This window comes from Paralichthys olivaceus, chromosome 4 (assembly GCF_024713975.1).
Source record: "Paralichthys olivaceus isolate ysfri-2021 chromosome 4, ASM2471397v2, whole genome shotgun sequence".
NCBI classification, from domain to species: Eukaryota; Metazoa; Chordata; class Actinopteri; order Pleuronectiformes; family Paralichthyidae; genus Paralichthys; species Paralichthys olivaceus.
In genome coordinates this window covers 22669021-22813199 of record NC_091096.1, presented here as the reverse complement: position 1 = coordinate 22813199, position 144179 = coordinate 22669021, and the positions used below count along the sequence as shown (strand labels likewise).

Below are 144179 nucleotides of genomic sequence, written 5' to 3'. Positions count from 1 at the left end.
CAGTTTTTGAGAGTGAGAATTTTGTTCTTATTTTGTCCTATATTTGAAGTTTAAAATTAAATCAGCTGCATGAGATTTTTTTTGGAACAATAACTATCAGCTGTGGCTGGAAACAAACTCATATGAGAACGGCAAGAATGAAACAAAACACAAATGTTCAGTTGATGTGGGTTCATCACAATGAGTGACACCTTTACAAGTAATCCTTTGATCCACTGTTGGTATTAAAAATATTGATTAGAGCAGCTTTAAGTTTTTTTTCCTTGTATGTGTTGCAGTGGTCTCCCATCAGTCAGCGAGAACACATTTTGTGGCCCTGACTATAAGCACTGCATTACAAAATGTCCACTTGGAATTGATTTATGGTTTTGTTCTTTATGCACTTTACTTTGTAAGCAGTTGAAATGAAGACATACTTTATCAAAGCTTGACATTTCGCAATATGTTTTTTGACGAAAAAAACTGTGCAACTTTTACAATTTTGTGCTGAAACATATTTTTTACTTTTAATAAGAGTCGGGAAAGCTTTCTTTTCCCCAATTTAGTTCTTACAAGTTACAAGGACAGTTATGGTTACTTCACAGGAGTGATTCCTGTATGTGTGTTCCTCTCTGTTCTTTTCTCACTGAAGTGAAGTGACCAGGGCTCAGCTGGTAAAGGGTGATATCAAATATAGTAGAACTTGTGCACAGAGCAAGCGTTAATTTGACCTGTCAGTTGTCAATCCGGACATTCCACCCTGCTTTTAGAGCATCAATAAGTTAATTAAAACCAAACTTACCAGAAAATAATTACTTGAACAAATCAGTGTGTTAAGAAAAACTTAAATGACAGAAACCATCTTCAATAAAAATTTGTTTGGTGTGTATTTTGACTTTTTTGTTTAACCCATGTACCATCCACTAACATGGCGTAGGTAGGGTTAATTATCTATACTGCAGTTAGCCACCAGGGGGTAATCAAGACACTTTGGCGTCACTTTTGAAAAGCTGTAATGCCGTCAATCTTTATACAAAGTCTTTGTGTGGTACTGACCATACTAAAGGCTAATTTATGCTGCCTTTACATTAGGAAAAAAGATACATCAGTTTCCAATGATATGGTAATCATTAGCCACATACTCCCATGTATCCTTTAAGTTGGTATGGGTGTTAAGCAATACGGCACAGAGTGTAGTTTCTGACAACTAAAACCATGTCAGCAGAGGATGTCAATGTGCACTTTTTAAGAAAGAGGAAAAAGTGGCTGTCCCTCTGCCCATCATATAGTTGCCTGTAGTTTAAACTGGCAAAGCTGCCCCTCAGAAAGTTCCACCATTGCTGAAATTTCTTACTTGAACTATTGGCTACACTGCCCCCCACAATTTTCAGTGGCTATACTCCACTTTGTCTGTTTCATCCATATCTGTGAGCTCCATAGTTTGGCCCATGTCCCGTCCACCAACACGGATGAGACAGGTTTTACAACCTATACTGAAGCCAGCCACCCGGGGGCAACCAAGACACTTCACTTTTGAGGAGTGGCCATGTTGCTCATCTAAGTCTCAATGACAAGGACAAACACTAACTCGTTCTTAAAACTTCACTGTCTTCTTGTGAGGTTCTGTATGAAAAAGTGAATTGTTAAATACCACCATGTTTAAAGTTAGTAAGGACAGTTAGCCAAGTGAAAGCATAGGGGGAAAGATGAGGTAATAACCCTCCAGCACCCCTCCCTCCCACCCACCCACCCATCCAAACACACAAACACACAGACACACACACACACTCCTCCCTGCGACCCCGTGACCCAGCTGTCCATGATGAATGATGACAGAGGTGTGACAGGAGAAGCCAGGCTGGAGGACACACACAAAAACGTAGGTAATGACAGATGGCTCTGACCACTCCTCTGCACTCTGCTAACCTAATAATATTCCTACCATTAATCTCCCCTAGCTGCAGCCTGTATTTAGAGTTCCTACACCCTCCAATTACACCATATACAACCACAACCTCATTGTTGGTGTTCTATATCAAGTATTTAGTGTTGATTCTTCCTGCATAAACCACGGCTCAGTACTCGTGTTGGCCTTCTGCTTGCACTGCCAGCTCCGAACCATTTTAACTCCTCCAGTGTTTCACCATGTTTGGTCATTTATTGGGAGTTCCCTGTCATTTTACTGTTTGTGCTCTGACTCTTCTCAAGTCTTTATTGAGCATTTTCTCTGGTCGTCATTCCAGTAAGTTGTAGCATTTTGGTTTTGGCATGGCTATATGGGAGTTTATTCCAATGTGTCACCTCTTTCTTGCTCCATCTAAAACTGCTTTCAGACATGCAACGAACTAGGTATATCATATCCTGAAATTATCACTGTCCAAAAACGAAAACAGGTTCCCCAGGATTCACTTCACCTAAACACACAATACTAACTGAGCAAATGCATCAGGGTTTGTTTTCACCAAACCAATCATGTTAGTTATACATTTACATTAAAGTATCTTTGTTTGCTTTGGCCAGTATCGTTCACTAAATCCTTTCAAATAAACTAAACAAACCCTTATTCGTTTAGATGCCTTTAATATTTTTAATGACTCTACCGTAATTTTTTTATCCAAAACTGCCAACGGCCCTCTGTGACCGCATTACTGGGGAAAGTAATGCGCCCTTACCTTGTGTAACCCCATATAACTTCCAAGAGATGATTGGGTATAAAACTGTTTGTCGTTTAGAGTAAAGATTCCTTTATGTGTCTCTGGTGCCAGAGAGGCAACAGGGGATGGGTGTTTACAGTGATTTAAATCAGAAAAACAGGATGGCTGCACAGGCTGCACAGGCCTCTATTGACGGATGCCAACCCAAAAACCAGAAAGGCCTGGATCCTGTCAGCAAACACACTGACAGTGAGAGCTGACAGGGACATACACACACACACACACACACACACACACACACACACACACACACACACACACACACACACACACCCTTGCCACCATGCAATCTGGACAGATCTCACCCCATGTAGCATTTTACTGTGCAATCATCAAAGCACCATTAAATCAGAAGTGACTGCCAATAAAGGGAGGAAATTGCGGGCAGGGATTACGATGTTTGCATGATAAGGGTATGTGTGTGTGTGTGTGTGTGTGTGTGTGTGTGGGGAGGGCAGGGGGGGTGGGGGGTGTAAGGGGGCATAAGATTTATGTAGCATTTACTGTGGAGCAAGTCGTAAAGTGTAATTACAGGGGGGGTCGACACACCGCAGAACCACAGCCCAGCAGGCAGACTGGCAGGAAGGCAAGGAGACAAGTGATCAAGGTCTATTCATCCACACTGTCTCTCCGTTTGTCTCCTCTTCTTTCTTCCTTTCTCTCCGTCTGTCTCTCAGCAGCTCCAGACTCATAAATCAGCTGCAACAAGTCCAAGCTTCAGTGCGAAAACAGCCCGGTCAGTCTGACACCAAGTGCTTCATGGGAACAATACGGATAAGGCGGAGACTGACCGAGAAATGTCCCTACAAAAAACAGAAAGCACAACGACCCAGTGATGGACATAACTTTTCTTCACCATTTGTTTGTCATTGCTGGAAACAAGCTTGTTCCTTTGTTTAAATGCACAGCTTATGAATCATTCTGTAACCTCTTCTGACATACAAGCATTGTATCTTAAAATACTAGTCTACTAGTATTAGTATTTTTGCGTAGAGTTTTGAAATTGAGACATGTAGATAAAGGGTTGTAGCTCAAGTTTTATTAGAACCCAAGAAATTGGAATTGTGAAAATTGATGAATTATTTTAAAAAACTAATATGTTTGTTATTTAAAGTGTCTGATCCACAGCTTTAAAAATATTTTTTTTCTTACAAAATAATCAAGTTTAAAGTATGACTGCTAACAGAGAAAACTCAAATTCCAAACTCCAAATTTATCTCAGTGACAAGTGACTGCTACAAAAAACTGAGTATGGTAGAGAGAGTTGGGGAGTGTTCCTCTTTGCTTGCTGCTGTAGGCCTACGGGACACGTGGGTTTGTTTTCAAGGCATTTTGTGTTGACTCTCAGGGGAACGAGGAGGAGGCTGTATGAGAGAGAGCTAAAGCGAGAGACCCGCAATTTGCAATTGCGAAAATCCCTTGAGATTTATGTCAATGTTTACCATTCCTCCGTCAGCGCTCTGCTTAAAGAGGGAGCAGTTGGAAAATAAATCATCCATTTATAAATGGATGGGACACCGAGAACCTTTCGAACTGAGCCCAATTTGCCTGGTGAAAGAAGAGACACAGTTAGTATATGTCAAGAGCCTTAGTAAAGTGCTTTGGCACAGAAGCAGATGATGACAGTGTGGATCACTTCGTCTCCTTATCCCATGCCTCCTTTCTTCAGACACCATCAGACGTGCACTGAACTCTAGATATTTCCCTGGAATTATCTGGAGGGGCTGTAAGAACACAAATCAGTATCTCTGGATATTTTCCTGTTAGCGCCTTGGCAACATGTAAGTTAGTGTAAATTTTAGTGATTAACATAGAGGACACAGATGAAGAAAGAAAAACTTTTGAAAGCTTTGGTGATAAGAGCTGACACCAGTACCCAGGTGCCGTCTCTTGCTTACAGGTTCTGGACATTTCCCTAGTGTTGTGACTCGGACAATCTCTTGCTGCTTCCTCATATGTGAAAGGCAAACTGTAGAAAATGTCAGGACCTAATTTTCCTGAGTTGAGTTTCTGCTTGAAAGAAAACTCCAGGTTTTGTAGAAGGCTGCCAGTTATAAGTTCAGAGCTGCAATTATGATGACAAAACTAATTCATTCAATTAAAAACAAAATTTTAATGAGCCCACATATATACGCAAATGGTCGATTTAAATTAAATTGTTTCATCAATTTCAACCTCTTGAGGTGAGTTGATGTAGTGTTTCAATACCTTCTTTGGATGCTTCAGTGTTTTAATTGTTCAGGTAGACAAACTGAGAGTCTTAAACTGGAAAGGGAAAATCCTTCACTGTCCTTTTGAGAGAATAAGCAGAGACAAGAAAAAGAACCAAATGACATTCAAATGTCAGCATAAAGCCTTTTTATCCTTTTGTGACCGTCCTAGTCTGCTCTTAAACCTGCCTGTCCAGTGAGGGGTCAGAGGGAGATCAGAGGGGTTATTTTAAGGTCAGCTTCAGTTCAAGAAGTCAACGAGTCCGCCCTTTTTCCTCCTCCTCCTCCCGACACATGAATCACTCCTCTCCTCCCCTTGTCCTCCTCACCCAGGCCGTCACAGGCTGCACATGCTGTTTTTCTATGTTTGCTGTCATGAGACACACACACACACACACACACACACACACACACACACACACACACACACACACACACACACACACACACACACACACTAAAGGATGGACTCTTGTTGGCCCTGCTGTTAAGTACTGTCACAACTGTCACTGAGCTGAGAGAGGGAGAAAGCTTTCAACATATAAACATATAGGTAGTGAGAGAGACAGAATTAACCTGCTGTTTGTCTTGTCATTAGTCTTCTGGGTGGCAGCTCAGGGCTGATACCACACACACACACACACACACACACACACACACACACACACACACACACAGAGAGAGAGAACTGTCTTGTAGACCAAACAGCAAAGGCCAAAGCTCTTTTCAAACACAGCACTCAACTGCTGTCATCACCCCTACTCTCACACCTCCACTCCCTCAACACACACAAACACACACACGCACACATTCACACACAAGCGTCCCAATAACAGCTGGCTTGAGGAAGCAGCCATATTTGGTCGAAAGATCCATTAAGCTGTTGTTTGAGAGACCATCCGATGTTTTGAATTGACCAAGGAGCCAAACAACACAAACCAGCAGGAACACTTTCCTGAGGTTGCACAATCCAAAAGGATAGTATTCTTCACTCAAAGTCTGCTAACATGCTATTCCCTCAAACCCTGTATGGGATGAGAGACAGCAAAGGGTGGTTGATAGAGATGTTGCACAGTTAAAACACTTGTATGTGTTAATTTCTTTGGAGACACTATTGATTGAGCAGGGATTCAATTTTATTTTCCTTTGTTGGTGGAAATCTGGATCCAATTTTTATGAAATTAATAGAAACAAGCTCTAAACACAACACATATCATCACATTCCACACCGGTGTAAAGTGCACTTGTTAACAAACAATGACTTACACATACATCAACATTTACTTGAACTATTGTAACATGACGGGTTTGATATTGAATCTTCACCGACTTCTGAGAGACATGTCTGGCTGTTTAGGCTCCACCAATCAGACCTGTGACAGCAGCGCAAAATTGATGTCCTTTCATCCAATGGGTGACTAAAGCCGTCTTCAGTTGGATTAGCAGCAAGATTCTTCGATTGTCCGAGTCAGACACATTCACAACAACAGGAAACTATCCAGAGGATGCAGGAGGCGGGGCATGATGTACAGATTTCGCTGGAAATCATGTGTTTTACATAAACAACGGCATCTGGCCTTATAACCAAAAGCTCTCGAATCTTGTTGTCTTTCCAAGTTGACATCTTCTGCAAATTCTTGCTTAATGTCAGGAGAATGTCAGTTCAGTTCATGTCTGAAAGCAGCATGAGTGAATAACCCTGAAACCTAGCAACCTGTTGTCATAGCTATATTTGTCAGCAGTCGTTGATGGTGGATGAGAATGTGAGAGGAGCTCTGTTGGCCAGGGCACAGTGAGCATTGAGACAGACAGCATCTGACAGCAGAGAGACTACAGGACTTGTCTTGAGCAGGTGTAGCATTTGTTTACTGACAAACAGCCTAAACTGCACATACACTACACGGCAAGTTCACAGCTGTACTTCTAACTGTGTACCTCTGCTCCAGTAATATTGTAATGTGAAAGTAGTTTCATCTGGGCATATGTATAATAATACCTGTCAGACCTGCTCAGTATGAAAAGGTCTAAAACAAGCTGCTCTCCCCTCCGCTTGACAAGCCCCAGCCTTGGTCAATGGGACACAGTCACACCCTGGAAAATGACGGAAACTGTGACATGTGTTGGAAGTCAAGCTAACTTCCAGAGACAAGAGTCTGCTGCTGTCACAAGTGTTCACTTCATTACACACTGAACACAAACAGGCAACATTAGATGGTTTACAGGACAGAATTTTGTTCTAAGATCAAATCTATTAGATGGTACATTCTAACTGATGTCTATTTTTAGCTCCCACAGGTCAAACACTGTTTGCCTTGATTGCCCTTATGGGACTGATATAATGTCACTGTATAATAAAGAGGTACAAGTTTGACTGTCTGACTGGTTATGATTGATTGTGTGTCAGGGAAGGTATTGTTGTGTCTGTGAGCGATGCCAGGAGACAAACTGTGACATGAACATGATGAATTCCACACTCATTTAATTGCTGTTTTACAGTTCAGTGACAGCCATCAGCTAAATAAGCTGTCACACACACAATGTAACGACCGACTTGCAATTATTTCACCAAGGCCAAGAACAACGTAATTTGTTTTCAAATTCCTACTTTTCAAAAACTTTGCAGATTGTTGTGTCTAATATGTTCACAGAAGACACCACTTGTACAAAAAAAGGAATGTCATATTACTAAATGTACCACAATGCTCTCTGACAACCATATTTGTGTTTCTTTGCAAAAGCAATTACAACACCTTGTGTTAAAAAAATAGCCTCATTGGCTTACATGTGTTATGACAGATAGAGACTAAACTGTGATTACCAGTAAAGTTGTCATATTTATACACAGATAAAGATTTAAAAGACTTATAAAGGTGTGAAGCATGGCATGGATAAAACATTCTTAGTATACCTCTGCCAAGGAGTTTTTCATTGTGGTTTGTTTGTCTCTCAGCAGGATCACTCAAAACCTACTCAGCCCATTTTATTGACATTTGGTGAATCGGTGGGGTACGAGCCAAGGATTCCATTCAACTACAGGGGTGGATCCATTTTCCTCACTTTCTGTAACATTGCCCTAAACATACACACAACTGCCAGGACCAGCGGTGGAATGTAACTACCTTAAAGACAAATCTGAGTTTCACTGTGTACTTGTACTCCTCTACATTCAAGATGGAAGTATTGTGCTTTTCAATCCATGTACTTTATCTGGCAGCAGTGGTGACTTTAAAATGTGTGAAAACAAAATCAAAAGTGGAGCTAATAACAATGCATTGTCACATCTGCAGAACAGTACATACAAGTGAAACTGAAACCAATAGTTAATCAATATTTTTTCAGTGTAGTTTTTCTACAAAGCTATATAAATATATCTTATTATATGTATACTTATTAAAGCCAGTATGCTGTACGTATGGCATGTTAGAAATGTATTATATTACTTATCTACTAATTCTAGAAATATCTGTCTGTCTGTAAATCTCAAGAACCGTTCGTTTTATCAGCTTCGCACTATGAGCTATTGAGGGCCCAATAAAGCACAGTGGCAACTTTGGTGTGATTTTGACCTGTTAGATATTAGCTAACTTTTTAAATAAACAGAAGATCAGCGCCCTGTAACAGCGGCGGCTGGGACTAATCAACAGTGATAAGTGGGTGAGTTTGTCGATCATAACAATCGTTCATGACAACCACTATGACCACTGGTTCTCCAGTTCGTGGTTCTGTTTACTGAGTCAAGCTTAACTGAACTTTGAATAAGCAGGTGAACAGCTCTTTGTGCATCAGCGGTGGAGCAGCGTCTGGGTTCTGTTGACACTTCCTCGCTCCACATCGGTGTTTGAGAAGAAAAAATGAGAGGAGGGGCAGCAGGAGGAGGAAGTGGAGAGGAAAAAGGGGCGGATTGTCATAGGAGTCATCAGTAACTGTCGCCACTGTGCTGCAGGCTTAATTAACTGGCTTGCTCGTTAGCATTGCTGCCCTCTTTTCTCTCCCTCCCTCCCTCTCTGCTCGCTCGCTCGTTGCTCTGAATAGGAACGCCTGATTATTCTGTGCTCCAGTCGCAGCCAATTACAGGCTCCAAATGGAACAACATTAATCAAATCTTTAGTATGGTGGCAAACTCAGAGGTATCAGATTGCAGGGGGACGCAAAACTAATATGTCACTGTCACCGGCGGTTACGTTGGCATTTAGCAGTTAGCATTAGGGAGACGGGTGCAACGGGCTATCGCCTGGGTGTAATGTGGAGCCTGATCTGGAAACCATTAGCATGACATGGCGGCAGAAACGCAGAGCCTGTCCTCACCCCGCACTCATTTTTTATCCCCCCTCACCCTTGTCTCTCTCCTCCTCCGTCTTCTTCTGTTCACTCAGGAGAGAAGTAGAGAAGGATAAATTGGGGGAAGGATGGGTGAGAACTGGATGAGTAGAGAAGAAGAGATGTGGAGGGGTAACAAGAGATGAATAGTAGGAACTGGAACAATATAGAGGGACGGTGAGGGCTTTTCACCATCTTTGAACAGGAAAAGGAAGATATAGGAAGAGAGGAGACATTTTCTGCCAGGGTGGCTGGTGTGAGTCTTGGCGGACGAGAACTCCCAGAACTAAATGCTACCATTCAGACTGTGGCCTCCCAGGATCTGGAGCAGGAGGAGCGCAAACTCAGGACTATGACCCAGCAAACTGTGTTTTGCCACCTCACCGGCTTCCCAAGGTTTGGCCCAAACCATCAAGCCACAGTCAGAGGCAGCCAGAGGACACCGCTGCATAATGGCCTCATTAGGACAAATGATTAAAGCCCAACTGAAATGTGCTAAATGCCTGTGTCACTGAAGTGGCCTTTTAACGGGCATAAATAAACAAAAGTTATGCTGAAGGTTTGGGTGTGCACCCTGGCAGCATAATAAATTACAGGGTAATGATATTAAAAGCACAGAGTCGTTAAGATGCCAAGCGGAGACGCCATAAATCCAAGCGAGGGCTCCCACTGGCTGTCCCCACGCCGAGTAATTAAAGCAGATTTATGAGGCGCATTACATCAGTGCTAGATAGTTCATATATCGGCCTCCTTTATTGGACAGCCTGACAGGCGCCAAAAAATATTGTTTCGAGTTCCCCGGCCCCTCGCAGCCGAGCGGCCTCTGCCAGCACTCCATCTTTTGTTGTGTCAGTCCTGCGTAGTCGTGATGGATGGACCGTTCCACCCCTCCGTCGCTCCCCATGCTTGTTCAGCTCCCCCCATCCTTCCTCAATGGGAGACTTGTGACAGAACCAAATAGCTTTATCTTCACACAGCAGCTATTCTCACCCTCCCTCCTTTTCTCCTTTTCACGGGGACAAAACAGAGGGTGCCGACACAGGTGTACGGCCTGAGGTGGACAACAGGAGAGACCACAAAAGAAAAGAATAAATGAGAGGAGGAATTACAGGCAGAAAGGTAAAGAGTGACACGTTGATCTGATAATAAATCAGACAGACAGGCTACACTAGTACTGGTTAGCCAGTGTCCTCCACCTCTGATACTACAATACAGCGATGTATAATTGTACAGAACCTCCCATGTTACAAACTATATACAGCTCCTTTGTTACTAAACTGAGTAACAGTGCAGCGCTCTTTAAATGTTACTCAGCACAATGCAACGGGCTTCTCAGCTCTGCACATGAAACATATTCCCTTTTTACACCAAACTGAATGTGTATGAAAGCAGTATTTTTAAGTGTGGGTGGTTGACCCCTTTCCCATTGCCAGTAAAGATTGTTTGTCTCTCTTGGTAAACAGTAGGAAGCAGCATGAAGGTGGTTACTTTTTTACATCTTATATTTCAGAGTCTTTGAGCATAATGCCAACAGACCTTATGGTGATGTGCTATGTAACTAGGGAGGGGTGGAATTTGAGGCTGAATACTTACTGGGACATATTCCCACCTATCAGAATTTTTTTTTATATATCCAAAACAAACGAGTCTAGATATTCATAAAGTGATTTTTAGCATGCTTGGCCCATCTGTAGGCCTATGGTGGGTGTTTAAAATGACCAATGTCTAAGAAGTCCAATTGAAGAGCAAGCAGTCACAAAACATGCACCTTTATCACATACACATACAAAGTTTTTAGTCTACTCACATGCTATAGAACCTAAAAATGAATTGCCATTGTACTTTCGCACTGAAGACAAAGCCATATTTCCGTGGCTGTTATCACATCAGGATTTGAGATGCCACGCTTTCTTCAAGCATCCAAGGATTTACCATTTGTTTATTGGACAACAAGTTTGAACCATACATGTCTCTTTTGATGGCTGATCAGTCAGTTGTTTAGGGAACTCTTTGGTTCAGCCTTTGAAAAAAATGATTCAAGTAGAAGTATTTATTCAAACAAATAATAATATGAAATTAAATTAAAATAGCGCTGAGTAGTTTGCATACCTCTTCCAAGGCCCAAGAGTTCACTTTAATTCAGCAATGGAATTGTCATATTTGTTTGGACATAGTTCTAAAACTATTGTTGATTCCTTACTGAATCCACGTTATCTCAACTATACATTGAAGCTACAGGTTTGTTGCCCTATTTGTTACAGCACAGAAGCTGACAAATATCCTACCTTACATTTAAATCTGCTGGTCATGGATTTTTATTTAGAGCTACATCACATCGCACACACTCATAGATATCATTCCCCTAAATATGCCAGATTTTTTTCATGAAGAACCATTCATTATTTCCTGGAAAATCTGTGAAAATAAATAAATACCCTATTTCCCAATGTTAAAGAATGTGATCAAATATTCCTGGATCCGCTCCTTATTATTTCTTGGCTATTGTCCCATCCTTCCAAGTTTTGCTCAGTAGTTTTGCATAATCCTGCTGAAAAAAAGCCAACCAATGAACAATCAATCAGAGTGAAAATATAACCGCCTTGGCTGAGTTATATGCAGTATAAAGATATTGCAACATTTTTAAAAATGGAGCTGCAATATGAAAATAAATAAATACAAATTAGGACCGCAAACCAAACACTGTTTTGTGCCCCAGAACAGTTTTTCTTTTTCCCAGGTCTATAAAGTAGAAACAGAAATGCAAACAACAACTCATCACCAAAGTCTCACGAATTCCTAACAGTTCTGATGAGGACAGTCTCAGGTTAGATAAATGGTCGAGCACACAAAAGATAACATAAATAATAATAATATAACATAATATTCTTTCACAGTAGAGGATCATTTACTTGTCTTAATGTCTAAAGGTTGCTGATAAATTCTTCAATAAACCCACTACAGCAGCAGTGCCCCTAATTGCAACAAACTCTCACATGTACTCGACGTTACACATGTGTATGTGTTGCCATTACATATACATCTGCTATACCTATTCTCAAAAAATAAACCCATGTATATATATGTATATGTTTCCATAGCTGTAACAGTGCAGTGGTTATAATCTTCTGTATATCTCAATAACATCACTGTGCTCCTTAACTGCTGATGAACCTTAAATGGCCCCATAGGAAACACACTCCCAGAGCCAGACAACTTAATTGGTTTGGCTGCATGTAATTTTAATAGCTCCTGTAATTAGCTTGCTTATTATAAAGAATCTGGTCATAAATCATGTGAAACAAAGTTACATATACATCTCCTTCCATTACAACATTTACTCCCACTGCTGCGAGTGTGCCACCATGAGAGTCACGCGGAGGAAACCTGAGTGTCCTGTTCCCCACGACTGGTCTGAACGGAGCAGAGCGAAAACAGAGGAGGGAGGGAAAAAAGAGAGAACTAAGGGCGCTGATGTTAACGATCTCTGACACTTTTATTATCATTATTAATTAGTGCTTTTCAAGCAACACGTTTAAATCAATATGAAGGAGTGAAACAAATTTCAGCAACCGTTCGGATCAATCCGGGAGAGTTCGTTTTTTATCTGCATTAATGTCATTGAATTCAGCCCATTACCATGGACTTGGCAGGCTGCAAGATTGGTGTGATTTCTAATTAGAGAGACATGAACCAACTAACCATCAGTCTTCTCTCATCTGCAGTGCGGGCACATTTGCCTTTAATATCTTTTCCCATAATAAGTTTCTCTATGTTCCTCATTGATGAGACTCTTTGCTTGCAACGTCTAAACACAGCGTAACACACCCTCGCACCTTTGCACATCTACAAAAATGACTGTTACAAGACCACACAACACACTGTATATTGGTAAAATTGCAGCATATATTGGTTAACCACGAGTCGAACCCACACAACAGTTAAATGTGCTTGCACAGACACACAAATAGACACACAGCCCCACTGTGTGTGCCCTTTTCTCCACAGGTGTTGCCCTGGGTGCAGCATCGCTATCTCCCCACAATCACCACAGCCAGTTTGGAAGCTCAGTGCAACCCTCATCTCTGTCCCCCTAAATTAACTGCTGTGACATCTGCACTCCATAGGGGCAGAGAGAGAAAGTGTGTGTGTGTGTGTGTGTGTGTAAACTGGGGGTGGGGGGTCTAGCCGACAGCGACAAATGCCTGCTTTGTCCTTTAGAATAATAGGCCAGACTATATTTTTTAAAACACAGCACAGCCCTCATTAATTTTAATGTCTTATGATGAGTTAATTTATCAAAGACTTGCTCTTTTCACCAGGCTTAGGGTTGAGCAAGTGTGCTGGCACTCCTGTTTGGGCACTTATCACCTCAGTGGGGTAGAAGAACAGGGACTGGAGTGAGCAGATATAAAGCTACAGTATATACACTGCAGAGAGGGTGCACATCCTTCACTTGGCTTCCTAGGAATAACCTACAAATGTAGAGCTTTAGCTGAAGTAGTGGTAGATATTTGTAAAAAATGAAAAGGTTGCTATTCGTCCTGGCAAAAAGGACAAAATTTACATAGCACTTTTCCACAGCACAAAAAACTTCACAGTGAAGTTCAGTGTGTTGCTCATGGGCACTTCAAAATCTGGACAGGAAAAGCAGAAGCCAAACCACCAACGAAACAATCGATCGATGACCTACTTTACCTCGACTGCTGATTCATGGTTGTAACTCTTTAATCACACTAGCCCAAATCTTTTTCCTTGTAAATCTTGGCACTTGCCAAACATCTTATTCTACAGACTTTCTCGAGATTCTGGGCGAACTGATCAGACACCTGAAGGACCTAAATTGCATTATTTACAACCACTCTGGACAAAACCTCTTTATATTTGTGATCAGCACAAACCTAGCATTGATGCTGTCCAGTGAAAGAATATTAATCTCCACATTTATATTTCTTTTTTTTAATTATAAAAATGTTCAAAAGTTGAACATTTCACTGCACAGCAATAACAGCATTGTGGGTGGAAAGAAGAACACTTCCTCTATTTTCTTCTGTCTCATCCATCAACAAAAGCTTACTAACTGCACTTCCTGTGTTTTATAAATCTTAATTATATCAATATAATCATGAATAATATACTATTATTACCAATACATAATTATTTACCCTCTGGTAAAAGAACATGACTTTGGATTTGACCTTAATTGCGAAATGAATGAGCAGACTTTATTAAAGGTAATGTGATAGTTATTTTACTCATGTAAACATATAGCCTCTACAACAATTGCAGAATGTATGTTTTAAAACTGATATTTCTGTCCGAGCGGGCTACTGTATGTGCATCTCTTACCGACTGCAGCAAGGTTTATTTTGCTTACTGTGTACGTTTTTTTAAGTTATTCGATGGGTGCGGCACCATTTTACGGCAGACACAGAGCCGGCGTACGTGTTTTTGAAAAGCAGCATGTCTCTGTCCCCGTCTGTGTGTCTGAACAGGCGGAGAATGAGAATGAGAACAAACAGCAGTGTGCAGTCAAGGGTAGCGCAGCCACTCCATCAACGTGATAGGCCTTGTCATCTCGCTCTCCCCCCTCCCTCCTCCTCCTCTCCCACCCTCCGTCCCCCTCCCTTCCACTCCCAGTGGTAAAGACGGGGTGTTAAGTTCACTCCTGCCTAATTTATCAACCACCCCTCCCTCCACAGCCCTGTACAGTCATTACCTACACACACTGACACAGCACCCCAGCCCAAACCCGACCCGCATCCATTATCTTTTTACAGCAAGGAAGCAGCATCAATTAATTGAAGGCCAAATTGCCCTGTGTCCCCAGGATATGAGCAGGGGGTGGGAATGAGTGCTCTGGGTGGGTTTGGTCAATTTTTGGTTGGGTGTGCTGGTACTTGAAAGAAGTTGCATAATTCTGGGGGTTGAAGGTTCATTGAACACTGGATTGGTGCCATTTTTAAATTTGTAATGTCATAAATGTAACTGTAATCAAGCTGCTTTTATTCTTTATCCCTGTTCACACTAATGTGAATATTTAACAAAACAACATTTTTGTCTGGTTTTTAGCATCTCGTCCACACGCAAATAGTGTTTTAAGTCACTAAATCTACAAATCATTTCAAAGTGCAAATTTTCAAAGTTTCTGTACAGCCCCATGTACATGTAAAACAGAGTGTTTGCAAAATGATGGTCACAGCTAACTGCACACATGCCCACCGTTGCTTTGTGTGTGTAACGATGTTGTGACTAAGGCCGAAACACTTGATGACGCTAAAGTACACAACTGAAGATGTGGTCGCTAACGTCCGCTAACATCAACTTGTGTTTGGCATTTTGATTTGTGCAGTAGAACTTCAAACATACAACTGATATTCTACATCTTGTCCTATATTCAAAAAAAAGTATCACTGCACCACATTACCTGCATTCACAGACAGCCTTGCACAATATTACTTGGAGCACAGCATTCTTCTCTAGTATTTGACGGATCTTTGATGTTAACTTCAACGCCACCTGCTGGTACAGCAACCTTGTTTGAGCGTTAGTAGATATTTTTGTGTTCTTGTCTGGATGAAGATTTGTAAAAGGAAGGTCATGTGGACAGATATTTTTTTTCTGCAGTAGCGTTTATTTTTGAAAAAAAAGGTTTTTACAATCATAGATTATAAAGGTGTAGGTCTTTAAATTGCCTATCAAGAATAAATATATAAAAGACTGAGAACAGAACAGAGTTTTGTCTTTGACCTGATTGTTTGACTAATTAGTTCTGAGTTGCATCGCAGGCCAGATGACCAATGCACCCTCAGCGTGTCCTAACAGGTGCTTCAGGCTCAGTGCCCTTGTAAGGGCACGCACTGCAGTCTACTGCTCTGCTGTTTACTCTCTCAGCCAACTAGCTGCACAGCACGTTTATAATACTCTCATAAGTACGCTACAGATGGATATGGTTCCCCTCACCGCTGCTCCCTGGCTTATGATTAATGAGTAGCACTTGGACCTGCATGTGTTGGTGCCTCACAACTTCGACATGTCTTTCCGGACCCAACATTTCGTATCTCCTGTGAAAAATGAGCTCCTTGGTGTCGTTCATTACACTGTTCCACTGCCAGAAGTCTCCAACGCATGTTTGTGCTGGCTAAGCCTAGTGCCACGCTCGCACTGCATGTGGGTGTCCGTGTCACTTTGCATGTAACTTGCATATCGTGACAGCTATCCAGTGAAATGCATGTCAAGAGAATGACTTGACTGTCATTTGGAACCGTTACATGTCAATGGAGAGAGACCTGACAGCCAAAGAAAGAAGGATTTCAGGGCTTTAGTAGAGGACATGCTGCACAAGAAGCCCTGGCGCAGCAGGAAAGAAGACACATTTCTGCTGTGCAGGCACCCTGGTATGACAATGGCCAAGTAATCATTGTTCCTCTACTGAAGTTATTGCTGTAATTTGGTCTGTCGGAGAATGGAGTCCATTTGTCCAACAATGCTGGACACGGTCCGTGGTCCGTGGTGCAGCACATACGCACAAAGAGGCACCATAACCTAACACGGTGCAAAACAAACTCACATGCCTTCATATAAATACACGCACCACTGTAAAACACTGTCGCACACACTGATAAACACACTCCCTACTACTCAGCACTCTCTCAAGGGCACGTTCCAATAAAGCAGCATTGGAAAACAGCCATCTGATGGATTGGACCTGGAGACGGCAGCACAAGCAAATCCCCTAATGTGGCATAAATAAGGCTGCCGTGCTCCAATCGCTCTCCACAGACAATGTAAATTATATTGTCAGGCGCAGTCACTTCCACACTCACTGCGCAACTAACAAGAGTCAGCCGCCAAATCTCGACAAGGAGAGGAGGAGCTACCAGTGGGAAGGGATAAGGGAATTAATTAAAGTGGCAACCCACTTACACCACACACACAAGTATAAACAGATGTATCCACACACAGAGCCACACAAATAGGTAGTGTACATAGTTTGATTTATTTCCCTTGCTCCTGTGCGCTCCCCTCCCTCTCCTGTGGCTCTCAGTGAAGGTCGATGCGACAGCTTTGCTGAGGAACAGAGGTGATGCTGCACAGCCATTTTGGAGCTAAGCTCCCTGCATGTCTGCCTGAGGCCTGCATATTCTCAGGGGGCTGACAAACTCAACACAGAGGTCTGTGAATAATGTTAAGTGTGATACATTGACTTCCATCACTTCAGAACTTCCCACGGCCGCCTCAGACTGATTAAATGCAGAGCCAAGGACGAGAGATTTAGTGTCAGTGTTAACCTCAGTGGGCTGCTCCTTGTCTTCCTCTTCTCTTCACACGGTATTTTACCAAAATTGTCCTTCCTGTCTCTCGCTCTCAGCACAGCTGGTTTTTGTCAGGTCAGTTTCAAGACTTTGTCAGAGCACAGCTGTTTTATCCTCGTCTTCACAACAAGACTTCGTTGCTATGGAAGTAATGAACAACACCTGTCAAATGAATCTGCTTGGTTGTTCTGCCACTCCTTGTAAAGTGTAATGACTCTGTAGTGAAGATGCTGCGATACGCCAACGGCAAAACTCTACAGCTTCCTAGAAATAGCAGGTCCTGAAGAGAACATTCACAATCATTGACAAACAGTTGAATAGAACATGCAGCACATGTTTCTGTGATGAAGCTACATCCACATTAACATATATTAACATGCCTGAAAACACATATAACTTGACCACTCACGTACACTGGCCATGCACATGCTGGTGTAAACAGGAAGGCCAGTGTTTCTGGACACAGGAATTTATTGCTTGAATAACAGCTTGACTCCTACACGTGTACACAGTTGTTTCATTGTAAAATACAGCTGTAAGCAAAGACAACAGGGTCAACAACACTTGTAATTGATTATCCATGTTGCATTTTACACTGGTAGGCGAGACTAATGTTGTTTTGTTTTCTTCCGGGGGGAAGTCATGTGATAGGAGACCAATGAATCAGCAAAGACTATATTGTGACCCAATCAGCAAGTGGTAATTATTTCAAAACTTCTTCGTTCCTGCCCGTCCAGACCAAAACCCAGAGTTTTAAAACAAAAATGTGTCCAGCAGTGTTTCCAACTGATCCATAGCTCAGTTTTTTTAGATGACTACTTACGTATGGGTGTAGTTTGACACTACAGCTGCCTATGCAATTATGGCGCCATGAGGGACCACATTCATAAGAGGAGAAATCTTAAAACAAACAGCATCTTTCACACACTCGCATTCCCACAAACAGTGAAACCCACAAGTGCTCCTTCCTTGCAAGCTACCATGCATAGAAACAGCTTTGCCCTCTCTCTGTCAAACATTTCCTCCCATAGCCGGCTAAAAAAGTGCTTCCCAATGCTGACAGGGAGAATGGATGGCCTCCATTACGCCTGGCTACAAACACATTCCGCCAGGATGAAGGGGTTGTAAATTATCCTGCGAGCGAGGAGCCCAGGCCGCAGCCGAGCCAACAACTCCCCCACCACCACCACCACACCCCCCCTCGCTCGTAATGGGGTCGGCCCATCCACAGCCTGCGCCGCACTGAATCACACACCCTATACCCAAACATACACTGTCACCTGTGTGTATATACAGTGTGTGTGTCTTCGCATGTCACTGAAATGCAGGGGGGCTTGTTGAATCAACCCCCCCTGGAAGAAGTCCTTGAACCCATCATCTGAATAAGTCTGAATGCACTGTGATAAACAGCAGCATGTTCGGGGTCTATCATGATGAGGCACAACAGACTTGTGTGTTGAGCTGCAGCACAGTAACTGTGCGACGGGCTGGACACTGACAGGTCTAACGCTGTGAAGCTGGAGGGCGTCACTGTAGAAACATCAGCAGTATGTCGGGTCAAATTCAGTTCACATGACACGAGTGCTGTTGGCAGCTGGAAAGCCATCAAATAGGCGAAGACATTGGCCCATGGCGTGGTTAAATGCTAAGTGTGTGCGTAAATCATTACATGCAAATAGTAAAATGTCAGGCAACATTGGTTTCCCACAAGGTAAAGCTTGTTCTTCTTGTGTGACAGCCCCCTCCCCTTCTCACCCTGCAGCCCTGATAGGGATCTGGGTCCTCCCTTTTGACAGTTGACAACAAAAAAAGCCCCACAGGAGAAATCTTCCCACTGTAACTACCTCTCTTTCTTGTTACTTGTGACATTTCATCCAAATGCTTGTCTCCACTGTTTCGTTGCATACAGCCAGCAGATTCCTGAGAGGCCTGTTGTTTCATGAATGGGGTCACATGGTTCAGATTTGTTTTGTAGTTTGGACAAATGTTTTTGTCCTTAGACGTTTGGAGGGGGTGTGAATGTCCATTTTATTTATAGGCCGACCTTATGTTCACCATGAATGTGTTGATCCCTCCGATCAAGATATTTATACATATGGGTAAAAAACTTGTAAAAGCTTGTTTGTTGATTTTATGCCCTGACTTTTTTCCATCTGCCTCAGAATCCTCTGCTCCTCCTCACCTCTTGAGACCCTTCAGTTGTCCAGAGCATCGAAACAGCTGTATCTGAATGTTTGTGATGAGATGTATGTTGTTGTTTGCACCAGCAACAAAATTCCATTCATTAATAAGGGGCAAAGACAAACCTCAAAACCTGGACAAATAAAGTAAAACATTTTAATGACTTAATAACTTTATTTTCAATATGAATTAAAATACCCTTTAAAGTCTAATCTTAATTTAGTAATGTTCCTACACTAAAATATTAGTATAACCACAGAACCTGACATAACGACCCCCTCCTCCCTGCTTAGGTCTGCACTACAGGACAGCCAGCTGCAGGTGGAATGGGCCTTGGTGACAGGTCACATTATACCTGGGTGCTGACAGAGGGAAGGGGGTCAGCCCTGCTGTCAGGGGCCGGAGGGAACAGAGGAGGTGATGGGAGTGGGAGGCAGAGGAGGAGTGAGGAGGAATGGAGCTCCTTTTCATCGGGCACTTTCTTGAGTGACAGGCGGCACAGCTGTGACAGTGATGGTGCATACCAGCACACGTGGGCCTGAGTCCACACAGACAGAGGTGGAGAGACTACCACAGGAATGTGGTGGAGGCCAGGCCTCAGAACCCAGAGCTCTGTTTACCCATCATTTAAATTGCAGAATAGCTTTTACCACCTTGTAAAGTTGGCATAAATCTTAATGACACAACATTTTAGCTATTCATACCTAAGTGGTTAAAAGTGTTAACTCATGAAAATAGGATCTTTCACAGGAAAAGGGATAAATTAAGACTTTTTTAATAGCGATGCATTATTGTTTGGTACACACAGTATATACATTGCATTAAAATAGTATTATTGCAATGAGTGACTCCTGAAATGTTCAATAAATGTAATCACAAGTGTAGTAGCTTATAAAATCTGTACGTCATCATTTGCGACTTGCTGTCTGCCTCAGTGTTTGGACCGTGTCCTCTTCTTACCTCCCCTGGCTGTGAAGGAGAGTCTGGCCACCACAGTCATCCCTTTCCTGTCAGCACTGTCGCCCCATTCACCCCGCACCCATTCATCAGCCTGTAAATGAAGTAGCAGGTTTATTAGGCTGCGGTAAAACAATCCACCCTCCCACTGTCCAAAGCCAGCATGCAGAGACAGCCAGCTCCATGCTGACTGGACTCTGCTGACGAAGCTAGTGTGCCTCTTTGTATGAGACTGCCAGTGTGCACCAGGTTAGCAAACCATGATGGCCAGTTGGCAACCATCCCAAAGCAAACCAGCCTCAGTAAAAATCAGATAATTTATTCTCTTTTATGATGTGCATTATGAACAGTTTACATTATATTTTATTATGTAAAATATATAATCGAATACTTAAGCGGTAGGATGTAAACAATAATGGATACGTGTCAGACTACATACCACAAAGTTAGTCTCTGTCACAATCTCTATCTATTAGTATCAAAATATTTGCTGGTAGCATTGTTTAAGAGTCATGGGACAACTGCATATGCAAAAATGTATAGAAATAACTACTGGGTCACTGTTGATAATGTGTTATATGCTTAAGTTGCATGAGAAATCTTCAAAATATCCAATGTTATCAAAGTTGGTGGAGCCTAAACTCTAACCAGTTGGTGAGTGTCAGTTAGGGCAAATCACCTGATCTTCTTTGTCTGTCTGTTTTGTGTGTGTGTGTGTGTGTGTGTGTGTGTGTGTGTGTGTGTGTGTGTGTGTGTGTGTGTGTGTGTGTGTGTGTGTGTATGTCATTCATTACATGTGCCTTTTTTTAAACTTTCTGTCACTTTTTAAAATTTCATGTGATCCACATAACTTGACTCTGGAAACAGTCCGACAACCGAATAGAGCAACAAAATGTTAATAGACAACCTCGAGCAGTTTTAATGCTGCAGTGGTTCTCCATTGGAGACTCCTTTGTCAGTCCCAGCCCTTTTTGGATTAAGTGATGGGATTAGCCAAAACAGTTCCAGGATGGATCGAGTTTGGTCTGAATGGAGGAGGGGGTGGCGAGCCCTTGCTGATAGTTCTGCTTTCAAGAAGACTGTGTATATAAATATATACTGAATTGTTTGAGAGGGAGAAATACTTGCATGTCCGTATGTGTGTCCATGTTATTGTGTGTGGGAGGTGTCCTGTAGCAGCATGTCAAGCAGTGAGGTGTTGATATTAATTCTTGGTGACCGGCCTGTCTCCAGTGGAGCTCTGCTGCCTCTTTGTAGATCTCTCACTGCCAGTAAGATCTGAGCCATGTCTGCTGGATACGTGCTCAGTATAAACAAATTATTTCGACAACACAAGTCATAACCATGTGCAGGTCTTTTCACTACTCACGTTAATTGTTTTCTTTTTTATTTATTTCTTTGTATCTCTCTCTCTCCCTCTTTCACACACGACCACCATTTGACATGTTCACCATTATGACAAGCTAGTCATCGTCCCCCTGCTCACATGACATTTGCACAGTCTCATCTTGCTGGTCTTGTTGAGCCTTCACTAATGACCACCCACCCACAGACACACACACACACACACACACACACATTCACAGTGAAGGGGATAGAAATCGCTGAGCTATTTGGGTATGTCAGTCCGATGTGCAGAGCATTTTGTTGGCTCGCCAGGCAGGATTACATCAAACAGACAGGCCTCTTCTATGGAGGTCTGGCCTTGCACACACACACACACACACACACACACACACACGCACACACACACACAATGTCCTGCAGGTAATTAGGAGCTGGAGGTCTTCCATCAAACACAAATTCACCCTCTTGACTCCACAAATATTGATAAAGAATCTGTCCACAGTGATTCAAGAGCAGCCATGCAGAAAGTCTCCATCAAGGTGTTGTTTGCCTTTGATTTTATACACACACAGCCCATTGTGTATGTTCATATATTAGGCAGACTGAGGCCTGCAGGTGAAGTACAACTGTGTATGAGGACATATTAATACAACACATAAAATGTGTGTGCCACACAAACACACTCACACAAAGTGAATCTGAAACACAGCCAAGTATTTCAGGTGAAACAAAGAACGAGGCATGGGTGAGTGTCAGTTAGGGCAAATCACCTGATCTTCTTTGTCTGTCTGTTTTGTGTGTGTGTGTGTGTGTGTGTGTGTGTGTGTGTGTGTGTGTGTGCCAGAAAGAGTCTGACTGGCTGTTTGTAGCTCAGTCTGGAGTCTATCCAAGCCATCAGTCACACTTTACCCTAGGAGAGGGCGTTGGACAGGTTTTATTAAAACTCTGTCAGAGGGTGTGTGTGTGTTTATGCCTGTGTGTGTGAGTGAGTGTGTGTGTACATGCATGCATCCGCCTCAGGCTCAGAAAAGATATCATCTCTCTCTTGACATGTTCTTTCATCTTGCCTTTTTTCTTCTTGACAGACACCATTTTGGTTGCCAGTCATTTTTTTTTTTTTACTCAGGCCTTTCCGCGAGGCTTAGTCCATTGTATTGTGTATTGTGTGCAGCAGCGCCTGGATTACTTGGTGTAATGCAATTTCAGTTATATCATCAGCAAAACGAATATGGAATACTGATAGCGAATCAGAAATATCTGAATTTTACAGGACTGGTCCAGGATTTTAAATCCACATGTGGATTAATAAAAGTTGAAAAAGTTAAAAGAGCAAAGAGCTAGCAAACCTGTTAGCTAGCTTAAATTAGGCAGAAATTCTAGTTCTCCTGTTGATTAATCAAACTTGACAAGAAATACTTAAAAATAGCCTACTAAGCTAAATAGTTAGCTTGCTTAGTTATGGATAGACTTAAAAACAAACTTAGAAACTTGTTGAAAAGTTTTTTTTATTACCTCTTTAACATTTTAACCTCAACCTTTTAACCTTGAATTTCCTTGTATTATTGTAATATTCTACCCATGTTTTATTTTTTTGTAGCCATTTAACCTCTTAAAACACAAAAATACAACTTTTCTGACATATTTCGAGTTTGTGGTGGTTTTTGTTTTCATCACTTCTGAGCCACAAAGATGTAGTGCAGCCTATAATTAAAATAATACATAGAGTTAATGTAAGAGGTGTCACATATGTTCCTACTCCGCAAATGAAAAACTTCTTATTGCTGCACTAAGAAGAGGCGAGAAAGCCACACATGCAGCAGGCACAGTAATTAAAACGCAGAGACAAGGCTTTCCCTGTGCGTTCGGCTCACTCCACCGACTCCCGCCCTCCCTCCTGAGCTGCTCGCTCCCATCAACAGGCCGTAAGTTTTTAATCATGTTGAAATGATTTATTTAAACGTCAGGCCATGTGTCACCTCTCTTCCTTTCATTTTTCAAAATGTTTGTGTTCTTTGCTGGATGATAAATTTATCTTCAGACAACCCCAATATGACTAATTAACTTTGATATATCAGAACCAGATGTCGAGCTGAAGGAAGTTCTTAACAGGCAGCCAAGAGAGCCGGCTCTCCTTCCTCCTCCAGAAACAACCCTCCTCCTTTTTCCTCACCCCTGCCTCCTCCCCCTCGAACACCAGCTTCCACCAAACTACTCCTGCCCTCCACCGTACTCTTGGCCTCAGTTTTTTTTTTTTTCGCACACACCTTCCTTAGAAGTCAGAGCTGTCCTGTTGAGAATCAACGCGTTGCAGAAGGTCATAAATCTGGCAGTGTGAAGTTAACCTGCAAATGCCCTGTGTTTACCTCCTCCTCCTTTTCCCCTCTGTATCACTCAGCACCTCCACATAATTTATTCTCCTCCCTCCTACTGGCTCACTTTTCTCACTCAATCTCCAAAGGTTCAGGTTTTAGTGAATTATTGAGTTTATGCCCAGAAAGTGTAACCAGACCCCAAGTTTTAAAATTTATGCTAAAAAAAGTCCAGATACTACTTTTAAACTTATTCCTCTCTCTTTTTCTGCAGTTAATCTCAGACAAATGTGCTTTTTTCGTGATTTATGTCAGTCTTTATTTCCACCTAATGTCAAAAATGTTTGGATCAGGAGACTTAAGTGGGATATGAATTTTGTTCCCTCGTATTCTGGCTCACGCAGCGATAATGTTTTGAGTTGGAGCGGTGGTGAAAAATCTTCTGTCCCTGCAGAAATGCTTCGAAAAAGGAAAGGGCCCCTGCAGGAACATTGCAGCACTGACACTTTGACAGTTTGCCATGAGTGACGTCTGATCTGTACAAATTTCAGGACTAATAAATCTACCTGTCAGAGCTTGGGACTTGAAAGGGCCGCAGCCCTGCGGCACAGCTTTAACACAACTTGTGTTGATGAAATTCTGTAGGCTGGAGAATTATAGCTGTCAGAAAAACGCCCACATCAAACCTGAAGCCTTGGCGTTCTTTCTTTTTTTCCCCTCCGCTCTCTCAACACTCATATATTGCTCATTCACCTCCCCCTCCCTCCCTCCCTCCCTCCCTCCCTCCCTGCTGCCTCTCCCTTCCAGACAGCTCTCTTTCCCTTCCTCCTGTTCTTTCTCACTGCTTGGAAAATGAAACATAGGCATCCTTTCATGGCCTTGTGACCATCATTACATCATTTTGACACCCCGAAGACTACCCCCCTCCCCTGCCCAATGCAGACTTTATCCCATTCTTTAATCACTTTGCTCTGCAAATACAAGTTTGCTTACAGACAATAAGTTGTCAGGGGTGACGGGCGTGACTCGCCGGCTATCATGCTCTCAGCGCACTCACTGGCATTTGGCCACGACAGAGTCTGGCCTGAGTTAAAAATGCGGCCCTGTCACCAGCGTATCAGAGTCACCAGCCAGGGGGTTAAATGGGCTGAAAGGTGGGAAAGCGACACATGATTTCACAAGAAGGGGTGTTGTGTGTTGGGTGATTTAAACACCAAAAGGCTCATGAATCAGCGACCCAGCACTCCTCTCTTGCCACCTCCTCCCATTTCCACATCCTTCCAGGCCCACTGCCCGCTCCTCCCTCCCCTTTTTACTGGATTTATTCCTGTTTATTTTTGATCCAGACCAGTTTGCTCCTCATGTCCTTTCAACTCGAGCTGATGTATCCTGTTGGTGATAAATCATCCGGGAGTGTTTAGATACTTTGCTGCCGCTGCTGATTTTTCCTGTAAACGTTTTGGGAAGGGTGGATCATATTTGTATTCTACAAAGTGCTGCTGTCGGAGTTAAAAGTTCACTGGAGTTCTGGGGATGGATAGCCGCCAGAGCTTATTGATTTGAATGTCAAAAGGTGTTCCTTTTGCATAAGGTTGGGACCCTCCTGGTGCCGTGTGATCCTTCATTGACCGTTGAGTCAAAGAGCTTGCAAAGGTGCTCTGCTTTGTCATTGAAATGATTCAGTCAACTGAATGAGCTGGGCACCATTTTACCTATGGACAGGCAAAGTAGAATAATATGAAATCACACTTGGAGACAGGGAGGTTAGAAATGCTGTCACTTTGCCCAATGTTCACACATTCACTCCTCACTACAGCGGTTCTGTGCCTGTCATGCATGAGTCACTCCTTTCAGTGTCACTCTAAATGCGTAAAGTGTAAATCAGATTGCATTTCATGACTTCACTTCACTTTGATCACCTAAGCTATTTTTCATCCATCATATCGCATAAAAGAGTGACAAGAGAAATATCTTTGTTCATTAGCCCCATGCTGAAACTGCAGCCGTCATTTACACTACACACACAGTCACCGCAGCAGTCTGTCAGTCCCTGTGCTTGTCAATCACCCCGTGTCTCTGTGGGAAGCCGGCTCTGACTGACAGCCCGTGTGATCTCTCCCAAGGGCTGGCAGGAAGGCAACAAAAGGCCCGGCTACAGTAATTGGCAAGATAAAGACGTCCCGCCAAAGCGGCACTGTCACTCATTTGGTTCCAGAGCGACGAATCAACATGAAACACGCCACACCAGTTATCCAAAGGGAAAGTATGCTTGTTGCCTAACCAGTAACCAATCACAGGGCCGGCTTGGGGGTCACTTCCCCTGGCGACTGGCTTAGAGGTGACCTGTTTAAACTAACACACACACCCCCCTCTCTCCCCTGGATTCACCTCTCTAACCTTCTCACCTCCACTCTACCCACCCGTGTACACCCTGACCCCTGACTGACCTGTTGGCCCTTTGCTTAGGTCAGCTTACAACACAAACGCCCTCCCTCCACTCTGTCTGCTCAATCTTACCCTTGTCCCTCACACACCTGGTTCTCATTTCTCACATTTCACTTTCCATCAGGGCTGCCGGACGAACACCACTTCTCTGTCTGTCTGTGTGGACGGTAGAGAATGTTCAGATGCACTAAGGCCGAGAGCATTTTACTGTGAGACTTGTGAGTCAGAAACATAAACTGTCGATTAGATAAGGAAAGTTCATGGTGAAGAGATAGTGTTGATAAAGACCTTAATGTCATTATTCAGTTTAAACATGGCAAATAAGTTCAGACTCCCAGAATGAAGTGAGCAAAACAGCCCTTTGCTGGTGTTGCAGTCCACTCAGAGAGGTCAGATAGGGTATCCATGACTTCTAAAGAGGGCCTGTCACAGTGTGTGTGGGTTGCTGAGTGTGTCTCCTGATGCCCTGAGTCTGACCTCACTCTCTGTCCTCTCTCAATCACCCCTGTCTCCACAGACACCTCTCCTTCTCCTCCTCTTCTTCCTCCTCCTCTTCTTCTGCTGCTGTAACAGGAGAGCAGACCAAGCAGGGGGGGCTCCCTCTTGCTGAAAGCCTCCAAAGAGGCTACCCCCTGCGCAGCATGTAAAAGGCCTCTCTCATACATACGCACACACACACACACATGGGGATCCTGTGTCGACCTGCCTGACTCCTCACAGGGTAGCCATTAGTCATCAGGCAGATCAAAGAACAACCGCAGGAAGTGAAAGGACCTTGACAAGGAGGAGTCCATCTGGCTGGCAGGCCATCGCTCATCCTCAGCTGACGGGGGGGCACACTCATGGATCTGACTGCTGGTCCAGGCTTGTGTCTGAAACATGACTCATGGCTCAGGGAGAAGTTTGTCTTTGATAAAGGCGAAAACATGTTCTGTGACGAACAGCTTCTACAAATGTATCGACATACTGTGAAATAACTCAAATATTTCTATAGACCATTGATTCAACATACAAAGATGTGATAATAATAGATCCAGAATCTGTCAAACTTGAAAGCTTAAGAGATTGGTGGTGAAACTTCACACAGGACTGCTGTGCAGCTGTCACCAGTGGAGTGTGTCAATATGTGACATGATGAAAAGTGCCAGACCATGATCATCTCTGGAGGCAACCTCTGTCCTCTGTGACTGACAGCACCAAACGACCAAATCCTCTGTTCAATTGCGTATACAAGTTGAGCCCCTCTCCAATGCACTACAACAGCAAAAAAGGGAGAGGTCAAGTGGGAGATACACCTTTATGAAGCTGAGTTCACACTGCACAACTTTCAAAGTTGTCTAATCGTTCCACACTTCACACTACACAACCTGCTGTCTTGAATGTTTGGTCTCCAAACATGTGTACGACACATCAGTGATCCTCTCTAATCATGTCTGCGAAGAGTTTATACATAACGACTGCTGATCAAGCTTTGAGCTGAGGCTTTCGTTACAAAACTTGTCTGCCATTGGCAAATTGGGAAAAACATGTACTTTGAACTTTCACTCAAATATGAACAAAGGGGAATAGAAACTTACAAAACAAATATTCCATATATAAATTATGGAGACCTAGACATGTTAGGTAATAAGTATTAACACAGATTATTTCAGAAAATATAACATAACTCATATATACACATATTATTGTTGTATATATATATATATATATATATATATATATATATATATAGCATGTTTCCCCCCCAACGTGCTAGTATACTTAACAGACATGAGGGTGGTGTCAGACTTCTTATCTAACTCATGATAAAGTGAATTTCTCAATATGTTGAACTATTCCTTTTGGGATTTTAGTAGCAAGAAAGTATGAAAGATTCATAACAGGTCTACGAGCTGATGTCTCTTTTTTATTCATGCACGGATGAGGAAATGTTACAACAGGTGTTGTATCACTGAAGAGATCAGCAGGGGTAAAAATATGCAGCACAAGTGACGACCTGTGTGTTTGATTGACGAATCAGTAAAGGCATTACTGGATTTGGAACGGTGATGTCTTCATCTGTGAGAGGAAAACTGAACTGACTCGTCTAGAGTTGCATATGACACACATTACACATTACTAACCCCTGAAACTGCAACCTCCCAGTCACATTGGCCTCTTGACTTTACCAGCTCAAACAGGCTCTGCACCATGAGGTAAATCTAATTCTTTCCAAATCAACACAGCTGCCTCATTTTGTTTTCACTTAAAACACACAAACGGTGCCTTACAGTTTAAATTGAGGTCAGAGACTGTGCTGATGCCTCAGTCGATCCATGCAAGGGAAATGTTGTAGTGATACAAAATCAAATATTACAGATGAATAGAAATTGAATTAATAATTTAAAACACTATTATTTTAATTCAAATTAAATGATGCTTTATTTTAGCTACTACTGGTTGATACAAAATAAAGCAAGCAATTTAAATATAGAAAGTAAACATGGTATATTTATGCTCTGAAATGATCTGTCCTTTTAACCCCATACAAAGCAGGATCACCTCAGACATGTTCCTATTAGCTATTTAACAAGATTAGATTTCAACAAATCCAAATCTGTTGAACCACAGCCTCATATCTGACTCCTCAAAATATGTTTCAGACATTAACTGTATATTTTTCAAAAATGTACTGATTCCTTCTAGGAAGAGTGCCACTACTGAATTTGCACTTGTTCCCTACTACTTACTTGTGTCAGCAGACAGTTACATGACTAAAGTAGGTGTTGGTACTAAAGAGAGTGATCATGAGCATTATAATTGCATGACAGAGTTCTGCAACATTGTAAAGCAGCAACACCATTACCATTGTGGTTTAACAATAAGTATAAGAGCTGATGCCCTCCAACGTCATCCCTCACCCCTTCCCACCCACCCGGGCCTGTCTGCAGGGTGACCCCTTCCTTTCGCTGCGTGACTGAGCGCCTCTCCTGCCGCACAGGAGGCATCAATTACAAGCCCCGGCCGTCCTGGTGTCATTGCTCTGTAATTAATGGGCTCTCCCTGGTGCTGCGCCATGGGGCCTGGCCTCACCGTGAACTCCACAGGAATTCGGAGACAAACACACACACACACACACACACACACACACAGAGGCAAAGTTGTACACACACAACAAACCATGCACACACATTCTGCGTTCAAGTTACATGTTACTTGAGAAATAATTGGCTGCCACCAGTTTATGGGATTTTTAGATTTGTACTTAAACATGTTGAAAAATGCTAGTGACGCGTGTAGAAAGGCACACGCACCTCGGAACTCGAACCTAATAATTCTGAAATACCTGAGCCTGTTCCTCAGAAATACCCTCCTGCTCATAAACAGATAAAAGCAACTGAGAAAAGGTCACACAAACACACACACGCTCATACACACACATACAGAGTCCCAGCCCCCTGCTGCCTGCCCCTTCATTTGTCAATCAGCCAGACAAACAGAAGCACAAGGTCCCCCAGGTCGCAGGGTCATAGGATCCTGTGATTCCTCTGCTACCCTAGATCTCAACACACACACACGGACACACACACACGCACACACACACAAAATTATTTCAACTCCTTTTCAACACCCTGAATCCTTTTGACTTTGAATCAGTTTCTCCTTTTCTGTTGTTGAGTGTAAGATTCTACCTGTGGCTAACATACTCACAATATTTCCCTGAGCTTTTCCTCTCCCTTTCCCTTAACCCCTTCCTCTTTCCCTCTCCATTTCTTTCTTTCTCTCTTTCTTTGTCCTCGCTCCCTCCTTCAAACATCACGCCTGGAGCTGACACTGAGCGTGACCCTGCCTTTATTGTTGCAGCAGGGCAGAGGCGCAAACACAGGGCAGGGACTGTCACCCCAGTGATTAAAGAGCGCATGTTTTCAGTCAAACGCCTCAGAGGGGAGTGATCCCAGAGGGAGAGAGGGAGGGAAGGAGGGAGAGAGGCGGGGAGAGGCTCAGAGTCGAGCAGGGAGATAAAGAGCTTCTAGCGTTTTCACAGATGAAGAATAAAAGCGGTTTGGAAAGTCAAACGGCACAAAGGGGACTTTTGCAAAGAGGTTGGGCTGCATTGTGCAAACAGTGGCATTTTATTAGAATAAAAACACATATCAGTGAGTGTTCATGATAAATTGATCTGTCAGCCAGAAAAACATGCACTGAAGTTTGTGCCATGATGACTTAAGGACTGACAGAAAAGATTCAATCTGAAGCCTATGGAATTTTAACATCACATGATGGTCTTCGAGCTGTTAAAGAAGGCTTTTTTGTTCTGTCATATAAAAGGATTTTAATGGGCCAAAAATATATTGGCATTGTCATGTAAGCTCCATAAACCCTAATTTGGAGCAGCACATGTGCAGGACCAACAAACTGAAGCCGTAGGGAGATTTGTCCTTGGCAGCTCAGAATAAAAGAGAGGCTTGTTGAGTAATGGCTGTGGGTCGGAAAAAAGAGAGAGTCATAGATGTGACATTTTGACCATTAGACCTTGCTCGGCAAAATATTATTTTTATTAATGTGAACAGGAATCGGTTTCTCCTACAACACTCGCGAGGATTAAAACAAATAGGGCCATGAAAGTGCCGGGCAGGGGAAGAAATAAATAAATAGCACGGCTGCTTCCATATTTCATATGACTTTCACCTCCAAGAGCTGTGGGCCCCTGTGTTAGGTGTCCAAGCTAAACACTTGGAAGTTTGCTCAGTCATAAATTAACGACTTGACAGTCAAAAGTGTTCAAACTAATTTGTCAAAACCCGCTCGCTTTTTTCCACCGTTTAAATTCATTGCAGCAGTTTTTCTTTCTTTACTCAAGGCTTCCAGAAATGTGTTTCCCAGTACCTCGAGTACTCTGAAAAGATAATTCGGGAAACTAAAACCCATTGACTGTACATCACGTGTACTCAGACCAAAATACATCAATTTCTCTGCTTGTTTGAAACAGACTGGAATTAATTCCCACCCGAGTACAATTTATCTCCATGGGTTGCTGTCAAGGGATTGGGCTCAGAGGAACCTCCAGGCATCAGATCAACATTCATGGCTCATCAGCTCAACAACTTGTATTTTTGTTAATTCAGCAGTCGTGTTCTGCTAAAGTGGGATAATTACTATTGACAAGTTTTTGCCAAACATGCCAGAGTAGAGTAAACACAGATGACGCCTTTGGCTCAAAGCGTCAGACAAACAAATGTCATGCAAGCCAGACAAAAAGAGCAAGGCTGCACGGAGGCTGTGCACGAGGGCCGTGCACTGCACTGTAACTTTTCCTGCAACTGATTCCATTTGACAGCATTCACAGTGTAACCGACCCCCTTCTCTTTTTTCTCTCTTTCTCTCACACAAGGCCTCATGCAGTGATTCCCAATCAGGGGAACTCATAGCACACATGATTATGAGCCAGACTATCTGATCCCCCTGATATACTAAGCTACACTAACCATCTCCTGTAGCTTTGTTTTTAATGGGTAAATATGATAGTTGCATCAACTCTCTCATCTTACTCTTGGCAACACAACCAGTAAGCATAATTCCCCAAATCCTTTAACTATGCTTAGTTATTACATTGTTAATCTTGTGGTACAAAAAAACAAGTCTTCAGCTGGTTTGGGGTCAAACAGAAACACATTATTACCTTCACCAAGGACATTATGTTTTTATCTGAGTTTGTGAAACGGTCTTTTTGACTGTTAGTTTTCTTTTTAGGAGAATAATGCAAAAACTACAGGACGGATTACCATGAAATTTTGTGGAGAGGTAAGGCATGACCCAAGAAAGAATTTTGGGGCGGTTTCAAATCTGGGGGGCTGATCCAGAATTCTTTTTTCACTTTTTTTTAACATAGCCAGATAAGATATTTTTTGGCATTGCCTTTGATTTCTCAAAGAATAAATCATGGATCTTGATGAGCAAAAGGGTATGTTTAAGGGACCTATATCTATGAGTGTGTACAGATCAAAATAAAAATGAATTCTATTGAATTGAAATGTGGTTTCGCAATGGGCTGCTGGGCCTTGACGGAGGAATGCACTGTACTGAGTACCATTCTATTTACCATTAAGCCAGTAAAATTCCTTTTGGGTTGCTGTTGCATATCTTCACAGTCTGTACGCACTGTCCCCACCATGGTCCTGGCTCAGGCTTCCTCCTCTCTTTACCCAACCCTCTCATCCAGAGCCCGACACATGCCAGCTCCCATTGCTCATTATCACTTCTACAGTCACATACAGATCCATTTTCCCTTCCCACTCCCCTTTGTGTATGTGTGTGCGTGTGTGTGCGTGTATGCGTGTGGTCTGTGTGAGCGCTGTACCCAAAAAAACAGACAGGCACACGAGCATGAAATCCACCAAACCTCCTCTAATTCCCCCTGTAATTTATGGCTCTCAGATACATGTCATGCTTAGGCTAAACAAACGGTCCTTTGTCACTGACAGCAGCCTTTGATCAGAAAGAATCGGATTCGCTGTCTTGCTGCTACACCGGATCTGCCCCTCACTGCTGCTACCGCCGCAAGGATTTCTGCTCACACAGACACACACACATGTAGAGCCTAATGGTGCTGAAAGTTTTCCACTCACACCTCAGCACACACACATTCTACAAGCACAACTCCGTCATCAGTTTACTCTGAACTTGTGACCCTGGCTAGCACCCCCCTTGCTCCTTCTCCCACATGCCTAGTCACTCCACAGGATGTCTTTACAGCAGGCCCCACTGGGTGATTGACAGTCGTTGGGGAATTATTGAGCCGCAGAAGGAGAGAGAAGGAGAGAGAAGGAGGTGAAGTTCTGGGGTCAAGCAACAGCAAGCAGAGGAGAGTTCAACATCTGTAAAGTCACATAAGTCGACGTGACCCCACACAAACTGTCAGGCCCTCTGCCAGACCAGCTCACACACACACACAGACAAACACATCCTCACCTTTTGGCAGCCATGTTAGAAGCCACTCAGTGCGGATCCATCCAAATGAAAACATAAGGTTATGGCTGTTTTTTTTCTTAAATGTGTGGCACGGTGGGATTCCATTTAAGCTGTCAGCCAGAGGTACATGCGAATGTGTGTGTGTGTATGTGTGTGGATTTGTGGTGTAGAGTGATTAAACACGTCAGAGCCGGCCTGTAGGATTGACAGTAACGCCGGCTGACTTGGACACACAAGGGGGAGAGAGACTGGGGGCACTTGTGTAACAGAGACACACAGGCAGGTACTGTTCTCCCGCTGAGCTCGAAACAAACCGCTGTTGACATCCCTGTCACCAACACTCATTTCTAGCGCTCAACGAGATTAGACTCAACTGGCGGCGGTAGAGACAGAGGCATCAAATTAAGCGAAAGCGGCTGACAGCGAGCATGTTCAGCATGCTGGCTTTCTGCAGGCTGTTTTCTTCCGCTTTGCCCTGCATGAAATGTTATCTTTCAGCCTGCATTCCAAGAGGAGGGATCAAAGATTAAATTCAGGGTAGATTTGAGGAGCGGTTTGAAGAGTGAGAACACCAAAGCAAAACGTGTAGTTTGAGGTGAAGTTTGAGGCAGAGATGCTTTCAAGACATCTCTGGTAGACAGATTTCATCATTTGGCTTCCACCTTTGCAGACTTTGTTGTCATGACATGGGCATAATTCATTCCTCTGTCTCTGTTAGACACATGCAGATATCATGTTCCCCACCCATTCACTCACCCACCCACATACACTTTGAGACATCTTATCCCTCACGCACACAAACAAACACACTGTCCCCGCCTGCCTACCTAACCATACGCTCACACGTAGGCTTTTTGATGGAGTGAAGTTGTCAGGGAAATGGAGAGGAAATGACACAGGGCATATTTTCACAAATCTCCCCTGTTGGCATATTCTGCTCTGGCACCGGGCCTGTCAGCGGCCTGTCTCCTCGGTTTAGCCATCAGACACAGTCAGAGTGCCAAACAAACTGCGACACGCTTGTCCTTAGACAGGAGGGAAGACAGAAAGAATTGTAAACTCAGAGAGGCATATTCAAATTAAAAAAATCCAAAGTTAAATCTGTGGAGTGTTGAAATAATTTCACATCCGCAGAAAAATCTTCAGTCCAACACTACCCCTGCCCTCTAACTGCTCCTCCCCCTAACAGAAATGTCAAATGCCAGGCCATTATCCCTTTTACCGGTATTGTAACATGAACCATGGGGCTCAGGGCTCCGTGCGTCACTGCGACTTTGGGAAAGTGACTCTGACAAGGTGGTGGCCAGCCAAGGCAGGCGGACTGCATGTCTACCTGCTTCACTGGAGGCACTGCATTGGCCCTGATGACTGTCTCCCAAAACCCCCTGCTCTGCTGCTACTGCCGCTTCCCTAAAACACGTACACACTGCCCAGCTGTGTACACCATCCAACGGCTGCAACAGACACTCTGTTGTTCTGCTGCACACCTCGGGGCTGACGCAGCCTCCTGTCACACCGCCCAACTAATTATCCTGGCATTAAGAGGAAAAACACTAACAGGAGATGTTGCACACATTTTAAACAAATGTTGAGCCTGTGTATCCTGGATGACAGGCGTAGCAGAGGCCGTGGTTCAGGCTATTGCATCAGTTACATTAAAGCAGGTGTCTCAAACAAGGAGTGAGACCCAGGCTGGGGTTGAACTGGAAAACAGAAAGTGAAAATCTGGTTCATCTACTGCATAGACAGTATTTGGAAACCTGAATTTCTTTGGTTTGATGAGCAAGAAAAACCTCAGGTTAAGTCCAAATATATCTGCACATTTTAGACGCCCCACCATGCATGGGTTGATGCTTGTAAAAAGCAGTGTCAACACAAGAACCAACGAAGATGTCGAGAAGGTTTGTGGTGATAAGAGCTGATGCAGGTGTCTGTGTGTTGTAAAGAAAACCACCTGATCTCCACAGCTGAGTTAATACGTCACATCCTGTCTATGTTTGATGCACCCGGCTGCTGTCTGTGAAGAAAACCTCTTGCTATGTTATGGATGTGAGAATGGCGAACTCTGGGTAAACTCCTGACTTTACCGGCAGGTCATGTCTGAAAATGGCTATATTGAGCAGCTGTGGCTCAGGAGAGTGGGTCATCCACAAACCAGACGGTTGGCAAGTTCGATCCCTGTCTCCCCTATTCTGCATGTCGAAGTATCCTTTGGCAAGATACTGAGCCCCAAATTGCCCCTGACAGCTGTGTCAGTAAGTGATGTATGATAGAGAAAGTGCTGCACATAGATGCCCTGTATGAAACTGAATGTGTTTGAATGGGTCAATGGCAAAACTCTACTGTGAGTGGTCATCAAGTCGAGAAAAGCACCTGACTAGCAACAGACTATTGACACCATTTCAAGCACATCATTGTTTTCAAAAGATAACAGCACCACAGTAGTTGGTGACATTCAACAAAACAACTGAAGGAGAGTGGAGGTCAGTCCACTGCTGTCCTGCTGCGTGGAAGCCTCGTGGGAAACACCTGGGGCCAGAGCCACCTTTCACCACCACCCTGTCTGCAACAGGGACAGAGTCATGAGTACAAACAAGGACACGTATGTCTGCTGCTGATCCCTCTGTGTGTGTATATGTGTGTTTGTTAACATCATTCTGCTGGTTTCTGCCAAGGGACTTTTGATTATCCTGTCCTGAGGGACTGTCTCCTTGGGGAGCGTGGGTGATTAGCTTGTGGCTATAGCCTGTCACCGTTTCCCCCCACATCACTGCACACACACAAACACAAATTTCCACACACATACTGTGCACACTGGGAAGGGGGAGATACAGTTAACATGTACTCCCTAGGCAGTGTGAGGTCACCCAGTTCTCTATTTCAAAAGATACAGGGTCGCCACAGAGTTAGCCAAGACCCTGTGGAAGCAACCAGTCATGTGTGATTTTCCAGTCCAGTGCTCCGTGATGAGCAGGCCTGGCCATGGCTCAGCCCCTAGGGCCCGGCCCACAGAGAGACTGGCGGAATTGGAGCTTGTCCACCTTCTGCTCTGGCCTTGTCGTATCATTGGGAATGAAGGCTCATCATGACCTGCCAACCGGCGCTGCAGTCATCATTCTCCTCCACTTTCTCTGCCTCTCTGAGGCCCCTGCCCTTGTAAATTATGCTTACCCACACCATTATTAGACTCATTATAGACCCATTTGAGTTGCTTTCAGCTTGTCACAGATGCTCAACTATGTCTTCAGCCTGACTTGATTTCCTCTGACAGGCTTTTCTTAAGCGAAAATGCTGGGGAGAGTGGTGGGTGGTGTGAAGGGGGGCAGGAAAAAAGAGGAAAATGCATCTTGAAGGAGTCAAGCAATGGGTCTGAAGGCTGATGTAGAACATCCATTTGCTTTTATGATGAGGCACATATTTCAGGTTTTGGCATGCTCACCATATTTAAATAAAATAATTTTAAATTTCACATGGAGGCCCACACATAATAATGATTTGAGGGGCAAGAAAACTGGCATGTTGAGTCCATCTCGCTGCTTGCTGACACATTTTCAAACACAGTTGAGAAATGACCTTCATGTCTGGAAACCTAAAGCCTTTCAATTTTACTGTGCTTGGCAAACCAATGCAGCTCACTTGGATTCCCAATTGCCTGTCAACTGCTGGGTCTGCCATCCATTCATTTCCTAAGTCATGTCCCCACTAAGCCCTTCTCTACATCTTTCATTCTGTCATCACTAACACGATAGGGAATTCCCCGGGAGGAAGGGAAACTTCATTGGGCAAGGCCAGGAGAAGTGTGTACCAGTTCCCCTCCATGCTGAACTTCAACAGAGCCAAGCTCTCTCAATCTGTGACGGCTCATTTGGCCATGTAGCCCTAGGCTCTTGTTCCCTTGCTCCCTTGCCAAATACAATCATTCTTTTTCATTTCTCCAGCTCAATTTTAGAATTTTGTGATTTTTCACTGTCAGCTACGATCTTTTGAAGTACTTTATTGAATTTCCTGCTGGACTGAGCTCTAAAGTCCGTTTTACATTTTGCTCCAGTGTAGCTCCCTACTGCTGTTTCACTTTTGGGTTTCTGAAGTCTTTTGCAACATGGTCAACCTCTAAAGGCTTTCCAGTTCACTTTCCAGTCTTAAAACCACTTAAAATAAAGCTCCCCTCCTACTGCATCAGTTGCAATCATTATTCCTTCATCTGGATTTTGCATTATTTATAGTGATAGTTCTTTTCATTTCACCTCTTGACTTTGTCAAGAGTAGCTGTGGGTGTTATTACTGTCACGTCACTGCTCATTTATATCACATGGATTGACAGGAGGGCCCAGGCCAGTTCTGCTTCTGATAATGGCTGATCTAATCCACACCACCGTGTACTTTCACCCACTCAGCTCCTCTGTTCTTGGCATTGATTCCTTTAAACCCAAAAAGCTTCTCTCCCGCACCCCCCTACATGTGTTTGCAATTCCCCTCCAGGGGGTTATGATTCAACAACGGCATCATCTCAATTCGTCTCAAAGCATGAAGCATCGCAAGAGAAACTATAGTGGGAGACAAGACGGCCCTCTCTACCCCCCTTTCAGAGGCAAGAGCCTGAGTGTTTGTCGGAGTTGGACGTGAGGCTCGCTCTTTGGGATGTGGGAGTTTAAGAAGAGAGTGCCACGCTGGCCTAATCACATTACGGGTGCCATATTATGTGTCAAGCTGTCACTTTCAATTTGAGCCACCGCACTGCAGCAGCGGGCCCTGGCTTTTCTTCATATTTCTGTTTTGATTGGGGTTTGATAGTGACTGGACTGGAACTGGGAGTACACAGCAAGCAGCAGAGACGCCATTTCACCCCTCCGTGCAGAAGATCATATGTTTACAATTAGCATTGGTTCGGGTGTGGATTGAAGGTTATGTGTGTGTCTATGGGGGCTGGGGCAATCTTTCCTGCTGACCTCTTCACACTGAATCACATGTCTAATCTTATTCTTGTCTCCTGTTTGAACTGATGTCATGTGTCTCATCGTCCAATCTGTCACACTGGTTGACGTGGAGACCGTGTCTAAAGGCTGTGGGTTGAGGTGGGGGGTTGTGGGTTTGAGCAGGAAAAGCATGCATAGTCGCTGAACTTCATGAGCACAGCAAATTGAGAAGATACAGACTAACAAGAGGGAAAGCGAGGGAAGGAGGGGTTATGGGATGGGGGAGCAGGGCGTGAGTTCAGTCAAAGCCAATTGTACTCCAATTGAGTGGAATGACTCAGAGGAATTGGTAGAAGTTGGTTCTTTTGTATGCAGGCTGCTGAGGCATTTGAACAATCCCCCCAGTTTTTCAACTCCAGATAGTCTGTTTTTACAGCTATTGAGAACCAGCCTCCCCAGAGCAATCACTGTCCTCCCTTTATCTCTCCCTCTTTACCTCCCTTCATTTATCTATCTCTCGCGCCATCTCTCCATCTGTCTCTGCCCGATAGATCATCGGCTTGGAGATAGCCCAGCAAACTGTCAAAGCTGGGGGCTTTGAGCTGTTCTTGCAGACGAAGTTTCGGTATCAGTCGACAGAGGAAACAAAAATAAGCGGAGATCAGATACAGACGGAGATTGGGGGAGGGAGAGGCCTTAGTGGCCACGCTGAACTCTTGAGACATCCAGCTGTGTATCTGTCATTTCTAATGGGTTTTCATCTCAATCTTCTCCTTAACTGCTATTCCCTGCTATCTGAGAGCTATTTTGTATCCAGTGGATGACCCAGAAACAATGTCATTAGTAATAGCACTGTAGTATTATTATAGTTCAGAGTTGAGTTTCCCATTCATTACCTAGACTGTGGCAGCCTGCCATTGTATAATTTGTTCTCTTACAGTTAGTGAACCATTGTTTTTTTTTTTACATTTCTTATAATAATATGTGAGGTATCTAATGTTACATGGCACCCTGTCTCGCATACATGAACCCATCTTTCATAGTCAGACTGACTATTGACATTACCGGGAGACATAAGCTGGGCTGTCAGTTCTCAACAAGCAGGTAAACATAGGTTTAGCACCTGCACTCTCTTTGTGCCTGTCCTGCTCTGTTGCATGAGAGTGAACTGTAGGCTTTCATGTCACAGACTGAATCTAATTCTGTGAGAAATACTTCATAGTCTGACAAACAATGCAGATTTTAAAGAGGAGGGTTATCATTGTTAGCTGCAAGCTATAGCTAAAAGGCTGTGGCTCTCACATATTTTAACTAAATAAGTTCCCTGTTGCAAATGCAAATATACTTCCATAATCACTAGGTTTAAGTGGAAGCATATAGGTTGTTGTTGTTACAGTATGTGATACTGACCATAATAAGATTGTGTAGCTTTATTGCTCCTGTTAGTAGCTGTATGCTGCTCTTAGCTGCTATGCAGGTCGGCAGGTTGTTAAACTCAGCAGGCACAAGTGAAGCAAATTCATATTAGTATTTATCAGTATGACCATGTAAGCATGTTGACTTAATGAAATACCATTAAAACAATTTGATGTGATTCATGTTAGCATGCTTGTTTGGTCACACAGATGTGTGATTGGTGTGCGATTGAGCTAAAATAATGTATTCATCTTTTACATTCTATTCTACAAACTAAAATCCAGTCTTCTGTCCAATATCACTTTACAAGTCAACACCGTGCGTAGATAAGGGGATGTTTAACCAGCTCAAACTGTCTCTAAAAGACAGACTTAATTACCAGTGAAGCATAGAATGATGAGGTGTAGCTAATTGCAGTTTAGTAAAACCAGGAGATGCACAAAACATGTCATAGCTAAGCTGCCAGGCAACTGCATCAGATTGTTACAGTTTGGTCATAAACTATACTCACAATACAAATTCACTGCCAAAGATTTATATACCTCTCTATATCAGCACATAAAGACACCACAATGCCAGAGGCAGGGTTTCCACATCTTTCACAAATGACCGTTGGGTAAAGTCCGGAGAATTGGATCCGGAGTTTCGAACATCCACAACACAGTGGAAGGTTTTCTGCCCAGACGCGTTCACAGCAGCAACAAATCCTCTGCATAATTCAGGTGGGGGGTGGAGCAGCCAGGTGCAACAGGCAGAGGCAGGAAGTGACATATTAACTCCACTGCAGAGATCATGTGAGAATGTGTACAGCACCCTGAAACCTGTGTCACCTCTTATAACCATAAACTCTCAATATCTTCCCTGGTGTCTTCTATGTGTTTTTCAGCACTTGTTCACCGGGAGATAAATGTTTTTGTTATTTTTCATTTTTGCGTCTCTGATTCTCCTGACTTTCTGCAGACTTTATACTGTGGGGGCCAGACGGAGAAAGTCCACTGAAATACAGCGGATCTGCAGAGTTCAGTGCATGTCTGAAAGCAGTCATATATGCTTGTGTAAGGTACTTTGTTGTTGATGCAAGACTAATCGTTGAAGGCCAAAGCATCCCTTGGTTGCCAATATTATTCCTACGTATTTCCAGTATGATGCTGGCAAAATTACAAAGGACAAATAATACAGCACAAGGACCTGATTATCGAAATGCAGTTACCAAGGCATTCATATGAGTGTAAGTAACTTGTCATGGTCTGGGTGTTTTATCTGACTTGATTTATTATGCCTCATTTGCATTCCAGTTTCTCATAGGGCTAATGGTCCATAAATCCTGTGTAGATAATGCCCATAGATTAAAGTGAAATAACAGGCAGTATTAATCAATCCCAGAACAGAGGGATCTGTTGTTTCAATAATGTGCACCATTAATTTGAAAAGCAGACCTCTGACACGTATTCACAACACCTAATTCTTCTCGCTCAGTCACTTTTTCTCACCATAACCCTTTTCATACATGAGAGAAGGTACCTTGCAGGTTAAATGACTGTGTAAATTAGTGTTTTTTGGAACACACACTTCAGTCTCTTTTATGAACAATTCCATGTTTCCACGAGTCATTCCACCCATGAAACGGCAGATTTATTTAGATGAATGGTTTTTCCTCCACTCACTAATGTAAAACAGTAGTGAGCTAGAAAATAAAGGTACTGAGGAGAAGAAATGCCGTCCTCTCACAGTCAGTCTCCCTCAAAGATGACTTTTGAGATCAATGTATTTTGAATTTAAATCCATATTTATCTCTCTGGCTTGACTACTAGACACATTGGCACTAGATTGTTGTTAGCACCCCTAAGCACTTTTATGATGCTGTTTGACTGACTGTACAATAGGTACTTAATAGGTATTTGAGGCAAATATAATGGATTTAGATTATATTTATGTGGTAAATAGGCTTATCTTTCTTTTTATCTTTCCCTTCTTATTAAATCAGAAGTCATTGCCCTGCAACTTGTTGTAGAGATGGCACAGAGCTGGCTCGCTGTTAAAATGAGGTCTTCCTGTAGACTTTAAGTTTTCTGCCAATGACATTCAAAGCTTTATGGGTGTGTTAAGGGGCCACCAACACAGGTGGAATTTCTCCCCATGCTATCGACGGTCAGTCTAAAGGTAAAATACTTTTTTTTTGGCCTCCACCAGTCCACTGGGGTGGAAATGTTCATTTAGGAACACTAATATTTTCCATTCCAAACTATTATAGAGGAACAAGGAAATGAATGGTTTATTCCTTTATTCTTCCAGTGGTACTCAGCCTTATACATTAACTACTGATACTAATTTTATAAATGTGTTTCCTTGCTGTGCGAATGAACATTTAGCATTCTGATGTTTTTGTTTCACAAAGCACAGAATTCAGCATCACAAATTTGTCCTGATAGATCCTGTGTCTTCTGAAAATACTGCCCCCCTGAGCAGGGACATTGCCTGGGTCTCAGATTTATAACCTGTTTCCCTCCAGTTGAAATGCAGGTCAAGTTCTTGGGTTTCTAACAAGGGTCCTTGGTTTTAAGAAAAGTGTCAAAAACTCCCTCTCGTGTCATAACATTCTCATTCGTATTAGAATGAACACCCATGAACCGCAAAGACAGAACTGTCACGCTCATGTAATCACTTATACAGAAACACAGACAAACAAGCCGACTGACAACAAATTTACTCTGGGGACCAAGAAAACAACACGCTCGCTGGTTTATGAACACACTCAGCAGATCCCTGCACAAGCCGAGGTTTAATATTTTACGAGGGAGCAAAAGTTATGGACTCTAATAAATATGCACACATGTGCTGCTTGTGCAGAGTTATTGGCACTGGCAGGCCACATTAATATGTCACATTAAAGTAGACCGCCTGTTGACAAGCCTTGTATGACCCTGTCAGTGTGCACGTGCCACACACACACATATACACACACGCTAGCATTGTTACATCCTTGGTGCCTTTGCTCGCCTGCAGTGATCTGCCTTTTAAAAAATTGTTATGCGCTTGCATCCGAAAACTGGTGGCAGAACGCATTATTATGTCAAGTTCAAACTGAATAATGCAGCGCAGATCTTGATATGTGTCAACCACCAATGAGAGGAAGCAGCAGCGCGGAGACATACCCAGAGAAGTAAGAGTGAGAAAGAAATTTAGAGAGACAGAGGGAGAGAGACATCAAAGGCCAAGTGTTTTCCATACAAGAGGGCGAGCGGGGCTTCAGATCAGACAAGCTCTTCTGTAAACAGCCTCCTCAGATCCTGCCAGCAGGAGGTTCCCCTTCAGCTCGCTGCTTTGTCTATCAAAGTGCTCCCATAGCATTGAGGGGGCATTGGAGCAGTGCTCCTTGCCACTTCCCTCCCTCCCTCCTCATATAAGAAAGCCGAGTTGCTACTCATCCCACCCACCCAACACTGAATCACAAAATAAAGGTGATTTTTCTCCTCCCCCCCACCCCCACAGGCACTTCCACCTCCTCCTCTCCTCTTTTCCTACCTCCAGCTCCAGCATTCATGTCTTCTCCTTCATGTGCTTCAAAGGTCTGTCATATAAAACTTCCTCTTTCACCTCCTGCTTCCCCTCCTCCTCTTCCTCCCTCCTCCACCACCCTCCAAACAGTTGTTTTGTCCTTGGTTAAAAACATTTTTTTACTTCAGGTATACTTTTACTCAACTTTATTTTTTGACCTTGGCGTAATTTTGGCAACAACAGGAAGGAAAAAGAACAAGGGAAACAGCCCAGAAAAGTGTAACCATGAAGGCCAAAAGAGAGTGAACTCTGTGTTATTAATGAGGATACTGTTTCTCCTCTGAGCCTGAGTGGAAACTCATTGTGGAGCTGATTTTCTTCTTGCTGTTCTTCTTCCACTCTTTCAATGAGCTTCAGGAACCAGCTTTACAAGATCCTCTCTGCTCTCATCCTCCACTGATCAAAGCCTGCTCACACAGATATATTTCCCCTCACAGACAATGCCTCTTCTCAAGGTGCTGTCAGGTTCCCTTCTTTGCTTTAATTTCATCTCTTAAACTTTTTTAATCCTCGTACCCCCTGCCTCCCTTCCCTCTCCTTCTTTTGTGAGGCCTGTCAGCCGTGACAGTTTGTTGCCAGGAGGGACTGGTTGGATGAGAAGGTAGGTGCACTTTTACAAAGAGCCGCCGCCTGGCTGCACCTCACTCACACTGTCACTCAAAGCAGCCTCGCTCGCGCTCGCACTAGCATGTGCCTGTGCGTGCACACAGGCAAGGTGATGCACTCGGCTTTCATGCTTTCGGCACCAACAACAACGTGGCGCTAGCACACTCAAACCCAGGCGGCGAAACATGACAGACACCTTGACCTTGTGTTTGTTGTGTCACGTAAGTTATCAACGCTGAGGAGAGGGGGCCGGGGAGGATGGCCGCGAAGCCGGTTGCACTTGTCTGGGATCATAAGCCAGAAGGAAACTCGGAGCGACAGAGCCGTGATGGAGCGCTGGCAGAGCCGGCGCTGACAGGGCTTAGATGACAGACAGAGCCTGACAGACGCTGACATCCTCCTGTCGCCTCGGGGAGACACGCGGCCCTGAGTGAAACCTGAGGAGTCCTCCCCGCGGCCATAACTCCCAGCCAGTCCTCGCAAGCCTAATCCCTAAAGTTCACACAAAGACGCCCCGGTGAAAGAAGGGCAGGAGCAAAAAGGATGACAAGAGGAGTATCATTTAATTTTCTGAAAGAGAGAGATGATGAGGGGAGACTGCGCCTTGAGGGAAAGGATTGAGTTTGTGAAACATTAATTACACCTTTTCCCACCCCCACCCATCATCACTCCCTGCATGTCTATCTTCATTGTGGCGGTGCTGGGGCAACTCAGAGCAGGTGAACAGCTTCATCTTCTCTTGTAAAGGCAGTTTTAGGCAAGCTGAGCAATTACTTTGATGTTTCGCCACAAAACTTTTCATCTCACCTTCAACCAATGTAACACTACCAGAGGATGCCAACAGCAAATATTGAGTCCTGATATTCAGCCTCTCAGCTTTGTTTGTGGGAAAGAAACACCACTCAAGTTGCATGGAGCAAAATCTTTCTTACAGCCCCCCCTCACACTGTTTAAGGTCTCCTCTCTAATCTAGGAAGTGCTGATGTTAAGTCTCCTGCCCATGGTTTAGCTGTCACTAGTGATTTTGACAAATAGCAAGTCAGTAAAACATTTTCTTCTTCCTTTAGAAAGACATAAAACTAATATATAATGCACAACCATTATCAGGTTAAGAGACAATTACTTCACAGCTGATTTCTCCTTAATTCTATTTAGACTATCATTACTATAATTGTTTTTCAGAACTGTCCTCATAGGTCTCTACTGTTAGACACTTACACAAGTGTCAAAGTTTGTAGCTCACACTACCTGTTAACCAATAAGCTGTAAAATAATGAATCCATGTGTAAAGACAAATTCTTCTGTTGGCGAAACCTATATACCCACTCATTTTGGTGGAGAAGAGGTATGAGGGTTAGCAACACTTGTAATTCATTATCCATGTTGCAGTCACCACTGGTAGTTTAGGATGATGCCATTTGATTTCTTCATGAAAGAGGATAATGTTATATCCCTGAATGATACCAGTGTTTGTTCGGACAGAATTGTTCGTTGTGCGCTGTTTTACAATGGCAGCTACAGAATCATCACAGAATACTCCTTTGAGGCCAGTCACACTAGTCAGCAGCCAGCTTGTCTTTGCATCCAGGCAGTAACTTCAGGATAACAAGAATAGACTGAGACTACACTTTTCTGCAGTGTATACTACAAGTGTAGAATAAGTAGGTTTAAAACATGATTGATGTTTGTTCAAAAATGATGCTTAAAACTCTCCGTCAAGTTATATATCTACTATAAATCCACAAGGTTTTCACAACTCTAACCGGTTTTACTGCTCAATCCAGATTGACATGACACTTCATTTTACTGAGGAACTTTCACAAAAGTGTTAAAGGTCTAGTGTGTAAGAATTAGGTGAAAGGGAACTATTGGCAGAAATTTAATGTAGAATAATTCTCATGATGTTTTCATTAGTTCATTTCATCTAAATTGTATGAATTGTAGTTTTCTTTACCCCAGAAAAGGTCCTTTATATTTAAATACTTTATATTTACATCGAGGGGACCCTCTCTATGGAGGCTGCCATGTTTTTTACATTAGTCCAGACTGGACAAACTAAACATCTTTTGAGTTTTTATGACAACTGAAGCTACCACAGGTTCTTTTTCATGTTTGGAAGGAGAGGGTGAGGTGAGGGGTGTTCAGCTGCAACATGCAACTTCAACACTAGATATCACTAAATTCTACACACTGTACCTTTAATCAAGACAGTTGATTCATACAATCCTCCTCTTCCATCTGGGTTCCCACTCTTTTTAAGATTTTTTTTTTTTTGACAATACAGTACAACTGAATACACGTGACTCAGAGTGAAATGTCACACTAAACTCTGAAGTATGCACAGGTCTCTCATGTGAAGTTCAATCTTGAATAAAAAATGAATATGCTCTACCTCTATAACAAATTTTAAATAAAGGAAATTACAATATAAGGTCCACTGTAAGGTGTGAGTTATGGTCAAAGTTGTGTTTTACAGGATACATTGTCATGGATTGCACCCTATGGCCTATAGTTACAGGAGGGTAAAGAAAATATGTGTATCAAATAAGACACTGAACTTTATATAGACAATCAATGTGAGGGGTTAAAATACAACTAGGATAAATTGAAGTTTATTTTGTCATTTTAAATGATTTCAATAACAGGAAAAGCTGTTTTCCAGGATGAGCGGCTCCATGCTTATTCAAAGTCTATCTGCACCTGCTGCCACCATCAAGTGAATAAAAATAAATCCATTTCCATTCCACACCAAGCCCCCTGTGGCTTCTAGGGTGTTTCCTCACCTCCTGGACCCCCTCTGTCAGTCCTGCAGCCAGCTGTGTGCTGTAAAATCACCTCCAGCTCTCAGTAACCTTCAGTACTGAGTGTCATGGCTTAAGAGATGATTGTGCTGTCTTTGATGAGCAAAGGCGCCTCATCTCACACCTCCCTTAAAAACTTCAAGGGACAACCACTCAGGTCCCAGGAATGAGGATATTAGCTTGTCAGTAGGGTGTCAAGTTTAACACAATACATGGAGGCGTTTGGCTGGAGTGGATATACTGGGCGAGTCAGAGGGTTGGAGAGAAGCAGTCACATGCTATTAGGCTCATGCTGGGTAACTTTACTGAGAGGATGGAGGCAAACTTGTTTTTTGTGGGTACAAAGCATGTTAATGTCCTCACTCACCTGAAAAAAAACAATTGGGGTAATACATTGGGATGCAAAACCACACACTCGGTCTGCACATCCCATTAGTTGTTCACAGATCAAGTTTGTCTTTTTTACAAAGGCCTTGCTTGGCTTGCACACACAAAAGGCACAGTCTCCACATGCTTATATGCGGTAGAAGAATTAGGGTCACTTAAAGGGAAAAAAATATCTTGAAAATAATGTTTTAATATTAGAGCAAAGAGTTTTAGTATTACATGAACAAAATTGTGATATTACAGGAAAGAAGTCTTAAATCTATGCAAATATATTAAGAGGGGATCAGAGGATCAGCCTATCATCTGTGTTTAAATGTTTTTCTTTAGTATAGGCTTTACAAATAACAAAATACTTTCACTATACTTTAATTTATCTTTGGTACATCCACTTCACATTATTATCGGGACTTTGAAAGGATTCAGCAAGAAGCTGAGTCTATTTTGAAGAAAGAACAACAAGGACTTCGAGGAAGTTGCCTCTTTTGGTTAGGTAGTGATCAACTGCGAGTTTAATCTTTAGTTACATCTGCGTGTTATTCACAAAAGGTTTCATAGTTTCTCAAGAAACAATGAGATTGGTAACCAACATTTTGGATGATAAAAATGTATTTCTTTATTCTCGTGATTCATTTTTATAATATTCTTACAATATTCCCACATTTTGAGAGTGGTCCCTCTCAAATAGCCCTAGTACTCGTAGTTATCTAGAAGGTAGGCATCAGGCTTCTTGTTTTTTAATTCAACGTGTCACAGAGACAAGCAACATGGGTTAAATTGAAGCTGCAGTGTTTCAGATCATAAGGGTGACATTTTTAAGTTTTGATGACTTGTGCAACATTCAATGTTATCATTGTGATGTCAGGCATGAATGTTGAGTATCTATATGATATAATGTATTCTACACATTCTAACCTTCCCCTGTCTCCGTCATTCTCCCAGTTCCTCCAGTGGCAAACAACACATTACTTTGACTGACAGCTCCAATCATTCTGCTGTGTTTGCTTGGCAAGTTCAAAATGTGACTGACACTCAGCTCATTGGATAGAGGGGGTGTCAGGAAGGGAGGGAAGTGGGCAAGAAATTAAACAGAAAGCAAAATCCTCCCTGCATGACATCTCCCTCCTCCCTCTGCCATCTTCAGTCACCCCCTTCCACTACCCTTCTTCCCCTGCTCCTTCCTTTTCCATCATCTCTCCATTCCTGTCATCCCTTTTTCCCCTCAAAATCCGTTTTGATAGCAAATCACCACAGGCCTGCCAAATGACAGATAATCCTTCACAGTTTTATCACTAAACCCTCCTCTTCTTATTTTGTCTCGCAGCATGTACAGTACGTACAGCTGCCGTGTTCTCTGATACAATCTGCCAGCCAGCGCCTGCCGTGGCAGATCAATGTAGGGAGCTCGCCTCCAGAGCAGCACATACATCATCGTAATATTCCTTATTTTTTATTCAAAAGAGAAGAGGAATTTACATACATTTATGAGAAATGGTGTTTGCAGGGATCCAATTTTCTTATTTTATCCCACCTCATCCATACTGCCTCCCACTTAAAATAAACACTAATAGACTGATATATTCAACATGGGACATGCATACAACCGTGCATGAATAAAGGTTATATAATGTACTGTGATTATATAATTCACTCCTGCCTCCTGCCATCTCTATTTTCTTCATATTCAGGATATTTACATATAGGTCTAATTACAAGTTAAAGTCAAATTGAATTTTGAAGTAAGGAAATATAACTGACATTGATATGGTGTATTACAGTGAAGCCTGTAGACAGTGATAACAAGGTATTTTATCCCTTTTTCAACAAGACCATGTAGCATTGGTTAACTTTGGCTGCCAATGTGATTTAATCGTCTGCTTCTTCACAACTTTTAATATGTGGGTCTTTTTACACTTTGAAAATAGAATACTTTCAACACCAGCTTCGGAAATTATCACCAAAACCTCTTTGGCCCTGTTCAGACCTACTAGTATTAATGTCCGTCCTGAGTGATCCAATCACATGTGCTAAGTTCATCTGTTCTCACCTGGCATTAAAATGTGTCTCCTGTGACCACAGTAGAGTTAGGAATAAATGCACTACCCAGCGAAAAGAAAGTGGCCACATGTGTCCCAGAATCTGCTCTAGTAGTGTCCTGAATTCTGCATACAGCACAACATTTTGTAACTGATCACAATACAGGCTGAAGACACTTGTAGTGTGTAACTGGATGAGCCCACTGACAATACTATTGATAAGTCCGTAAACATGCATGTTCATCTGCAGCTGCCCACTTTTGCATTTACAACCATCCTGGAGTATGAAGTAAAACCTCAGAACAAAATAAAATTATACATTTGAAATCAAATCATATTTGAATATAGATTTATTTCACATTACAACATTCAAACACATGATTCTTTTTTTCTCCCAACACACAGACAGGTTTCTTTCATGTTAAGGAAAGTAAGATTAACCACATGTCTAAATGAAAGATTTAGCGACTTGTTAAAAGCACGTACTTTAATGACTCAACAAAAACACAAGCTATTGTGACAACTGCCAAACAACTTCAAACAGGCATTCACAGCAATGACAGCATGTGAACTGCCCCTGTAATCTACCTGCTACAAATCAATTATCGCTATTAAAAAGGTTTTGTAACATATCTACATAATAAGCAGTCCCAAGCAACTGTAAATTTTGTTGTTGTTAGTCTCACGACAAGTCGGCGGGGCTGTCTCATCAAAGGGAAACAACGCCTCAAAGCGACACTGATGACAAATACGGGCGGTTAGAATGTAAGGCGAGGAATTAAGCAGATGATTTACTCCGGAAAGCTCTGCCTCCAATAATGGGGTGGCCTGAGGGATGACTCTGATCCACCAGAGAGGAAGAAAGAATGATAAATAAAGACAGTGGAGAGCCTCCAGACCTGATCATTGTTTTGAACATTTACCCTCCGATGTTAAAATCCTCACCTGATGAAGAGATAAATCCTGCCAGTCTTTTATTCAGAGCCCAAAATAAAGAAGGGTGAGTCTGAGAAATCATTCATACACCTGCGCGGGGTGTAATGCCTCCATCCTCCTCCCTTAAGGTCAAACAGATCAGTAAATCTCTGTGCAAAATGACTTCCTTTCAGTGGCCTTATAGCAGACACACTTTTATACTTATTATACAGATACAGACAATGTCCTCGGAGACAGAGGGGATGTAAAAAAAGCACAGAACAATAAAGCAGGAGGAGAAGGAGAAGCAAAGGGGAAGTGCAGAGAGGATCAGTGTGGAGAAATGCAAAGGCGGAGGAGGTTGGAAGAGACGTTGGGAACATTAAAAGAGAATTTTAAACATGGTTTGATGTTGTCGTTACTGGGAGTAAAAGGACAGGTGGAGAATATGTAAAGTACGATAAAAGGATCCACCCTTGGAAAACATTTGAGTTAAAAATCATTTGAATCCTAATCTAAATAATGAGCTTAACTGCTTTTTTTCTCCATTGAGGGATATTTGTGTACACTGCTGTTTCATCTACGTGGCATTGTGAGTGTTAGTACAGTATGCCTTCTGGTGAGTGCGGCTGCGTGTCGGTGAGAGAGAGAGAGAGCGTTGTGTTGGATTTGTGGGCAAACATGATTTATGTTGTGAAACTTTGATCTTCTAAAAGGCTTTGGGATTTTACACAACAATAATTCTCCTCTGCCCAGCGAGCTTAAATAAATGATGTGTCCGTGGCGAGCGTCCAGAATAGGTTTTAATAGACCGATCTCAGTTGGACACAGACACAGAGGTGAGGGGAGAATGAAAGGCTGTGGCCACACTTGACATTTGTGCAGGTTTTTTCAGATCCCTCATTAGAAAGATTGGATGTTATGAGATCACATTACTTCATGTCAAAACAACGCTTGTAAACGGTCGGTTTATTTTCCTGAGGCTGCATTTATTAGAGGTTATAATGCATTTTCAAATAAATACGTCTGTTTTGCCACCGTCCACCGAGACAAACTACCACTATGATAATGATGGCTCTTTGAGTGTTTACATTTGTGGCAACAGCAACACCAATGACCAAATATGGAGGCACAAAACGATCTCTTGTCTGCGCCTCCTTATCCTACTGTCCTTCGTGCTGCAGCCTATGTGCACCGATCATAGACTGTGGCACCGATGCAATCAGTGATGGACGTTGAAGGGTTAAACTTAGTCCCACCTCCTTGGTTACTGTTTTACTGCTTTGCCTTTTGAAATTTTCCATTCTCACATGACAAAGGCTATGGTTTAAAAATGATATTGATGGCAGATTTACTGCGATGTGTTTGTGATTTCACACAGAGGCAGACAAAAGCCGACTTCTAATTGCTACTTGACAACCATCAATTTGGCTGTTGTTAGCGTTTTATCGTATTTATTTATTGTCGCTGGCTCCACAGTTGATTGTAAACTTCAGCTCATTCTGAAACGAGTCTTTCACTTGATTACGTCACATCGTGCTAAAAGACAAAGGCGAAAGCTACGTGCGCAAAAACTCAGCATCTTCACCGGCTGATCCAGGAGGAATAAATGGAAACAAAGGGTTGTTTTGTACGCTGGGGCAAAGTTAGTGATTTGTAGTTTACCATACAACACAAAATGCTGAGGGAGAATCTGAGATAATTTTTGAACTCTGTTTGGAAGTTTACAAAAAATGTTTCCCTCCTTCATTTCGGCTGTTGTGTTTTCGGTTTAAAGCCTCCAGAAACACACCACCTTTGTTTACTAAGTTATTGCTCCTGCACATCTTAAGTACCTTTTTCACTGGTCAACAAACTCACACACAACACACACACACTATCACCTGGCTTTTGTCTGCTATTGGAATGGATACATTTGACAAACACTTCTGGGTCAAATGACTCTGCAGTTGAGTTTTTATCGGCTCCCAGTTCCGTTTGGCAGTGATGGAAACATGGCACAGGAACGAATGCACCAATTTCTAATTCTTTATTTTGGCAGTGTAGATGCTGACGCTGCACCTTTCCTTGCATAACGTTTTACGGCAACTTCCAGGTGTCGATGCATAAATATCCACAAACATTTGTGTCTTTATTGTTTGATACATCTTGGGAACAACATGCAATGGCAATTTTTTTACTTTCTGTACCGTGGAAGATGCAATACTAGCAATACAGCAAGGTGAGAGAGCCTCACCTGAACATGAGTCACTAGGAGAATAAAATACAGAAACTCCTCTCTGGCAATGGAAGAAGAGTCAGTCACCTTTTTAGAGGGTTTACCTGCATTTAAAAAACCTCTGATACCTGCTAATTATATGGCCAAATCTGAAACTAAGTCAAACTTAGAGCACACAAATACAGCTGGTTACTACGGGGAAATGTGTGTGTTTTTATTTGCTGGCAGTGCTGAGAAGGTCAGAGGTCAGTTTTCACACATACAGCAGCCCTGAAGCTGGGGGAGACTCGATGCCTTTGCTCCAGGGCACTTCAGTAGGAGCGTATGTTTGCTGACTCCCAGGCCTTGACCTTGGATCCTTCTGTTGAAGGGCAGATCCTCCCTACTCACCACAGATAAACAGATACACTACACAAACTCATTACCACAAAATAGGAAACACAATGTGAAGCCTTGTCTCTGTAGAAAAAAAAAAGTTTACTGAGGGAAAAAATGCCTTAAATGATTTCCAGAGAAATGGGATTTCTGTTTGTGTTTGAGAGAACGGGGCCTGTGTTTCTCATTATGGTTTGTGTCATAAGCAGTGATGAGATCGCTGCTGCCTGCTTTCTGCTCTCCAGGTGTGTGCATGTGCAGTGCACACTTACAGCTGGGTTTTAGGATGAGCTCATCTAAAACAGAACACATATTGTTATAATGTTCCCCTTCAGGTCAAGACTGCTGACAAAAATTAAAGTCACTTTGAGTCAGATTACCTAAATGGAAGGTTGATGAGATGTGTCACATGGGCAAAACACTAAGGCTGCATCCAGAACATTACATTTCAAAACGCAGCAACCCTGCGATGGATTTGCCTGCTGTCCACACTACTCTAGAAAAGTTTGGCAACACTGCTGGACCTGTTTTAGATTGAAAACTCCGGGGCAAGCGAAGAAACTGAGATGTTTGGAAACAATGTCATAGACACTCACAACCACTTGCTGATCGAGTATTTTCAGTCACAATGTAACCTTCGCTGATTCATCAGGCTCCTATTTCATGTAAGAAAACAATTGGTATTAGCCTCAGTTACCAGTATAGAAACAGGATCATCAATGTGTTGCTGACACTGTTGTATTTACTCACAGCTGTTGTGTAACTCACGTTATTCCGGTGTGAACGTGCATACCCAGTGTGCGTGATTGGTCATGTGACATGATTTTTCAGGCGTGTTAGTTTGGACTGGGATTCAAACTGTAGCCAAAACGCTTGTGTGGACCGAGATCATTTTAATTTGAAAACACTGTTTTCAAAAGAAAATGTAGTATATGGATGTAGTGTGAAACAATGTTCATGTCCTATTCATACACAGACACAGACATATAAACACATCGACTGACGCTGACTTCTTTACTTTCTGTCAAACTACTGTTTTGCTTCATGAGTTTTACCTCCTGTTTCGCTCAATTTGTAGGCTATCATGCAAAATTACACTTCATTACTTTCTGGAAGCATAACAATAAATCTGATGCAAGGACAGGTTGATGTACACACATGTACTTCTCTTGTCTGTCAGTTGGCTCCTTGCTGAGAGAGCGAGCAGTCCGTCAGTGGAAGAATTCCTCCCTGCAGGACTCTTGAAATAAACGACCTTGGCCAAGCCATGGATTTGGATTTAATAGCAGCTCGCACAAACAATGTAAATTTACAGCTGGGAACCGCTCACTGAAAAGAAGTTCAAATTTGCCAAAGCCATAAGTCCAGTCAGCAGTCTCTCACTCTAACCTTGTCTCCGTCCTGTTCTTTCACACTCCTTCAGTGACTCTCTCTCTCCCTCTCTCTTTCTTTCCGGCTTGATGGGTATTCAGCCATCAATACCCAACTGATTTAGAAATTACTGAGGATGTTCGCACACCACTCAAAATGCACAACTTTACTCCACTATACAATCATGACATTCATTGTCCCCAGAGGATCAATCCTACTCACTGACTTTCTCATGTTCCCCACAGGATTAATTATAATTTACTTGGCTGTAGTAACTGTAGTTTGATCTATTAATAGAATAATGACCATTAGGATCGGCCTCAGCTGAACTCAGTGATTAAAATGAAGGTTTGTCATTTGTTTCTTAATATTTTTTTTTTCTTATTTGTTGAAACCCTCTTCACATCCTGATTGCCAAAAAATCAATAAAGTTGTGTGAAAAAAAGGTAAAAGTTTAGCCTGCTCTTTTCCAGGATTACCAACCCTAGCTTTAATGTTGTTTAGACAGCACATTAGCTGTCAGTCAACATTGTCCTTGTGAGCATGTTAGCATGCTGTAATGAGCATTTAGCTCAGTGTGCCTATTAAAGCCCAATGAAGCTGTATGCATGGCTGTAGTCTTATTACATCCAAAATGGCAGGTGTTTCTTATAATCTTATCTAACTTACAGAAATGTTTATTTATGAAAGTTTATCGAAAGACTGTTTCAAAAAGAAAATGATCAAAGTATCTTATATTATCTATGATGGTCGGGTTATTGCATTTATAGTTACCGTAGTAACAGCACCACAGTGGTACCCCATATCCACAAACCTGCAGTGCAGTCACCCCCCCAACAAATTCCATTACATTTTAAATCCATCATAGTTGGAGCAACCTCTGTGAGAACTCACAGTGTTCTTCTTTCTCCATTGAATTATGACCTACCCTGGTGAATATCATATTTTTTGATAAAAAGACACACAGACGGAATTGATCCCATATAGAAAACCTATATGTGAACCACAAAACTCACGACTTTGCTCAACAGAACAAGGTACATTTTGGGCTCCATGTGTTAAAGGAGTTTCTGTGTGTCTCCTGGTCGCTGGCAGCTGGAGGTACTCAGCACTGACTCTAACATAGAGCTTTGAAATAGCAATCAATGCCTTTATACTGCAGGGAGGGCTCGTAAAAGTGTCGTTGGGAGGAATATATGATGTCGTATTTCAACCTCCCCTTCCCTATTTTTAAACGCTGAGTTATGGCTGCAGAAATGTGTACCCATTAAAGGTGATATGATGTATTTTCTGCCTTGTTCAGAAACTCATTCATCACCATGGACCAAAAAGAAAACTGCACTTACTCTTTCACCCCTTCTCCTTCCTCTCCCATTTTTTCTCCCCTCCTCACCCCAACACTCCCCCACCCTGTTCTTGTACGCTGTCTTGAGTAATTTACGATACACCGGTAGTGCAACCTTCTGGCAGGAGCTACAAGAGCAGCTTGCTCTCTCTCTCCTGGCAACTAAATAACCTTTTATAAAGGACCAAACTTGGCCAAGTCATCTGCTGTTGCACATTAAGACAGACCAGGGCTGGACAGAAACTGCAGCTATATACAGAAAGAAGGAGGGTGAAGAGGTGGCATCTTGATCGCTATTGTGGATCTTTAACAGCCTTTTTCTTCACTTTTAAGACAGTGGAAAGGCCATAATGACTTGACTTTAATGAACAATTGATTGAATTTCACATTGCAGTTTTCAATTGTTATCAGCCTTTTTTACCCCCCTTGTAATTAACAGAAAGAAAAAAACTTTTAAGATTTGAGATCTATCTAATAATTCAATATATCTCTGTCTGTTTGTGTCTCGCATATTTCAAGAATGTGCGATTTGGATGTGCGATAACTTCAGTAGCAGCGATGGCTCGCACTCATCAATGAAAGTGATGTTGTTGATCATGTCAACAGAGGCTTCACAACAACAGGGGTAGTCACAGAAAAGAAAAGACACAAAGCTGCATACTGCATTACCCCAGGCCAAGTAAAAAAGAGGCATGTTTGAAAACAGGAACTGCACTAGTATGTTAAAAAGCATCACTTAATTAGGTTAACACCTCATGTCCATACTATTTTTTAGCCCCTTCACACTGTTTGAAAGTCTCCTGACCCCATTTGAGTCTGGGGTTACGTTTGAGTCCTGATGGGCAGACACTTCTGGAAACAATGACACGGATACGTTTGCTTCCTGATTGTGTCTTATCAGTCACGACTCGCCAACCATACTACTTGAATCCAACATAGACAAATTACAAGCACTGCTAACTCTTACATTACAGTTCCAGCTCATTGTCAGTCCAAGAAAAGAACTTCCTTATCTTATTTTTCACAATTGCTTTTCCTCATTCGTAGTATTTTCTGCAACTAAGCAACCAACTGGAGAGTAGACAACCTGCTTCCTGTTTACAGGAATCCTGTACATGAGTGATCATGTGAGATTATTTTCTGGTCGTCTGGTCAGAGAACACGAGTGTAGAATTCACTTTAAAAAAACATTTTTCAAGTTCCCATGATCAAAAAGTGATTTAAAGTGTTGAGGTGTTCCAGACATTCATAAAATGTCTTCTTACTTGGATCAAATGATGGACTGTGTAAGCTCATATGACAAATGTCTGATGGATTCCATTCTGACTTAACTGATTTTCCTTGGAAGGTTCAAGTTTGAACTTTCGAATTGAATTTAATGTTTGAGTCATACACATATTTGTGTGTGCAGACTCACACAGGATGTAGAGTGTTTTTGAATCTCTCACAGATACTGAGGTAGATATGCTGAAGCAGGAATGTATTGTGAGACAGAACCTGAGCAGCACCTATCGAATATCAAATGTTGTGAGGTCAGCTAGCTAGCCTGCCCCAACTAAAGCTCTGTTACCTTGTGCAGTTGTGTTAAATAAAGGCCCTGATCAATATTGAGGAAAGACGTTAAAAAAGTAGTTGGCTGGATTTCAATGAGTAGTCCCATATTTGTGGAAAAAACTGCGATAATTCTGATTGTTGAGTAAAAGTTTATATGCATAACGTAATGTCCTTATTTTTTGGTTCAGAATAATTTCACTAGACATTGTCATAACTCAAACGCTATATGCTAACTGTTGCATTAATGTTTGTTTTCATTATGTGTGTGTGTGTGTGTGTGTGTGTGTGCTGATGCAGTATGCTCCCAGACTCTGCCGAGAGGATTAATCTCCCTAGCTGAGGCAGTAGCTAAGGTCAGCATGGGAAATATTTCATAAGTGTCAGCTTGGCCCTTAGCCCTCAGCGCAGAGTTAGAAATGAGAATGCATAGCCGCATAACAAACAGCCGCGTGTGACATTGCATGGCTCATATAGAGCACATGATATAGGGGGATACATAGCACTGAGTAATTTTCATGTATTCATCTGAGCTGGTGAATTACTGCCAGAGACAAGCATGGTGCTTTTCACCATTATTGACCACACCACAGTTGAGACAAATATTTGGACACAATTGTCTTTTTCATAACTGCCCGTTCTCTAAATAACATCTTCTTTTACATCATGTTTAGTTCAAGTGAATGAACCAGCGTAGTAAAAAGTCCCCTGCCTTTGTTGTTTTCCATCAGGTCTAAAAATGGTTTTATAAATTGACTTTGTCATATTGTCTATATTTAATACTCTTACTGTTGCAGGGTTTTGTGCTCCTGTGTTGTCCCAGGGATGGCAAGCACATGCAGAGAGATTAATGGTATGAGCAGGCCATTTCAATAATCGTTTGATGTTTGATATGTCAAGCCTTAAAGGCGCTGATTTACTTACAAATTGATAGGCTTTTAATTGAGCAATGCCATCTCTTGTCACACGAAAGCCGTGGCAGCTGACATGACTCGGCCTCACTGCGGGTTGTGATGATTGTGCCCCACCCGTTCCTCATCAGCATCATCATCATCATCATCATCATCATCATCATCATCATCATCATCCCCAGTTATGTTGGCAGGAACTTTGCGGTTTCTTCAACCTCCAATAATTTCTGTTGCCTGTCAGGTCATGAATGTAGTGTCATGCTCTTAAATAGGCCAGTAGGGCTACGTATGAGAGGTATGAATGAGAAACGTTCTTTTTTATTGACTCAACTTCATTGTACTGATGAGAAAATATGTTGCGGTCTTGAGACAAAGTAGGAGTGGTTTTGAAGAAGGAAAGACAGTTCCTTTCTCGTAACAAAGGCCGGGCGATGAAGACACTTAGGCAATGAGTCTGTGCGAAGAAAGCAGTGCTGACTTTAACAAGCATGAGGAATGTGCTCGGGTGATTTTTTTCTTTGCACGGCCTGTTGTTGTTCCTTCAACCAGACCTGTCACAGGTCCAGCTTGTGAATACCTTGATTGTGCCTCTATCAAAATGACCTGCCCTCCGTTTTCAAACCAATGGAAAATAAAACATCTTTTGATGTCATCTGAAATTTCACACCACAATGCAGGATGATCTGATTTGAGTCAGACTGTCTGGCAGTGCAGACCCATTCGTCCCTCGCCTCCTCCTCCCTCTCCGTGCTCTCGATAACTTCTCAGCGTGGAGGACAATAGCAGCTTTTGTTTCCCAGTGTGGAGAGGACTTGAGGTTGCTCGGGTGTGGGCGGCGTGCATCCTACGTGCCTGTCTGCGAATGCATTTCAGGAGTAGCAAGTATGACAAGGCGGAACCCTGCACGGTGTAGGATTCGGAAATAAAAGTGCCAATCTGCGAACACAGAGGGAAGCCTATTATCCCGGTGTGATTATAATGCAGACAGATAGACGACAGGTAGGCAGAGTGGATAAGAGCGTTAGCTTGTGAGACGCGATGAGCTGACAAGAAAGACAATCTCCCTCCTAAACTGGAGAGATAAGGTTGTCAGCCACAGCTCTGACTGTGACACACTCACCAACACTGACATAGTATGCAGACAGTCAGATAGATGATACTGTATAAGACCTGCAAAAAAACGCACCGTTTTAAGATGGTATCATGCACAGTTTGGCCTGTCTGTTTGTGTTTGTATGCACAGGCTGCATTTTCTAATGTGAGCGTGTGCACATGCAACTGTGAAAGGATTAGTGTGTGTATGTCAACGACAGAGGGAGAGGCAGCCACACAAAGATAAACGAGGAAGTGTGAATACATTTGGTACACTGTGTGGATATTGTTTGTGGACCTTTCAGCTCAAGTAAATCCTTGTTTCAACATTCTGTCCTGCCTGGAATGTTGCCTGCAAGGCTCTTTTTAAGTGTTTGGGTCTAAATGCCATGTCTGCTACACCCCATGAAACTGTCTTAATCCACTTTTTTTTCTCCCTCGGTTTTATTACTGCAGGAGAAAACACTAGGGGTAGAGCAGAGCCCCAGCCTCAGGCCTCTATTCCCATTCCACACACCCCATAAGTCAGTCACAGATAATTAAATAGGAGTTATTTACACTCGTTTTCCCTCCTCTGCCTTTCTGGTGCTTTTATCATTTCTTTCTCCCTCTCTTTGTACAGTACTACACATAGCCAGACCTTGTCAAAGTCTGGCTGATACCAGTGAAGGCCTGTAGAAGTATAATAACTTGGAAAGGAAAATGAAAAAGAATAAAAGGGGAAAACGAGACTCTTATGAGCTCACATCAATGTCAGCCCCTCATTAAACAATCACACAGAGCATCTACACGGCACTAATCCCTGTGTGCGCCACAAAATGCCTCAGTGCTTCCAAACACGAAGCAAAAGACAAACGAGCAGATGAGGATTTGCTTGAGCCAGGTTTGAAGAATTCAGCTGCCTAATGTCAGCATTATATATTTACTCTGGAGTCAAGCAAACAGCAGCTTTTCAACACAGGGATGAATTAGGCCCCGCCACAGAGCTATGGCGTCTATTACAGGACTCAGCGGCTCTATAAATCATTGGATCACAGGGGCATGTGGGGTCTGCTCCTCCTCACTCCTCCTCAGACCCTATCAGCACCATCCTGGGGGTTTTGTTTGGCTGCTCTTCCAGTCAAACCCGCGGCTTTGATACAGCCATGGAAAGGCATGGAAATGTCCCGAGGGCCATTGGGTTCTGGACATGCTGAGAAGTCTCTTTAACTGGAAAGCTGTCCCCTTAAAATATCCACAACAGGAAACAGCCATCAGTCATCGACACGCCAAAACAGCTGTTACCAGCCTACATCAAGGGGACACATGAAAGGAGCTGCTCCCTGTTGTTTGAGCCCTCCCTTGTTTCATTCTCTCGCTGCCTTTGTCTGGCTTTTCCCAATGCCCTCCCATTTGGTCTCCTTTTAAACGCCCCCCTTCCTCATGCAACCCCACCCACACTGCAGCAACTTACCCGCTGGCCTTCTTAACAAGGGGATGACTGTGTGATAAACAAGAGTGCAATCGGAAACCTTGCATCTTAACTGGCAGTCTGCGCTGTGAAAAAATGTTTGACATCCCCTTTAAGCTCTGAACGTTACCTTTAAATCTCACTGTGAGAAAAGCAGTTGCTATGCGTCACCTGTTTATGTGTCTCGGCCCGAGGTGGCGACGGACAGTTTTAAACAAACAGGCGGAATCAAAAGAAGATTGTACCGCACTTAGCCCAGTGGCGTGCACATCGGCGCTCACATATTCTCGGATCTCTGCAGGCCACCGAAGCGTGAGTGGCAGCATGTGGGTGATGAGTGACGACTAAGCCTAATGATGACAGGTCAAACAGTGACTCTGCTGAGTGAGGCTAAAGTGACTTCATCACACCACCTTTCCCCTCAGCTGCAGATAAATGGCAGTGGCTATTATAATCAAGCAGCAGGCTGATGGCAGCACACGGCTTGATAAGGCCATCCTGTGTTGTGACATGTCAAACTAGTTTACCCATTAAAGCTCCGAAGAAAGAATTGTACTGGCTTACATTTGCCACTAATCAATAATCTGTGACACTAATTTAAACAGTCTAAATACACTAGTGTGTCATATCTTGGATTATGGGTCGGGTTGTTTCAAGCCAAACGATCAGATTAGTTGAAGAGACATTCCAACCGAGATGGAAATCCCCATAAAGCACAGCGTTTCTTTTCTTGTAGGGGAAAATGAAATTAAGTTACTGGACCCAGTAATGTGGCATCCAAGGACAGGCTCCACTGTTGTTTTGTTTACTCTGATTTAGGCACATGCACATTCTGAGAGAAAAAAATGCATTAGAGTAGATGCAAATGTATAAAGAAAATGTAAAACAATAAAACACAACAGTGGAGTTGTTTGTTTGTGACTGTAGATACAAATGCTGAAGAGGTCATTTAAGATGCTTTCAGACATTGATTGAACTCTGGATAATCTCCTGACATTCTATGAAGGCACAGTGTGTGTGACCACAAATGTCCCAGCGAGAGGCTCCGGACTTTGTGCAAAGTTTCTCCTGCCGGCCCCCGTGTAAAAACTCTGTATAATGTTCCAATGAGCCCGTGTGAGAAAACAGCAAGAGAACCCTTCACAGGGTTCAACGCGAGCGAGTGGGTGTGTTGATGACATATTCAACATGCGACTGACGCAAAACTGAAAAAACTTGAAAAAACCCCAAATATTTCACGTTGAAAATGTAATACCACACATGTTGAAGACACAGACGAAGATGTCAAGAGCTTTTGGTGATAAGGGATGATGCCGTAGATGATGTGATGTCAACAAAAACATGGGATCTCTGCAGTGGAATGAAAAGGTTATGTCCTGCTTCCTCCTCTGCACCACCCCTCACCCCTTGGTTGTGTGTGAGAGGCAAACTCCACAGAAAGTCCGGACCCAATTCTGACATCCTCCTGAGTGAACAGTCTGAAACGGACAGGGTTTTAGAGAAATAAATACAAATATATTCATGTGAATTTATTTCATGCTTGAAAATGGACTCAAACCCATGTCCGGGGCAGTATGGTCACTAAAATGTAATAAATCCATTAACAGAAATGTCCATCAGGCCTAGGTTGTTATAGTTCTCCCATGTTGATCCTCACCAGGAGTATTTGTGTTTAAAACCCCTCCTTGTTCCTGAGTTACATCACTGAGATCTGTTAAATGTGGTTTGCATGCGTCCTATGGAGGTCACTGACATACATTACAGCCTGGCTCTGAGGGTGAGGCCTGGAGGGAGGCCACGCCCCTCCCGCTACCCCGCCCCCTGTGTGTGAATGCGGTCACTTGTGATTGGACGGCGGCTCGTCGCTTTGAAACCCCCCTCATATCGGCAGTATGTGGAAGAAGTGATGCACTGTGAAGCTGTGGCACAGAGACATCCACACACCGGAGGACCCGCGCACGCCATCCTCTGCGGAGATACCGCTTCACTCGACAGTACTTATGGTGTTTTTTTTTTTTTTTATCTCGGCTCCATTCCTCTGTTTTTCATCTCCGGATACAGGAATATTTAGGATAATAGTGGCTGGTATCCAAGAGTCCGATCGAGGATGACATTCTGGCGATTTGTTCTTCTTTAGAGACAGTTTGGGTCGGACACGGACGCATGCCCCTATTGGATTACCGCACTCTCCTCTGTCTGAAGCTGTCACCATGAGACGTGCCTGTAAATGAATTTCACCTCCGCGTCCACTCGTCACATGCCGCCGTCCCTCACAGCCTCCCGATCCAGATGAGAGATCTCCCCGGTGGAGCTCAACCGCTTTTACGCAACCAGTCCCCGGAGCGCAGCGCCGCCGACGCCAGCGGTTATCCACACCGGACAAGAGCGGAGCGACCGTACGTTCCCTCACTCGCAACTTGTCCGTCTCCCTCGGATCCCTTGCGTCAGGCTAAGAGGCTTCCCATCCGGATCGTCAGGATGTTGACGGCGCACAGCGGCCACTTGCTGCACCCGGAGTATCTCCAGCCCCTCACATCCGCGCCAGTCAGCATCGAAGTAAGAAAAAGGAAAAAACTAAAACAAAAATTTTAATCACTCTCAGATGCGTAGGAATCAACTGATATATATTCAGTTGGTCTGTTAGTCTGGAGATTTTTAATATATGGGCGCTGGTTGCAATGAATGTTATTCTTTGAAAAAAGCGTATGCGCCATTTTACGCGCAGCGATTTCTCGTCAAGTTTGCGTGATACCAGAATTTTGGAATGTTAAATAAATGTGTTGAGGGCACAGATTCCAATAACATCCAATCATTTGGAAATAATTAATTTAAAATATACTGGAAAATTGTCATATTCTTATTTCTACCTTCTTTAATTTTTCTCACTTTCTTTCCTTAAGTTCAGCCTTGCACTCTCGGACTTATTTTATTATTTATGTCTGATATGAATGAACTAAGGAGTGCGGATGTGAAAATGTTTTGTCAGGATTTTAATTGTATTTGTGATAGAGTCACTGTGCTAAACGTTGCTAAACAAAGTGTGTTAACCTTCTTGCTCTCCTTTTTCTTCTCCAGCTGGATGCCAAGAAGAGTCCTTTGGCTCTGCTGGCCCAGACCTGCTCTCAGATTGGCAAACCTGACCCCCCCTCTTCCTCCAAGTTGGCCTCCCTCTCCTCAGGCAGCCTGGGGGATAAGGAGTCATCCAGCCGCTCGTCCAAGTCTGGAGAGCAGCACCAGTCCCCGGAGGACAAATCCAGCTTCAAGCCTTACTCCAAGTCATCAGGCGGTGACGGTCGCAAGGATGTTCTAGTGACAAAGGGGCCTTCTGATAAACAAGCTTTCAGGGTGCCAAATGGAAACTCCAGTGGTAACAGTGCTTCTTGTCCGTCCTTTTCCTCCCATTCCCAGTCACCCAGCTCCAGCTCTCCTCCACTGCACACTCAGAGCCAGCCCCACAGACAAAGCCATTCCCCCTCCACGCAGCCCCCACCACACTCACAAGCCCCTCACATGGACAACAAACTTGGGAGCTCAGAGCTGGCCAGCTCGGACACCAACCACAGCAGTGCTGGCAAAAAAGACTCAGATGCGACTAAATCAGGGATGGATGGGGCTCAGTTAGCCAACTCAAGCCACGTACGGGCCAGTGCCAACTCCAGCAATGCTAGTTCTGCCAGCAGCCCACGGCCGGAGAGCAAGGCTGACCTGCAGGCCTCTTCACAGTCTGGCCTGGGCTCAGGGCACATCGCTCCTGTCTCCCCTTTTAAGCCAGGACACTCTGTCTTCCCCTTGCCTCCTGCTACCATGGGCTACCATGGTTCCATTGTGGGAGCCTACGCTGGCTACCCCTCTCAGTTTGTGCACAGTTTGGATCATACCAAGTCTAGTTTAGGGATTGGACTTCAGGGGAAGCACCCCAGCTCAAGCCCACTCACTGGAGCCTCACCTCCATCTTTAATGCAGGGCTTATGTCGGGACCCATACTGTCTGACTTATCCCAATGCACACCATCTAGGAGGTAGTAACTGCACCACCTGTGTTCACGATCCCTCAAACTTTAAGTCTGGTTTCCCCTTGGTTTACCCTTCACATCATCTTCACTCCTTACATTCCGGCGCTCTGTCCTCCAGCACCACCCCCTCCCTTTCCCACCCCCTCTACACGTATGGTTTCATGCTCCCCAATGAACCTCTGCCTCATGCCTGTAACTGGGTGTCTGTTGGAGGTCCTTGTGACAAGCGTTTTTCCACATCAGAGGAGCTACTAGCACACCTGCGTACCCACACAGCCCTGCATGGGATGGTGGACAGTAAGCTGTTGTCAGCTTACCCGTCATCGGTTTCATCGACAGCCTCTTGCCACCTGCACCTGCCCCCACACAGCAGCCCAGGTACTCTGCCCAGTTCCTTCTCCCTCCGAGGCTCCCCTGGTTTGGGCCTGGCTCGGTACCATCCCTACAGCAAATCCCACCTGCCCGGAGCCCCAGGACTTCCTATGCCATCCCTCACTTCCTCCTCAGCGTATTACTCCCCCTATGCCCTCTATAGTCAGAGACTGGGCTCAGCCTCAGCCCTTGGATACCAGTGATGTCTGAAATAGTGGCGATAACAGCGGACTCTTCAGAGCAGCCACAAAGAAGGATTCTCAAGCCCGGGGAGTCATCACCAGTACAGGGCGTCACGTCACGCCTGCCAGGACTAGCACCTGTTAGCCTCAGGATTGTGACTGGGTCACTGTTGGATTGTCCACAGCATAGAACCAAGAGACAAAAGTATTAAAGATGGTGGGCAGCAGAGCTTGAAAGTTATGAATTTGTGGGATTTTTTTTTTTTCAACAGTTTTGATTTGTTTGTTTGATTCGTATTTCTCTTTATCTGTCTCCCAGAACTGAAAGTCTGTATTTATTTTTCACTCAAGCGCTTGGTATTCAACTCTAGGGGAAACTTTTGCTGTCCAAATAAATTGTTCTTAAGTATTCTAACTGAAAAAGAATGATTTAAATATAGTACCATTATGCCTATCATACACACTAAAAATAAAAATCTTGCACCATGATGACGATGGACTATGAGGCTTTATTCTGGGATACTTTTTTTTATCTCCTTTCCTTTCTGCTGTTGTTTTTTTCTCCTTCTTATTCTACTGTACATTCTAATTCTGGAGGAGTGCATGCCCATGAAAGTTATCTTGAACAATGTCATTATTTTTATTTGTAAATATGCAAAGATGTAATATTTTTTCAATCTTACTTGGGGTCAGCAATTTGGGGTCAACTAATGCAAATGGTACAAAGAAAAGATAAAATGACGTAAATAAAAACAATTAATGATGGCTGTGCTATCCAACCAACAGGAAAGTCTTATTTTGTTTAATAAACGACACATGATTTTGACTTTGTTTTCCCTCATTGGATTCTATATATAGGAGTATTCTTTGTCACAGATGATGGAGTAAATCTTACCAGACTGCTGCACTGCACTTATCTAGGCCTATCTATCATTACGGCTGTTAAGGCCACGCTGTATGTGGCTATGTGCAATATTTCATGGCCCATATCAGTTGACAGGCGTGTCCCAAGGAGGGCAGGCTGGGTCACATTAGCCCTGTTAGCTGGTCTCTGAAGACTTTCCTTCTCCTCCTCTCTCCATCAGCCCCATTGCTTTTGTTGTTGCGAGTGCAGCTTTTAATTGCTGATTCCTGTTTGCAAGACCTGAAAAGAACCTCCTCAGCAGAAGTGGAGTGGCTGCTGGGTCACTGGGACTTCCATAATGACCTGAGGGAGATGTCGACCCAGGATCTCCTCACGGTCTGACGGATTGGCCTGCAACACAAAGGCCAGAGCTGACAATGGGAGGCGGTTAATAGAGAAATATTCATCAAAGTCCTGACACCTCCCCTGAGGAGAGTGGGCTCTTACAGGAGCCACAAACATGGAGAACTCCGTCCTGATGCAGAGAGCCATTTTCTTGCTGCTCTCTGCTGCCCCGTGGTTCACTCTAGTCAGCATTCTCGACCCGGAGCTGTTAAGATACTAATTCAAAGGGAAGGAGTGGGTCTATCTGAAAGCAGCACCAGTGCCATTAAGAGTGTTTTGGCCCTGATAATGTGTCCACATCTCCTCTCTATTTGGCTGACAGGGTGTAGGTGGCACAGAGCGGAGAGGCTGTAGTCTCAGAGGCGGCTATTGACCCCGACTCCCAGACTCCTCTACTCTCGCGGTTCATTAGCACTCTAGACAGGGGAAAGGCGAGCACAGGTGTCACTTGACAGGACCATTAACAAAATGGATGACCCTCTCAAACCACATCCAGCCCCTGCCACACCAGCAAGGTCACGGCGTCCTGATCACGGCTCTGGTTCGCTCTTTGGGACACAGCACTTATTTTTCTTCCTTAGAACCTGGAGCTATGTGTGCACTTCTCTGGAGGAGGACAGACTGACTTTCTAGGTGCTTCTTATTTGAGTTTATAAAGTGAAATCTGATAAAATGGGTCAAATTAATTTGGGTTTAGGGTTGCACATATGTATTTTGGCAACATATTTTTTTGTAACTTGCAGTTGTGCCACAAGAGATAAACTGGATTGTGTTGCCCCCTAAAGTAGTGTTGGTGAAGTACAGGTGGAATTTGTAAAGGAGGGCAGGTATGTCTCTCTCATGAGAAATGTATATATTCAGTTGTCTTGCTGTTGATATGTATGAGCGTGAATGTTCGGATGCTGGTGGACAATAGAGAAGAGGGTATGTTGGCTCAAATCTGAAAATGATTCACACTGGAGGTCACTCAGAGGGGAGAACTTTCAATCTTGTCAGGGAGGTGGAATTAATTCTACCGCTGCCAGTTTACACTCATTCATCAAATGCCTCACTATTCTCCCTATCCCTGTGCTCATCAATCTCCTCAATCTATCTTCCCCCACACACATACCGGCAGCTGAGTCAACACCCACACACTCCGTTTATGTCGCCTGTGTGTGTGTGTGTGTGTATTCAGCCCCAGTCCTTTGTCCATGGGGGGTGGCACATGTGAGGCTGAATTCTGTGGGGACACAAATGTTTTTAGCAAAGTAACATGCTGATGTGATGTTAGAGCAGTTTTTAACATTTAAATGTTGTCACACTTAAACAGTTCAAACATTAAAGCTGTCATAAACTTGTTATGAAAGAGAACATTACTTATAATTTTTTAAATTTTCTACTCTTGATAGTGATAAATACCAAATAAAAATGTAATTAAGTATCCATATTTTTATTGTTTAACAATTATCAGATGTGTCATTGATATCCAGCGCCTCATTCAATGGGTTTTATTTTTAATAAAAAGTAATTAAGAAACAGAAAGCAACGTTTTACCTAAAAAGTAATAATATTGTATATATAATATAGTATTCTTTTTATTCATTAAGATAGCAAAGTTAAAAAAAAACACACACACATACAGTATATATGTGTATATATAAAGTATCACTATCTTATATTTCCTTTTAAAAGTTACAAGATAGACTAATAACTCATAAATCTGAACCTAATGCCTGTTAGCTTAGCATAGCCTCTGTCAAAGGGCACAAAGCGGCCCCTCCAAGCACAGCTCTTAAAAGCACAAATTAACAGGTTGTAGCTAATTTAATAATTGTTTTTACAAAACAGCCATAGTGTATAAACGACAGCTTGTTAAAGAAGTGATGTTATCTCTCTACAAGGTAACAACTGCAGAAGAACAAATAGAAGCGGCCATGAAGAGGTCACAGTAATGCTGGGTCTTAACAGTCCTACAATGATCATAGTAATCAAAGTAGTGGTATCAGTGGAGGTGGTGACGGTGATGGAGGGGACTAATATTTTCCCCTGGGTGCAGGGACGGTGCAGAGTGCCACTGTGAGGTCCTGAGCAGCGGCTGACAGGCCTGGTGATTAATGACGACAGGGTGTGGAGCTGCTCTTCAATTAGACGCCAGCTCTACCGCGACTCACCCTCGCCGCTGACAGCCAGGACAGGGAGAGAGAGAGACAGAGCTGTGGGTTTCTCTCGCTCTCTTTCTCTCTCTCTCTCTCTCGCTGCCTCTCTCTGTGTCTCCAGAACAAAACATTAACCTCAACTCCATGGCTACCACCTCCATGTTAAACATCAGGACACAATACAGAGCCCTCGGCATCCAACAGTGACCGCAGTGTTAAAGCAACCCAGATGGCGTGAACACATCCCTCATCAGGGCCTGTCACACAATCTCTGCTTCATTTCTCCACATAAACCCTGTGACTGACTCTTTTACGTGCCTGTTTCAACTCTCCTCTCATTCACGTCTGCTCTCAGGCATGTTGTAACGCTCGCTGTGAAAACAACAGCCACATTACAGTCTTCTATGTGGTTAAGCAGGTTGTGCACTGGTTGGAGTAACTTCCTCCACAATTATACACTGATGTTTGCTTGGTTAGAGGAATAAGAGGATCATAAAAACTTAACTTTCCTGGCAGGAGTGACAAACACTTGTTTAATTATTGAAAGTGGCAAACATGCCTACAAAATGTTGGTTACTTTTTGTCATGGGCGAAATTAAAAACACAATACTATTGGCTATTGGGATGAAAATACATTAAATCTATAGATTCAGTAAATATTTAAAAAAATAATGTTTGAATCTTCGCAAAATACAAATGTTGTTTATGACTGGAAGCAACTGCACAACAAGAAAGAAAAAGAAGGAGAGAAGGGGGTTCTTACAGTACAGTAAGACTGTATCTAGTGATCACTTTTAGACTCGAACATAGTTGGCTTTCTATGTGCAAAATAGCCATGCCAGGATGCCCACGTGCTCCAAGCCACATGGCGAAAAGCAGATGCCTCCTGTTTGGATGTTGTGACACAGAATGATACGTATGATCAAGAGATTGTGTCTCTCTCTTGTTAGCATTCCTCTTTGACAACGGTCCAACGCTGGTCCGGAGCAGCAACACAGTGTGAGCAGTCAGGTCGACAGTTTTTTATTTTCCCACCTGCAGCTAATAGTACTATAAGAATACAATAATAAAAGTAAAAGAATCCCACTGTTTATGTTTAAGTATTATCAAACGTCTTTATCGCTAAGTGAAAGCAAATTTTACCCGATTGTTGTTTGAAGTGTCACTACATGTTTCCATCACCACAGAATTAGTGCTCATTTTCTTCTGTTCTCAAAACTATTCGGTTTGAGAGCGTCATAATTACTGCTGCCACTAGATGTCACCAAACAATAAAACGTAACTAATTAAGCTTCCTGCACAGGCGACCTATATGGATGGTTTTTTTATTGTCTCACATTAGCTAAAGACGGGGTAAAGGGCCATTATGTAATTTAAAATAGTTTTTTGCCCTCGTCAGTAACCAAGGAAACAGAAATGACAGTTCTTTGATGCAGCCTGTAATTATTTAAGAGGCTACAAATTATGTTGTCAACTTCTACAATAACAATAATGTATGTTAATTCTTTTAAACATTTTACCTCATGAGATGTTTTACAACATAATTTTTAATCAGGCCTTGAAAATGCACTTACAATCTGGGGCTATTGTTCAATTCTCTTCTTCGGCTTGATGAATTAATAGATCACTAATAGAGAGGGGCTGTCAGCTCAGTCGCAGCTTCAGATAGAGAAATAGTGTTTTTTAATTTACTTTTCATCCAGCCCTGACCTTGGCAAACCTCACTTGGCCTCAACATGGAAAGCTGCCCAGTGCTGCTGTGGCCTCTCCAAAGTTCCAGTGGTGTGAGTGAGTACCGTTAATAGACATACCCTCCCCTAACCACCAGTGGAGAAATTAACGTTTCAATTACAGTACGGAGCACTGCTAATAGGACTTGGACCGCATCTCCAGCTGGATTCCATTTGTTGACTTGCTGGGAGTTCGCGGCAAAGATGTCACGAACGTTAGGAAATGAACGTGCCTTGGCGAGGAACAAGTGGCGGCGATGACGGTCGTGATTCATGCTCTGATTGACAACTTGTTTTTTCTCTTCCACTTCGGGACAGCCTGTGGTCATAATGTACTCACTTTAAGTATCATAGACCTTATGTCTGTTCAATGTCTCCTCCTGGATTGGTCATCCAGACTCAGGGGCTGCCATCATGATGATTGCACTCATCTTAACCACTGCACTACAGGCCAGGATACACAGTTTGTACCCACTTTATACAAGCTGCTTAACTTTTCTTGCATGAGAGCCACCACATTAATGGCAGATTGCCCCTTTCCATTAAAACAAATCTATGTGCATACAGGATAATAAACACTGTAGAGAAACAGGGGAGGTGATTGACAGGGAGGATGAAATGGACCAAGGTCCCCCACAGCATGTGGAAACCAGAGCCAACATGCTCATTCAATGAATTGGAATCACAAACTGCTCACAACTTTAAATGTGAGTGTGACTGTGCGTATAACAGATGTAATACAAAAGTTAGTCCTTCAGCCAGGAATTCAAAATTAATAAACCTCAATAAATAAATCATAACAGACGTCACATGATCAGTCACTGAACACAATGGAGATGTTCAGTCGCTAACTGACAGTGGAGTGTGACTTCAGCCGCTCAGTGTGTGTGTGTGTGTGTGTGTGCCACCATCACTCTGCTGTGATTTCAGACATACTCTCACAACAGATTCATTATTCCACACATCAACACATTGTAAAAGCCCATACACACACTTTACATTCAACACCTGAATACAGTATGCATTCACTCTTAATAAAACCTGTAGGCTGTGTTCACACTCTGTGTAGTGGTCCATTAAAGCTTTGTACTAGTGGGTATATATGCTTTAAGTAGAATGAATTAGTTATTTACAATTGGCCTGAGCAATAATTAGTGATTTTTTCGAAGAATGTATAATTTGTACCAGTGACTATAGTTTGTTTAGGTACAGCACGTCTCTAGTTATGCCAGTTTTTATTCCTAAATTTCCATTTTAAAACAAAAACTAGAATGGCAGTCAAAGAGCTCCTACCTCTGCTACCTCTGAGGCCCACCAGTCCTTTCATGAAAACACATTTTATTTTGAACTGCACCAAATTGCCCAAACTCATAAATATCAGTCAAATAAACATGACAATTTTTTCATGTTTAAAATATTAAATATTAATTACTCTCTAAGAACATAACAACAAATAAGACAAATACTAAAGAAAGTGAAAAAGAAATATCCTGGATCAGCCTTCAGACGCAAGTAAAAATAAATAAATAAAAAAAATAATGGATTCTTCCTCGGCTCATGTTCCATCCCCCATGTTCCAAGTTGGAAATCTGTTCAGTTGTTTTTGAGTAATTTTGCTTTGACAGGGGTGAAAACATAACCTAGGTAACAAAAACTAAAAACTACACTCAGACCACTTTGGGCTCTGAAATGAACTGCTCTCCTCATACAAACAAAATGTCTACTCTATACACACAATAATTTAACAATTATATCATGATTAAAAAAACAGCAAATAGACTTTTAACAGCTTTAACCTGTCAGAAAATTCACAAGTGCTTAAATAAATAATGGCTCACGTCCATGAAGTGTCTTCATAAGACATGCCAGTGAGGCAGCACCTGCCCATGAAACTGGCTGACCTAAATGTTCCACATGTGGAAGTGGAACATAAATGCAACTATTCATTAATGGCTTTGTGTCAGCCCTGTGTTTTTCCTGCCATGATATATCATCACATCACATCTTCCATGAAACGAGTTTGACATCTTGTCAAACCGGTGCATTAGAATAGCATGAAGAAGAATTCCACTGATTCAGTGCAGCAGGTCCAAAAAGTCAGAGACACTCACACATCGTGTTAAATGCCCACATATTTTAAAACTCTGTGCGGATCAAATTCTTTGATTCAGTCTTTCACTCTTCATGTCTGAGCAGATAAAACTCTGATGACATTATCAGGATTATTTTCCCAGACTTGACTAAGCTCCTCCAGGGCCACAAATTACTTTAAATACAACTGTTTTTACAAGCTGACACGTCCTCCCCATTGACAGCAGTATATCACTGTATGTAATAATCTAGATGTGTAAAATCATTGGACTCACACACGATTTTCCAATCATAACCAGTTTCATATTTATCATTTCTACAGTTAATGATATATTAAATTTGCTCATTCGACAGATGCTTTTACCCAAAGTGACTTACAACTGAAGGACGACACTGAAGCCTGCCAGTAGGAGACCGACTTAAGAAGTAAGCAAAACCCGAAGAAGAAGATCAGGTAAAGAAGTGCACAACCCTCAGTGATTGGTAGAGACCAAAAACCGAGCTAAAACCGAGTAAATGTCTGTTAACAGGTTTACAGCTTGTTTGTAATCTCTTATCTTTCAATCCCCCAACCCATGCTGAAATAATGGAATCTGATGGTGGATTTTATTTTTAAATTTTATCATAATGTGTTATTGAACCCTAGACAAATAATAAGTTTAATAAACGTATGTGTACATTAAACACAAAATACATGTCTTGATTTAGATTAATGAATTGTGCAACCACTTGATATAGTAAAATTTTGTACACTCCTATGTGTCCCTAAGGTACTGCGCTGACAGCTCTAGGGACTGGTTCCAAGTGAACATCAAAGCTCTACTGTCATGCAGATGCAAAAACAGTTTGGAAACGAGATAGACCACCGTCTCCTTCAGCAACAATTTCACTTGACCTCAAGTTCTGCTCGAAAGTTCTTAAAACTTATCAATGAAGCAAAAGTTTAGTAGTGTCTCCCTTTCATATACTATTTTAGAAAGTAAAAATAAACGTCCATGTTTTTTTTAGAATAGCCTAGTGGCTTTGCATATCTAGTTGGGTCCATTCATTGCAACATCATCAAATCCCACTATTATTCTCACATTGCAAGGTCAGTTTGTGTTTTTAAGTTCCCAGCGACCTTTACACATTAAGACGTTTATGGATCATGTTAGCAGTTCTACACCATCCAGAGATTTCTGTGTTGGATTTAGCAGGACCGTGTCAGTGTGAGTGTGTGTGCTCACATAGTTTGTATTAGCAGAGTCCTTGCGGTTTGTTGAGTGAGGGTGAAGAAAAAAATCTTTTTCCACAGGCAGCGTGATTATTTTTACTTTTTCAGAGAACTCTTTTGGACTTTGAGAGACCCCTCCCTTGCTTCTACAATCCCTCCTTCACCTTCTCCTCTCCAACCACATGCCAGCAATGGTGCTTTGGGCAAAAGACAAAAAAAGGAGAAAAACACACGAGTACAGGATAGGAGGGAGAGCCAGGGAGAGGGCGGGAAGGGAAACAGAGCTGATTATCCAAATACAGTCATTAAAGGGGAAATGTGTTTTTCAAGCTGTCAAGATGATTAATGGGCGAGAGCAAATCCTCACAAATGCTCTTGTTTAGTCTAACTGGCAGACACGATCCTACCCATTGATTTATGGCAGGCCTGCTGTGTGAGACCATAGTGAGGTTCGCGGGGTGTGTGTGTGTGTGTGCGTTAAGTTAGAGTGCGTGTGTTTTCGTGTTAAGCCGTTTGGTTTGTGTGCACACGCTTGTATGTGTGTGTGTAGTGGAGTGGAGGGAGAAAGCAGTGTGCCGCTCCACGTGACCAGCAGGAGTTGAGGAGGAATCGGAGAACAGAGGCGATGCAGTGAGTAAATTCACCTTCAGTCACACAAACCAGAGCTTAGCTGAGGCCTTTTTTTATTTTATGGCTCTGTGATTGAACATCAACGACAGAATCAATGTTACATCCAGAATGAATCAAACTGCTGTCAGGAAGGACTTAGGCTTTCATCCGTCACTTGCCGATATCCCTCCTCACAGATGAGATTGCAACAGAATAAACAATATTTCTCTCCCTGCTCAACTGTAGCTGATGTTTATGTGGCTGAGTTGTAGATAACGTTATTACATACTGATTCACAGGGCAGGGCATTACTCTGTTAGAAGTCAATAAACAGCACTGTGTCATAACAAGTTTTTCTAAATGGACACAGTGTCCTGAAGGAGTAGTCTGGAATTCTAGGAAATACAAGTGTTGCCTTTCTTGACAGGTAGATGAGATTGATATCCCTCTCATGCTGTGTCTGTGTAGTAAACATGAAGCGAGAGCCAGCATCTGGTTAGTTTAGCTAAGCACAAAGACTTCAATAAAAAACATCCACTCACATCTGGCTTTTGTCTGCAATGGGAATGGATACAATCGTCATTCACTCCTGGGTCCAATGACTCTAAACAAGACATAGGTGCCTTTTTAGCATTTAAAAAACCAGCATATACCCACTAATTTAGGTGTAAAAGAGGTATAGGTTAGAGAGAATTTTGTAGTTGCCATTAAAAAAGTAAGACTTTGGGCCAGGAGCTGAAGAGGGTACTTAAAGAGGTACTAGAAGTAGATAACCAATGGTTCGATCCAATCATTGGCAAGATACTGAACCTGCAGTATATGATAAAGAAAGAATGTTAGGTACAGGTGCATGAATGTGAATTGCACTGTAAAGCACTATATAAATACACTCAGCTTTGACAGAAATGATTAGTTTGTGTGCATGAGGATGTTATCTTCAACATTTTGACAAATCAGCTTCTTTGTCGATTGCTGACAGTGAATCAGTAAAATTAAAATCAGTTCAGTTCATTGACCATTTTCATCCAAGCTTCAAAATCTGCCACTTTCTGTCTCTCACAGTTCAGATATATTCTGAACATTTATAATCTCTGTTCATGGACACTCTTCTTTGGCTTTAAGTGTACATGTACAAGTGGAATCATATTTGTAATTTCTGCTGAATATTAAAAAAATATCCCCTGAATCGATCTGAGCAGTATAAGGGCCACATTGATGTAAGACAATCATTAGAAATCCAGAAAATGTCTGTTATATTATGAGAATAAAGAAAAAAATACATTCATCGAGTAGCAGCAAAGAGAACCCATTGGACTGCACTCCTGGATCCAAAATCTTGAACCAATCTCATTGTTTCTTGAGAAACTATTAAAGCCCTTTGAATATCACACAGATGTAACCAATGATAACCTCACAGTCGACCAACATTTACTCCCCCACAGACCTGGAGGCAACTTCCTCCAAGTCTGTGTGGTTCTGTCTTCAGAATATACCATTTCTTTCGGAATCTTTTCAAAGTCCTGACACTTACGATAATTTGGTGCTGATGAGCCAAAAGATTAAGTATTTTGTGAACCTCCAGAAAAGTATAACTTGAGAAGATGCTCCACATTCCTTATTTTAATGGAGGCAACAGATGTATCTTCTGATATTAACGTGTAGCTTAAAATTATGACTTCATTCTTGTAGTACAGTATTACGACTTAATTATCATAATAGTCAGACTTTATTTTCAAAGATTTACAACATTATTCTTGGAGTTTTACTTTGTTATTGAAATCTCCAAAACTTGTTTTCCCTTAAAGTCACCCTAATACCCCATTGTAGTGCAGGAATTATTTATTTTAATATGCAATTTAATAGAGTTTTTTAAATACATGACACATATACATACAAATATATATATAATAGATGCGGCTGGTTGTTGCCTACATTTACAAAATCCATGTTTCTTTTTCCCCCTGTCTGTATCTACTTGTTCATACTCCTCTTTGTTGCTGCTGCAGCAATCCAGATTTTACAGTGATGGCGTTTTATCTTATTGTTTCTGACCAACCTGGGCTTTCAAGGGATTTTAAAACAAACTCCATGAATTTATAGCACATACTTACTGACCCTCCTCTGATGGAAAGTCCCAGTGCACTCATCCACTGAAGGTGAGTACGTCACTGCGGGCCGATCCAGTCCAGATCTCCAGGCTGGTCCAGATGGATGGCTCGCAGCTGTTGGCCCCACAACCTCTTCCCTCAGCACAACCATTAGGCCTATCTGTCTGCAATTTCCTCATTCTTCCTCAGTTCCCTCTGAAGTCCACTGTGATCGCTTTCCCACACCCCCACAGCTCAGCGTAGTATCACACTGTACGTATACTGCAGTATCGTTTGGCCTGAGCAGACCTAAGCACATTCACAGGACCAATTACCATGTCCACCCACACATGCATACACACACACGATCACAAACACACACACACACACACACACACACAGCTCTGATACATTTCACCATGAACTATAAAAGCAGGCAGATACCCATGAGGAAGATGTTAAAAAGAGATTTCTGGGGGGGGGAGATTAATTTTGTGCCGCAGAGAGAGGCCAGTTGTGTATCTTTGTGCTTGGACCTCCTCTGGGATCCTGCAGGACAATCCAACCCCTCAAATGCTAATAGTAACAGATGATACAGAGAAAAGAAGAGAAGAGGAGGATGAGAATGGACGTCTAAACCTTTAAAGTTAAATTGTGACTTATTGGAGTTGGGACGTTTACTTGGTCTCCAGCTAGAGGCAAGCAGAGGTGCAATGATCAATATTTCTATTATAACAATAAATCAATTATATTATGTGTAATGTCAAAGGGGTCGATCGTTGTGACACACCCACACAGAATAATCACCTGACTTATGAGTTGCCCTTGTCTCTGGGCAGGTCCAAATCTACATGAGTGCAAAAGCATGCATTGCACCCTCAGTTGAAATTTGAAGCATAAATACGGGGTGATTTAATTGTAAGTGCGGAATGAATTATACAGTGATCGAAATTGCACGAGTCTGCTGCATCCTGCCAAATGGAGCGACGCTCGTGAGCTAGTTCCGGCAGCCGACTGGAGCTGCACTGTTTCCAATTGGCGCTCTATTTAAACTGCAAAGATTTCCCATCACTCCTTCAGCACCTACCAAACAACTTAAGTGTTGACTGTTGAGACCTATTTCCAGCATAATCCCTTCATCATGGACCCCACTCAGGATGTGTAACACATTATTTTTAATTTCTGTTTTATCAAAACCAGTATATTAATCATACCAAATACCTATAAATGATACTATAATGTTGCCTATATTATTCCCAATTATGCTATAAATTACCGACGCTTCTTTGGCTTTGATAATATGGTTACAAGTAGAGTTACATTTAAGATAAACCTCATAGACATCAAGTTATGTGTATTTCCACATCATAGCTGTTTGATTTAGATAAAACCGACTCTAGATGTGTGTAAACTGGACTTACGTTGGTGTGTTCACTAGTGCACCTCTACTAACTTCTGGTTATTTTGTTGTTCTGGAAGGTTTTATACTCCCTTTCAATAATAGATTCACATCTGTTTGTGTGTTTCTGTCTCCTCCATTTCTATCCTCTCACCCCAACGGGTTTGTCAGGTGGACCTCAAAACTTTAGTTATAGCGGATGGTTTGTGTCAGGGGAAAGTGTAAATAGTTACTTTTTTAACTTAAAAGTTTCTGCTGCCTTTTAGAACCCCAAAAACAGTTGTTGCTTGTTTAAAAATGTTGGTTTATGCTTTTCAGAGTTGTATTACAAACAGATCATGTTGAGTAACTCCAGGCTTACTCCCAATCCAGGACTCACCAATGCTTTGTTTGAGGCTGTTCTACCTAAAAGGTTCTTTCATATAATGACAAGTAAAAAAAGTTTAAAGGCCAAAAGATATTAGCTTGGTGAAACACAAGTGAAACCCAAAGAAAACAATTAGTAACACTAATTCCTAATGAGTGTCATTGACATGTCTGCATTTTCCTGTGTAGAGCTGTGTAATATCACACCTGAGCTGACCCTAAGTCAGTTAAATCAGCTGTGTCCTGTTGGGTTTGGGTACTAACATGAAGTTGTTATTCCATTTGTAAACACTGCTCCAGTATCCCCCTCCAAGCCACAGCTACATCTCTATGGAGAAACGTATAGGCCTAGGTATATGAGGCCACGTGTCAACAGAAATGATTAATGACCCACACTTCCTTCCTCTCTAGTCGTGTCACACACGTCATCGTGCGTCGACGTAGCGGAGGCTGGCAGACGGCTGCAGCAGCACCTGCTTGGCCTCATGGCTACAAACAGACCATAACATCGTCCACATGCAAATACACTCATACATTTACATGTAAAGCTGCTCTGGAAGACTTTGCATTTCAGTAGCCTCAGAATGTGACATCAGTAATGAGAGGTCAGCTTTATGCTGCTGGAGTCACTGTCTCCTGCTTTAACCAGACTGTTCTATGTTCCTCTTCAATGTTTTGAAGTTGGCAGGACTCTCATTAAAATAATGCTCAGGCGTTGAGTATTACCAAAGGTGAAAGAATTTCACTTGGGATTTAAAGCTACACTGAAGCATCCTGAGGGGATTGCTCGATATTTAGGGAAATACAATACTACTACAAAGAAATACTTCTTTATGTGATGACCTGCAGGTCCCAAGGTCTTAGTTCCTTTCTCATATCAGACGACAGAATACCAGGGTACCTTTAGATGGCCTTCTATGTTGTGATCTTCTTAACTGACTTTTAACTTGTCAGTTTAACTTGTCAACAACTCCTTCTCCCTCTTTGATTTGATTTTCTCAATTTGTCAAGTAAAGCAAGCAAACTTTGGTCAGCATCACAGAGAAAATGTCCTCCATTAATACATCCCATTTACTATCTTACCCAGATCAACACCACTGCTATAATAAATCTTATTATCACCTCAGATCTGCATCGTGTTTTCTTTTTGTAGAACTTTTTTTTTTTTAAGCTAGCCTAGCTAATTACCTCCTGACTATATATTTGGTAATAGGAGGATTGCTCGTCTCAGTGCTTTTCAATATTAGGCACGGGTGTTCGAACTCCAGGTAGCAGTGGACTTTGGGATCAAATGTGGTTTGATCCAGGCCCGAGTCCCAAAGTGAAAAGCACCTTTCTCTTGGAGAGAGAGTAAAATCATTGAACTTGAAGGGGAAATATTGGGTCAGCTCTTACTGATTTGTAATTTGAGCTGATATGGAGACCGCAGCTTTAATATTTGTAAGTGTTTCAACAGACTCTTACAAAGCTATTACACTAACAGCTATTTAATATTACTCTATATTAAAATTCCTAAACTACAGCCAAGTGATATTAAACAGCCCATATAAGACTTAACAATCAAACAAACACATGCACACAGACCATATCTCCATATCCATTTTCCAAACTCTTCCTGTCAAAAACACTTATGTACGGGACACAATGAAAGAGTGTGATCATGTGAGCACATGTGTCCTGAGCTGTCTGCTGACATGCTGTAATGTGCTGTAAGTGTGTGTGACAGACAGATAAAAGAGACAGAAAGAGTAAGAAAGGGGTTGGTCCTGAAAAAAACAGAGAAGAAACGGAGAGAGAATTGAAGATAATGAAGGAAAATAGAATAAGCAGTGGTAAACTAGGCAGAGAAAGGGAAAGAAAGGGAACAGAGCAGAGACAGAAAGCAAGCGAGTGTTGCATGTGTGTTGGTTCCCAGCCCTGTCAGGGCCCTGTCAGGCTGTGATTTATGGCACTGAGACTGGGAGCAGTCTCTGCTGCCAGCTCAGTATTGTTACAACTGACAGCTAATGAGGCCAGACGGGCTTTCAAGCACAGCACTTAACAGAGGCCTCCATCTTCACAAGTCACGAGCTCTCCTCTCTCTTTTCTCCCCCTCTCTCTCTCTCTCCCCCATTTATTTCTTCTTCCAGGGTGGCAGCAGTGTGGCGAGCTAGCACTGGATTTCTGGGGGTGCAGCGAGAAAACAAGGCCGGCCGACAGAGATGTATGGGCAACGCTCTGTTACTGCCGCACTTCCACTCTCCTCCTCCTCCTGCATGCTATTAAGCCAGAGGCTCAGCTCATATAAATGAGGGAGAGAGGATGAAATACACAAAGGGAAAGATCCAGAACTATATCGCTTCTTGGACCTGAATATTTCCCTCTCTCTGCATTTACCCTTCCATGTTTTAAAGGGCCTGGAGTTACATGTCTGTCTTCTCACTCTGTGATTGTGTGTGTGACCTGTGTGAAGGCACCTGAACTCCGTAGCCTCGGCTGTGGTGTGTTTTACCTTCACCACCCCTGGCCCGGGCTGCTTGGACCCCGCTCTGTAATCACTTCCAGAGTCTCTGACAGAGCTGCCCCCCTCTCCCCTCCGCCCCACTCCCTCGGCCCCTGGTTTCTTGTCACTCGTGATTAATGGCACTAGGGCCCCGGCACGGCTTACGCTGCCAGTTCCAGCAATGTTCCCTTGATACTTAATGAACTCTGACAAACTTCTTTTCCCTTGCTCTGTTGTTCCCTCTCCCCTCCGTCGCCCCGCCCCTCCCTGTTTAAAATGCACGGCACAGAGCTGCCACTGCAGCACCTAGGGGTTAGCTGTGGCCCTTTGAACATTTCTCAAGAGGCCAGTGTCTAAAAATAAAGCGCACAGTCTTTTAGTGTCAGGACCCTTGTGTTGTGTATCAACTGGAGGCTTGTTGCTGATTGAGAATGAATGAATTGACTTCTTGTGTTTTGCACTGGTTGGACTTTTGGTTGGTAGATTTTTAGCCAAATTTGCTTTAATATATGCAAAACTTTCGAATTGTTTCTTGTGCAAACAGCTAAATCTATCCACTGCAAATGAATGAGCGGTTGAAATAAATACCTGCTGCAAAGTAACAGTGAAAACCTGTTCAATTTTAATACCTTTCTCATGGAAATTAAGCAGCACGTGTCATCTGGTCTGTGTCGCCATCTGCTGTCCACATGAGGAAAATGTGTGTAATATAACTTTCAATTTTATGTTTAAATTCAAGGAAATTGGAGTGTGTGTGTGTGTGTTTGTGTGTGTGTGTCCTAATGAAGCAAAATGTGATTTCTGAGGTCCAATGATGTAAAATGTGAATTATGGTGAGGTTAAGGTTAGGGTTAGGTTAGGTTTAGGTTTTGGTTTAACTGTTCACAGTAATGGAAGTCAATGCAAATTCCTAATAAGTATAGCTACGCAAACCTATGTGTGTGAGTGTGTTACTAAATACACTACAGTAGCATTAAATTAACTGTTACAACAGTAGAAATACATATTGATGTATCCATTTTACCAATCTAATAATGTGTACATCTAATATCTAATAATAATATATACATATTAATACTCTGAGATGCTCTTCTGTTCTTTACAGTGGTATAGAGTGGTTACCATAGCCTCCGTGTCAGCTGCAACCAGTCTGACCATTCTCCTCTAAAAAAAAAAGTCCATCTGCAGAACTGCTGCTTTGGGCTTTAATTCTGAGTAAAAACTCTACAGAATGTTATAGGTGCAAGTCACAGGAGATCAACAGTTTCAGAAACACTAAAACTACCTCATTTATTGCCAACAATCATGCTAAGGTCAAAGTCACTGAGATCACTTTTCTGTTCTTATTTTGATGTTTGTTGTGACCATTAATAGAAGCACCTGACCCGTATATGTGCAGGATTATGTGCATTGCACTGCCCGCATGCTTGTCTGATGGTGGGTTACAGTTTAAATTTGAACAATAGAAAGTGTAGAATAACATCCATCCCAAGCAATGCAGGTGGTGATACACCAGTCAGCTCAGCCAAATTAGATGGATCATCAGGCTAAGGAAACTAGGACATCACAAATATTTTGCACAAAACATAGTACTCCAGTAGCCCCACACTACTACTATTAATAATACTAATAATATATCTAACAATACTAATAATAGATTATGATAATAATCATTATTAGATCAGATCCAGGTCCAGTCACTTACCAACAAAACAAACGAGAGACCATGAGACAATTTGTTATACATTTTTATTTGAATGTTTTTTTGTCATCGTACACTGCTGCAGAGTGTATGTGAAACACAGAAGGTCTCCCCCAGAGGGCGCTAATGCAATAATCTGGCTGTTGAACGGTGACTCGGAGGAGGAGGAGAAGAAGAGTGTAGCGGGTGTGTGGAGTACCTGCTTCGTCTCGGTTCTTGGTTCGATCTCAGATTTCCAGGTAAGAGCTGCAGAGCTCCAGGAGCACGAGTGACTGTGTGTGTAAACCTAACCCCTGCCTCCCCCCTCTGGTTTAATATGGCCTCTGAACGCCAACAGGAGAGGAGACGCGTAAACATGAGTTGTGCTAACTTGTGTTAAAGGTTAGTCAGTATTTGGCCTTGTGTGGTGTTTCAACACTGACACTGAAGTGACGGCTGGACCACCAGATCACTGACATTATATTTGAACAGCTCCTCCATTACAGGAAGCTTCTTATCTTCGAGATAACATCAACTGAGTAACTTACGCCCTGCTAACGCTGTTAGCCTGAAGCTCTCTAAACCAAAACCCCTTCAGTTGTTTTTATATTTAAAGTTGAGTTGCCATAAAGTCAGACATACTTCTCACAATCTGATTAATCTGACTCTGTATACAATTATTTAGAGTCGCGTCTTCCATTCGGCAATCTTGAGATGTTGTTAATGTTGATAGTTTAATAATTTGAAACTATTTTATAAAGCTCTTGTTGCAGAGGAAGCGGTGTCCTCCACGAAGCTCACGGTTTGATAAGAACAGGGTTAGTTTGCTGAGGAAAGACATTGTCAAATGGATCAAGTTGCTGAAACTGAGTTACCCGGAAGAAACCACCGCTTCCTTCCGCTCCGTCCATGCACGATGTTAACCTCACAACACTGATCCATAGTATCTCACTAACGTGGACATCAGCTTGTTCCTGTTTTCAGATCTTTGTTCGTTTCAGAGATAAATCGATTTTCTTTGTCAGAAAAACAACTAAGCATCAAAATAGAGATTTTTTATTTATTTAGCACAGATGAAAGAAATACATAGAAAAAATAGAAGTAATATTAATATACGGTGCAGGAGGAGGCAGAAAACCCATTGAGCTCATTTGAAAGCTTTGACCTAAATATTGTTCTTTATTACAAAATTGGAATATACAGAACATTGATATACAGAAAATAAAATGACCTTGAGAGTCAGCAAACCAACAATACATTAAATGGACACAATTAGAACACAGTCACACACACATTGAGGAAAGGTGAGTATTTAAAGATATTTAACACAGAATCTAAAGGAAGAATCCAGTGTGAACACTATCTGTTCTGATAATTCAGTGTTGAAGCACTGTCATTAGATATAAATTTACTCTCTTACCAGAGCTGAGACGGCTCCTCTTCCAAATCCCTCTGCTCAGACCAGCTACACTAAACCTTTATAAATATATATGTAAAGGAGTTAGGATATTTTTTCAAATCCATAGCGTCATGTTTATGATACATATGACAAGAGAGAGGTTAGAACGTTTTTCGCGCTTTAGCCTTAATCCTCTTTAAGTGTGACAAGGTCACTGAGTCCCAGCTGATGCCTGGCTAAGCCTGAGCTGAGAGGAGATAAACCAGTGAGCAAGATGCCAACTCTGAAGTTGTTTTACTACTGCACAAGCTGCCGAGTGGCTCCTCGGGATGGATTGACTGTTTATCAGTCACTTAAAGTTAGGAGGAGAGTGTCCGAACATTTGATTGTGATTAAGGCGAGACACTGTGAGAACTCTTAAAGGGAAACGGTTGATTTTCACATGCTGTCTCCTCTGTTTGCTTGTCAGGATGGCACAGTGGGGTGCCATATTCTCAATAATTGTTGCTCTTGGAGGAGCAGCACTCTTGGCCTCCGTACACAAGATCGATGAGGGACACACTGGAGTTTACTACAGGTGAGACTGTAAAACACATATCGTTTTTTTATCTTGTGTCTGAGACTTTAAAGTGAGAGACTGTAAAAGTAAGACATTAAAGAAGGGAGCATCTGCTTCAGAACTGTTTGCCTTAAGAACATTAACCGTTAATCAGCAGGTTCTGCAAATATTAGGATGTTGAGGCTGACTAAAATGTCACTCACACTTGTGAAGCTTGAAGTTAATTTTAATCTTATTACTTGCACAGACATGAAGCAAATATCAGTGTTTTTATTACAGCTTAGATAAAATCTGTTAATACCTGCTACTGCTCTTTAAATAGAAGATTGTGCTGTCAGTGACTGAGACCGTTGTGACTCATGTTGTTGTGTGGTTGAAGAGCAGAGTTTGACTCATCTGGGAGGATTCTTTATCTCTTGCATTAAAGGTCCAGTGTGTAAGATTTAGGTGAAAGGGAACTATTTTCAGAAATGTAATGTAGAATAATCCTCATGATGTTTTCACTAGTTCATTTCATCTAAATTGTATGAATTGTAGTTTTCTTTACCCCAGAAAAGGTCCTTTATATTGAAATACTTTATATTTACATCGAGGGGACCCTCTCTACGGAGGCTGCCATGTTTTTTACATTAGTCCAGACTGGACAAACTAAACACCTTTTGAGTTTTTATGACAACTGAAGCTACCACAGGTTATTTTTCATGTTTGAAAGGGGAGGGTGAGATGAGGGGTAATTAGCTGTAACATGCAATTTCAACACTAGATATCACTAAATACTACACACTGTACCTTAACGAACAGGTTGATTGAGAATGTGAAATGTGTAATATCTGGACTTGCTATCAGCGGCTGGACAAAGGAGTATGAGAGCAAACAAGTCCTGCTGCTAATACTAGCTGCGAAAGTAAAACTGTCCCTCTTCATGTCATCTTAACATAAGTAATCAGAATGTAGTTTGTTTTCTTTCATTAAAAGCTGAGGCTCCCTCAGGAAGTAGTCTTGTTGTGATCTGAAGCCCACTCTGAGCTATAATAATCATTTGATTTGTATATGTTTGTGTGTATCACAGGGGAGGGGCTCTCCTAACTGTCACCAGTGGTCCTGGTTTCCATCTTATGCTTCCATTTATCACAACCTACAAGTCTGTTCAGGTAAGTTACATCAAGCCAGTTTAATTTTCATAGCCTTAAGTCACAAATCTCTGGCCTGAGATCTTCAGTACACAGACAGACACAACCTCAGTAATAGAGAATAAATAATAATGGACAGTAACGGCTGCACATTATATCACGAACAGAGTGTGTATGAGAATTAAGCCACTTTTCCACAAAACTCAGTAACACACACTAATATCTGATTTAATCAACATTCACTCCCATGACTCTGCAGCAGAAAGGTTTTCATCGGCTTCCAATTCGTGACATCGAACATGACTCAGGGAGGGTGTTCACTTACATAAAAAAAAAAAAAACTGTAATTCTTGTAAAAGAGATTTAACAATATCAAAATAAAGAGAAAAGAAAGAAGTGTTGACAGAACATATCGTTACCCTGGAATCCTTTCTGAATGGTCTAAATATTTTGTTACCAGGGATGTTATGTAGAGCAGTTTTTAATTGAAAATTTGAAACATCCACAGATGCATGTGTCCAGGGAATAAGGGGGCTTCAAATGGTCAACATAATCACAGGCTGACAGAACCATTTTCAAGTCATACAAAGTAGTAAAACAGTGTGTGAGCATGTGATGGTGGTTAAGAGTTGGCCATACCATATCATCTGTATATGGGAGTCCTATTAATTAATACTGAAAGAAGGTCTAGCCTTCATTACACACAGTCTGCACGGTGAGTAATAAGCTGTGTGCACACATTAATGATGAATTCACTGATCATCTGTTCAGAGGAAACCAGTTCAGGGAAAATCATAACCTTTTACAGCTGATTGCAAATCTAGATGAAAGATAAAGTGATTCCAGGAGAAAAGAATGGAACTAAGAAGAATTGAAATTACAGCCAATTCAGAATATTTAAATAAAATGTTTGTGACTTTATGAATGAACTAGTTGTTTTATTATTTATTCAGCCAAAAGTCACTAAGATGCATACTGACAACACCGATTTTTACAGTATGAAAGTGAACTTGTTAGAACTGTGTAATGGTGTCACTGCTTGTTTTCTTTGCTGATATCAGCTGATATAGCACTCTGGCCTATCCCAACTATAAGTGGTATGTGCTCTTCGCTGCTGCTTCAACAAGGGAAATGAAAATATTTTGGTCATGGAACACACACTGAATTTGAAGAGATGGACAAACCCAGATGAATCCAAAACAACAAGGCAGCCTTTTATTATCAACAACCTTTGGGAGGGTTATAATGTTCAGGTTGTGTGGATTGTTACAGTGTGTTCACGACTGACCTCCAGCTGTCTTAAATGAAATAAATTGAATGATCGAAAACACTGTGTTGATGAATTGACAGGTATTTTTTACAACCAGTCCAGTGCCCGTTCTGAGCCCCCCTTTTTAAAATGGTCTGTTAACTTTGCCTGTGTTAATGCTGGTTGCATATTTTCTAACTGAAACTGTGAAAGGTATCTGCATTGATGGAGCTGCTGCAGGTAAAGACCTGCTGCTGGACTCATTCCACAGAACCCTGAAGCTGCTCCACTGCTGCTGCACAAAGCGCTGTTCACCTCTATATTTAAAGTTCAGTGAATCAGTAGTTGTTGTTGTTGTTGTTGTTGTTGTGAATGACATCTCCACTGATCAGTCCAAACCACTGCTGCTGGGTGACTGTACATTCAAAGTTTATTGATATTGACCGTATCACATGTCCAAATCCTACCAGATTTAAAGCTGATGAGATTAAGGGTTCTTGAGATATTCGTTCCACCGACACACAGAAGGACAGACAGAGAATTCTGGAATGATTAGATAAAGTAGTAGATGGATGATGATATTGTAAGAAAAACTCTAAAATTTGCTCCTGACATCCTGAATGCCACAACGTTTTACATTAAATGTTAATCTTTATTTCTGCAGACGACGCTGCAGACAGATGAGGTGAAGAATGTACCATGTGGCACAAGGTAGGTTTGCAGTTTTCACTGACTTAAGTGGAATCATGTGTTACAGACACTTATTACAGCCATCATTCATCCCAACACACTCCCACACAGGACATCGGGTAGAGAATGAAGAGTCAGAAGTTCATCAGTACATGTCTGAACCACTGGAATCTCTCAGACTGAACATGCAACAACTTTGATCACATACAGTGTATTAGCTAAAAGTGCAGATAAGAGGTGTTAAGTCTTGTTTTCTTTCTTTTTTCAGTGGAGGAGTGATGATTTACTTTGACCGCATAGAAGTGGTGAATTATCTTGTTCCATCAGCAGGTAAACTCACCAGTGTTCCACAGGCCAAAAACATCAAACAGTGTATTTATCCTTAACCCCCTGAGGAATTCTTTTTTATATTCTGCAGCTGTGAGTCAGTAAGACACACCTGAAGACAGCGCATTCAATTTTATTTTTTTAGCAGCTTGCTTCAGCAGAATTAAATATGCCCCTGTGTTGTGCGTTTTTACTGTCATTTCTGACCTGAACGCCTGTTTTCCACTCTGCAGTGTACGACATAGTGAGGAACTTCACCGCAGACTATGATAAAGCTTTGATTTTTAACAAGGTGCACCATGAGCTCAACCAGTTCTGCAGTGTTCACTCGCTGCAGGAAGTCTACATCGGCCTGTTTGGTAAGTATGGTTCACTACAGACTGCACCACTAATTTGAAACGGCTACTCTCAGTTTTTTAATTGCACAGAAAACAGATTTGACAAACAGCATGGAGTCGTTCTATTGCCCAGGGAACAAAACACCCTGAATGTTTGGTTTGTCTCAGCAGGTCTCATTAACAGCTACAATGCATGTGGAATTAAGTGAAGCAACATGTACATTTGGAAAACTATCCATCTAACCACAGTCACCAGAAGCTGGACACAACAATGTTGTGATTACAAGAAACATACTTACGGATCATTTATCAGACGAATTATGTAGGATTTCTTTTATTTACAGATCACTTCTGTGAATAAATTGATTTGCTTATTGGTCTCAACACTAATAAAATATTCAGGATAAATTATTGCCAGATATCTGAGATTGACTGATAAATGGGACAGTACTGTTGCACTGATCATTTGACTATGTAGTAGTTGAATAGTACAGTTCTCAAAAGGCACAGTAACATGTCTGTTCTCTGAGTATACCTAGTAACCACATCCAAAGGACTGTCTGCTGACATCCTCTGACCTGCTACTGTTTCACGATAAACTACATTTATTTTTACACAGTGTCCATTAGGGTTGGGCGATGTCAACTTAACTGGCATATGACAATGTATGTGGTGAAACTGACATATCAACATGTTGGCTCCACATCATGATGCATCGTCCGTCAGCCCAACCCTAGTGTCCGTATGTTGATTTGTTTGTGGCCAGAATATCGACACTGACCAACACATAATGATTGATTCTTTTCTTAAATTGGTAAAATCTTTCTTCACAGCACAGCTGCACAAGATTCATTCAGCCTATCTTGACACCTCAGCCACACACACCTCTGTTAACTCAAACTGGGAAAATAACATTACATGGTCTTTGCAAACAGAAATATCGTTTGAGATTATTTGCATATAGAACAGGGAACCGAGATCCGATTACGTGTTCACAGGAGACACATTCAGGACACATGTTAATACCAGGTATGAACGGACGAGCTTAGAGCTGAGCACTTGTGTTCTTCAGGATGGAGGTTAATACCAGGTCTGAAAAGGGCCAAAGCAAAATATACAGATTAAATACACATGTTGTTGTTTTACACATGAAACCACAAAAATAAACCACAAATGAAAGAGCCATATTCAAGCTGCTATGGGGGGGATTTGTTAAAAATTAATTTAAGTCCAAAATTTACATTTATAGTTTGTAAATCCTGTTTATGAGTAAAATAACTTATTTTTGTCATGGACCCACATCAGCAAGGTTGGATCAACCTCAAAAGACCACAGACACTGCCACTTGGGAGATTGTGAGGAACGGCATGTCCCCAAACCACAGAGACAGACAGGGGGTGCAGGACAGACATGCGCAAGGAGAAAAACAAAAAAAAACAAAAAACAAAGATGGCATCTCAGTCAAACATGCTGCAGGAAATTACATGAGTTCTGATGCGAAGATCAGTTGTTGTTTACAGCACATTTTCACCGGTGTCAGCTTCTATCTTCAATAGCTCTCGAATCTAGTTGCGTTTGCAAGTTAACAACTTGTTCTGCTTCTTCTACGCCATCAACATGCTCGCCCACTAACTCGCTGTGAATTTGTTGGCCATTTTCCCACTGTATTCTCACATGGGCTCACTCTGACATTCTCCTGTCATTTTTCAAGGGGACTGGAAGAAAAATGTCTGGAGAATGCTTGGACATAGTTTTTCTCACATACAGCACATCTAAAATACATCAGCAGAATGTCCCGAGTTCATTGCATGTCTTAAAGCAGCATATGTTAACTGTTATGTCTGAATGAAGCTCTAAGGGAAACACCTACTGAGTGTGCCATCGTTTTTTTTTATTGACGTTACTCCCTCTTTTCCCCACTCAGACCAAATTGATGAAAACCTGAAGTTGACGCTACAAGAAGATCTAACAAACATGGCACCCGGACTAATCATACAGGTACAGTGAAGCCATCAGAACGGCCGCAAGACAATGTTTATTTAATCAGACGGTTCAGATTGACTTTCTCATTTCCACTTTATGCAAAGCTTAAGGTTTTGGTTAGTGCAGTTTACTATTGATTTAAGGAATCAGAAATCACCAGCTTTACCAATGAGCTCTTGGTCATGTATACAGTGTTTTGAATGTTTTTATATTGGGTATTGCATAAAATTCAATTGTGTTGTATTTGTATAGAACTTTTCTAGTCTTGAATCACTCAAAGCACTTTAAGTTGTGCCGTTCACCCGTTCTCTCTCACACACACATTCAGACAGTGCCTCTATGTGCAACACTTTATCATACAGCACTCACACACTGCTGGAACAGCCACCAGGGGTGATGTTGGTTTCAGTATCTTGCCAAAAGACACTTCAGTACACACAATGGGGGAGACTGGGTTAGAACAGCTGACCTGTTTTCCGCTCTTTCTCCTGAGACAGTGTCGCCCCTGATTAGTTGACAGTAGAGAGATGACAGAAAACTGCGTGAGATTGGTAATGATGTGCAACACAGCTCTCAGGTCACACAGGCTCAACACATGATCTGAGTAGTGCCATTGCTCTTGTATTTGTGTTCAGTAGTAACATTTGATTTATGTCTATGCTATTACACATACCTCTGATTGTAAGGTTTATGCACATTTGTGGGCATTTTGTGGGTGTTTATTCTGGGAAATGTAGTTTATCATGCTGGAGGAGGAGACAAGGCAACTTATTGAGCAAGAAAATGGAAATATTCAATCATAGAATAGCTCAAGGTCTGCACTGAGCATGTGTTTGTAAAGATCTAAACTGACCAAGGACTGCAGTATAGAACCAGAACATGGAGGTTAAAGTTCCCCGTGTGCCTTTTATTTGATAGAAGACATATTTTGAGTGAAATAAGCAGCCAACACCGTGGCTGAGGATTTCCAATATAACAAACAAAGGGATTCTGGGTGGGGAAAAGACTCCTGAACTGCAGGTGAGTTGTGAGCCTTTTCATAGACCCCAGTCACAAAATAAGGAAGGTATAAGAGATACATTTTAGCCATTTCATGAGGGGATTTTCTTTTTCATGTCAAATCTTTTGACAATGTTGTTTTTTAGGAACAAAGAGGAATTTTAGGGGACTAATAAGCTAATGTAGGGGGGTTTGAATAATAGTGAAGTTGACCTAATGAAACAAAGTATATAGAGCCTTTGATTTTCCAGTCTACATTGTTTTGTGGTTATATGATTGACTTTAAAAGAGCTGCTGTGGTCCCCTGTCACTTCTGTTGAATCTCTACACCCACATTTTAATGTGTGGGTGTAAAAAGCTCCACTGGCCTTGTCCTCTCTGGCATCGTGATTCCTGTAACTCTCCAGAAACACTACAAAAAACAATTGCTCTTTTCTCTCTCTGTAGAACCAGTAATCCCAACATTCAGGGGGTGTTTAAATAGAAGTCTTGGTCTCAGGGCTTCTCTCCAACAGTTATAACATTGCATGTTTCTTATTACACTCCTGCTGTCTTTGTCGAACTACTTCAGTTTCTCTGTCTCATGTGGTCAACAGGCGGTGAGAGTGACAAAGCCCAACATCCCAGAGAGCATTCGCCGAAACTATGAGCTAATGTGAGTTTTCTTTTTTTTTTTCTTTTTTTTTTCTGTGCCCAAAAGGGAATGTTCCCAGACCCCTGAGGCCTGTATTGTGTATTTATGTTCATTCAACTCCCATCTGCCAAGTCTCATAGAGGAGGAACATGCTGCTGCTTCATCTCAGTGAGCATCATAGTTTGGTCTTATGAGTGTACAGGATGTGCATAGTTTCAGGAAATTTGATCAGAAGAATAATAAGAGGATTTACCGTAAGTTCTATTCAGATTCAAGGAAACAGTGACACATCAGGCACATTGTGGAGACTGGTAGTCTTTGAGGGAGACATGTAATGTTGAATAATAAATATTCATTGGAGTTTATGCAACATGCATATCCCAATTGGTCTACTTTGTTACCTAAAGGTGTTTATATTTAATGATGTGATTGTAGTGGGTCCATATCTGCATTGTGTTCTGCTGTGCATGTACAGTTCCCTTCAAACTCTTTACAAAACACAGCATATCAGCATAACTTTTTGTAATTGTGGAGAAACATGCTCTCTGTGGCCTATCAGGGAACATTCCACCATAAATAGAGAGACAAATGAGCTTTTACACACAAACCGATTGGTAAGCTTTAGGAGATGTGCATGACTAAGCAAATTGGACCAAAACAGTGACGTAACACTAAAGACATACAGTTGGGAGACACTAAAGTAGATGTCATGTGCAATCAATCTTCCTAACTCAAAATACAATAATACATTTGTGATTAAAGTTACAAGAGCTTGGCTGCATGTGCAGTAGTGGCAGCGGGTTGGGGTTCCAGCTACCTTTATGATGACCTTATGATACCAGATTGTGGATGTTTCTGACTCAGCTACAGAAGAATTATCACTACTGATTTTTCTCACTGAAACTGTCACTAGCAGATTAGTTTTCTAGCAGTTCCTTCAGCCGCTAGCTAGTGGCTGACTAAAAGGTCTTTGGCTAACTTAGATGTTTAAACAGCAGCTGAAGGTCAGAAGTTGCTGTGGTATTAAACTCTGTGGCGTAACCCAGTCTTTTACTGCCACCCACTTCACTGTGACAAGTACACTCACTGTCTCCCATCACAGCCCTAAAATTACCATATGTTGAGTCACTGTTATTGATGAATCACACAGATTCAAGTGAACTGAAACAAAAGGGGGGATTAAGTTTATAACCTGGGGCTGAGTTTCCCTTTACTCAATCATCAATCTATATGCCACTAATCCTCTGCAGGTATATCGCATCATTTGGCACATTTATCCCAAATTACTCAGCGACACACATAGCTTCATCAAGAGTAATCTTTGCTGAATCTGTTTAATAAGACAAAGTGTAGGAGATCCAGAATACAGAGGAATTACTATTTTTTCTGCAGAAGTTGCAGATGACAGTTTTAACTTGAAGTGGACAAGAAGACTTTTGATGAGCATACTCTTACTTTCACTTCGCAGTAAATGGTTCAGAGTATTTTCACTCTTGTTTTTACAGCCTGTCTGACAGTCTGGGCATTTGTGTTGCTTACTCTGTCCTCCAGACAAGGAAGCAGCAGTTGAAATATAAACCTAAGCTGTTGGTAAAGTGAATTCAGTCTGCAAGTTAAAATTGCATTTGACAGCAACCGCATTAAAAATAAGCTACACATTGTAACAGAAATTTAATTTTCTCTAGTTAGATTGTTTTAATTTAGTGGTATTGTCAGAAAGATTAAATGGTTGATTCAGTAATTGAACATTTTTCAGTGAAGTGGAAAGAGTAACGGTACTGTGCACTCAACTAAGACTACTGTCACTAAAAACTTTTTTTATTTTAATATAAGTAACAACGTCCTCAGATAAAAGTACAAAGTGAGTGTGTTAATGTGTTCTGGATAAACATTAGTTACATTTTAAATAGGTGTAGGAGGGTGTGCAAAAATGTTGATAAATAGTTTTATATGCAAGCCCATCATCAGGCTCCATGTCTATCAGAGTTTTAATTAAAGTGCATACCCCTGAGTAAAAACAAAAGGGTGAGGTGTAAAAAAAAAAAACCCATAGCGGCTGCAGCCAACAAACACAACAACAAATGCTTCCAGCTATCTAACTCACTCACTAACTTTTTTCTCACTCATCCTCTAAGATTTCAAACACTAAGCAAATTGAAATCAGGTATATAAAATAACACAATGGCATTAACTTCTAACAGGTGTCGATATGCATATCCAAAAAGTTTGCTAGAGCAAGAAGGTTTTGAGCTTTATACTCTCATTCTCCAAAAATCAATGTAAAATAGTTTCTTCTGTAAATTATGGACATTTCAATGCTTTTTAACATTATGAATAATGGAATTTAACAGATCAGGTCTTTACTGAAAACACTGCACAAACTGAACTGAAGAAGCCTCTTGGATGAGAGATGAAACATTAAGTTCACACACAGCTTTAGTTTGACACTCTGTATGCACAGAGTGCAGAGTAAGGCCACACTGTAGTGGAACAATTTGCAAACACTAGTCAATATAAACATAATGCTCTCTTTTTATACACCATGGTGCAAAGTACAGTTATAAGTCCAGTGTGCAGGGAGCTTAACTGAGCGCATTTGATAGTTCAGCAGCAAGATGCACCTGGTGCTTCTGGGAACAGGGAAAGATTGTTTTTATTACTCTTTGTTCTGTAAAATACCTCTGATCGTGCCTGTGATGTTATCAAGTCTGTGACGGTGCAGTGCTTTGGGCTAACACTACAGTTTATTAAATTATTTCATACAGGAGCTACTGTAATTACCAGTTTCCAAATAAGCCGGATATAAAAACAACTCAAAAAGGGAGAAAATTTAAGGTAATTAAATCTAATGTGAAGATTTGGTTGAACTTTCTATGATTAAACCTCTGTACTTATGTTAAAGTTGGAGGGATTATGTTTGGCATAATGTGACCAAACCCAACACTGCAGTAAGGTATAATGATAAAGGTGTTCATTGTCCTGCCCTCTTAACACTGTCAACAGGGGAGTGATGCAGAAGTGAATAAAGCCCGCTCTGCACATGCCCACACAGCTCTGAGGATTCAGAGAAACAAGAAAAGACACTTGTTAATGATAAAGTGTGCTTTATTCATTCAGGGAGAGCGAGAAGACGAAGCTGTTAATCTCTCAACAGACACAGAAGGTTGTGGAGAAAGAGGCAGAGACCGAAAGGATCAAAGCTGTGATAGGTGAGAGAGAACAGAGAAAACAACAATGGGTGCAGTTTATTGTCAAGAAAAACTGTTTGATTACAATTATTTGTTTTGCAGAGGCTGAGAAAGTTGCACAAGTGGCAGAGATCAAGTTTGGACAGAAAGTCATGGAGAAGGAAACAGAGAAAAGGATTTCTCAAATTGAAGGTTTGTATCCAGTGGTGGAAGAGAAATCAATTCCTTTCCACGGATTTTACTCTTCAGTCTGTTCACAGTTATTGCTACAGCATATGTTAGTACTCAGTTACTCTACCCCTCTTTTTGTGTCCTACAAACATATATATGGGCCCAGGGAATCAGCTGTTAAAGTGGAACTTGTGTATTTAACCATCTTCCTGGTTTCTGACCTGTAAAATACTGAGGACTTTTAAAACAACCCTCCTGGTGACTCTGACTTTTTTTGTGATTCATAGATGGTGCTTTCCTGGCCCGGCAGAAAGCCAAGGCAGATGCAGACTTCTATTCAGCACAAAGAGCTGCCGAGGCCAATAAGGTAAAGAGCAGGTGACACAAACACACCTGAGCGGGGACTTCAGGGACTGGAGAGACTAAACAGATTTGTTTGTAACTTGAATTGTGTTGTCACTCTCGCAGATGAAGTTAACACCACAGTACCTGCAGCTAATGAAGTACAAGGCCATCGCAACCAACAGTAAGATCTACTTTGGGAACGACATACCACAGATGTTTGTGGACTCTGGCTCTGCAGGGAGCTCCATCAAGGTCTCTGCAGCCATGGACATTATGGGTGAGCAGATCCTGGACGTGGATTAAGTAGTGGGACACACATGACCACCCAGGGGTGGAGGACTGACTGTTGGAGAGCAGTAGCCTGGCCCACAGGCTGCCAGGTTCACCTTCTGGCCCAGAGAAGCTCTGCTGACAAGGGCCGGTATTTCTCAAATATTTCAGAATCACTGCTAGAAGCCATGTTAAAAGTTCATTAGAAAATTGAAAGTTTGACTATAAATTAAAATTCTTCTTCCTCAGAGCACAGTACTTGAGTTATTTTCCTATTCTCGTTGTTCTGATGAGGAATGGAACCATCTACTCAGAACCATAATTTAGGTGGAGGAGAAACTAGATGATATAGCATCATCCATGGGTGACAAGCCCCTTTAAAACTGACATTAGCCAAAAACAACTTTTAATGATAGTAATTTAGCCTCTGCTCAGCTTTAATGGGCCGTGTGGAAAATGTACCCACTTACACCAAAACAGAACCAAAATCTGTTACTGCTTTTGTGTTCAATTGTGACATGTGTTCTAATTGAGCATTAAAGTAGTAATATTGTTGTTACGCTGCATTGTCCTTGTTGCATGAATTGACCATCTCCTAAAAGCCTCTTTCCTCTGAAGGCATTTTTTGACTTCAACTATGAACGCTATGTCAACATCCCTCACTTATGAACAATGCAGAAGGAGATTTTCTGGCTCAGACATGTTCACAACAACACAGCCATTTCTGGAGTGTTCTGGTGACAGGAAGCGCAGCATACTGAGACAAGGCATAATTTATAAAATCCACCTCTGATCATGTTTTTACTTACAGCACATTGACACTAGCACTGATATGCTGAATTGGACACTTTTTGCATTTTTTTGTAGCCATACAGGCAAACTAAGCTATTCTTAGCTCCATTAGCTGGTTGAAATGAGGACTACAGCTGACTTTCTAATGTTGCCAACTAATTTATATTAAAAGTCGGAACCCAGTAAAAAGGGATTTTGTTAATATGCAGTTGATGGTTGCATACATGATGATGTGATGCAAACAAGCTGTTCCAACAAACAATCAGCATTGTAGGGGGGATTTGGGTAATCTGGGACACCTAAGCGTCAGTCTGTTTATTCTAGTCAACAGGACTTCTACTTTAAGCTTAGCATGGATAGCATTACATATCATGTAACTGAAATCACATGACTTCATGGAGGAGAGGTGGGGGCAAATGTCAATCAGAAACTCCCCATTGGAATTGCGTGACAAGGTCAATTACATACTATTCTGACAAGATTAATGTTAAGGATATAAATGTGTCATAAATAAGACAATGTTCCGTGAGAATCTCCAATAGAACGGTGAATAATATGTTATTGTTGCTCGCTGTTTGAATTTTAATTGATATTTCTTTTATGTAATACACCTTTAATAGAATGAAATACATTTTATAGTTTCCTAATTTAAGATATGATTCTTTCATGAAAAGGTAGGACTTTATATGTTGATATGAATTATTGACATTTTATGAATAATATAAATGTTCTCATTCAGCTTTCTGTCCTTTTTTCATAATGCTTTTAAACAATTGGTAATCTTGACCTTGGAATGCATAAAGCAAGGTGAATTGGGCTTTTTTGAAGCACAATACAAGTGTTCCAAGAATTTTCCTTTTTGGACACTAAAAGCTGTCAAGTAGAATATCTCCATTCTTTCTTTTCTTCTGGTGTGGTTAGACATTTTAAGGATTACATAGGTATAATATGTTGATCTGATGTGTAAAACAGATATTGGAATAAGTCACAGAAGTTAAAGTTGCAAAAAAATGTCCCAGATTACCTGAGTGCACCCTAACCAGTGGATTGATTGAGGATGTACCAGACACGGACATAATGACACTGCAACATTCCTGTGTTGCAATGTAGTGTACTTTGAATATGAGTAGAATTTGGACGTTTGAATTGTATTCTTTGTTTCAGTGATGCCAACTTGGGTAACAAGTTTGACACAAGGACCAGCTCCAACACAAAAAGGCAGTGGGGGAGTGTAAATAGTAGATGTGCAAGATATAAACAGGGCTTTTTTTTAATCGTAAGATGTAACGTCACACAACATTTAATACATTTAATAACTTTAGAACTTGGAACTAAATCAGAGTTGCTACTGTGATTTGTAAGCTATTTAGCCAGGCATGCTAACCATTGTGTTTACTTATGCTACACCAGATAAACACAAATGATCAGTTCCAAACCCTTTCTGCTTTTGGAATTTGAGTCTTTAAGGTGATTTTAAAGACACCATCCTTTTGACTCCTTGAAATACAGATTACTCATCTTTCTACATACAAAAATGTTTAAATCTAGATCATCTCTTTGAGGAAATATGTTGTCAGTGATAATTTTAACATAATTCAACAAAATTATTAATTGTTGATGGTGCTAAAAGAAGGAGCAAATATATACCTGAGGATGATGTTAAGTGATTCTGAATAGGTTGAAAAATACTGGCCCATATCAGATCTGTCACTGTAGACAAATCACAGGGAAGATGAATGTACTGTGACTGTCGGCTCCAACATTGTCTCTCCATCTGTTTTGATCTGTTTTTGTAAAATGTCTTTCCAGCACTGAGGACTTTGGACCACATTTTTGCTGAATATTTATAAACAACTTTGTGTGTCACACTGAAGCTGTAGTGGAGACGATGTTTGTACAATTGTTTGTTTTATGTTTTGCATCAAGAGTTTTATTGAAAGTGTTCAGATGTGACGTTGAAGCAGCATTTTGTACTTTTGTTTGATAAAGAAACTATAGACATCCAACATCAGCTCCATTCAGCAATTTATAGGGATAGTTATTGAAAGCATTGCGTGTGTGTCTTGTAAGAATCTTTACAGGACACCTACAGTAGAGATTTGTCTTAGAGCCTTCAGCAACATGACCCACCGTCCAGTAGGAGGAAGAGGTCATAGGGAGTGAAATTAAGAAAAGCTATAATGTCCAAGTCATACTCTGTAGGAGTCAATCATTCTCTGTGGACACTTGAAACCCTTTTCATAGACATCTTGAGATGGCCAGGACCAAAAAACACGATGTGCCCTTTGTCCATTTTGTCCAACTGTTGACACAATGTTTGTGTTTCATTTTCAGCACAGAATGTAAGTTAGTGACCAAATGAAACAGAACCACTCTACACGCTGTCGACATCTGACTTATTTCATTTCATAGCTCGAGGTTTAGTAAGTAGTTTGTTTGTTTAGATTTACAATGACTTGAAGGGCCAATGCTTTTGCACTGATTTAAATTGTTAACGTGCAATTCAGATATTGTCATTTGACAATAAAGAACTATGGGTTATTGTGTTAGAAATCACTGGCATTATGAAGATTTTTTATGTACATTTAAAGTGCACTGTGATATAGGATGATGATTATTATTAATAAAGTTGTACAAAAGAAAATATGTTTGTTTCGAACCCAATAAAATGTAAAGTATCTAAACAACTCTTAAAATCCTGCGTTAAGTGGTGGTGCATCCTGATTGTGGGGCCAGCTGACCTTGGATCATGATAATGTACTCCCATTCCCAAATACTCAATTCATTTGTCATTGCTGCTCCCTTCATCTGTATCAGACATTTTCTGTTTGAAATACTGTTATTTTGTCGATGTTCTCAGTTAAACGTGGCATCTATTGTACTTCCATCAGTCCTGAGAGAGGGATCCCTCACGTGGCTCACTCTGAGGTTTTTCTTTTATTTCCCTTGTTAATGGAGTCGTTTTTTCTCTGTCTTGTTGAGGGTTCAGAACAGAGGATATCACACTTCGATAAGCCTAATGAGACAAACTCATCTGTAAATATGGGCTGTAGGGGGTCCCGCTCGGTGAGTCACTCAATGTAAAACCGCCCCTGGCTGTTTCAGAGAACAAACAATTCTCAGGAATCCCCCACGTTTCCAGCATCTTATGTCCGTATAAACACATGTAGCATATGACGTGAGTTCAATTCTCCTGAACACTTCTATCGTGCCGCAACGAAAAGTTCCACAATACGCTTTCAATTGTATGGGTGAATGGCTCCTCCTCCAAGTGAAAGCGAAGGAATAACTCTCCAGCAGACTCTCCTCCTCTCTGAGAAGAAGTGGAGCTGCAGCCGAGGAACGTTATTGGGAACCATAATATATTCTAAAAGAGAGGAGAAGTGGATCGAGTCCCCGTTCCGAGAAGAGCTCATGATGCAGGACGTGGAGGTGAGACAGTGATGAACCTCTCGTCCTCACAGCAGGGGGAGGCGTGTGCACATGTCCTCCAGGGGCTGTGGGAGCGTGTGAGAGAGGGACAGGAGGACATCCTGCTCTCTCCCTACCTGCCCGCGTCCTACGCCTTCCTCACGCACCTCTTCCTCTGCGCACCGTTCCTGGCGCTGGACGCGCTTGGCGGCGTGTGTCTGCGGGTCCGCTCCTGGAGGATCTCCGCGGGCTCGGGGGCGCCGCCGTCTGTTAGACTGTGGTACCGCTGTTTTTGGTCCGTGCTGTACCGATACCTGACCGTCATCCTGCCCGCCACCGCGCTCTTCCAGAGCCTGCGGAGCCCCGCGTTGCCGGCGCAGGCTCCCTCCTGCTTGCAGCTCTTCGTGGAGATCATCGCGTGTTTTCTGCTGTTTGACTCATTCTACTTCATAATGCACTTCTCCATGCACAGGTGACCAGCACACGCCAGTTCAATGCATTTTATTTTATTTGCTCATATTTCATTAACATTATCTAAAGGCTCTTTACCTATAAGGTCCAGACCTTTCAATACTGCAACAGTTCCACGATGAGAAAGCATTGGCCACCTGCCTCAACCGGTTGGGGTGAGCATGTGTTAGTGTGGATTAAAATATAGCCCATGATGCACCTCATTTGATTGGACCTTTCTTAGATTCTAATGTTGGCCTGTTGAAGAGTCTGAAGCAAAATCTCAGCTGTGATTTCAGAGTATTGATACCTATACATTATATTTTTCAATCTGCATGTCATATTAAACAGTAGTGGAAAGTAATGGAATACATCTATGCTAATTCCTAAATTCTGTGAAACTTTTAGTTTCCTGGAGTGTTTGTACTTTCTGCTGCACTAAATTTAACTCACTGACATTAACTTTATATTTAATATAGCATGATCAACATAATGTAATGTAATGAAAATACATAAATACTCACACAGATATCATACTGCCTGCATAGGTACTTTTACTTTTGTAATGCATTAACATTTTGTTGATAATAATTACACACTTTTACTTTGATAAAAAAAAATTCAAAGCAGAATTTTGCTTTTGTATATTTAAGATAGTGGTATTTCCATTTTTACTTAAAGGTGCACTGTGTAGAATTTTATGATATCTAGTGTTGAAATTGTTTGTTGCACCCCTCACCTCACCCTCTCCTTCCAAACATGAAAAAGAACCTGTGGTAGCTTCAGTTGTCATCAAAACTCAAAAGGTGTTTAGTTTGTCCAGTCTGGACTAATGTTAAAAATAGGAGTGCAGTCAGAGTCACGGATCGGATCATTTTTTGGATCAGCAAAAAAAAAAAAAAAAGACTAGACAAATAAACAAAAGTTTTGTCTTTCCGTTTATTAACACTTTTAAATTATTAAATTAAAATATATAAAATCAACTTAAAGTGTCTGGGGAGAGTGTGGACCTCTTTGTAGTCACTATGTCCCCTGCTATAGCTCTCCGTTCCCCTGGACGTCCACCTGTCTGTCGTGAGCGCAACAGAGGATGCTCGGGATAGTTCATCCACAACTTTTTTCTTCTGCTCATAAAGATCTGGCACAATCTTTTCGCTGAAGTGGGTGCGCGACGGGATTTCGTAACGTGGCTCAAGCACTTTCAGCACGTGTTTAAAGCCCTCGTTTTGCACAACCGAATATGGTTTGTCCAGTTTGGACTACTGTTAAAAACATGGTGCATCCACAGAGAGTACCTGCTCCTTATGTAAATATAAAGTATATAAATATAAAGAGCTCATTCTAAGATAATGACAACAACAATTTGTACAATCTAGATGATTACACATTAATTAAAACATCATTAGGATTATTTTACATTAAAGTTTTGCCGATAGATCCTTTCACCTAAATCTTACACTCTTAACCTTTAAAGGTCCAGTGTGAAAGATTTAGGTGAAAGCCATTTTTGACCCTTTATATTTTAAAACTTTATATTGACATGGTGGCTGGTCCTCTTGGATTACACTCTAAATCACTTTATATCTTTCTATTACTTACTTTAAGCAGGTGGGAAAGGAGGTTACTCATAGTTAATCGGTTGTACTGATACTGCTGAAGGTTCTGTCGAGACCTGTAGAGTTAGTTGCATATGAAAGTAAAACGAAAATGAAAAGTGCAGTGAAAATTGAAACAACAGAAGGCGAGATATACAGATGATAAGTCCCTAACAATGATTGTATATAAAGATGGAGGACTACACTTCCTCTCACCATAGAGTTTCTGCTTAATAGTGATGGGAACCCACACTACCAAGGTCCCAAAATCAAACTTAACACAAACATGAACATCCATCAGGGTGAGAAGAACTACTCAAAAATGACAGAAACCATCTCTGAGAGAAATGTATTTAGCTTGGACTTTTTAGTTTGGGCCATATCCCATCTGCTAACATAGAGGGGTGGGTTCAAAATGTGCCCTTTGAACCTGAGCTCTGCTTTAAAGGTTCATTTCTTGTCCTGCTTTTAGTATTACTATTACAAGTAGTAAAACCTGCTGTTTCGTTGGCTATACCACAGAGATACTATGTGAACAGTATAATTATCGGCTGTTTTGTGTGTGTGCTCCATCAGGGTTCCCTGGCTATACCGCAACATCCACCAGCAGCACCACCAGCACCGTGTGACCTTTGCTCTGGCAGCCCAAGATGCCAGCTCCACTGAGCTGCTGTTTCTGCTGCTGCTGGCTCTGAGCAGCGCCTGGGTGGTGGACTGCCACCCTCTAAGCGAAATCTTCTTTCACCTCATCAACAGCTGGATGGCAGTGGAAGACCACTGTGGCTACAATCTGCCCTGGGCTCTGCACAGACTGCTGCCCTTTCTAGGAGGAGCCCCCTTTCACCACACCCACCATATCAAATTCAATGGCAACTACGCCCCCTACTTCACCCACTGGGACCACCTCTTTGGCACATACATTGCATGAGTGGCGTATACACATCCACAATGGTGTTACTGGGAGTTAACAGCCAACATGAATTGAAGGATACATTCTGTGGATTTTGCTTTCTCTATCAGATGATCACTTAATAATCATGGATCTGTAAAGTTTTTATATTTTTAACAAACTCTTGAACAAGCCTACATGTAATAAAACTGACTTTACAGCATTGCTCCATATAAAGGACTATATACACTATGTTTGTGGACAATTCCCATGTTCTCAAGCAGTGCTTGATACATGGCAAAATGTGAATGCTGACAATTTGGAAGAACATCTGGTTTGTTCCACAGTATGTAAATGCAGCTTGTGGTGAGAAGATAAAGCGACAACATGATGAAATCAAAATTCTCAGTCTAATGAGCAACAAATGTGATCTTGTGATGACACATGTGTTTGGATGGATTAGTGGGCTTTGATCCTGTTTATAGGCTATAGGCCAAGGCAGCTAATAAGTGACAGATTTGTATTGGCAAATGTATATGTATCTTTCAGGGAAAAGTAAACTTTCAAATTACATTTTGAGATATGTACACTTATTTGATCTCTAAAGGAGATTTAGAGAAGACCAAAGATGAGAAGTAAATTGGAAACTTAGCAGAGCTAGCACAACAACTAGCTTGGCTCAGTGGACGTTACCACACCTGACCAGGAAATAGATCAGCATATAACAAATCGTAAAACTACAAATTTGTATACAGATTAAACAAGGATTGAAGATTTTCATCACTGAGCTTTATGTCCTGTCAGGTAAATTTTCCTCAGAGCCAAGCCAGGATCGTCCCCCTGTTCCTAGTCTTTATGCTAAGTTAAGATAACTGTATGCTAGCTGTAGTTTCATATTTAGTGAGCATCTAAATCTGGGCAACTATGCAAATAAACACATTTCTCAAACTGGATATCAATCTTGCTCATTGCTATCAGCAATGCAAGACAATTGAACATATGTATATATATATTAATTGAATTCATTTCTGGATGAGAAATAACTTTGTAAAGATTATTTCATATTCAAATGATTGTGACGTGTTTTTGTGAATCACTTTTCCAAACAGAAGGAATTTGAAAAGCATGAGAAAATACGAGATTTGTGTCTTGGTAGTCTCAAGTCATGACTTGTGCTGTGTCGCAATGCTGTGTGATCAGTGTGTACTTGTCCATACTTCCTACCTCACTGGTATTTGTTTCGGTAATCCAAACCATGTGGGGTTTTTTTCTTTCAAAACCCCGTGTTCAGAAATGAGAAACCTTTAAGTCACTATTTGGAGCTGTCACCTTTTTTTTAAACCACGCTATAATTCCAGTAACATCACTCCTGGGATTTACTTTTTAACAGAGTTCAGCTGGGATCACATGAGAGGTGTGCTCATGTTCTCTTCACATGTAGGGGGTTGCAAAGATTTTGAGATTGCTGTATGCCTCCTGCACTTCACCCTTACTGTGAGATTAATCACAATGGGCAGACAAATTCAACAGTTGTAGGGAGATAACCGGTTTTCACCTCGGCAATGATTATACAACACTTTTTTCATACACACCATTTCTCACTGGCAGCAGACTAAACAATAGTCATATATTTTCTGAAGGTGTGTGGTGAGTTAAAGTGATTACTTGTAATAGAGTTACAGTTAAATTCTTATTTTATTATTTTATTTATTATATTACTTGGCCCACATAAGCATGTGAACAACACTGACCATCTGTCTTTCATTACTGACTCCTACAGTGGGCTTTTCTGAAGTTGCACAACACCAGAATCGAAAGCAAATGGTTCAAGTATGTTTGTTCTTACATCAAGTGATGGGGCTGACGATCAAGCTGTGCATTCCCTGGAAATGTGAGTACAGAGCAAGAAATCAGCACTGGGTGGTGATGATTGCAGAGATAGAATGATAAACGTGTGACTGCAAACGGAAACAATCATGCTTATTACAGACCAGACGTCAGAGTCAGGGAGAGTCATGCAGTTTTGGATGACACACCAATACACACACAGCAAGATGCACGTCGGCAACCCACAGCCAATGTCATGATGTCAGTTGGTGAAGCAATACAGGATTTTCATGCACTTTGAAAGCTGTAGATAGGAAGACGTTCAATTTGTGTACTGGTTGTGAGGTGTGCTCTTAAATTAATCATGTAGGTTACAACCTTCACAAAATGCAGCATGAACGAGCAGCAAGATTTAAATTCTTCCAATAAATGGAGCCATATCAAAACAAGAGTGAGAAAAAGCACAGATCACTCTGCAGCTGTCCTTATCATCAGAGTAAATAATAAAGACTTCCCATTTCACCATGTTTTCTGAAGGTTTGCCATCCAGTGACAAAGGCCAGTTTCCTATTTCTTCCACCATTCTGTAAATATTCAATTAGTGAGCTTTACAAAGCTGAGGCTGCCTGCTGTCCCAGAAACTGGCCGAGGCTCTTGCCCTCTGCTCTGTAGCCATTTTTAGATGACCTTTGCTCACAATTTTTTATCAAGCTTCTCACAGAATTATTAGATCATTGTAATGGGTTTAAAGAACTGCAGCTTCTGTTACGACACACATTTTTTGGATACTTAAAGCTGGGAAAGGGGTTTACTATGTTGTTACCCAAAACTAAAATAAACACTTTTACCATCAGACACAAGGAAGTAACAGAAGCATCACTATTTTTGGAACAATGAGTCAATCGCATCATTATGGCCTGAGTTAGACTTGCAACTCTTTGGCATTTTTTTTTTTTTTACATTAACGGTTACTGCTGCAAAAATAACTTAAAGGTAGTATATTTGATTTCTTGTCAAGAGTTCACATTAAAAGCTTCAAATCACAGCTGATTGTAAAAGTATGTTAAGTGCTTTATAAATGATTACATCGGCACGTCGGATTAGGTTGTGTACCAAAATTCTTTCATTCAAAGACTTTCAAAGTTGTTATTCCGACTTGAGGTTCAAGTGAACCAATTTTCTGTGAAGAAAGCAAATAGGTCAAACTGTATCCAGTTTGTGCTTCCAATATAGACATCACGTTTTCTCCTAGGTCTGCCATTCAGTACTTAACTCACAATGCACTCAAGTGACTATTACAATCCACTCATTGCATCACTTTCCATCTCATCATCTCTTTCAAATTCTTGATTTGAATCCTCGACCAAACAGAGCACAGGCAGCTCACCTTTCACACAACATTACTGATACACATCCCTCCCAGCAAATAAACAGGAAGAGTTTTACGCAGTTCATTGACAAATTTGATCTGTATCTTTTATTTACATCTTGTGTGTGTCTGTACATGGAAAAAACATCATAACGTCATGCTCTTACATCCTGGCTTTAGCGTTCATAGAAAATTGAGTGAGAGCAGAGAGAGATAGAGATACGAGTACAGATCTTTGTCTCTTGTTCACATTTTCTCTTCACCAACAGGTTTTCCATCACAGCTGTCTGCATCTGCACACTGTCAGTGTGAGCCGCAGGCCATCCATTTTGTTCATTAGCAGATCTTCCCATGGTTCTTTGTTTGTGTGTCATATGTGAACTATGACCTGAGAGCTGATACTGTCAGACTGAATGATCTGAATGTGAGCTGTGCATCATATCACTGGTCTATAAGCTTCCTTCGAAAAAATGGAAAAGAGAGGTGACGGACCAAGATGTTTTGATTGATAAATATCATGTGGAGAGTAGATCATATAGAATTAACAGTGAAAACAATGTCAGCTTGATACTTTAGCTCGAAATATTTAATCAAGATGGTGCTTTGAATAACATGATGTGTGAACCCTGTGAAAAAAGTAAGAATCGGTTATTAAGTCAGAAGTCAACTCTTCATTTGAGATTTATAAGGTATTTGCAATTTATTTATTTATTAGTTACCATTTCTCTTTCCAACAAAAATTATCTTGTGCTGCGAATGCATTGTCATGGTTACAAAACCTGCTCTACAATATGTAACTTACAAATGTACACATATTTCTACTCTGTTGTCAAAATCAATAAATTAGAGCAATAAATAGTATTTTATTTGACACAAGCAGCAGAGGTATCAAAGGGCTTATAACAAAAGAAATGTTGTTATTTTGTCTTTGGAAATCCATTACTGGAACGAGGTGCCCCCATTCCCACTTTTTAGCTTAAAGGTGATACTGTTCCAAAGAGGACATTTGAACATAAAAATGATGGATGACTCAATTTAGTAGTTGGAGATATGTTGGGGGGCACATGGTGATGGGTCAGTGAGTTGAGCCAGTAAAGATAGTTATTTGCCTTGGAATTTGGACAACCTCTGCCCTCTTGTCATGTACCCCCAACCCCCAGTTCCCCAACCTTAAAAGATGTCCAGAATTTCGTCCAATTCTCAGCCTGAAGTGGTGGCTCACATGTTTCTCAACCCCCAACACCTTGCTATCGCTTTAGCTTGAGGGAGTGGAAAAGAGGCATGTGACGTGGGAAACAGGGTTGGGAAAGATAACCCTGCCACCGGGAACCCTGCACAGCACCTACGTATCAGGAGGCTGCAGGAGGCAGGAGGTGGGCCTACAGAGTTCATGTCTTGTCAGGTTGCCTCTGGGAGGTCATTTCACTGCACCAGGACACATGAAGTGCTGATTAGTGTTTGCATCGAGTGGGGGGGGGGGGGGGGGCAGAGATAAGTGGAGAGGAAGACAGATGTCACGGGAAGTAGAGGGAGGGGGACGCCTGGCCCACTAGTTCCCACCAGGCTGCACTGAAGGATGTTCTTGGTTTGGTCCTTGGGAAATCTCCTGCCTTTTTATTCTTGTTGTTCTCACTATTGAACAAGTTGACAAGTAGATATGTGACACTTTTCTCTCCATTGTCTAAATGATGGCAACTGATATTCATGACTTTTGCCATGTAAGATGAAGCACCTCGTTCTGTTTTGTCTTTTAAAACATATTTGTCCACACTTGGCGTGCCAGTGCATGTACACTTCCGGTGGCACTCAGGAACCCTCACAGAGATTTCAACAGTCGTCCCTTTGTTGAACACATTCTCGGCTTATCTGCTTTTCCAGCTTGTTTGTTCAGGGTCCGAACGTAAGACTATAATAAGTTAAACTTTCTTTCAGTGTGGACTATCTGCAGCCACACTCAGCCACCACCATGCCTTCAAATTTGTACTTGTAGGTGACAACACCTGTGTCATCTAGGTACAGCAGGGAGATGGGGTCGAGCTTGGTAGGCACACAGCAGGCTCGTGCCGCCTTCTGAGGACTGTTGATGTTGACCAATGTCTGCACAATGGCATGCTTGGTAGGTGTGACATGCTTTGTCAGTGGGAAAGAGCAAATTCCAGCGCACTCAAAGGCATCGTAGCCTGTAGGTGCCAGGATCCAACTGTCCCATCCAATATCTTTAAACTCTACATAAAGAGATTGTTTCTTGCAATGGTTGCCTTTGGCATTGCGACGAATTCGAGATGCTGAGTCATAGATCAGATTGGATCTCATTTGTAAGAGGTCCTCTTCATCTGGCTCATCCTCTTCATCCCTTTCCAGCTCTCCCCAAAGACCCCTTCCTAAGTCATTCGGCAGAACCATGTTCGAGGTTTCCTGGTCAATCATCTCATTAAGCTCACGCTTGTCATCACGATGATCACTGCTTGGGTCATCAGAGAAAACTATCAGCAAGGGTTTGTGTTTTTCTTCAGGACTGGTGTCAATCTTCATGTCTCCTTCAGGTGGATTACTGCCTTTGTTGTCGTCAGTTGAACCTTGAACATTATCATTTGCCATACTGGCAATTTGCACTTCCAACCTGTGCGTGGTGCCTTGGTCAGATTTGCGCCAGCGTTGGACAGCAGCAGTGAGGTCAAAGGCCTCCCATCCATTATCAGTGCCGTAGACCTGGCGTGAAGCCAACTCCACTCGCTCTATCCGCTCTCCTCCCGCTCTGAAAGCATCTCCTCTCACAGTGTTCTCATCTGTCGTGTTCTCATCCAGGTCGTGCAGTTCCAGTTCATAGATTGTGACCTTGCGGTCGACACCAGCATAGAGGTGACGGTCAGTCTGGACAAGGGTGTAGAGTCGAAGTTCCGCTGCTGTGATGTGTTCATGATGGGGAACTGACACATTAAAGAGGAGGGGGTGACGCCTAACTCCTCCAACACCCACAACACTCGGAGATGAATCTGGGGGACAGACATGAGTGGTCAATCACGTATTGAGCTGAGTTCAACACACTAAACTCTAAACACAGCTATCATTCGAACCAAACTCTTTGAGGAATTTGTTCTAATACTCTTTACTTTGTTTGGGGACAACAATGGGGATGTGATCATTGCCATGTACAGAGAAGTAACAAGCAACAGCTTTGTGATAGATAAACTAAAATTTGGTTTCTTTCTTTTGTTGCACCTTGTTAAGCCCATGAAACAAATTTAATTTTTGAATATGGGCTATAAAAATAACATTTGATTGATGATTGATACCCAAAAAATGTATATCTAGTACTACTTACCTTGGCCTTGCAGACCAGGGTGTGAAGGAAAAAAAACTACAAGTAATTGTTACTAAGAAATAATAATGGTAGTTCTCCTTTTGATCCATTTTTATAATTAACAGGGTCATCATAACAGGAGCACATGAGCAATACCTTCATTTTTGAAGCTGCGAATGATGTTGGCGGAGGGCATGGCAGTGTGGTCATTAGCAAAGCGGTTGTAGAGCTCCATCATGTACTCAGGCGGCTCCTCTCGTGTGCTCCCAGGAAGCAGTGGAGGACCCAAGCCCGACAAGTTAAAAGTCCGCATAAACTGTTCCTTCAGGCTCTCCAGCAGGCTCTGCATGTCCAGGTTGCCGTCCTGCTCCAGCAGTGACAGATCCACCACCCCTCCATGCCCGTCTCCCAGCCCCGGAGCAGGGCGATGCCTCTGATGGGCACCTGAGATTGGACTGCTCTCTCCACAGAGAGGCTCCTGGAGGTGCAGGATGGAAAACAGCAAGAGCCACGTCTTGGAGCTGCAAATGGTTCCCAGTTGAGAGACCCAAATACACGCCATGAGAGAAACAATCTGCAGCTTTCTATTGTATGGCCTCTGTGGTTGTCTATAGATAAGCTAATGCAAAAACAAGAAAAATATCTCTGGATTCCAAAGGTTCATTTAGATATTGTTCATCTCATCTGTTGCCTAAGTTCTGTTGTCCCGGGCAGTAGTCAGTTGTGTTGTTGACCCTTGCACTGACCAGTGTGCGCTGCTCTGCAGGAGTGTGTATTCCTGCTGCCCTCCTCCAGATCTCACAGAATTTATTCTCATGTGCACCTTTTGATGTCCTTTGCGTCGGGGCTGCAGTTCCGGTGACAGGGTGGCCAAGGCTTGTCTTTGTCCCTTCGACTCATCTCTGTTGTGTCCTGTCCTCTGTCAGTCTCTGTGCTCTGCTCTCTTCTTCCCAGCTCTTTCTTTCTGCCCCTTATCTATGATATGGTGGGCTCTGCATTGCTCAGTGCTTATGGTCTCTTTGCTTGTGTGTGTGTGTGTGTGTGTGTGTGTGTGTGTTTGTGTGTTTGTGTGCACGCCTTCAACTTTGTGTGATGCACATGAGCGTGTTATCTAGCAACCTTAATGAGGATTTTGTAAACACTGTCCTGTAGACTCTTCCTTGTGGAAGCGCTATTTTGTTTGGGTGGGTGCTCCAGGCTTGATTTTCTTCATTTGTTTATTTGCTTTGTAAATGGTGGAGTTCTGCGAGCTGCTGTCTGGACTCCATTGACCATTTCTTTTTGACAAAATACACCAAGTATGTGTTTATATTGTTGAGTGCAACAGGATATATAAATGTCCAAATGAAATTGAAATGCAATGAGGTGTGAGGCCTTAATGATGGAGAATGAGAGACACTGAGCTCACAGTGAGTATAGAATGAATTTTAAGTAGCTCGTGAGGACAACAGAGTAGCACAAAATGATCACTTGTGTTCATTTGGCAAAGCCCCAATGTTTGCTGAAATGTTCTTCCTCTTCTGGTAAGTGGACACAGTGTCTGAAATGGGTTATCTGTCCACAAGAGGCTCCTTTTTTAGGGCAAGAGCAAATACAATGGGGCACAGACATAATCATGAGGGGCGTCATCAGCAACAAGAGAAATGATGCTTCAGAAAATGATTGAATCATTGAGAAAGACTTCCAACACCCAAGTCGTTCTCAGCTCTCAGATGTCAGATTTGCATAACTGACCGATTCGTCATCTGAACCCTCATCCCACTACACAAACTGTCCTTCATTCCTGAGCTTCTTTGTGTGACCTGCAGATACACTCCTGATTGTGGCGCTTTACAGAGGTGGGAAGGAATGAACTTTTTCCTGCCTCTGCCACTCATCTGCCAGGCTGACAGTTGACAGACGTGCTGTTATCTGACGCTCTGTGTTACTGCTGCCACAACAGACTATCACATCTTCCTGATGACTGTCAGAAGGCTTGTCAGTGGCAATGTGGACACAGTCAGTCCCCTCCACTTGATCTCTATTATAGACATTAGCGCGAAATAAATGGGGATGTGTGAAGACCAGAGCTGCTATTTTGGGACTGAAAAACTTCCAACAGCCAATATTTTGTGCTGAGCTTAGTTGAAAATATAATTCATGTGTAGATGATTATTATTTTTCATCGGTTTTACAGAAGTGGGGGAATTTGATGCAGTATTTGTCTGTAATAGAACAGTCAGTTTGTTACGTTTCCATCAGACATCGAGAAATGTTTGAGTTAATTTGGAGTTGTTGCTGGCTGCCCAACACAGTTATACTCTCCTTTTAGTTGTACCTCACATTACATGCAGTCATTTGAGCCTTTGTCAATATGAAAATGTATTGATTTAATTAAGCTTTAATGAAACACATGCAGTCTCTGGAGTGATATATGTCCAAGTTTTTGGCCATGCTAACAACATAGCTCTGTGGATAGCAGTGTTGTTTAGTCTGTCTGTTGGGCCACAAAAAAACATATCAGCAACTAAATTTTCATATGGTTAAAGGGATAGTTCACACGAAAATTACAATTCACTAATTTAATCACCAATAGGCCTATGCCGATGTAGGGGCTCAGGATCAGAGCAGATATTCAGGCTTAAAACACGGTGTAAATGAAGCCAATTAGAATCTAAGTTGAATGTCAGGTCTTGTGGACACTTGGACGACACCACAGGAGCAGTATGGAGGCATGTTAAGTTTTTCTGGGGTTTTTTTACGTTTGAAGAATCAGTAACCAGTGACTTCAATTGTATTGGATTTGGCTGCTATAAGTTTACCCCTGAAATTCCAGAGGTGTTTTGTGGACTCAAACACTTCACCCACCCCTCCATCGGCATAGTGGTGAGAAGATAATGAGTGCATTTTCATTTTTATCATACTTGTTATATAACTTGCTATATTAGCATGTTAGTGTGCTCAGTGCAAAGTTAGCTGATGCTGATGTTAACATTAGCTCCAATCACTGTTGTGCCTGTAGTGTCACAAGCATTAGTAAACAAGGTCCTTAAGTGTCAGTTTCAACATGTCAGCACCACTGTTCATTGTATGTCTGCAGGCCTGTAGCAGTTTCATCACGTCTCATATTTATTGCCATTACTGCAGCTTATCACGTTGGTGAGGCAGCCATCAGTGAGTGATGATGACAATGTCTATGTACACTGATATGTTCTTATGAAAAATACATGTATGTATGTGATGAAAGATTATTTCATGCATTTATGCAACAAAATACATCTGTGCAGTTTTATTAATTTAACATTTAACTGACATTTAAAATGGACAGAAAATAACATGGTATTTGTATTGGCCACCATTATTATCAGTTCTCTGATAAAAGGGTGTGGCATCACCTGTCCAGTAGGTACAACAAACTTGTGTTGGATTGTAAGTCTTTATTAGAAGTTGTGATAATTAACTGTCTGATGACAGACTTTCAGGTCCAGACAGAGCTCAAATGGAAACAACCCAGTGTCACCACACTGGAGGACAACAGTTCATAATCACCTCCTGTGAAATTAGCTCTGTTGAGGTTGATGGAGTTATGGATCCATACACTACTGAGTTTGAAAAGGACAGTTAGGTGGGAGCCTGCAGCTTTCTGCTGAGGAACTGTTCAATGTCTCTTTGCAGCTCATCGTTGCGTCTCTGGGCCTCATCTCGGCTGCGCTCAGCATTTCTCAGACAGATCTGCAGAGCGGCCGCACGGCTGCGCTCTGCCTCCAGAGCTGACTGGAGCTCTGCCACGGAGGCCTTCAGCTCCTGGTTCTCCTGCTGCACACTGAGAGAGACAGCCAGGGTTCACATAGTCAGGTAAACAGTCTAAAAAAAGAAAGTCTTTTTTTCTAGACTCTATATAGTCTTGGGAATGATGACAGGTATTTACATGCAATAAAATTTCTTTCCTAATATATATAGATAGATAGATAGATAGATAGATAGAAAAAATAAATAAATAGCCCTCATAGTTACAAAAAGCTTTCAAATAATATTATTAATACACTGAATACCTTAAGGTTATCCTGCTAAATTCATTTGGATATTGTGGTTCCTGAAAAGGTCATTGAGACTATTGTTAAAACATTTATTTATAGTTTTGTATTAGCGTATCACATATTACTTTTAAAAGTGTTAACAAAGGATGTGTAGGGTCTCATTGGTGTGTTGTGAGTTAGTATTAAGGTAAACACTGTGTTTCCATGTGACTTCTCAGCTGAACCCACCTGTCTATAAGCGGCTGGTCGTCTTTCTTCAGCTCAGACTTGTTGTTGACCTCCTGATCTGAACCCCCCACTGTCTCTACACTCTTCTGATGGGACAGCACCTTAGTAGGAGGGGACTGGCTGTCAGGTTTCTGGGAGTCAGCTTTTGAAGAACCTGTGCTCTCACTTCCTCCGTAGGACGGGAGCGTATGCTCCTCCTTCTTGTTACTCATCTGAGACCCCCCGAACAATGATCCTGAGCTCCTGAGGTCCAGGATCCTAAAAATGTCCTCTGACAATGTTTCGGTCTTCACCTCCCCCACCTCCTGGATGCGACTCCATCGGTTGAGTGCGTCGGCCTTAGCTGCCATCCCGGTGAGGGGGCAGGTGAAGGTGGGCAGGGTCTGGGTGCGTTTGCGAGGACTTCCATGCAGGTCGTCAGTGGAATGTAAGTTTTGGATTTGGGAGCTGCAGTTCCCTTTGTCTGGGCCTGGACTGTCAACATCCTCCTCCTCTTCTGGAGACTCAGACAGAGATGCATCACCCATCTGAGATAAACCGAAAAAATATTTTTTACAGATATACAGCCAAGTCTTTGTGTGTGTAAAGGTTATTTTCGAGTCAGGGAGAAGATACTAAGGCAGAAATGAATTTCAGTGAAGGAAAAACAAGTAATCGAACAAAAAACTGTTTTGTCAAGCTATAATTTAATGGTAACATCTTTGAGTTTGGATGTTTTCTCCATTAGCTGCATTACCTTGAATTGTGTATTTAAGATCACCAAACTAACACAGAATCAAGCTGCAGGGCAAGGACAAAACTATAGATTAAATTGTCAGTTGGACTGAAGCTGTGTCATTGGTGGATCTAGGATTTTTCTAGCTCAGGGGCCAATTATATGTCCAACAGCTCATGATTTAGTAAGATGCACATGTGAGTCATTCCTTTTTCACTGTTAGCTCTTTAGCTTTGAGCAAAGTCACACATCATTGAATTCATACTGTGAAAATTGTACGTTGTTTATTGTGAACTTCAAAAACGCTTAGACAAATTATCTATTGAATGTGTTCTTAGTATTGTTAGTAAAGAAATATTTTACTACTGACTACTGACAGGACAGGGACACTTCAGGAGCCAATCAGATTTCAGCTGGGGCCAGTGTCCCCCTGGTCCTTCCACTGGATCCCTGATATGTTACTGAGATGTTGATTCCAAACGTTAAAAAAAAACTAAAACAATAGAATTTGATGATGGTATGTCCATATTAATTTGCATTAGCAGCCAGATTACTCAGGTACACCCTCTGTCTTTGCCAGAGGGTAATAATAGTACATATTGTCTGTGGGGATTCATGGCAACTTCCCATGACCATTATAGAATAATTTGGATATTCTGGTTCTTGGTATTGTTTGGACATGTCCTGTCGTCATACCTGAAACAGTGAAACCATCAGAGTGACTTTACAGTAAATACCTCTGCAGACTCCCAACCCACGAAATTTCGGGGAGTGTTCTTCCGGCTCTTTGCCTTTTTGGAGTGGGGGCAGGGAAGCACGTCTTTGGAGAGAGGAAACAGTGTCTCATGCTGTCTGATCATCACTGTCATCAGCTTCTGGATCTGAGGAGTTGCTGAGAAAAATACAAACGACACAAATGACACAATGATCAAAATATGCAAATTCTTGATTTACATTATTCAAATCTTTAAAAGTGTAAATTACTTTTAGATTTGTTTGTGCTTATTTTTACGTTATTTTGTACTTTTCAAATACAGAGACCATATATCAGCAGGATGATTGAGATTGTTGGAAAAGTGTGTGGGATCAAAGAAGAAGTACATGATGTTACTTGCATGTGTACATAAATTAAAATGTCTAAAACAGAGGAGGATGTTGTAATCACAGGTCATTGCTTAATAAAATTGCTGACGCAGAGCAAAACCACTTTCACAATATATGACAACCCATGATAATGATATCAAGGTCATAAAACGACAATTAATCACTTCTCTATCTTCTCCAAGCCTCACAGCGCATCGCATGGATCAACATCTGTGGTAGGACACACCCTTCCTATGAGTCAACTACGCAGCTGTTTGGGACACGTGGCACTCAAGGTCAATCATACATTGTACCCTGAGTTAGGGTTATGCTAATCTAATACTTGCTATTGACAGTCTTGTATGAGTCTTGTTTGGCAGCAAGGACATTAGTACGTATGTAGCACAGCCAGTGTCTGGGAGGCAGGGCCCCATCCCTCAGTGAGTGACCTATTATTTAGAAATTATTAAAGTTAATAAGTGTAGCATTTACCGGACGAAAAACATCTAGCAACAAAATATAGGGGTTATGTTTAATATCCTGTCTGTAAGGCCTTTTGTGTGAAAATGTAAAGTTATCTATGGTGCACATGTGTGCAATAAAAAGACAAAAAAAATGACAGTTTGTAACAAATTGACCTTATTTATGAGTGAATTAAAACAATGAATTACACAAATAGTCTTCAGAGGACTCAGGATTAGAAGTGTATACAAAAGCTGGTCTATTCACTGTGAGGCAGGTTCCCTAAACGTATCCTATTTAGTTGTCCTCACCCTTCATCACAGTGATGGGATCTTCCAACTGAGGTTTCAGCAGGTTGATCCCCATCACTGTAGCCAGGTTTTCCACATTCATCTTGTTCACTGTGGAGTGTTGCTGCACCTCAAACAAAAACCTGGAAACAAAAAGGCAAAATGAACTGCTGCTGCTCAGCCCGTGTCAGGACTGGAAACTGATCTAAGAACAGCATTTGGTGTTTTGAACCAGAAGGACACTGTGAGATCCAGTGAATGGACAGTAAACAGTCTTACTCAGGGACATTTCAATGAACATGTAGGGTGTCCTCTCCTGAACGTCCCATAATGCTTTGTGCTACAGCTTCTATACTCACCGGCACACATAACTCAGAAGGTTGTAGTTGATTCTGGGGAGAAGAGAGATTTGTTTCTCCAACTTTTCCCAACCCTGAAAGTACAGCGGGGCAATAGGTTAAAACACACACACACGTACACACACACACACACACACACACACACACACAGACACACAGACACATATAAAGAGCCACATAGCCCTGTCTCCATTACTTCAGAGGACATTACATTGATTTACATTGATTTTCTGGGGACTTGCTTAACCCTTATTCTCGCTCTTATCCTAAACCCAACTGTAACCTAGACCGAACCTTAACAAAGCCTTAAACTAACCTTAAAATTTCTTCACCTTAGAATTTAAGGATTTACATTATAGGACTCGCCCCCATAATGTGACTGTGTAAACAGGTTTAGGTCACCACAGCATGAGTACTACCTGGACCTCACACACACTCACACACTTACCTCTGTGCTGCTACAGTCCCGCTGGCTGGTGCAGTCCAGGAAGTCTTGATACTGAGTCCAGGGCACCACCGGCTCTGGCAGCTCCCTCAGGTACAGTTTGAGCAGTGACGCCACTGTGTGGACATCTGTGTCACTGCGTGCAATGACACATTCACAATGAATATCCACTTACACCACTTACTTTCACCATTATTCCATCAACTGGTATTTGAGCCATGGAGCCAACATGGGTTGCATGAGTTATCACATGCATGTCATTTGATCACATGCTGTATATGGAGTCCTTTAACCTGGCTTAAATGTTATATAATGTCAACTGGATTCTATGCACATGTCTAAATGTGTGGCTGTTATTGTGTGTCTCAGTTTTGTCACTTGTTTTGTTCCATCTTGACAAGACCTGTGTAAATATTTGGACTAAACTGGACTAAAAAGCGCTTAGATGTTGCAGTGTAAACAACATTTTAATTACTTTCCTAAATCCAGTGGTGGACACAAAAGCTCTGCACAACCTCATTGTTTGGGCCTATGGGTCTAGTTTTGTATATTTAGCTTTGTAACAGAGTTGGATTAATTTGTTTTGTTTGGAAGAATGCAGAGGAAAAAAAGTCTGTCATTGTTCTTTTATTTTTTTCTCTCTGGCCTGAAATATATAAATCATGTCTTTATGACCCTTGCTGGCTGTAACCGTGTGCTCCATCACTCCGGGCAGACAGACATGTTAGACTGATGTTTTAGTGCTCTGTCAGAGGAGCTTGTAATACAGACGCCCTCCTGTGTTCCTGTCGGAACAGGATGTGGTGTCGCATTCAGCTCTGAGCTGACATAAATCTATCAGCCTTTTCATCTCTCTCATCTCTCCCTGCTTTCTCAGAATAAGAAAAACTGATGCTGATGTCTGACTGAGGTTAGGACAGTTTCACCGTATGTAGCAGTGACCTTTTTCAACTCATTCATTTACTAACCAGATTTAAAGAGGGCTCAGAATTGTTTCAGAGTTTTAGTTCAATTGAATCGGTTTGAGATGTCTAAAAAAGAACATTGGTTATTCACTTCCCTGTCTTTTTAATTACAGGACTTCAAATTATATATGTTACATTCCTACATACAATAAACCTTCCACAACAAATCAGATCAGTAAGAAGTTAATGATTATATGTTATATCGATCATTCTGTGTAGAGTGTATACCTGGGGAAGGACGGCCTCTCTCCAGCATCGAAGGCGTCTCTGAACTGTTTGACGGCATTGTCCTGTCCTGGCAGGCGGAAGATGCCTTCCTCATTCAGACCGTGTTCTTTAATGAACTCCACACACTTCTGCACCAGGATCGGTACCATGTGAGGCCCAAAACGTTGCTCATACGTCACAGTGTCCATGAGACTCTTTCCAAACACTGTGGGGATGCAGATGGTTATCAAATGAAAATAAAAGGCAGTTTTATTTACACACAGATTCAAGATGCTGTGCAGACAAAATTCAAAACCACCCAGAGACAAATAAAAGACATGAATCATTATTTTGCAAGACGTACAGCAAAGTTTCCAGGAAGTCACTGCTAAAAAATTATCTCAGCACATAACCTTGGAAATAATTGTTTCCTGATTGACCAAATGATGTATGATACGTTAATCATTGAGCTTCAGAGGTATTGTTTGGTGGATGATGTTATATCTTCAATTATAAATGACAGTTACATCTTTTAAACTGTTTTTATGACATGTTAAGATTTTATCGAACCTCCACTTGTCGGTACCCCGATGACTCTGCGTAGAGTGCGGACCCACTCATCCATGTCACTCTGGGAGTTTGCCATGAACACATATGGACCTCGCTCTCTGTCTCCTGTTTTACCTGTGTTAGTAGTTTTAGTAGTAGTTAGTGGTATGGGAACTCTGCATCATACAACAAAACAAGTCATTTAATGTTATAACTATAACTTAACAAAGTTATGTTTAAGATCCTGTCTTTACAGTTCAAAGCTGCACATAATTCTATATATTTTGAAAATGCATCCTTGTTCAGGCATTTTATGAAAAAACTAGAAAATAAAAGCCCTTAACAAACTGTCATCGTTAACTAGTGGTGTTAAGAGTACTTGATACCAAATTTAAAAAAGACAACTGACAGGAGGGGGTCAATCAGATTTAGAGTTGGGGGCCAGTGCCCCCTGGTCTGCCCCTGGACCCGCCCCTGATGCAGACAGATACCAGAAAAGACCATGCAGCCCCGATGGAACAGGTTGGAACACTGGCTTTCAGGAAATGTTACAGAGAAATATTTTCATCTCCAACTTTTATAAAATAATTAGACAAAGAAGAAACTCACGTGGTATGATCTCGAACAGGTACTTCCCAGGGTCGTCTGAGTTCGGAGGGAGTTCGTTAACTTTACAGAATCGTATCTGAATGACTCCCTGGAAAGCAAACCGCACACACACGCACACACACACACACACACACACACACAGTCTGAGTGAGAGGAAATCCAACCACTAATATTTATATTCATTCATTTATTGATTGATTTACCACCTAATTCTACTCTTTATATTAACAGCACATAGGTGCAGGGCAGTTTTCTCATTATTTTTTGCAGACATTCAACACACTGAAAATGCTCATCTGTTCTCTAGTTCCCTGTTTACTTGTAAAAGCCTACTCCTTCCATCTGCCACTGTCCCACTCCCACATTTCTGTTTTTATCCCAAGGTCAAAAGCAGCAGCAGCATTGAGTATTTTCGAATTTCTGAGTAAACTCAGTAATGTGTGTGTGTGTGTGTGTGTGTGTGTGTGTGTGTGTGTGTGTGTGTGTGTGTGTGTGTGTCTGTGTGTGTCTGTGTGTGTCTGTGTGTGTGTCAGGCCATTATCAATGTCCCTGAGAAAAATAAGAAATTTTGTTTTTGTTTTTTAACATTTTCTGTTTAACTAGATTGTGTTTCTTAACAGGAAGTACAAGGATAACGTGATGAATGCAGGGAAAACATGTAAATGTGTGAGAGAAGTGGTGAACAGAAATGAGGGTTAATATAGTCAACAAATTTGACCACAATCTCTGAATGTTGATCACACAATAAGTGATTTTATGTGTGCATGTGTATCCAGTGCTGTTACTCCAGCAAGACAACATGCCACTGCCATGGTGTCACAGCCTCTACCCTGACTTTTTGAAAGTTTACCTACTCCATGCACAACATGCAAAGAGAGGATCATCAACATCTTGTTTTGATCCCACTTCAACATATCTTCAGAGTAATAACACAGAGTGCAGGATCTTGACTGAATGGTGGATGAATGCAACTGCTATGGCTAAACCAGAGGTTTAATACAACAAAGTCAAAGATGCAAAAGGACTGGTGACATTCAATATAAACATACAAACTTTATATTACTATTTTTAAACTTTATTTTGTATTCACTGCAACAAGCTGGCAGAAGAGTTCCTTCAGAATGAAAAAAGTCTTATCTCATCTTAAATCTTCTTCTGCACCACTTAATGTTTAAGTAGAAAATCAACATGCAATAACAACATAGAGATCATTTTGATGACAGTAATCACATTCAAGTCACTGCATGTATCAAATTAAAAAAGGTAATTGGAGCATTTGAATTTTGGAATATGCAGCATTTTAATGAAAACTTCTGCTAATGTGTTTCATGCTAACAAGAATTGACAGTTGAATAGTAATCACCATCACTATCATATTAATAATCATCATAATAAGGACTAACATTCCAAGTGTCTCACCTGGACAGTGGTCTCCTTGTCATCTTTGTGGTAGGTCAGTGTGCTGCCTCTCAGCACAAAGTAACGCTGGTGCCAGTTCTTCACCAAAGACCTCTGTTGTTTCTTGAGCCAGCCGGCCTTCAGCGGCCTCTCCATGGACCTGGGGGAACTTGGCGAGCCCGGCCTGGGGCCCCCCTCTCCAGGTATCACAGTCCTGGATCGTGCTGGCAAAAGAAAAAAACACCACAAGAAAAATTGGGGAAATTGTTTTTGAGAACAACACCATGTACTGTGTCACATTTAAACCGGTTAAACATTACATAAACACTAGTGCTACTCAACTGCTGCAGAGCACTTCCCCCTTTTTCATATGCATCAGCCTATCAAGAATGAGAGACCTGCACAGTTTCTATTTTTGTTTCCCTACATTCAGGCTGAAAGAAAATGCTGGTCAGAGCTGATCAGTTTTCTGTGTACAGTGCATGAATGCAGCTGGGATTCTTCTATGTGAAAAACATAATAGTCTGCAACAGACTGACCAACAAACAATAAGATAGAAAGGTCAGAAATTAATTTCTATATAATTCCACTAACATCTGTCTGTCTGTATGTGGGACACATGTTTTCCACATACAGACTGTTCATCTTATCGCCTGCATACTTAGCATGTCTATTATTAATGGTCCAGGGAAGTGCAGTGCATGTGAATATGCAATACCTTCAATACTGATAAAATTAGAATAACTGAAAAGTTCTGAACTTGAGTTTGAAGTTTGTTTTGGTTGCTTAAAAGACCTCTGAAATAGTCGACATGTAATGTATAAAATAACAACATCATTCAAACTTATGTAAAAACCACACATGTTAACAGTAATAAATCACATTTAGTTTCATTTTATGAAAAATATTGACTGCAAAATCACTGCAGATAAACAAGGTAGAATGAACACAAAGTTTTGTTTATTCACTCTGCACTACAGACTGTTATAAAAAAAGCTCTGCACAAACACACAAACAGCAAAAGTGACAAGTAAACAGTCCATCGGGGACAGAAGTTGTTCTTACTCATACGTGTCACTCTTGAGTTCTGTGGCTTTGAGAGGCCACAGTGGGGAAGTTCGATGCTGTGGTGAAGGAACAGAGGTCGAGGTGTACGTGGCCCAGAAAAGATGGAGACAGTCTGAGTAACACGCAGAGTGGTGGGACAGTGGAGATATCGGGAGTGAGATTGAGCCCCGTCGCTCAGTTGTTCTTTAATTCACTGTGTCTTCTTAAGCAGGATGATGGAGGAGAAGAGAAGAAGAAGGGCCGCACAGGGATAAACAGGAAGCTGCCACATAATTGCCACAGGGCCGGCCACACTTTGAAGGCCTCCACCTAGACGCTGGAGAGTCCTTTGGTGTAATTTTTGCGAGCATCAGCCTCCCTTGATTTGTGGAGAGTTAAAATGTGCTGTTGAGGAACCCTGAGCCCACACACAGAGGCCGATGTCACACCACACCCCACGCTGACAAACACACAATTCCTTTAAAGTAGCTTCAACTCATGATGAGCCAAGAGCTTCACTGCACCTCAAAGACGTGTGCAACGCTCACTTTTTGATACGGTGGAAAATGATATCCAGAGTCTCCTGGTGGAGGAGTTTGTACACGCTGGAAGAACTAATTCAAAATATTTAATTAATTTGATATTTAGCTAAAGAAAAATACACTATATACATGTCTACATATTTCTTGCTTGGGTGTACCCCGCCTCTAGCCCAAAGTCAGCTCCACATTGACATAGATTTTTGACCCTACTGTGACTTTGTAGACGGACTTATGACCCCACACACACACATGCACTGCACACACCGTCACACTGTATATGTGAGCACAGTTATCAGCGACACACAGCACTAAAGTCAGAGCCCTGCAGAGGCTTGCATCAGTTTCCTGCTGTGAGCCTGCGTCACTCCTGTTACACACTATTTAATAAAGCATGGGCCACTGAAATAACGTAGGGTAATGAATTGTTCTAGGAATCAACACCTTTCAGATGTGACATTTACATTTATACTGAAAAGTTTGGTAGTAAACGTTGCTGATGAAATATATGCGGTGAGGGCTGCTACTTCCTTCTACGGAGCTCTACAACAACTGATGGTATAAATGATAAGATTCAGAGCAACAAGGTGCCAATGTGAACAATAGCAGTAGTGTGCATAACTGAGCCTGTCTCTTCTTGTGTGTGTGCAGATCTCAGACCGCTGCAACTGTTGAGAGGAACTGAGGAACTCACACTGTATTAACACTGGTAGTGTATTAATGAGTCTAGACTTATGTGCAGTAATTGTAAAATACACTGTACACACACACATGTGCACACACAACCACAGTTGGGTGTCCATGACTTCAGAGGACATAATATTGACGGATATTGTTTTCATATTTATATACCACAGTCCATTCTATATTAAGTGACAGTGATTTTAGACTGAAAACCACTCTGATTAAAATCAACCACTGTGCTCAGACCCACAGTGAGAAAGGTCTATATACGTATATATAAGTACAAATAAATAAATATATATATATAACATATATATATATAATGCTTCGTACAAAAAATAATAGTCTTCAAGGAAAGGAGAAACACAAAATATAAGAAATACACTGTCTGCTATGTGGATTTTTTTCTGTACCATCTCTGTACTATTTTTACTATAAGTTTACATCCCTTTAAATGACAGCAACTGTAATGCTTCTGAAAATGTGAGCAAAAGTGTGAGCATGCTACATCCTCACTGATGACGGCGAACGCAGCACGGCCTCAGGCTTACCTATTCGACCTGTCTCAGCCTTGAAGGTGCTGAAGTCCCAGTTGCGAGGTAGTTTCAGAGACATTATCCTTTAAGTGGTCCAACAGGTTAGTGGTTCATCTCACACGTATACCCCACTGGAGCACACACACACGCACACACACACACACACACACACACTGATACACTCACACACAGAGACAAGAACTGGAGATATTGCAGATCACACTTCCTACTTCCTGTGTGTTCATCTGTTCTCTTTTTCAACCCATCATAACGCGTCACCTCATGTTGCCTTTATGTCCGTGTTCATACTTGTTCTTATCAGTGTCCTGTGTAAATGGCTTCCAAGTGATTCAATAGGTCTGCAGAGCTTCATGTAGTGGGTAGTTTTCAAATGACTAATGGTTGTGTGGAAATAAAACAGGGGTGTCTTCTTAGAGGAAATGGTTTTCATATCATGGTTTGTCTCCTTCTGTGAGGATGTTGCTTCAGAGCTAAGGCTGCAGCAGAGTCACTATTAATCAACGTGTGACACACAGTCAGCTATACTAATGTTCTTCCATCATTAATAAAACAAACCACTGTTATCTTTCGGCAGATCTTTTTATAAAATAGGGAAGAAGACCCGAAGCACAAGAGTCACACACAAGACCACGTGATTTTTTTGTATATATATCTTTAATATTCTCTGAAACAAAGCAAAGCACATTTCAGTATCAGTTTGCTCTAGCCAAACGAACAACTTAACACAAACCATTGCACAGTTTAAGAGTATTATACTGAACTCATATAGCTTTTTAAAGAGAATCTATAAACACAAAAATAACTGTCCACAGGGGGGAGCCTACACAGTATATGTGGGACACTCATAACTCCATACATTCCTTTTAGAGAGGCTCCTGGCAGGGCAGGATTCACAATAGTAAACCGACTTGATTAGATACGGCACAGAGGAGGCTTCCTGAGTGCCACGAAAAAAAAAAAAATTACTGATCCCTCATGGTCCGCCTCCTCTGAACTTCAGGGGTACTGGAATGTATCAAACGGCAGTAACAAGGGGTCACACCTTTCTGCTCAGATGCAGCATCGGTGTTACAGTGGGTGGCCGACCACAGGAGCTCCAGCTCTCTCTAGTGGTCGTCTACAACACCACACAGAGAAATGGCAGTACAGAGCTGTGGGGCCCAAAACACCTCAACGGTCAAACCTACCACAGAGAGAGAGAAATGTGAGGTATCTGAAAGTCCTCACAGCTTCTCTCAGAAAACTTCCTGTCTACTCAGAAGGAGATGGTGCAACGCAGCGCTACGACTATCCACACTGCTTCAGAAGCTTATTCACACAACAGCTACCAGGGATGAGCAGAGAAAACACCCAAGTGCACTAAAGTCACAGCAAGAAAAGACAGAGAGAAAATACGTGTCTAGTATCTCAATGCTCTTTCCTATATGGCAGTAACAATAATAACAGAAATACTTAAATTATCTTCTAACCAAAAATAGTAAAGAACATTCAACATATCTCTAAACATCTTCAATGTACAATATAGTCACTTTGAAAAGGTGTGGCTTGATTACAGTCAATAACATAAATATTTTAAGACAGATCAAGTCAAGACTGCATGGCTGGATATATCACACACGTCAAACCACAAACATGAACGGAATGACAATCAATCCATAGAAATATGGAGTGGCATTCAAATGCAAATAAAGAACATGTAGAAGTGTGTTTGCTTCATACAGTGGCTCTGATAGCATGTTTTTTATATGATTACCATGAGATACTGAGCTTCACATCCCTGCTACAGACGACTGTGATGCTCGTATTGCTGTTTAGTCCTTTAACACTGAAAACAAACTGCTCTATCTCACTTCACTGACAAGGACAAACACATGAACACCTACTGGACAGAAACAAAATCATGGCTGTGCACAGACCGGATGAGGATATTAGCTTGAATAATAACAGTGAAATCTTAGTTTGCACTAATCTTTACTGCAGTGTCTGAACATGATTTGCAGATAAACTTAACCAGATAAAAATTAACAATCTGAGGCTTTTGGAATCTATTGAACATTTTTTAAATACTTGAGTATTTAAGCTTATTATATTTGCACATTGTCATCTAGTAATGACTCACTCAGTTTGATGTTTAAAAGCATATTTTCAATGAAAGCATGAAAGAAAGAAATTGATGCAGCAGAGGTTGATAGCCTGGCTTTTAGTGGAAACTACACTTCCCACAATTCAACTTAATAGGATCTTTTCATTAGATCCTGCACTTAAATTACCACTTTTTTTAAAAATTCCACAGTCCAGGTTGTTTAACAGTCTGTCAGGCAAGATTTGTCCCCAAGCTCAGACCAAAATAACTTGGGAGGCCATCACCGTGACATCATCAGGGTTATTTTCCCAGACTTAAAAAAGTTCTACTGTCACAAGGACAAGATACAACTGTTTTGGCAGTTTGCGTATTACAGATGTTTGTTTAGGAATCAGTGCAGTGTCCCTTGACAGTTGAATAATTTTAGAAATCGCAAAACAAAAATGAACCCAACAGTACAGAAGCTTCAGCTTTTATATTTTACCACTAAATCAGACACACATTGGCCAATATTCAATATCTCAGAGTCCTGCTTCAGAACCTCAGGTAACAAACACTGGAGTATGTGTACAGCAGATGATTGTTACTCCAACTTAAACATTAGATACATAACTCACTCTGATAGGTCGAGAAGACCAGTGACAGTCACACTTCCTGCTCTGAAACATGGAGAGGAGACAACACACAGCTCAACCACTGATACTGTCAACATCCCCAATAAAGGCCACAATAAACAATCCCACCACCTCAGGAACATACCGAGTAGAAACACTGACTGGGGTCAATAAAAACAAAAAATAAAATGATTCCTATTCTTATCATGAAATGGCAAACTGGTGAGGATCGACTGTCTGGCCTTCATTCATAATAAAAGAGCTTTTTGCAGATTGAGCTCTGCTGCAGTGCTAATATATGAACAAAACCACCAACAGATGGGAATCAAGAGACTGGACTCTGTTTGTCAGATTCAATCAAATACTTCAGAGTAACCCAGTCGTTCATCTGATATTTCCATACGATAAACAAAGGAGAATATGATTAAAATGAATTGACTAAGCATTAAAGGCTTTGAAATGTTGAATGGCAGCAAACACAGACAAAAGACACACGCACACATATATGCACATGAAAAGATGGCAAAAGTCTGAATAAATCACAGACACGACCTATTAAGATATAATAGAACATACCAAATATAAAAACTTCTATATATAAATAGAAACAATCACAATAATGAAAATAAAATTGAAAGTCTGGGGGGCAGATACAGTGAGTAACAGAGAGAGCAGTGCATTAAAACAAAGAAATGTACCATAAAATATTAACACACAGTAACAGGTATATAGAGGATGCCCATATACACAGCTGACCGACGTTTTGTTCAACAGTTTGAGTAGATACAAGTCTGTAATAATGGAAATGTGTAACAGTACAGTAATTCACTAACGCAACCTGAAAACAGTGGTGTGACAAACAGGTTCACAGACTGTATGAACACAAACACATGACCCTCATATGAAAATGAAATGGAATGAACCAAGGCTGTGGTTTTTTTCTGGTTTTCTTTGTTGTTTTTTTTCTTAGATGTGTTCTCGCTCACACAAAGCACTGCAAGTCTCCCAGATCTCCAGGGCTGCACACCACCCACAGGTGCTGCCCTCCTGTCTCTCCTACAAAGGGGAGCCAGTGTGGTTGCGGCCAGATCTAGGCGGCGGCCTCCTCCAGCGCCGGAAGCAGGCCCTTCTCTGTCAGGTGAGCCTTCAGGGAGTTGAATATGGAGAGCTGCTGATCTGCTCGCAGGGCCAGGAGCTGCTGGATCACTTTGCTGGGGTTGGGGCCCCTGGTGAAAGGCAGAGAGATCATCAAATACACATCCCACTAAATCAACCTTTCACAAAATCCTTCATGCACACAGTGACTTTCCAACCACAGCTTAGCAGCAACAATAACTAGGCAGTGTTCCCTCTAGGTTTTTTATTTTAGGGCAGCCCAGGTGTAGCGCCACAGCATTGAGGCGCATTTCCGGTCAAAAAGCCATTCTGTTCCCAATAACTTTTGCAGTGACAGGTTACAAAAAATGTACGTAGTAGAAATCCTGCTACGTATAATCAAGCTCAGATTTCTCAACATGTCAAAATGCTTTGCGAGCTACAGTAAAACAAAAAAACAAATGAGTAAAAGTGTATTGGATGAATTTCAATGTGTTTATCTGCTCTAACCAAAGCTGTAATCTTTAGCATAATACAGCTAACTAGCTACCTAAAATAGTAAAAACTTGGCATAAAAAGTTTAAAAAAAAATAGTGTCACACATTTCATACAGCCGTCATGTGTTTACCTGATGAAGCTAGCAATGTAGACGTTAACAAATGTGGCCATGAGGTACTGGCAGTCGAATCTGTCCATAATACCTCCATGCCCCGGGATAGTGTTTGCAAAATCCTGAAAGGACAAAGGACAATACACATGCCTGAACTCATAATCTCACATTTTAGAAAGAAAAGTCATTAACAGTGATAAAATAAATGCATATATAAAAAACACATGTAAAGAATAATCTGTGTGATAAACTACATTCTAAAATGCTGGCCTACACTAGGAGGCTTTGCAGATTTCAACCAGACTGAGACAGCAGCATCAGACACTGTGTGTATGTTGATTAGTTACTGGGGTCTCTGTCTGTGTGATCTCTACCTTGATCTTGAAGGCCCTCTTGAAGCCGCTGGCAAAGAAGCCACCGAAGGGTCCCACGATGGAGGCAAATGAAGAGAGCGCAATGCTGTGGATCTGGAATGGGTAGAGGCGCACAGTGGTCTGTGGAGAAAACACAGAAATGTGAGACTGAAACAGATCAGCAGATAGAGTGTTTAAATGGGACTTGAGTAAATCGAACAAATGAAGCCAGATAGGAACAGTGCAGGTTGAGTCTTACCCATCCAGTGAAAGACTCCAGGATGGCGGGCAGGGCATATTCCTGCAGCTGGAACAGGTCAGATGGTTCACAGTCCACCTGGAAACTGTTGGAGTCGTTGTTGAACTCCACTGGACACACAAAGTAGCGGTAGCCAGCCATCACATAAGAGAACTGCAAGCAGAGCAAGAGTCAGTTACTTACTTACAGTTGCAGCCCTAACCTGCAGGACAACACTTCACAGGTAAAGTCATGTGGAGAATCAGCTGTATGGTGTCTAACGAGGCTACAGAGGATCTTTCTATGGACTGAGATTAAGATTTAGTCATTAAAATATACTGTGTAAGGCCCTGTCCAGACCTGGTATAAACATCTGTCCTGACAGATCTAATCACATCATCTGTGTTCATAAAGACCGAATGTTGTTGCATAAACAGGTCTCACTGTGTTTTTGTAGGTTGGTGAATGTGTAGGCACTAACAAGTGAGAGAGAGAAAGGGGTAGAGAGACAGAGAGAAGTCAGGAGGGACTCAGTGAATCTTGTGCAATCTTATGAAGACAGATTTTTACCAATTTTAGAAAAGTATTAATCATTACGTTTTCGTCAATGTTCGAAAGAGGATGTCAGCTGAGGATGTCAGCTGAGTAGGCAGTCCTTCTTATGTGTTCCAGGAAGTATTTACATTCACACACATCCAAATGTGGTCTGAGTGATCAGATTTCAGGACGCATTACATGCAATCAGATCTGAACTTACTTTTCACCACATGTGATTAGATAACGCAGGATGGATGTTAATACCACATCTGAATGGAATCTTAAAATACTTGGCACAATCAACTGAATCGCTAAGCCATGTTAGCACATGACAATACAGCAAAGACTTTACTATGTATAAACACACTAGACATCAGACCACAAAGGCTCTGTTTCATGTGTTAATAACTGAGAACTATAGAGGCATGTAGTAAAATCATATCTTACCATGATACCAAACACAATGGTGGCGAAAAGTCCTCCAATAAATCCCTCCCACGTCTTCTTAGGGGACAGCTGCAGAGGACACAGTCAAGGTGTGGATACCAAGTTAACATATCACAATGTTTGATAACCAAAACCCAGACCTGTAGATAGATACTCACTATGTTTGCTACACAGTACAGAGTACAATGATTCTAAATATGTATTTATTTAGTTATTCTGTTGGTGCAAAACATCTAGTGTACAAAGCTCAAAAGATGAGTGATACAAACCAACCTTGATGAGAGGTGTGCGGCCGAAGAAGAAACCAAACATGTACGCCATAATGTCGTTACAGATCACACAGGAAATTGGCACAATGAACCTATAAAAAGGAGAGTTTATATCATTCGTTATGAGACTAAACGAAAACAAGATCTGGTAACGTAATCAGAAAAGAGTAATAATTTAATCAATGATTGTCTGTACATGCTCAGGACATATAAATAACATTATTACAGTATTATTATTAAAGGTGTATTTCCACTGATTTAGTTAAGATGTAGTTTTAACAAGAGACGAAGGACTATTCACTTACCAGATCATCCCCTCAAACAGGTTGTGAATGATAAGGTGAGACTGAGTCACCACAATCAGCAGAGTCACGTGGGTCCAACCAAACTGTGAAGAGAAGATTAACAAAAGGTATTTTTTCACGAGGATACATTTAATTTAGCTTTTATTCCAAAACAACCTCAAGCTTCTTTCAGACAGGAACTGAACTCCACACATTTTCCTGCAATTTTTCTGAAGGGCTGTATGTGAGAACGCCAATGTCGGAATCAGCTGCTGTGGAACATTTTCCAGAAGCTTTCCTGCCAGGCTGCATATATAATGTTAGGAAAATGTACGCACTGAGATGAGAATACAACAGAATTAGTCACAGCGCGTAATAAGTGTCAGTGTCGTTTCTAACATGCCATGGACACAAAACTGAAAAAACAAAAATATAATGAGAATAAATCTCAGGATGAAAAGGAGGAGCCATACATGTAGAAAACAAAGACAACAATGTTAACTTGGAGGTTTTTTTTGTTATTTCTGAATAAACCTGACAAACTGAACATAGAGATACTGTTATGAGACAACTGATTTCCAGATGATACGTTTCTGAAGGAAAATAATGTGAACGGACTCCCACCAAAGTTAGTAATCAGCTGTGACTGCACGGCGAAGGCTTTTAGCAGATACACTGAACAACGCCATCAGCAAAAATGTGACTAGAAGAAAAACGCCATTATTCAATATGTTGAGTGGAAAGGGTGAAAAGTATTTAGAGTATGCCTCAGCTGCGGACAAATGCCATTATCAGTCAGTTATTGTTTGTGTGAGTGTAGCTATAAAAGTGTCTGTGCTCTTAAAACCTGCACAAACTAACTAACATGGGAGCAAAAAGTGTTGCTCAGTGTTTACTGGCCACATGACTAGATTTACACATTTAGAATTAACAATGTGGCAGACGTTTCAATTAGAACAATCTCTGGCCCACTTCTCCATTAACTGCAGGGCCTGTATCTCAACAAGCTTCATCAATAACCGAGTGGCCTTGAGGCTGGTAGGCAGGAGGAGGTAGGGTGCTACTTACCATGTAGAACTGAAGGCGGTAGTGTTTCTTCACCAAACTCAGCACAAACATGCAGAAACCTACAACAACAATATCATAGTGTAATAAATACCTAATAAGGACATGACACAGAGGTGTAGAGCCTGGAAGCAGGAGATTCAGTCATTCAGAATACAGGTCATGTTTGGTCACACTGGCTAAATTTAGCTCAACATATTTCCAAGCCCAGTAGTAAAAGCAGAGAGGAGCTCAAAACTGCTGCAGCCATTTATTTCACAGAATGAAGTGAGGAGAGAGAACTGTGAAAAGACAAAAATATTTTTACTCTGGGAGAAGAAGTCAAACCAGTCACATAGAAGAGTCTGGGAAACTGGTCTCTTTAATCCTTTCCAATAAATAATAATCTGTCAGGAAAAAACATTTGAGCAGTGCTTGTAGGTTTGACACCATCATCTTAAAACATTCAATTTCACCTCGAGTCTCATCGACAGGAGACAGAAAGGCTGCTTCCTTCCACACCACATCCTGTTTGCCATCTGTTTCGCAGCTATAGCAGCACTGACTTACTAACAGACAAAATGTAGCACAGGAAGTGGGACTTCTCTGGTTACAACTGTGCCTGATCAGTATGAAAACCTACATTTTTATATATAGAAATATCTTTAATTAGACTTTTACTATGTATAAAGAAAGCTCTAATCAATCATTTACTGGCATCTGCTGAGACAAGCTTAGCTGCTCCTGATGTCATCTTGTCTTCTGTGATCAATTCAAATTGATTTACACATTGAGTAAACAACATACTCACTCATCAAAGATATGAGTCTTGCTGGGGGGAACAGCATGCTGCTCAGTTCAGTCATTTTGAATCATGGTTATATGCAAACACATTTATTTATCTTGTCCTGTGGACATACATCAAATGGCTGGTGGTTCGACCCCTGGATCCTTCTCTGCCAACCTGCCCTAGGTCAATATGATGAACCCAAAATTGCCCCTTGTGGCTGTGTCAGTAGTTTGAAATAGAAAAAGTAGATTTATATAGTAGATCATCATATAGTAGAGCTGTATCAATGTGTGTGTGAATGGGTGAATGTGACTCGTACTATAAAGTGCTTTGAGGGTTAAATAAGACAAGAAAAGCGTGATATAAATACAGTCCCTCAGTTTATCTTTAAATTAACTACTAGATACACAAGTAATGGATAAAGCGACCACAAGTCTCCTCTGTATAGCTAGTGACAGGCCACCAGCTTGTGTTCATGTGTTACAGTTTGTGGCACATTTACTTTATGTGTTATGGTCTCAAATTGTCCGCCCATAGAACTGCATTAAAATGTTTCATACTAGAACAAAATGTGGAACTTGACACATCGACACTGAAAAACATGAACTGATGCATCTCTATGAGGTAGTGTGGTAAAGTGACCCATTTATAAAATGAAAATGTGAAATCTATGTGTGTAAACAGAAGTGATGTCAATACTTCCCTCACACCAACATGAAAACAGACATTTACAGGCTTTACTTTGTTTGTACCTGTGAGGTAGAGGGCGAACGAGATGAAGCGGTGGTATTTGCTGAGGATGCGAAGTGGCTCCTCCCTTTGCACCAGTGTGAAGAAGTAATCTGTCACGGTCTCACCATAAAAGAAGTAGTTTACACACAGCAGGAAGTACCTGTGGGGCAAAAGGATTGAGGCAAATGCACAAAGGTGTCAACTTTATGACAGCATCTAATCAGACTCTGTATTCATTATGACTCCAGAACAACTGGTAACATGCTGCAGGGATTTAACAGATCAGCAGGGATTATTAATGATCTTGAAATGAATTGATAATGTGAGTAGACTGTCATCATAGTTGTACTAACCATAGATGGTGTTTGACTTTTCATCAGGTCTTTCATGCACATGGAATACTGAATGTCAGAAGTCTGCTATCTATGACACTAAACCAGAGGTTTTCAAAGTACAGCATGTTTCCCCTACACGAAGAGAGAGAGCATCTTGTGGGGGACGACATTGGACAGGTACAAGCACAGAGTTCTTTTCAAAGGCTTGTGTATTAGTTCAGCTCACCAACATAGTAGGCAGCTGGAGCTGAAGCAGTAGCTGTGACCCAGAGCTCATGGAGGGAGTTAAATTAAAAATCTTAGCCCAAATGTCTGCAAATTGCACCAATATTTTCTCCTTCTACGAGTCGTCAATCAGTCCTATGTGAGCAAAAGGACATGATGCATATATTTTTAGATTTGTTATGATATCATTATATCCAATATCCATTACAAATAATTGTCCACAAATCCATTTGCAAATCATGGAAAACAGGAAGTAATGTAGATGAGTTTGGGGGGGAGCTAAGGTAGGATGAGGCAGTGTCAGACTTTGAAAACCTCTGATCTTAAGAGAGCACTACTGCTAAGATAAAAAAAGCAGACCTGCCAACCTCACAGAAAGTCTTAGGATATCACCATATCGCAAAATAATCCATCGTCATGTTTGCATATTTATTGCTTATATTATTACCATCCTATTTTTTTAAATGTATTAATTATCTTAACACATCTTTACCTCTGAACATATTTCTCCAACATAAGCATTATTTTTAGTCAGGGGGTATACCTGAATACGTAGCTGGCATCGACAGTTGTGTTGTGAGTTTATCCCTTTTAATTTAGTCTTGACAACACAGAAACATTTCTGCAGTGAAAATCATTCACTGTTCACTTATTACCTGCAGATCTTTTATGATAGATATAAACAGACTGTGCAGAAAACACGGGCATGGTAATCTCTCCCTGTAACTCAAAGAGTTTCAGCAGTGTGTAGTCAGGGTGCTTTATTCACTACAATTACAGGTTTGGGTGCAAACATGTATTTTATGAAAACTATGTAAAGTCCTGTTTGACCATTTATGATACAAGGACAATATAACTGAAATTGCTCACTCAAATGACTGGTGAACAAGCAAGCTGGATTTCCAATACATAAAAGTCAGGCTAACATTAACTTAATTCACAATCAAATTTACCTTTGCTAAAATTATCCAAGCAAATCTTGAAATGACATTACACATGTGTCAATCATTTGCGCCTGTCAATATTTTTTTGTATTAAGACAAGCGGACAGAATCCACCACTATGATTAGTGTTTTTCTTGTTCTTTCATCACCAGATTTTTGCATACCTAATTACTTTTTTGCGTAACAAGTACTTTGATCAAGAGATGCATACCTGTTATGCACAGATTGGCAGGTCTGCAAACATAACTAATGATTCACAGTATTTTTGCATTGGTTTAATAATCTTCAGTCTACTCAAGATATCAAAACAGGTCAGAAAAACAAACCTCAGGAAGTCTGCAACAAAATAAAACGTGAGATGAAACAATAAAAAGGAAGCAAACAGGGAAATGTGCTGAATTCATGAAACCTGTGTATAATGTGTGATTGTGTGTGGGTTTGTGTGGACATCCTCACCAGCTCAACGTCCTGAACCAGGGCAGGTGGTACGAGTGGTAGACACTGTAGCCGATGGTAATGATTTCTTGGAAGCACTTGATCTGAACACAGAGGACCTGCACAGAGAAACACTGTGTCACTATGAGCCGTCAAAGCGATTGCTCAGCACCATATGTGTTGTTTGTACTCACAATCATCATAAGCACCATGGGGCCCAGGTAGATGATTAAGAAAAAAAAGGAGATCATGGCCAGTGTGAGGATGCCTCGTACCCACCAGTTCTTCCATCTGAAGGAAGCACACAAACATGTCAGCTCAAAAAAAGAATAAAACACAGAGGTTAACATATCAAACCAAACATCTGGTTTAATAATCAATCTGTAAAGAGAAAATGTAAATGAAAAAGGTGGTGTAAATAAACCAGCTTATACACTGACCATGGACAGGGTTAAAAAATACAAGATTCTGATAGGGTGGTACCTGTACATTAAAACAGTAAATCAGGTTTGTTCTGCATATACATCAGGACACCATGATGTGTTTTATCCCACACATAAGATGTGCTGCTTCTTCATGTGTACTCTGTAGATAGTGGCCTGTCAATGTGAATATATTTTATATGACTGCAGCTTTAATTATGTCATCGCACAACCCCAGTCTGATATTATCAACGTTACTGCCAGAAACACGACTCTGTGAAACAGTTCAGGGACTCACATCAGCTGTTCACAGAGAACTATGTGTGTGGAGGGATTCCTCTGTATGAATCATGACATCTCTGCATGTGAAGCAGTCCAGAGATGAAGTCCAGGATGGACCTCTTGTTTAGTTTAGCAGCTCTACATTAGAACATGTAGTGATGAACAGAAATACTCTGAATTCCAAACGCAGGTTACTTGGGTGATGAGTGTGTTTATTTATTGTTTATGTTTATGTTAAATGCTCAGCTTTTAAGTCTTAGTGTCATACTGACAACTTTCATTACTGTGAACTCAGCAATATGGTTTCTCTACAACAGTAATCGCACCTTGAGGAGAGTCCAGACAGGGCCTTGTTTAGAACTTCTGGGGTGTCATCGGGAGGAACAGGCACCTCTGGGACCCCTGGGTCCACCTTGGTCTCAGTGTCTGACACCACATCTTTTTCCACCTTCAGCTCACTGTCTGAACCCTGACACACAGACAGACACACACACACAGACAGACAGACAGAGGAGAAATAAAAGACATTTAGATGCTGATATTTATAAAAGATAAAATGTTGCAGCAAAAAAACAAAAATCATCTGGAATCATTTCATATACATTTATATTTTAGTTTATTTCCTCCTGAATTCAGTTTGAGAAGCTGTGAAACACCTGCTAACTAAGAATAGAAAAACAGCCCAGGACATGATGTGTGCAACAAAGGGAAAGTGAGTGAGAATCTTTACTCACAATATAAAAAGTGAACAGTATTTACATGACGAATGCCATGGCCTCAAACTAAATCACATGACACTGTATCTGGGTTAGATGGCTCTAAGTAATTTTTGCCCTTTGCAGCAGAAACATACGCACACACACAACAGTTCCCCACAGAAAGAATGATCCCCTGCACTGGATGAAAAACTACTACAAAAAAAATTATAATAATTTACTTCACATCACCAACTCTCCGTCACTAAATCTTTGAGTCAAACAGTTTCACTACAGCAGTAAAAAAAATGTTATTAATACAGACAGAAGCAGCAACGCAGGCTTAAATAACTTAACATTTAAATGCAATGTTGGTTAAAAGACAACAGTCTATCATGATGTGATATACAAGATGCTGTGTGAGCAACTACATCATCACACAACAATCATTTGATCAGAATATGTATGTTTCCCAAATTGAACTGTTATCATCAGCTCTGAATATATCAAAGTTGTGTGATGCTATAAATTAAATGAATTGCATGATAACAAATTACTCTTTGACTTATAATAAATTTCCTCTATATATCCACCTATTCATCATCTATACAGTTTTTCTTAAAGGGTTGTGGTGAACAACCTGGAAAGTTAGCCAGCATATCGCAATACAGTACAATCTATGAGATAATGTATAAAGTCTCTTCAGCCCTGTGGGTCAATATTGTATTAGTTCCGAGTCCTTGTATTAACACTTATTCAAAATACAAATATGTACTCTGTACTTTTATATTCATACAAATATGGATAATTATCATGGAAAAAATAGCCTCAGATTCATGGTATCAGTGGTGCGCAAACAGCATTACGCAAACAGCAGCAGGACTCCTGGTGCAGGGTTGTGTGGGAGGCTAAACACTGAGCCAAACTGTCTCCATCCATATTGTTGATGTTTCAGAGCCATCTGTTCTCTAATGGAGGCCAGCTTAAAACACACCCATAAACATCAGACGATGGATGTAATCACATGACAGCAGCTACACACAGTTACAGGTTCTCTGGTGAAAACTGAGAAGTCTCCTCAGGTCAGTCCGTCCTTTCACTCCTCACACTCCCCACTGACCTCTCTGCCGCTGGTGACCAAATTAGGCTCACAGCTCTCTCCTCATTTCACACAGAGGGTGTTTGGCTCACTCCTCTGTGACGCCCACTCAGTCTCACACACAGGCTTACAGTTAGACATTGCTACATGACTAAAGTTGGATATTTTCAATAAATATTAAACCTTTGTTGCTTGTTGCATTAAAATCAAGCCCGTTATTTTATCTTGTCGTCTTACTGCAGACTGCAGTTTGCATATCAGAACTCAGCAACCAACAAGAAACATCACCAAAAACCGAAAGCTAACTTAGTCACATATTAAATGCTTGATGCTCTGGGTTAATAAGGCACCAGGTAGAGTGCATTCAATGCACTGTGGCCGATTGATTCATCTGGAGATAACGTGTGGATTTTTTTTCTCTACAACACATCGTTTTATGGAGGGGTAGGTTGCTCCAGTGAAAAAGAGTTTCTTACGGCAAAGAGAAACCAAGTGATACTCTTTGTCTTTTTAGAAAGACAAAGTTGTGGATCAAATTTAGTCTTTTTGAACGATCAATGTGTGTTCAACTTAGTTAGCATTCCTAAATAAATCATTGATTCCCAAACTGACCTCCCCATCTCTCTGGATTAAGTCATTTTAAAGGAAAAGTCATGCACACTTTCCTAGAGACTAGAAACAATGTCAGTAACTGTCAAAACCCACTGACTGCAGGGGCTTGCACAAGAATGCACACACACTGATGCATTCTCCGCCTGCTGGTTTCTATGGAGACAATATCCGTCATTCAGGATGCTTGAGCTAAAAATAGGGGCTTGTTTCACATACACAATCCCTTTCATGCTTTCCTGTATACCAGCGGCGACCCGGAGTGTCTCTGCTTTGTCTATCTCCAATTTATTAGAAATCAGAGGATCTGTTAGGTGTGAAAGGATGAACACAAGTACGCTCTATGGCCCATCTTTACTGAGATTACAAAGCTTTTAGTCTGAGGTGTGCCGCTCTCTAACAAACAAATAAATAACGGGAGCGATGAGGTTTGTCCTCGAGTTTCTCATCTGATGGAAATATTTTGGAGCAACTGTTTTGAATAGCTAAAAGATCATGTGTGTATTCAGTTGGTCATTAAGAATGATCCTTCCCAGTAGCAGCTGAAGGAACACGATAAACAGAACCGTATTCAGAAATGTATTGTCAAAGGATTAACCCCTTGATATGTACCATCTCATTTTCTAGGGCGTCCGGAACACTTACAAATAATGAATATGAATTTTGAGACTTGATAAATAGTCATGTAATTTAATCTAAGTATAACTGAATGTCACTCTACTCCTATTTATAAATCACTATAAAAAGAACCCCATCCAAACTATTTACATCCTCATTTCCTTTGAGTCAATAGCTTGTTTACAATTTTTTTGAAACTCTACATCATCTTATAGGACAATAAACTGACAGCATAAACTAACAACAACTCAACTTTAGAACCACAAAAGCAACTTCAGGCAGTAGTGTAACAGGAAATGAAAGCACATCAGGAAAAGGTGCTAAGTGAGTTCCACTTGTATACTAACCATTCCTCTGTGAACTATGTTGCTGAGTTGTAGCTAAAGCCTCATTTAGTTTCCCATTTCATTTCAGGTATTCCTTTTTCTGTAATCATGATATCTTGTCCTAGAAAGTCACCCACATCCATCACAGCGTCCCCACAGACCTCTCGTTGAAAACTACCCTGAACACCTTGTTGTCAACACAGACAGGACAGTTGTTTCCCTTCAAGCTGGTCAGACATCAGTGTGTCTGAAGGCAAACCACTGGTGATACACAATCAGGTCTGATCTCTGTACAGCAAAGCTACAGTAAACAAGCCCAAACCGTTGTCAATAGCCAACAGTGAAAACACAGCTAAACAACAATGTCAGTGGTCAGCAGTATGTGGATGTCTGCAAACCTCAAACCAACCATTTGTCAAATATTTCACAATTTACTGTTTCTTCGCTTGGCAGCAAATCAAGGAGCCGTTTCAAACATCACTTCAGTCTGTGTAACACACACGAAGAGTCATTCAATATTTCGGCATATACCTGATAAAGACAAAATGGAGGAATGTGATACAATTTGCACTTTTGTCGTTTGGTTTGCTGGATGTCTTCACGACAGGAGCACGCCCAGGGGACAGAGTAGCATCAGATAATCACGTCCAGGACGCCAGTAAATAGACGGAGGATTAGTACAGCGCGCTTCGATGTATACGAACGCTTGTCATGTTACATTGTGCTGTATGAATCAAGAAACCCGTGTTTAGTGGACAGAGACACGACTCTGTCCAGCTGACGTAACACGCTGCACTAACAGTGGGATAGCTAGCTAGCGTTAGCATCCTACCTTGTCCTCTGAGAGCTGCGGCTCGTTGTCTCTGGCTCCTCGGTGCCTCAGCTCCGCCATGTTAGCAGCTAACGACCACGGCGAGGGTCCTGAGGGTCCGACACTGACACACACTTCTCCCGAGGACAGGCCCGCTGCTGCAGCTCGAGCTGGATGTGTTTGTACGAAGACACTGCTCACTCGAATTCAATCGATGTCCCTGACGAGGAGTGCAGGATGTAGATAACTTCCGCTTTTCAAAATAAACTCGGTGTAATCGTAAATGCAGTCCCTGTATGAATGTATATCTTACTAGTTTCCAGTAAAATTGAGACATTAATAAAACATTATCACGTAGCAAGTGCCGTGTGCGTGCTTTTGTTCCAAAGGTATAGTTGTACAGTTGTAATTGCCTGTAATCTGGGTAACTTGATCTTCCTGTTACACCTCTGATGTCATGGGAGGTGAGAGCAATACAAATATTGTGCAATAGAAAACTATTAAAAAAGAATGCACAATCAGGTGTGACTATGTGTATCCTATTTCTTTTGTACTGTAATATAATATAAATGTTAATCTATGTTACTGAATATTAATGTTGTATTTATGTTTTTTTCTACTTCCTATGTTCCTGATGTTTATTTTGTGATATTTTCCCGCAAATGTTATTTTTTTAATCTTTTAAGAGCATTCGAAATAAATTGAACAAAAAATTAATATAATGTAAATAAATGTGTTAATAATTACTGGATTACAATTAAATAACATCAGCTCCAATGAATCATATTATTAGTTTATAAATGTTCAACAAAACAATCCATTTAGATTTTTTTATTTTATTTTACTTTATACATACATTTATCATACATTATACTCTGCACTCATGTTATTTTAGTAATATTACGGAAAATGTTGCCTATTTATACATATATAACACATAGCATTTTAAGCATATCATATTCATATTCATTTTTATACAATACACAGTCTATATATGCATACATATGTCTTTTTCAATTTCAACATCTCTTTATACATAATTACACAAACATCTTTGTGCAATCAGTCAAGCTTCTGGCTTGGTGGTCTCTTGCGATTAAATCTGTAATTTGCACCTTTAACACCAAGTGGCAGCAAAAGATCACTTTAATTCTCTCTCTCTCTCTCTCTCTCTCTCTCTCTCTATGTGTGTGTGTGTCAGTTGTGTGGCCTGACAGAAGCCAGTATAAATACTTAATGCCCTACCACTGTTGCAGCAGAAGGAAAAAAAGGGAGAGTAGCAGCGCAGCCTACATACAGTACAACAGTTCAATGGGACCTGACACCACTGTGCTGTGGGGTGTTCACTTTCAGTCAGTGATGAATGGTATTAACAAGGCAGAACATCAGGTGAAGTAGTTTAACCACAGACACAATAACATAGAATCTGATTAATCTTTAAATTTTCTTGGCTTTTTCAGAATTTTTCAAAAACGTGTTGCCATTGTTACCTGTAATGAACCAAGCTGGTGAATTCTTACTCTCTTACTCTTTCATAACTGTGGTGAACAGATAAACTTACCATGTTGGTGGGACTAGTATAACTAAATCTGTCAATATTCTGTACTCTGCATCTGTCACCTTATTTCATCTGTGTCTTGTCATAAGACATGCCTGGCTTTTCTTAATCTGCTATTTTCAATCCTGTTTGTCTTTTTATATGTTCTTGTGTTAATGCATTTTATCATCTCAGCCATCATTACAGTCTCACTTCAAATACTTTTTAAACTTGAATTTTCTTTGGTTGTCCAAATTGTCCCTAATTTGATTGCTTTCATTTTTAGGACAAGTACGATTTTTTTCTGTCCCCCTGTGATTTAAAACAACTAAACTGATGCTGTTACACATAATAAATCCTCGATAATGTTTTTCTTTTCTATAGGTTTTCTGATTATTAATAAATAGCTTGCTGTATTTATACCGATTGTCCACAAATCATCTATAAATTATAAAATATTTTTTGATTCTAATTTATTTGAGAACTGTTAAGGTTTGTCCAAAGCTGACATCCAAATAATTAGTTACAATTATTTTTCCATAATTTGCACTGGAAAACAAACATGTTTTGGGAAAAACATACAGTGTGATTGATGCTGTTTTAGAAGTGGTGATCATTGACCATTGATTCTTGAGGTTCTAAAGCATTTGAAGCTTCTAAAAAAATGAATCATAACCCAGCAGTTCTGGAATGTAAGCAGAGAGGGGAAAAGAATCCAACCAAACATGACTGCAGTAGTTTTAACTCTGTGGGGGGCACTTCACCCTTGCCGCAGTGTGATGTTGTGGACTTTCCTCAGTCGTGCTGCACATGAACAACACTACTGTGTACAGGGCTGTCATGCCTCAACCGTCCCACCCTGAGGTGCACGGTTCATCTACTGTCTCTGCTCGCCTGGGCTCAGTGTGTATGCATGTGTGTGTCAGGCAGACAAAATTTTGGCTGGGACTCTTCAGCAGCTCCTCCAGAACTGCAGGGCTCTGGGACATCTGCAATGCAGAAGTCTATATATAGCAATGGATTTGCAAGGAGAGAGAGGGGGGGGAGAGAAACACAGAGATAAAGAAGGATGGTTGGGCAGAGAGGGGAAGGACAAGACAGGAGGAAACAATGAATGAAAAGAGCTGACAGAAAGCAGCTGTGCCAACCTTTACCACACCAAGTCCATTCCTCTTTATTCAAACTGAAAGCAATTATTATATCATACAATATGTGAATCCATCAGGACTACTGCAGCAATCAAGTGTCCACTCAAAATGTCAGCGAGGTCACTGATGACAGCGTTTGCCTGTAACTCTGGATTTAACTCACTTACAGGTGGAAGTGTAATTATTTCCTTGTGGACTCCCAGATACAGAAAAAGGGGAAGGGTGCTTGTTAAATGCTGAGGTTGAGTATTTATTGCTTTATCTGGAGGAGGCTCAAGAGGGCAGCGGAGGAGGAAGAGGGGAGAGGTTCAATTATGTATGAACCTCCACAACAACAGAAAATGCTGACAGCAGAGCTCAACACCAACACAGCAGCAGCGTGGGCCAAATCAAGGACAAGTCAATGCTCCGGCCAGAGGCGTGCAGAGCTGCAGGGTTGATCGAACCCTTGAATTCTGTTTAAATATGCCCTCTGACACATGAGTCCATGCTAAGTCATAACTTTCCATGCGTTGCCAAGGACAGGATCAGTCCATCAGAGTCCAGCACACAGAGAGAGGATAGGAGCAAGGACTTGGAGTTACACATCTTTTTAAAGTAATCTTGCCATATGTATTATTATTGAAGCATTTCCCATATTGCGTGAATGGTAGAACTTTGCGACTTCATTTTCTTTAACATAAACTAGTAAACATACAGAACATGAAATCGGACATGCCCACCCCAAACAACTTAGCTAGACCTGGAATGGGTCATTCAAAAGACAAGGCAAAACCAGAAAACAACATGTAATGCTTAAAAAATGGGTAGAATGAAAAGATAATAAACATAGGGTGCTTCACAAATGTAAGCCAACCAGTACATGAGCACACGTATTCATATACATATTTGCATATTCATATACCTACAAATACACAAATGCACATACATAAATGTATATATACATAGTTGAAATAAAGGGGGCTGGGTTGCACTAAGAAATACCTATCACCAGTCTTTAAAGTGCTTACAGTGTCCTGCAGTGAACACTACAGGAAGAAGCCAAGTTAAATCCCTGCAGGACAGCAAAGACAAGGTTTTCAGCCAGTGTTAAATTGCTCTTTAACTGTATTGATTTACAATTATGGACAAAGCTGAGTACAACACAGTATTTAATTTGACTGATGTATCATCTGAAGGAAATAAACCTGTTGGCAGTCTTGCAGACAGCTTGGAGGCTTCCAGAAGGAGGAAACTCTGCCAACTAGCATCAGACTCACTAATGGACGCATTACATTTTGTTTATTTAATCTGTAAAAAAAGTAGTGTGGTTGGATGCTAAATGACAGGACACACCACAGCATCTAGAGAAGTTTCTTTCCTCTAACTGTTAGACAACTGATTTTTTCCACAATCCACTACCCAAAAATGTATTTTAACATTTTTTTAAGGATAAGATGACACTTTATTTATCCCACGGTGAAGAAATTTACCTTTTACAGCAGCATATAGTCTAAATGAGGCAGGCAATAGAAAAAACATTTTTTTTAATTAAATAAAAGCAGGGAAGATGTATATAATATACACCTTTTATTAAGGATGGAAATGTATGTAGAGAAATTTCATTTAGTAAAGTGCAGTTGACAGAATGATCGCTCGAGAAAATATACTGCATTGTGCATTCGTATAAGGAGATACTGAAATAGGTGTATCCATATATATGCATATATTATTAGTATATAAGCAGTTATGGTATACATAATGAATACAGATACAAAATGATATGTGCTATAAATGTGTGTGTGTGTTTATATATATATATATTCTAGTGATTATATTTTATTCACTTAAATAGCACAATATTATATATAGTATAGCAACATAAAGATATATGTATAAATAAATATGTAGGCATATACATTCACAATAGAAGTACAATAACATATGAATATATAAAGTATAAATGGGCGAATTTTCAAAATAAGATATATATAGGTGAAATTATATAATATGATATAATTGGGAAATGTTATACACATAATGTTTAGAGGACAGTAATATGCAAAATTACATTTTCATTAAAAATAGTGCAAGTAGTGGGGATTAGTTGTGATATGGAAAAACAGTGCGGCATTTATTTTACATTCAGAATGGTGTTTTTATTGTATATTCAGCATTTAAACTTGCACAACACATCTGTTCATATGAGAAAACATACAAAATGTAACATTAAGAATTGCACATTTGTCCTATGTAATGTACTATCTTATGTATCAGATG

General features: G+C 41.4%; 6 protein-coding genes across 7 annotated transcripts; 3 read left to right on the top strand and 3 right to left on the bottom strand.

Moving 5' to 3' along the window:
* Positions 1–62567: 62567 nt before the first annotated feature.
* znf703 (zinc finger protein 703) lies at positions 62568–66050 on the top strand. Its single transcript, XM_020094048.2, has 2 exons — positions 62568–63214; positions 63734–66050. The coding sequence occupies exons 1-2, from the start codon at positions 62948–62950 to the stop codon at positions 65243–65245; spliced, it is 1779 nt and encodes a 592-aa protein (XP_019949607.1). The 5' UTR covers positions 62568–62947; the 3' UTR covers positions 65246–66050.
* Positions 66051–82398: 16348 nt separating this feature from the next.
* Positions 82399–96110, top strand: erlin2 (ER lipid raft associated 2). Of its 2 annotated transcripts, none has more exons than XM_020093990.2 (12): positions 82399–82529; positions 84138–84245; positions 85297–85378; positions 87271–87317; positions 87565–87626; positions 87857–87982; positions 89886–89959; positions 91540–91598; positions 94695–94786; positions 94868–94957; positions 95224–95303; positions 95405–96110. In XM_020093990.2, the coding sequence occupies exons 2-12, from the start codon at positions 84139–84141 to the stop codon at positions 95582–95584; spliced, it is 999 nt and encodes a 332-aa protein (XP_019949549.1). In that variant the 5' UTR covers positions 82399–82529; position 84138; the 3' UTR covers positions 95585–96110. The 2 variants fall into 2 exon arrangements, with proteins under 2 accessions (XP_019949549.1, XP_069380358.1); XM_069524257.1 differs by having other exon boundaries at positions 82509–82671.
* A 3413-nt stretch (positions 96111–99523) lies between these two features.
* ch25hl3 (cholesterol 25-hydroxylase like 3) lies at positions 99524–103758 on the top strand. The gene is made up of 2 exons (XM_020093746.2): positions 99524–100226; positions 102376–103758. Exons 1-2 carry the CDS (start codon positions 99787–99789, stop codon positions 102725–102727), a joined length of 792 nt encoding a protein of 263 aa, XP_019949305.2. The 5' UTR covers positions 99524–99786; the 3' UTR covers positions 102728–103758.
* A 3945-nt stretch (positions 103759–107703) lies between these two features.
* On the bottom strand, positions 107704–109869 carry bmp10 (bone morphogenetic protein 10). The gene is made up of 2 exons (XM_020093749.2): positions 109342–109869; positions 107704–108877 (listed from the first exon to the last, which is right to left on the bottom strand). Exons 1-2 carry the CDS (start codon positions 109745–109747, stop codon positions 107823–107825), a joined length of 1461 nt encoding a protein of 486 aa, XP_019949308.1. The 5' UTR covers positions 109748–109869; the 3' UTR covers positions 107704–107822.
* Positions 109870–112438: 2569 nt separating this feature from the next.
* Positions 112439–123664, bottom strand: arhgap25 (Rho GTPase activating protein 25). Its single transcript, XM_020093718.2, has 11 exons — positions 123333–123664; positions 120533–120735; positions 119114–119201; positions 118526–118639; positions 117977–118181; positions 116787–116919; positions 116339–116412; positions 116001–116122; positions 114882–115036; positions 113430–113956; positions 112439–112987 (listed from the first exon to the last, which is right to left on the bottom strand). The coding sequence occupies exons 1-11, from the start codon at positions 123394–123396 to the stop codon at positions 112786–112788; spliced, it is 1887 nt and encodes a 628-aa protein (XP_019949277.2). The 5' UTR covers positions 123397–123664; the 3' UTR covers positions 112439–112785.
* Positions 123665–123973: 309 nt separating this feature from the next.
* Positions 123974–139505, bottom strand: cds2 (CDP-diacylglycerol synthase (phosphatidate cytidylyltransferase) 2). The gene is made up of 13 exons (XM_020093958.2): positions 139257–139505; positions 135404–135546; positions 134568–134664; positions 134395–134492; positions 132455–132594; positions 130937–130995; positions 129890–129972; positions 129589–129676; positions 129316–129384; positions 128353–128505; positions 128115–128234; positions 127759–127862; positions 123974–127261 (listed from the first exon to the last, which is right to left on the bottom strand). The coding sequence occupies exons 1-13, from the start codon at positions 139314–139316 to the stop codon at positions 127126–127128; spliced, it is 1350 nt and encodes a 449-aa protein (XP_019949517.1). The 5' UTR covers positions 139317–139505; the 3' UTR covers positions 123974–127125.
* Between the last annotated feature and the right edge of the window lie 4674 nt (positions 139506–144179).

Excerpts from the sequence above, each read along its gene's own strand:
- znf703 (XM_020094048.2), top strand. The coding sequence starts at position 62,948 with ATGAGAGATCTCCCCGGTGGAGCTCAACCGCTTTTACGCAACCAGTCC. Across the intron at positions 63,215-63,733 it reads CCGCGCCAGTCAGCATCGAA|CTGGATGCCAAGAAGAGTCC; the intron begins GTAAGAAAAAGG and ends TTTCTTCTCCAG.
- erlin2 (XM_020093990.2), top strand. The coding sequence starts at position 84,139 with ATGGCACAGTGGGGTGCCATATTCTCAATAATTGTTGCTCTTGGAGGA. Across the intron at positions 84,246-85,296 it reads CACACTGGAGTTTACTACAG|GGGAGGGGCTCTCCTAACTG; the intron begins GTGAGACTGTAA and ends TGTGTATCACAG. Across the intron at positions 87,983-89,885 it reads AGTCTACATCGGCCTGTTTG|ACCAAATTGATGAAAACCTG; the intron begins GTAAGTATGGTT and ends TTCCCCACTCAG.
- ch25hl3 (XM_020093746.2), top strand. The coding sequence starts at position 99,787 with ATGAACCTCTCGTCCTCACAGCAGGGGGAGGCGTGTGCACATGTCCTC. Across the intron at positions 100,227-102,375 it reads ATGCACTTCTCCATGCACAG|GGTTCCCTGGCTATACCGCA; the intron begins GTGACCAGCACA and ends GTGCTCCATCAG.
- bmp10 (XM_020093749.2), bottom strand. The coding sequence starts at position 109,747 with ATGGCGTGTATTTGGGTCTCTCAACTGGGAACCATTTGCAGCTCCAAG. Across the intron at positions 108,878-109,341 it reads TCGCAGCTTCAAAAATGAAG|ATTCATCTCCGAGTGTTGTG; the intron begins GTATTGCTCATG and ends TCTGTCCCCCAG.
- arhgap25 (XM_020093718.2), bottom strand. The coding sequence starts at position 123,396 with ATGTCTCTGAAACTACCTCGCAACTGGGACTTCAGCACCTTCAAGGCT. Across the intron at positions 118,182-118,525 it reads CGGGGTACCGACAAGTGGAG|TGTTTGGAAAGAGTCTCATG; the intron begins GTTCGATAAAAT and ends GCATCCCCACAG. Across the intron at positions 113,957-114,881 it reads TGGGTTGGGAGTCTGCAGAG|ATGGGTGATGCATCTCTGTC; the intron begins GTATTTACTGTA and ends GGTTTATCTCAG.
- cds2 (XM_020093958.2), bottom strand. The coding sequence starts at position 139,316 with ATGGCGGAGCTGAGGCACCGAGGAGCCAGAGACAACGAGCCGCAGCTC. Across the intron at positions 135,547-139,256 it reads CGCAGCTCTCAGAGGACAAG|GGTTCAGACAGTGAGCTGAA; the intron begins GTAGGATGCTAA and ends TCTGTGTGTCAG. Across the intron at positions 128,506-129,315 it reads CCATTGTGTTTGGTATCATG|TTCTCTTATGTGATGGCTGG; the intron begins GTAAGATATGAT and ends CTCTGCTTGCAG.